The sequence below is a fragment of the Tamandua tetradactyla genome, chromosome 10 (genome assembly GCF_023851605.1).
Source record: "Tamandua tetradactyla isolate mTamTet1 chromosome 10, mTamTet1.pri, whole genome shotgun sequence".
Classification (NCBI taxonomy): Eukaryota; Metazoa; Chordata; class Mammalia; order Pilosa; family Myrmecophagidae; genus Tamandua; species Tamandua tetradactyla.
In genome coordinates this window covers 90,355,885-90,500,063 of record NC_135336.1, presented here as the reverse complement: position 1 = coordinate 90,500,063, position 144,179 = coordinate 90,355,885, and the positions used below count along the sequence as shown (strand labels likewise).

General features: G+C 36.0%; 1 protein-coding gene and 2 long non-coding RNA genes across 4 annotated transcripts; 1 reads left to right on the top strand and 2 right to left on the bottom strand.

The window, feature by feature from the left end:
- Positions 1–35,519: 35,519 nt before the first annotated feature.
- On the top strand, positions 35,520–131,252 carry LOC143648585 (uncharacterized). Of its 2 annotated transcripts, none has more exons than XR_013158640.1 (5): positions 35,520–35,796; positions 49,576–49,639; positions 54,675–54,768; positions 130,099–130,387; positions 131,146–131,252. It is a non-coding gene; the product is annotated as an uncharacterized LOC143648585 (long non-coding RNA). The 2 variants fall into 2 exon arrangements; XR_013158639.1 differs by lacking the exon at positions 35,520–35,796 and adding an exon at positions 44,409–44,626.
- LOC143648057 (keratin-associated protein 20-1-like) lies at positions 61,162–61,397 on the bottom strand. The gene has a single exon (XM_077117668.1). It carries the CDS (start codon positions 61,387–61,389, stop codon positions 61,222–61,224), a length of 168 nt encoding a protein of 55 aa, XP_076973783.1. The 5' UTR covers positions 61,390–61,397; the 3' UTR covers positions 61,162–61,221.
- On the bottom strand, positions 102,477–141,599 carry LOC143648586 (uncharacterized). Its single transcript, XR_013158641.1, has 3 exons — positions 141,476–141,599; positions 139,692–139,747; positions 102,477–102,768 (listed from the first exon to the last, which is right to left on the bottom strand). It is a non-coding gene; the product is annotated as an uncharacterized LOC143648586 (long non-coding RNA).
- Between the last annotated feature and the right edge of the window lie 2,580 nt (positions 141,600–144,179).

Below are 144,179 nucleotides of genomic sequence, written 5' to 3'. Positions count from 1 at the left end.
TTCTGTTCATTACTCTACTTTTATTGAAGGAGGTTTAGTGCAACAAATGATTATTACAATTAATATGTCATTTCTTCTCTGAGAGTCACAGGAAGTTTAAATGAGGAACATGGAAAGTCCCAACCTTACACTTCTGCTAAAACTTCGTTTTCTTCTTACTCAGCTAGTAATATCTTTTGACACAGTAACATCTTTGATCATCCAGAATCCCTAGACGTGTGTATGTATATTAGTCAATTCTCCTGCTTTCTTTACATGTCCATGAATGATGTGACATCCATATACATGAATATGACAAAGAGAAATAAAGATATATGCAGTGTTTTGTTATCTATGAGAAACTTTATTAAAAAGTGAGCTTAAACATTTTTCACATCAAAGTTGTTAAACTAAAATGTATAGGGAATTTGTACAATTTCAAAGGTTATATTTTTATGAATTGTGGAGTGTTACGTGACTCTGGTCAACGAAATCAAAGGCTGCTGAGACTGAACTATGCAATCTGAAATTGAAGCATCTAAGACACAATGTTCACTCTTTGGAGAGAGAACTAATAACATACAAGGAGTTCTGAAGCATAGTCAGGAAGCACAGGTGAGGAATTCTCTAGGCTGAGTGGCTCTAGAAGATTCTCAGTAAAAGTCATAGGACCAGGATGGGCAAGAGCAACCGTATCTGTACCCTCCACAGCCACAGCCATAGCCACAGCCCAGGCCACCATAATAGTTGCCATAGTGTCACATGGTGTCAGGAGTGGAGAGTTCTGTTGAGAGATGGGGACTTCTTTTCTTCAGTACAAATGTTACCATCTCACAGTGACTTTTATACACCGCTACTTGTTGGGTGGGACAAACCGCAGGCTGAGTAAGCCTCAAGTTTTCGATTAATGTGCATGTGAAACTTTTGGAATTTGCAGTTCATTAGGCAGAGAGAAGTCCTCATCACTAAGAATCCTCTGTCATTATGTCAGGAATCCCACAATCAGTGCTGGGGCCTTTACTGTGTTATAATTTCTGTATTTGGTATGCTCTGTTTCCTAAGTTTTTCTTAAAGTCTATGTAAGTTTAATGATGCAATTCATTTTCCACCCTAGATATGAATTTTTAGTGATACTTTACGATAGAATTATTGTTAATCATTCCATTCTTTTTTAATCAGACTTCTTTTCCTTGGAAATCTGTTATTATCCAGCATTCTTCCCTTTGTTTATATGCTTTTACCATTCAACTATGCAATTTGCTATTTATTTATGTTGTAATTTCATTTGCATATGTTAATAAAACTCAGATGGATATAAAGTTTTATCCATTTGTATATCATAGTGTAGTATAAACCCTCTCTTCTTCAACGGGATACTAATGAAGACTCAATGCATGATCAGGCCTATGTGTTAGGCCTTGATAAAATACCAATTTTTGATCCAGATATCCCTGTGCCTTCAATTGCCCTCATGAATAGAATGACCTTGGCAGTGAAAAGATGCAAGTTAAATGCCCAGTGGTCCACAGGGTGCAACTTAGGTGAATTGTTTGCCCTTCATACAGAGATGACTTATACATTTTTGTCTAAACCAGGTTAATTCATTTAACTTATCCCTTCTTATCTAAACCAGGTTAATGTCCGTATTTTTAATAAATAGAAGTTATGTAGTTTTACAGAACTTAAAACAAAACAATCCTGCATCAAATATGAAAGAACCATACACTAATTCATTATCAAACACCATGCATTGATGTAGTATATTTGTTAAGACTGATGGAAGCATATTTTATACTTCTAATATTAACTTCAATCCATGGTTTACATTAAGGCTCTGTATCTGTGCTGTTCAGTTGTATTTTTTAAGAAAAATTTTTCCTCATTTATAAATATACAACTTCATATCTCCCATTTTCACCATGGTCAAATGTATATTTCAGTTCTGTTAATTACATTCACAATGTTGTGCAACAGTAATCACTACTATCAAAATTTTCTTCGTCCAAAATTGTTCCCCATACATTTTAAATCTTAAATCCCTATATCCATCCCTAGTAATCTATTTTCTACATTCTGAGACTATAAGTTAGCTTATTTTAATTAATTCATGTCAGTGAGATCATACCATATTTGTCCTTTTGTGTCTGGCTTATTTCATTCAATGTGATGACTTCAGGCTTCATCCATGTGTTTGCATGGATATGAACTTCATTACTTTTTTATCACTGAATAATATTATATTGTATGTGTATATCACATTGTTTATCAGTTTACTGGTTGATGTACAGTTGTGGTTTCTTTCTTTTGGCAATTTAGTATAATGCCACTATGAGCATTAACATGAAATTAGCTGTTTAGTGCTGTTTTCAAATCTGTTTTTATTTTTAGAAGTGGATTCCTAGGTCATACGTTAATTGTATACATTATTTTCTGTGCAAATGCCAAACAGTTCCTTAAGTTCCATACCAGTTTATACCCCACCTAGTCATGAATGTTTCCATATCTCCATATCCTCTCCACACCTGTAATTTTCTGAAAGTTTTAGATAGTTACCATTCTAGTGGATATGAAATTGCAACCAATGGTGGTTTTGATTTGCATTCCCCTTAATTCCTAATGGTTTTGACAAGCTTTTCATGTATCTTTGGCCACTTGCCATATCTTCTCTGGACTTCTCTCTGCCTAATGAACAAGTCTTTGTTTTACAAGCATGTGTTTGTTCAAGTTTGTGTATGTGTTTTCTGTTTAGCTGAATGATTTATTTTTATATTCTGCATGTTAAATCCTAATATTTTATGTAGGTTTCAATCATGACCCTCCATTCCTTATGTTGTCATTTGATGTTTATGACAAAATCTTTGAGACATTCAAGTTTTTAACTTTGACGAGGTCTCATTTATCTATTGTTTTTCTTGCTGTTGTTTGTGATATGATTATAAAGTCTAATAAGCTATAACCTAAAGAAAGTTCATGAAAATGCCTCCTTAGTTCTTTTTAGGAATTTTTTAGGATTTTTTTAAGGGAAAAGTCCTGGTACTTTTATTTAAGTTTATTTGATCCATTTGTAATAGACTTTTATATATGGTATGAGATGGGTGCCACCCTTCAGTCTGGTCTTTGGAGAATCAATTTTCCCATCACCGTCTGTGGAAGAGATTATTTCTTTCCATTGAATGTTCTTTTCACACTTGTTGATGATCAATTGTCTAACTCTAATAGATGTTAGAGTTGATTTTTGAGCTCTTGAAACAATGCCTACATATCTTCTTTTGCTCCAGTGTCATGCTGTTTTGACTCCTGTTGCTATGAAACAAATTTTAAGTTCTGGAAGTGTGAGTACTCCAATTTTTCTTCTTTTCCAAGATGGTTTTGGTTATATACATTTGATGACAGGATTTTTCTTCCTGCCAAGTATTTAAGGGAAATTTGACTGGGATTGTGTAGAACTTCTAAATCTCCCTGTGTTGAACTGACATCTAAATTAGCATTAGAGATCCAATCCATGGAATATTCTTTCTGTTTAATTAGTTCTTCTTGATTTTTTAGCAATGTTTTGTAGTTTTCTGCATACAAGTCTATTACCTCATGGGCTAGGTGTATTCTGAGATATTTGATTCTTTTAAGTGTCATTGTATTACCATATTTGTGATTCCCTTCTTTCTGCTCTCCTTGAATTTACGTCCCTCTTCTTCTAGATGTTTCTAGTTCTTTTAGTTTTTTTGGGGGGTGGTGGTGGTACATGGTCAGGGAATCAAACCCTTTCACATGGAAGGCAGGCATTCTGACTACTGAGCTACCCATGCACTCCGGTTCTAGTTTTAAGCCTCCAATTTCCATTTTTTCTTTTTTTTTTCAAATGTAATCATATAGAGCTGTAAATTTTCATCTCAGCAATGACTTAACTGTATCTCATAAATTCTGGAAGTTTACATTTAAAAATTTTCTTTTTCCTCTAGACATTTATGATCCCCTTATGATATCCTCCTTAACCCATTGGTTATTCATGAACATATTGTTTGCATTCCATATTTTGTGACTTTCTGCTTCTCTCTCTGTTATTGAGTTCTCTCCTTATTCTGTAGTGTCAGAGAAAATCTATGGAATGACTTCAAAATTTTCCAATTAATAGATACTTGTTTTGTGATCTAATACAGAGATTACCCTGCAGAATGTTCCATATACACATGGGAAGAGCATGAGTTCTATCATTCTGGCATGACATGTTGTACATATGACCTCTTGCTTCTCAGTATGGCTCGAGGTAGAGCGAGGTAGACATGATGTTAAGCAAGAATGATGAGCATAATGAGAAGATGTACTTAATGAAACCTAGCTACGAAGGAGCTTGCACAGAGCATCCATCATAGAATCTGTTTTACGCATGCGTCCTGTACAGAGATGTTAGTATTTTAGCCTGTACTTAAAATGAATTATATTCATTATTTTACTTTTAATGAAGGAAGTTTAGTGTAACAAATGTGCATAATAATTCATATGTCATTTCTCCTTTTAGAGCCATCAGAAGTTTCAAAGAGGGAAACAGAATGTCCCAGCCTTACACTGCAGCTGAATCTTGGTTTTCTTCTTAACCAACTAGCAATATCGTTTGACACAATAAACTTTCCTGCTTTCTTTACATGTCCATGAATGATGTGAAATCCATATACATTCATATGACAGAGGTACATAAAGATATTTGCCATATATTTTTGTTAAACATGAAAACTTTATTGAAAAATAAACTTAAACATTTTTCACATCAAAGTTTTTACGCTAAAATGAATTTGTACAATTTCAAAGGTAATATTTTCATGAATTGTGAAGTGTCACATGTGACTCTGGTCACTGAAGTCAAAGGCTGTTGAGACTAAACTATCTAGGCTGAGTTTGAAGCATCTAGGATACAACGTTCACTCTTTTGAGAGAGAATTAAATGACATGCAAGAAGATCTACTGAAGCATAGTCAGGAGGCACAGGTGAGGAATTCTCTAGGCTGAGTGGCTCTCGATGCTTCTCAGTAAAAACCGCAGGACCAGTATCTGCCACAGCAGGATGGGTGACAGCAGCCGTATCTGTATCCCCCATAGCCACAGCCCAGGCCACCATAATAGTTGCTGTAGTAGCACATGGTGTCAGGAGTGAATGGTTTTGATGAGAGACAGGGACTTCTTTTCTTCAATTTGAATGTTACCATCTTGCCAGCGCTTTTTAGACCCCTCCCCCCACCCCCTGTGACTTGTGTGAGACAAACCACAGGCATGAGTAAGCCTCAGGTTTTCAATTGTTGTGCATATGGAATTTACAGTTCATTAGGCAGAGAGAAACCCTCATCACTAGTAATCCTTTGTCGTTATGTCAGGAATCCCACAATAAAAGCAGGAGCCTTTACTATGTTTCAATTTCTATATTTGGTATACTCTATTGTCTATGCATTTGTTAATGTCTATGTAAGTTTGATGATGCAAATCATTTTCTACCCTAGATATGAATTTTTAGTGATATTTTACAATAGAATAATGTTAATCATTTATTTGTTGCTTTATCACCCCTTCTTTCACCTGGAAATCTGTTGTTATTTGGCATTCTTCCCTTGGTTTACATGTTTTTACCATTCAACTATGCAATTTGCTATTTATTTATGTTTTAAGTTCCTTTGCTTATACTAATAAGACTCAGATGGATATAAAATTTTATTCATTTGTGTATCCCTCAAGGTATGAATTTCTGGTGATACATTACAACAGGATGCTTGTTTATCATTCTTTTTTTTTTTTATCACCCCCTCTTTCACCTGGAAATCTGTTGTAATTCAGTGTACTTCCCTGGTCTACATGCTTTTACCATTCAAATATGCAATGTGCTATTTATTCTAATTGTAAAGTTCCATTAAATAAACTAATAAATCTCAGATGGATATAGAGTTTTATCCTTTAGGATACCATAGTGTTGTATAAACCATCCATTCCTAATTTGGGATACTAATGGAGACTTACATTATGTCCAGGTTTAGGTGTGACTCCTTAATAACGTATGCGACTTGGTCCAGATATCTCTTCAATTGCCCTCAAGATTAGTATGACCATGGCAGTAAAATATGGAAGTCAGTGGCAGTGGCCCATAGGAAGCAAATTATGTGATTAGTTCATGCTTAGTACAGGGAGAATATTATATAGGTGTGAGTTATACATTCTTACCTAAACCAAGTTATGTCCTTTTTTTAATAAATAAGAATATATGATTTTACAGAACAATCCTGCATCAAATACAAAAGGACCATATACTAACTTATTATTGAACTCCTTTCATTGATGTGGTATATTTGCTACAATTGATAAAAGCATATTTTATAATTCTAATATTAACTACAATCCATGGTTTAAATTTAGTCTCATGTCTGTGCTCTTCAGTAGCAAATATTTTTAAGAAAAATTTTTCTTCCAGTATAAGTATATACCTTATCATAACAACTTTTAACCATATTCAGGTATGGGTTTTAGTTTTGGGAATTACAGTTAAAATGTTCTGTTACCGTAGCCCCATCCATTATCAAAGATTTTCTTAGTCCAAATTAGTTCCCTGTACATTTTAAAGCTTAACTCCCAATTAGCCGTCCCATCCCCAGTGATCTATATTCTAAAGTCTAAGATGATGAGTTTATTTTAATTTTATCAATGATCTCATACAATATTTGTACTTTTGTGTTTGGCATATATTCACTCAACATGATGCCTTCAGGTTTCATCAGTTTTTTGGATGGGTATGAACTTCAGTCCTTTTTGTAGCTGATAATATTCTATTGTGTGAATACACCCCTTTGTCAATTCATTGGTTGATGCACATTTGTGGTGTCTTTCATATTTTGGCAATTTAGTATAGTGCCACCATGAACATTAGTGTGGAAATAGCTATTTACTACCTGTTTTCAACTCTTTTATTTTTATAAGTGGATTACAAGGTCATATGGTATTTCTATGCATTATTTTCTGAGAAACTTCCAAACTCTTCTCACGGTCTATACCAGTTTACATTCCACCAAATAAGAAGGAGTTTTCCTATTTCCCCACATCCTTTCCAAACCTGTAATTTTCTGAATTTTTTATTGAGTTACCATTCTAGTATGTGTGAAATTGTAGCCCTTGGTGGTTTTAATTTACATTCCCCTAATGGCTAATGATGTTGATTTTTGCAATATCTTCTTTGGAGGAATGTCTGATCAAGTGTTTTGCCTGATATATACATGTGTGTGTGTGCATTTGTGTGTATATGTTTGCTGCTTAGTTGGATTTCTTTTTTATATACTGCAGATTAAATCCTAAAATTTTAGGTAGTTTCTAATCATGTTTTCCCAATGTGTAGGTTGTGATTTTACCTTTATGACAAAATTTTTGAGGCACTCAAATTATTAATTTTGATGATGTCTCACTTATCTATTGTTGCTGTTGTTTGTGATACGGTAATAAAGTCTAATAAACCATTGTCTAGCCCAAGTTCATTAGTATGTTTCCTTTGATTCTTCTTAAGAGTTTTGGTAGTCCTGGCACTTATAATTAGGTTCATTTGGTCCATCTAATTTTGTATGTATGAGATAGGTTCTTTTGTCCAAAGAGAATCAATTTTCGTGTCTCATCTATGGAAGACATTATTTCTCCCAATCGAATGGACTTTGTCCCCTTGTTGCCTATCAATTGGCAATAGATGTCAAAATTGATTTTTGAATTCCACTGATCTATATGTCTCTCCTTGTGCCAGTGTCTCTGTTTTGATAACTGTTGCTGTGTAATAACTTTAAGATCAGAAAGAGAGAGTCCTCAAACTTTTTCTTTGTTTTCAAGATGGCTTTGGCTATTTGGGACCCCTAGTCATTCCAAATAAGTCTGATAACTGGATTTTTCTTTCTGCCAAGTAGTTGTTTTGATTGAGTGCGTTAAACTTGTGAATCTCACTGTACTGAATTGACATCTAAATAAGCCTTAGATGTCCAACCCATGGAGCTGGAATATCCTTCCCCTTTCATTAGTCCTGCTTTGATTTTTTAGCAATGTTTTTAAATTTCTGCATACAAGTCTATTACCCCTGGGATAGATTTATTCTGAAATATTTGATTCTTTTGAGTGCCCTTGTGTTCTCATATCTGTAATTCCCTTCTTTCTGTTTCCCTGAATTTAGGTTCCTTTTCCTTTAGATCTTCTAATTCTTCTGCTGTTAAGTCTCCAATGAACACTCTTTCTTTTTCTCTAATGTAAACATGGAGAGCTAAAAATTTCCATCTCAACAGTGCTTTATCTGTATCTCATAAATTTTGGTAGTTTGCATTTAAAATTTTTCTTTTCCCCCCGAGTCGTTTCTGATTCCTCTTGTGATATCCTCCCTAACCCATTGGCTATATATGACCATGTTGTGTAAGTTCCATATTTTGTGAATTTTCAGTTTCTTTCTGTATTGATTGCTCTCTTTATTCCATAGTGTCAGAAAAGTTCTACAGAATGATTTCAATATTTTTCAATTAATAGAGACTAGTTTTGTGACCTAATATATAGACAACCCTGCAGAATGTTCCATGTACACATGAGAAGAGCATGAGTTCTATTATTTTGATGTGACATGTTATATATATGACTGTTTACTCCTCGGTAGGGATCCACGAAGATAGGGGCAGACATGTTGTTGAGAAAAAATGATGAGCATAATGAGGAGATGCACTTAATGCAACTGAGCTCCGAAGGAGCTTGTAAAGAGCATCCATCCCGCAATCTGTTTTAAGAATACATCCTGTATAGAGGTGCTAGTACTTTAGCATGTACTTAAAATTATGTATATTCATTAATCTACTTTCTTCTTCTTCTTTTTTTTTTTTTTCGCATGGGCAGGCACCAGAAATCAAACCAGGGTCTCCAGCATGACAAGAGAGAACTCTATCACTGTGCCACCATTGCCTGCCCTTAATCTACTTTTAATTAAGGAGATTTAGTGCAACAAATGACCATTATAACTCATACATCATTTCTACTCTTAGAGTCACCAGAAGTTTTAATGCGGGACACAGAATGTCCTGCCTCACACTGTTGCTGAATGTCGTTTTTTTTCTTGTCCAACTGTCAGTGTCGTTTGACACAGTAGCAACATTTGATCATCCAGAATCCTTAATCATGTATATGAACATCAGTAAACTTTCCTTTACATGCCTATAAATGATGTGAAATCCATACACATGAATAAGACAGAAGAAATAAAGGTATTTGCAAAGTTTTTTTGTTAAATTATAAGAAACTTTATTAAAAAATGACCTTAAACATTTTTCACATGGAAGTTGCTACACTAAAATGAGTAGAGAATTTGTTCAATTTCAAAGGTAATATTTTTATGAACTATGGAGTGTCACATGCAACTCTGGCCAAAGAGTCAAGGGCTGCTGAGACTGAACAATCCAGTCTGAAGTTGAAGCATCTAGGACACAATACTCACTCTTTTCAGAGACAACTAAATAACATGTAAGAAGATTTACTGAAGCATAGTCAGGAAGCACAGGTGAAGAATTCGCTAGGCTGAATGTCTCTGATGCTTCTCAGTAAAAGCCATAGGACCAGTATCTGCCACAGCAGGATGGGCGACAACAACCATATCTGTACCCCCCATAACCACAGCCATAGCCACAGCCATAGCCACAGCCCAGGCCACCATAATAGTTGCCGTAGTAGCACATGGTGTCAGGAGTGGAGGGTTCTGTTGAGAGATGGGGACTTCTTTTCTTCAATTTGAATGTTACCGTCTCGTCAGGGCCTTTTATACACCCTTCTTGTTGTGTGGGACAAGCCACAGGCATGAGTAAGCCTCACATTTTCAACTGTTGTGCATATGAAACTTTTGGAATTTACAGTTCATTAGGCAGAGAGAAGTCCTCATCACTAAAAATCCTTTGCTATTATGTCAGGAATCCCACAATCAAAGCATGGGACTTTACTATGTTATAATTGCTATATTTGGTATGTCTATGTAATTTTGACAATGCGAATCATTTTCTACCTGACATGAATTTTTAGTGATATTTTAGAATAAAATAATTGTTAATCATTCATTTATTGTTTTATCACCCCTTCGTTCACCTGGAAATGTGTTATTCTTCTGTATTCTTCTCTTGATTTACATGCTTTTACCACTCAACTACAGTATTTGCTATTTATTTATGTTGTGAGCTCTTTTACATGTATCAATAAAGCTCAGATGGATATAAAGTTTTATCCATTTTTATATCATAGTGTTGTATAAACCCTCCATTCTTAATTGAGATACTAGTGAAAACTCATTTCATGTCCCTGTTTATGTGTCAGACTTTAATAAAATACCCATCTTTCAGCCAGATATCTCTTGTGCTGTCAATTGCCCTTATAAATTAGAATGACCCTGGCAATGAAAATATGCAAGTCAAAGCCCAGTGACCCAGAGACAGCAACTTATGTGATTTGTTCATGCTTTGTACAGAGGCAACATCACATTCATTTAAGTTACACCTTCTTTCCTAAACCAGGTTACTCTCCTTATCTTTAAAAAATGAAGAATATGTAGTTTTACAGAACTTACAGAACAGTCTTGCATCAAACACAAAAGGGCCATAAAACTGACTTTTCATTGAATATATTGCATCGATGGATATATTTGTTACAATTGATGAAAACATACTTTATAATTCTAATATTAACTACAATCCATGGTTTAAATTAAGGCGCAGTATTTGTGCAGTTCAGTTGTAGTTTTTAAGAAAAAAATTTCCTCTTTTACAAATATATAACTTCATATCACCTGTTTTCGCTGTAGTCAGATATGTTTCAGTCCTGTTAATTACATTCACAATGTTGTGCAACAGTAATCACCATCAATTTCAAAATTTTCTTAGTCCAAAATAGTTCCCCGTATGCTTTAAATCTTAAGTCCCTATTCCCCATCCCATCCGTCCCCAGGAACCTATATTCTAGATTCTATGAGTATGAGTTTGCTTATTTTAATTATATCACATCAGTGAGATCCTACAAATATCTGTCCTTTCATGTCAGGCTGATTTCAATTAACGTGATGGCTTCAGTTTTCATCTATGTTTGGGCATGGATATGACCTTCATTACTTTGCAGCCAAATAATATCCTATTGTGTGAGTATACCATATTGTTTATCAATTCATTGGTTGATGTACAGTTGTGGTGGCTTCCATCTTTTGGCATTTTAGTATAATGCCACTATGAACATTAACATGAAAATAGTTGTTCAGTGCCTGTTTTCAAATGTTTGTTAGTTTTAAAAGGGGATTCCTGGGTCATATGGTAAGTGTATGCATTATTCTTTGTGCAAATGCCACACTGTTCTGTAAGTTCCATACCAGTTTACACGCCACCTAGTAATGAGTGAGCGTTTCTTTTATCCCATATCCTTGCCACACCTGTAATTTTCTGAAAGTTTTGGACAGTCACCATTGTAGTGGATGTGAACCCATATCCAATGGTGGCTTTGATTTGCATTCCCCTTAATGGTTAATGATTTTGAGAACCTTTCCATGTGCCTTTTGGCCACGTGTGATATCTTCTTTGGAGAGATGTTATATAAAGTCTTTTGTCTGTTCATCAGTGGGTGTTTGTTTGTGTGTGTTTGCTGCTTAATTGTAGAATTTCTTTTTGTATTCTGCACATTAAATCTAAATATTTTGTGTAGTTTCCAATCATGGCCCTCCATTGTGTATGTTGTCATTTTATGTTTATGAGGAAATCTCTGAGGCATTCAAGTTTTTAATTTTGATGAAGTCTTATGTATCTAACGTTGTTCTTGTTGTTGTCTGTGATATGGTTATAAAGTCTAATAAACCAATACCTAATGCAAGCTCAAGAAGATGCTTCCTTTGTACTTTTTAGAAGTTTTTAGTCCTGGCATGTTTAAGTTCATTTGATCTATTTGCAAGGTAATATATGGTGTGAGATGGGTGTTACCCCTCCTTCTTTTGTCTACAGAGAATCAATAATCTACAGAGATTATTTCTTCCAATTAGATGGTCCTTGCCCACTTGTTGCCGATCAATAGGCCATAGATGTCAAAGTTGATTTTTGAGTTCCGGATTCAATTCCACTGGTTCATATATCTGTCTTTGTCCAGTGTCATGCTATTTTGATTTCTGTTGTTGTATAATAAGATATAGCTTTGCAAGTGTGAGTACTCCAACTTTTTCTCATTTTGCAGGATGGCATTGGCTGAAATTTATTTGGAATGGGGCCCCTAATCATTCCAAATAAATTTGATGAATGGATTTTTCTTTGTGCCAAGTAGTTATTGGAAATTTGATTAGGAGTGTGTTGAATTTGCAAATCTCCCTGTGGTGACTTGACGTTTAAATAAGTGGTAGACTTCCAAATCATGTCCATGGAATATCCCTTTCCCTTTAATTATTCCTTCTTTGATTTTTCAGCAATGTTAGTTTTCTGCATACAAGTTTGTTACCCCTGGGCTGGATTTATTCTGAGATATTTGATTCTTTTTAAGTGCTACTGTGTCCTCATATTTGTGATTCCCTTCTTTATGCTTTCCTTGAATTTAGTCTTCTGGTTCTTCTAGGTTTTAGTCTCCAATTTGCAATCTTTCTTTTCTTTCTAATGTACACATGTAGAGCCATAAATTTCCTCTCAAAAGTGCCTTAGGTATATCTCATAAATTTTGGTAGTTTACATTTTTAAATTTCCCTTTTCCATTAGGCATTTCTGATTCCCCTTGTGATATCCTCCTCTACCCATTGGCTTTTCATGAACTTTTTGTTTTAGTTACAAAGTTTGTGAATTTTCTGGTTTTCTCCCTGTTATTGATTTGTCTCTTTATTCTGTAGTGTCAGAGAAGATCTAAGGAATGATTTCAGTATTTTTTTCAATTAAGAGAGACTTGTTTTGTGACCTATTATGGAGACTACCCTACAGAATGTTCCATGTATATGTGAGAAGAGCATGAGTTCTATTGTGTTAGCATGGTGTGTTTTGTATGTGACTGCTCATCCTCAGTAGGGATCTACATAGAGCGAGGCAGACATGTGGTTGAGGAAAAATGATGAGCATAATGTGGACACATACTTAATGAAACCAAACTATGAAGGAGCTTGCATAGAGCATCTATCATGCAATCTCTTTTTGCATGCATCTTGTATATAGATATTAGTATTTTATCTTGTACTTTAATTATTATATTCATTAATCTACTTTTACTGAGGGAGGTTTAGTGCAACAAGTGAACATTATAATTCATACATCATTTCTCCTCTTAGAGCCATCGGAAGTTTAAATGAGGGACATGGGATGTGCCAGCCTTACACAGCAGCTGAATCTTAGTTTTCTACTTATCCAACTAGCAGTATCATTTGACGCAGTATCATCATTTGATCATCCAGGATCCTAGATATGCGTACATATACCAATAAACTTTCCTGCTTTCTTTACATGTCCATGAATGATGTGAAATATATATACACGAATATGACAGAGAAAAATAAAGATATTGCAAAGTATTTTTGTTAAATAATGAGAAATTTTATTGAAAAATGAACTTAAGCATTTTCCACATCAAAGTTGTTACACTAAAATGAGTTGAGAATTTGTTTAACTTCAAAGGTAACATTTTTATGAATTGTGGAGTGTTATGTGTGACTCTGGTCAAAGAAGTCAATGGCTGCTGAGACTAAACTACCCAGTCTGAAACTGAAGCATCTAGGATACAATGTTCACTCTGTTGAAAGAGAACTAATAACATCAAGGATTTCTACTGAAGTATAGTCAGGAAGCACAGGTGAGGAATTCTCTAGGCTGAGTGTCTCTAGAAGCTTCTCAGTAAAAGCCGTAGGACCAATATCTGCCACAGCAGGATGGGCGACAGCAACTGTATCTGTACTCCCCATAGCCACATCCGTAGCCACAGCCATAGCCACAGCCATAGCCACAGCCCAGGCCACCATAGTAGTTGCCATAGTAGCACATGGTTTCAGGAGTGGAGGGTTCAGTTGAGAGATGGGGACTTCTTTTCTTTAATGTGACTCTTACCATCTTGTCAGGGCCTTTTATACACCCCTACTTGTTGGGTGTGACAAATCACAGGCAATAGTAAGCCTCACGTTTTCAATTGATGTCCGTATGAAACTTTCAAAGTTTACAGTTCATTAGGTAGAGAGAAGTACTCACCACTAAGATCCTTTGTCATGTCAGGAATCCCACAATCAAAGTAAGAGCCTTTAATGTGTTATATTTGCTATGCTTGTTAAGCTTTGTTTCCTATGTTTTTGTTGACTTAAAATCTGACAAGTTTGAAGGTGAAGCTCATTTCTCTCATGTCCTATATTATTATCTTTTTAATTCTACTTTTCATCTCACAGTGAAGTATGTGTTTATGATTTGTGTTCTTACATGGCAAATTATTTCTCCCCTAGATATGAGTTTCTAGTGGTTATTTACAACAGTATGACTTTTTATAATTCCTTTGTTTTCTTATTGCTCCCTCTTTCACCTGGATCTGTATTATTCAGTGTTCTTCCTTTGGCCTTATGGTTTTACCATTCAACACGCTAGGTACTATTCATTTATGTGTTTAAGTTCCTTTACATATACTAATTAAATCTCAGATGGATAGAGTTTTATCTATTTGTGTATCACAGTGTTGTTATAAACACTCTGCCTTTGATTGGGATACTGAGAAAGACTCATTTCTTGTACAGTTATAGGTGTGAGACTTTAATAATATACCCTTCTCTGATCCAGATATCTCTTGTGCCTTCAATTGCCCAGTGAATGACCAATTGCCATAAAGCCAGTGCCCAGGTGGTTCAATAGGCAGAACATTATGTGATAAGATCCTGCTTCGTACAGGGATACCATCACATTGAAATTTTCAGACACACTTTCCTAAACCAGTTATTGTCCTCTTTTAAACAAATGAAGGATAGGTGAATTAAAGAACAATTATGCATCAAATGCAGGAGGACCATGTACTAACTGTCATGGTCAGGTTCATGTGTCAACTTGGCCAAGTGCTGGTACCTGTTTGTCTGGTTGGGCAAGTGCTGGATTGTCTGTTGCGATGAGGACATTTCATAGAATTAAATCATGATCAAATCAGCTGCATCCACAGCTGATTCCATTTGTAATCAGCCAAGGGGAGTGTCTTCTGCAATGAGTGATGCTTAATCTAATCACTGAAAGCTTTTTAAGGAGGATTCAGAAGAAACAGGCTCTGTTCCTGTTTCAGTTGGCGAGCCTCTCCTGTGGAGTTCATCCAGACCCTCCATCGGAATCATCGTCTTCACAGCCTGCCCTGCAGATTTTGGACTCTGCGTTCCCACGGTCATGTGAGACACTTTCATAAATTTTATATTTGTGAGTGTTTCCTGTTGATTCTGTTTCTCTAGAGAACCCTAATACACTAACTTACTATGGAACACTTTGCATAGGTGTAATATATTTGTTACAATTGATGAAGGCATATCTTATACTTCTAATGTTAGATATAATCCATATTTTAAATAGGGTTCACTGTGCTGTTCAATAACATTTTTTAAGAAACAAATTTTTTTCTAGCACATATATACAACTGAACAATTAACCATTTTAAGCACATTCAGATTTATGTTTCTGTTCTATTAATTGCAATCACAATCTTTTACCACCATCCATTATCAGAGTTGTCTTAGTCCAAAATAGAGCCCTGTGTATTTTAAATCTTAACTCTCTATTCCCTATCCCATTCCATCCTCAGCCACCCTTATTTTAGAGTCTGAAACTATGGGCTTGCTTATTTTATTCATTTCATGTCAGTGAGATCATACAATGCTTGCCCTTTTGTGAAATTTGGCTTATTTCATTTTACATGATGGCGTCAGGTTTCATTTATATTTTTGCATGACTATGAACTTCATTCTTTTTGTAGCTGAATCATATTCTATTGTGTGTATATGCCTCTTTATAATTCATTTGTTGATGTACACTTGTGGTTGCCATCCTTTGGCAATAATTTAGTATAATGCCACTATGAACATTAGTATGAAAATACCTGTTTTAGTGCTTGTTTTTAGTTCTGTTGGTTATTTTTAGAAGTAGACTGCCGGGTCATATGGTAATTGATAAATTACTTTCTGAGAAACTGCCAAACTGTGTTCCCCAAGGGCCATGCCAGTTTATAGGCCACCTAGTAATGACTGAGAGCTCCTATTTCCTAACATCCTCTCCACACATGTAATTTTCTGAAATTTTTAGATAGTTTCCATTCTAGTGGATGTGAAATCATATCTCATATTGGTTTTGATTTGCATTTGCCTAATGGCGAATGATGTTGGGAATCTTTTCATGTGCCTTTTGGCGACTTGCAATGCCTTTCTTGGAGAAATGTCTAATCAAGTTTTTGCCTGTTTTATGTGTGTGTGTGTCATTGCATTTGTATGTGTGTGTGTTTGCTGCTTACTTTTAAGATTTCTTTTTATATTTTGCATATTAAATTCTTATATTTAATGTAGTTTCCAATCATATTATTCCATTGTGTAAGCTGCTATTTTATGTTTATGACAAAATCATTGACAAAGTCTCATTTATCTACTTTTGTTCTTGCTGTTGTGTGTGATATGGTTCTAAAGTCTAATAAACCATTGCGTAATGCAGGTTTATAAAGATGTTTCCTTTGGCTCTTTTTAGGAGTTTTTAATTTCGTCACTTTTATTTAGGCTCACTTGATCCATTTGTAATCTAATTTTGTATATGGTGTGAGAAATGTGTCCCCATTTGTTGTTTTGTCTACAAAGAATCAATTTCCATTCATCATTTGTGGAAGAGATCATTTCTCCCTATTGAGTAGTCTTTGTCCCCTTGATGCCAATCAATTGGCCATAGGTGTCAGAGTTGATTTTTGATCTCTGGATTCAATTCTACCAGTCCATATGTCTTTCCTTGCACCAATGTCATACTGCTTTTATTATTGTTGCTATGTAATAATTTTTAAGATTGGCAAGTGTGAGCCTCCCAATTTTTTCTCATTTTTCAAAATGGCTTTGGCTATATGGGGTCCCTACACATTCCAAATAAATTTTAAGACTGGATTGTTCTTTCTGTCAGGTAGTTGTTGCAAATTTGATTGTGATTGTGTTCATCCTGTAAGTCTTTCTTGTTGACTTGACATCTCAATAATATTTAGACTTCCAATCCATGAACATTTAATTTCCTTTCTGATTAACATTAAACAATCTTTGATTGTTTAGCAATGTTTTGTAGTTTTCTGCATACAAATCTGTTACCTCCTTGGCTAGATTTCTACTGGGATATTGGATTCCTTTAAATGGCATTGTAGAATTTTTCTTGATGTCTTTTTCCTATTGTTTATTGCTAGTGTATAGAAACACTACCGATTTTGGTGCTTTGATCTTGTACTTCACTCATTTGCTGATTTCATTAATTTAATCTAGAGCTTTGTGGTGTTATTGTCAGGATTTTCTCTAACTTCATATCATCCACAAATAGGGAAAATTTTACTTCTTCCTTTCCAATGTGGATATCGGTTGCTTCTTTAACTTGCCTACTTGCTATGATTGGAATTTCCAGAACAACATTGAATAACAGTAATGAAAGTGAGCATCTGTGTCTTGTTCTTGATCTTAGAGAGAAACCTTTCCATGTTTGACCACTCAGTAAGATGTTAGCTGTGAGTTATTCTTTTATGACCTTCATCATGTTGATTAAGTTTCTTTCTATCAGTAGTGCCATATTTGTTTTTATCAAGCAATGGCGCTGTATGTTGTTAACTTTTCTGTATCAATTGTGGTGATCATGTGTTGACTTACATTCATCCTATTAATGTGGTATATCATGTTATTTGACTTTCTTAAGTTGAACCACCATTCATAACTTAATTAAAGCCACTTGATCATGTATAATTCTTACAATATGCTTGCAAGTTTGATTTGCTGGTATATAGTTTAGGTATTTTGCTTCCATATTCATATTTTGTATTTGTCTTTTTTTTTTTTTTTTTTTTTTTTTTTTTTTTTTTTTTTAAAGGAAAGACAGAGAGAAGGAAGGAAGGATAGAAGGAAGGAAGGAAGGAAGAAAGGGAAACATTTTTAAACATTTTCTTGTTTTATTGTATTCTGTTTCTCCGTTTTTGTTACATGGGCTGGGGCCGGGAATCGAACCGAGGTCCTCCGGCATAGCAGGCAAGCACTTTGCCCGCTGAGCCACCGCGGCCCGCCTTTGTATTTGTCTTTAATTTTGTTTTCTTGTGGTTTCTTTATCTAACTTTAATATGAGGGGAATGTTGGCCCTGTAGAATGGACTGTGGAACTGTGGTGGCTTAAAGTTGTATGTACCCCATGAAAAAAAAATGTAATCCATTCATGTGGGTTGAACACTTTGTAATTAGTATTTTTGATGGGTCAACTTCAGTTAAGGTGTAGTCAAAGATTGGTCTTCACACTATTACTAGAGCCCATTTAGTGGAATGAAATTCAGAGAGAAAGCCAGAAAAGCCAGATGCTGAAATCCAGTGGAACCTGTAGAGAATGCAAGGCCAGGAGAGGCTGCCACATGCACTGTCATGTGACAGAGGATCCAAATACAAAGTTTTCCTGGCAACAGCCCCAGACCATCAGTGTTGTGAAAATACCAACTTGATGATACTTCAATTTTTATTTCTTTTAGACTCAAAAGTATGAAAAAATAAATAAATTCTCATTGCTTAATCCACCACATTTTATAGTATTTTCTTGAACAGCGCAACATCTAAAAAAGGGAGTGTTTCCTCCTCCTCAATATTTTGAAGGGTTTGAGATGGAATTTTTTGTGTAATTTTGGTAAAAATTCCCCTTGAAAGTCACTTGGTCCTGAGCTCTTCTTTGTTGGGAGGTTTGTGACTACTGATTCAATGACTTTGCTAGTTATTGGTTTGCTGAGACTTTCTATTTCTTGTCTCAGTGTAGGCAGTTTTCATATTTCTAGGACTGTGTCAATTTCATGCAGTTTAATTAATTTGTTGATATAGCTTTACTCCTAGTATCATCTTAATGTCCTTTCATTTCAGTAAGGTCATTAGTAATGTTACCCTTTTCATTTTTGATTCTGTTTGTGTCATCTCTCTTTTTCCTTTACCAGTGTAGCTAAAAGCTTATGGCTTTCATTGATCTTTTCAAAAAAACAGCTGTGGGTTTTGTTAATATTCTCTTGGTTTTGTAGTCTCTATTTCATTTATCTCAGTTCTCATATTTGTGATTTCCTTCTATCTCCTCTCTTCAATTCAGTTTACTCTTCTTCTGTTTCTGGTAGTTTTAAGGTCAAGACTCCAAATTGCAATCTTTCTTTTCTTTCTAATGCAAGCATGGTAAAGCTATAAATTTCCCTCTTAGCAGTGCCTTAGCTACACCCAGTAAATTCTGGTATGTTATGTTCTTAGATTTTACTTTCCTCTAGACATTTTTTGATTCCCCTTGTGATTTACTCCTTAACCCATTGGGTGTCCATGAGCATATTGTTTAATTTCCCTTTTTTCGGTGACTTTTCCATTTCTTAATCTGCTATTGATTTGCCTCTTTATTCCTTTGTGCCAGAGAAGATATAAGGAATAATCCCAGTATTTTATAATTGACTGAGTCTTGTTTTGTTACCTAACATATAGACGATCCTGCAGAATGTTCCATGTATATGAGAATAATGTGTGAATTGCTGTTGATGAGTGACATGTGGTATATATGACTATTTACTCTTCAATAAAGATCTAGGTAGAGCTAGGCCAACATGATGCTGAGGTAAAAAATAAGCAGTTATACTGAATGAATCCTAGCTATGAAGGAGCTTGCACAGAGCATTCATCATGCAATCTGCTTTACATATGCACCTTGTATATAGATATTAGTATTTTAGCTTGTTCTTAAAATTAATTTCATTCATTAGTCTACTTTTAAAGAAGAAGTATTAGTGTAACTAATGATCATTGCAATTAATATATTATTACTCCTCTTAGAGTCATGGGAAGTTTAAATGAGGTACAGGGAATGTCCCAGCCTTACACTGCTGCTAAATCTTGGTTTTGTGCTTACCCAACTTCAATATGATTTGACAGAGTATCATCATTCAAAGATCCAGAATCCGTAGATAGGCATATGAAGATCAATAAACTTTACTGCTTTTTTACATGGTTCATGAGTGATGTGAAATCCATACACATGAATATGATAGACAGAAATAAAGATATATGCAAAACATTTTTGTTGATTAAAGAGAAACTTTATTGAAAAATGAACTTGAGCACTTTTTATATCAAAGTTGTTAAACTAAAATGAATAGAGAATTTGTTCAATTTCAAAGGCAATATTTTTATGAATTGTGGAGTGTCACATGTGACTCTGGCCAAAAAGTCAATGGCTGCTGAGACTGAGCTATCTATTCAGTAATTGAAGCATCTAGATTACAATGTTCACTCTTTCGAGAGAGAACTAAATGACATGCAAGAAGATCTACTGAAGCATAGTCAGGAAGCACAGGTGAGGAATTCTCTAGGTTGAATGGCTCTTGATGCTTCTCAGTAAAAGCCATAGGACCAGTATCTGCCACAGCAGGATGGGCGACAGCAACCATATCTGTACCCCCCATAGCCACAGCCGTAGCCACAGCCCAGGCCACCATAATAGTTGCCACAGTAGCACATAGTGTCAGGAGTGGTTGGTTCCTTTGGGAGATGGGACTTCTTCAATTTGAATGTTATCATCTTGCCAGGGCCTTTTATATACCATTCTTGTTGGGTGTGACAAACCACAGGCATGAGTAAGCCTCACTTTTCAATTGTTGTGCATATGAAACTTTTGGAATTTACAGTTCATTAGGCAGAGAGACGTCCTCATCACTAAGAATCGTTTGTCAATATGTCAAGAATCCCACCATCAGAGTAGGAGCCTTTAATGTGTTATACTTGCTGTCTTTGGTATGTTCTGGTTCCTACAAGTTTGAAGGGGAAGCTGATATCTCTCAGGTCCTATATTATTATTTTTTAATTCTAATTTTCATTTCACAATGAGTGCGTGCTTATGATATGTGGATGTCCTTATGTTCTTATATGGTTTCATGAGTTGAAACAATTCATAATGTTACAAAACAGCCAGTTTAATGATTTGTTTGTTTGGATGTAAATAATTTTCCCCTATGATACATGAGTTTCTAGTGATATTTTACAACAGAATAATTGTTTTATCATTCCTTTTTTGTTTTATCACCCCCTCTTTCACTTAATAAATTAATATAATAATAAATAAAATTTATTTATTTAAAAATTAAATAGATCTTTAATTATTCAGTGTTCTTCCCTTGGCCTGCATGCTTTTACCATTCAAATATGCGATGTCCTATTTATTTATGTTGTAAAATTCCTTTAGATATACTAATAAAGCTCAGATGGATGTTGAGATGTATCCCATTGCATATCATTTAATAGCACAACCTCTGTTCTTAATTTGTGATACTGATGAAGACTCACTTCGTGTTCAGGTTTAGGTGTCAGACCTTAATAACTTATCCATTTTGATCCAGATATCTCCTGTGCCTTCAATACTAAAGACTTACTATCACCTTGGCAGCTAAATTATGCAAGTCAATGGCTAGGTGGCCCATCGGTAGCAAATTGTATGATTATTTCAAGCCTGGTAGAGATAATATCACATTAATGTGACTTATACCTTCTTTTCTCACCTTCTTTTCTAAACTAAGTTACTGTCCTTTTTGTATATGTATATAAACAAGACCATGTGGTTTTACAAAAAATCCTGCATCAAATACAAAAGGACCATATACTAATTTATTATTGGAAAACTTGCATTGATGTGGTGTATTTGTTATCTTTGATGAAAGCATATTTTATTATCTAATATCTAACATTTAATATTAACTACTATCCATGGTTTAAATTAAGCCTCAGTATTTATATCTCTCAGTAGCATTTATTTTTAAGAAAAAACATTCTTCTAGTACTAAAATATATAACCACATTCAGGTATGTTCAGTTCTGTTAATTTTCGTTCTTTTACTGTAAACACCATCCATTACCAAAGTTTTATTAGTCCAAATTAGTCCCCTATATGATTTAAAATTTAATTCCCAATTCCCCAGCCATCCCACCCCCAGTAACCTATATTCTAGAGTCTGAGACTATGAGTTTCTTATTTTAATCTTATCGGTGATATATAATAATTCTTCTTTTTTGTCTGGCATATTTCGCTCAACATTATAGCTTCAGGTTTCATCCATTTTTGGGGATGGATATGAACTTCACTCCTTTTTGTATCTGAATAATATTCTATTGTGTGAATTTACTTCTTCGTTTATCAATTCATTGGTTGATGTCAGCTGTGGTGGCTTCCATCTTCTGACAATTTAGTGCAATGCACACTATGAACATTAGTGTGAAATTAGCTATTTAGTGCCTGTGTGCCTGTATTTTATTGTTTGTTGTTTTTATAAGTGAATTGCTAGGTCATATGGTATTTCCATGCAATAGTTTCATGGAACTATTTGAGGAACTTCCAAATTCTTCTCATAGTTTATACCAAATTACATGACACCTAATAAAGAATGAATGCACCCTTTTGTACACCTTTTATACACCCAACTTGAGTAGGCCAAGTCACAGGCATGAGTAAGCGTCACTTTTCAATTGTTGTGCATATGAAACTTTTGGAATTTACAGTTCATTAGGCAGAGAAAAGTCCTCATCACTCAGAATCCTTTGTCATTATGTCAGAAATCCCACAATCAAAGCAGGAGACTTCACTGTGTCATAATGGCTATGTTTGATGTGCTCTGTTTCCTAAGTTTTTGTTAAATTCTATGTAAGATTGACAATGCAAATCATTTTCTACCTTAGAAATGAATTTTAGTGATTTTTACAATAGAGTAATGGTGTATCATTCGTTATTTTTTATCACCCCTTCTTTCACTTGGAAATCTCTTATTATTCAGTGTTCTTCCCTTGGTTTACATGCTTTTACCTTTCAACTATGCAATTTGCTATGTATTTATGTTGCACGCTATTTTATAAAAAAAAATTAAAGCTCGGATGGATATAGAATTTTAAACATTTTTAAATTTTGAACATTTTTATATCCTGGTGTTTTATAACCCCTCTCTTCTTAATTGGGAATCTAATTAAGACTCACTTCATGCCCTGGTTTATGTGTCAGACCATAATAAAATACCCAAACTTCATCCAGATCTAGATCTCCTGTGCCTTCAATTGTCCTCAAATTGGAATTAACTTTAGCCGCAAAAATATGCAAATCATTGGTCATTGGCCCATAGGGAACAACTTATGTGATTTGTGCTTCGAACAGAGATAACATCATATTTATTTGTTATATCTTCTTTCCTAAACCAGGTTTCTCTTCTTATTTCTCATGAATAAAGAATATGTAGTTTTACAGGACCCACAACACAATCCTGCATCAAATACAAAGAGATCATACAGTAACTTATTGGTGAACATCTTGCACTGATGTGGTGTATTTGTTTCAATTGATGAAAGCACATTTTATAATTTTATATTAATTACAATCCATGGTTTAAATTAAGGCTCTGTATTTCTTCTGTTCAGTTACATTTTTATAAGAAAAAATTTCCCACTCGTACAAGCACATAGCTTCATAACACCGATTTTCACCATGTTTAGGTGTATCTTTCAGTTCTGTTAATTATATTCACATTGTTGTGCAATAGTAATCACCATTAATATCACAGTTTCCTTAGGCTGAAATAGTTCCCTGTACATTTAAATCTTAAGTGCCTGTCACCCATCCCATCCCATCCATCCCCAGTAACCAATATTCTAGATTCTGAGACAATGAATTGACTTATTTTAATTATATAATATCAGTGAGCTCATACAATATTTGTTCTTTTGTGTCAGGCTTATTTCAATCAACCTGATGACTTCAGGTTTCATCCATATTTTTGCTGGATGTGGCCTTCATTATTTTTTGCAGATGAAGAATATTCTATTGTATTTGCATACTACATTGTTTATCAGTTCATTGGTTGATGTACATTTGTGGTGGCTTCCATCTTTTGGCAATTTAATATAATGCCACTATGAGCATTAATATGAAAATAGCTGTTTAACGTCTGTTTTCAAATCTGTTATTTGTAAAAGTTGGATTCCTAAGTTATATGTGCCTTTCTGTGCAAATGCCAAACTGTTCTGTAAGTTCTAAGCAGTTTTCACCCTACTTAGTAATGAATGAATGTTTCTATTGTTCCACATCCTCTTCACACCTGTAATTTTCTGAAAGTTTTAGATCATTACTTAGTTATCTAGTGGATGTGAAACTGTATCCAGTGGTGGTTTTGATTTGCATTCACCTTAATGGCTAACGATTTGGGAAATTTTTTCATATGCTTTTAGTCATTTGTGATATCGTCTTTGGAGAAATGTTTAATCAGAACTTTTTTCTGTTTTATAAATGTGTGTTTGTACTTGCGTGTGTGAATGTTGTGTCTGTTTCTTAGTTGTATGATTTCTTTTAATATTCTACATGTTAAATGTAAATATTTTATGGAATTTCCAATCATGGTGCTCCATTCTGTATGTTGTCATTTTATGTTTATGATGAAATCTTTAAGGCATTTTTTAAATTTTGATGGGGTCTCATTTATCTTTTGTTGTTCTTGCTTTTGTTTGTGATATGGTTATAAAGTCTAATAAACCATTGCTTAACGCAAGTTCATAATGATGCTTCCTTTCTTTTTAGAATTTTTTTTTTAAGTCCTGGCACTTTTATTTAAGTTCATTTGATCCATTTGTAATGTAATTTTGTGTTTGGTGTGAGATGGGTGTCACCCTTTGTTCTTTCATCTACAGAGGATCAATGTTCCCATCACCATTTATGGAAGAGATTATTTCTTTTAATTGAGTGGTCTTTGCCCAGTCATTGCCAATCAATTGTCCATAAACATCAGAGTTCATTTATGAACTCTGGATTCAATTCCACTGGTCTAATATTTGTCTTTGCTCCAGTGTCATGCTGTTTGATTACTGTTGTTATGTATTAAGTTTTAGTTTCGGAAGTGTGAGTACTCCAACTTTTTCTCCTTTTTCAAGATGGCTTTCACTGTATGGTCCCTTACTCATTCCAAATGTATTTGAGGATCAGATTTTTCTTTTTGCCAAGTAGTTGTTAGAAATTTTATTGGGATTTTGTTGACCTTGCAAATCCCCCTATTCTCTGAATAGTGCCTTAGATATATCTAATAAATTTTGGTAGTTTACATTTTAAACTGTTCTTTTTCCCCTAGACATTTCTAATTCTCCTTGTGATAGCCTCCTTAAATCATTGTCTGTTCATGAATATGTTGCCTACATTCCATATTTGGTGAATTTTCAGTTTCTCTCTGTAATTCCTTTCACTCTTTATTCTGTAATGTCAGAGGAGATCTATGGGATGATTTCAATTTTTTTCAATTGAAAGAGACTTGTTTTGTGACCTTATAAATAGACTTCCCTGCAGAATGTTCCATGTGCATGTGAGAAAAGCATGAGTTCTGTTTATCTAGCGTTATGTATTGTATGTATGACTGTTTAATCATCAGTAGAGATACAGGTAGAGCAAGGCAGACATGTTGTTTAGTTTAAATGTGGGACACAAAATGCCCCACCCTTAACAACTGTTCAATCTTGGTTTTCTTCTTATCCGACCAGCAGTATCATCTGACATAGTATCATTATTTGATCATCCAGAGTCCCTAGATGTGTGTATGTATATCAATAAACTTATCTGCTTTATTTAGCTACCCATGAATGATGTGAAATCTATACACATGAATATGACAAAGGGAAATAAAGATATTTGTAAATTATTTTTGTTATAAATGTGAACCCTTATTGGAAAGTGAACTTAAATATTTTTCAAATCAATATTATTACACTCTACTCACTGTTAGTAAATTGTAAATGAAATTTACAATCTCAAAGGTAATATTTTTTGAATTGTGGAGTGTCATATGTGACTCTGACCACCAAAGTACATGGCTGCTGAGTCTAAAGTATCATCTGAAATTGAAGTATCTTGGATACAATGTTCACTCTTTTGAGAGAAAACTAAACAACATGCAAGAAGGTCTACTGAAATATTGATACTTTACAATAGAATATTTGTTTATTATTCATTTACTCTTTTATCACACCCTCTTTTGCCTGGAATCTGTAATTAGTCAGTGTTCTTCCCTTGGTTTACATGCTTTTACCATTGAACTATGCAATTTACTATTTTATATGTTGCGGGTTTCTTTACATATACTAATAAAGCTCAGATGGATTTCGAGTTTATCCATCCCCAGTCACCCTTATTTTCAAGTCTGAGACTATGGGTTTGCTTATTTTATTTATTTCATATCAGTGAGTTCACTCAATGTTTGTCTTTTTGTGAGATTTGCCTTATACATTCTACATGATGGCTTCAGGTTTCATCCATTTTTTTTGGATGGATATGAACTTCATTCCATTTTGTAGCTGAATCATATTCTATTGTGTGTATATACCACTTTATCAATTCATTGGTTGATGTATGCTTGTGGCTGTCATCTTTTGACAATTTAGTATAATACCACTATGAGCATTAATATTAATATGCCTGTTCTAGTTATTGTTTTCAGTTCTGTTGATTATTTTTGGAAGTACACTGCTGGGTCATAGGGTAATCGAAACATTACTTTCTCAGGAACTGCTTTGTGTTCCCTAAGGGCTATATGAGTATACAGGCCACTTAGTAATGAATGAAAGTTCCTATTTTCTAACATACTCTCCACACCTGTACTTTTCTGAAATTTTTTAGGTAGTTACCATCCTAGTGAATGTGAAATTGTATCCCATGGTGATTTTGATTTGCATTTCCCTAATGGCTAATGATAATGAGAATCTTTTCATGTGTCTATTGGCCACTTGCAGTATCTTCTCTGGAGAAATGCCTAATCAAGTATTTTGCCTGTTTTATAAGTGTCTGTGTGTGTATGGTTGTGTGTGAGTGTGTATGTGTGTGTTTGCTGCCTAGTTCTAGGATCTTTTTATATTCTGAATATTAGAGCCTTATATTTAATGTAGCTTCCAATAATGTTCTTCCATTGTGTAGATTGTTATTTTACGTTTTTGACAAAATCTTTGACTAGATTTCATTTATCTATTGTTGTTGTTGCTGCTGTTTTTGATATAGTTATAATGTCTAATAAAAAATTGCCTAAGGCAAGTTTATGAAGATTCTTCCTTTCATTGTTTTTAGGAGTTTTTAATCTTGTCACATTTATTTAGGCTCATTTGATCCATTTGTAATGTAATTTTGTATATGGTATGAAATAGTATCCCCTTTGTTATTTTGACTACAGAGAATCAATTTTCCTATTATTATTTGTGGAAGAGATCATTTCTCCATATTCAATAATCTTTGCCCCCTTGATGCCTTTTAATTGGCCATAGATGTCAGAGTTAATTTTTGAGCTCTAAATTCAATTCCACTGGTCCGTTCATCTTTCCTTGCACCAATGTCATGCTGCTTTGATTACTGCTGCTATGTAATAAGTTTTAAGATTGGGAAGTGTGAGTCCCCCAACTTTTTCTCCTTTTTCAAGACAGTTTTGGCTATATGGGACTCCTACACATTCCAAATAAATTTAATGACTGGATTTTTCTTTCTATCAAGTAGTTGTTGGAAATTTGACTGGGATTGTGTTGAACCCATAAATTTCTCTTGTTGACTTGACATCTCAATAAGGTTTAGACTTCCAATCCATGGGCATTAATTTCCTTTCTCTTTATTTCTCTTTTGATTTTTAACAATGTTTTTTAGTTTTCTGCATATAAATCTGTTACCTCCTTGGTTAGATTTCTTCTGGAATATTGAATTTCTTAAAGTGTTAATTGTTTCTTCACATCTTCTTATTGTTTACTGCTAGTGTATAAAAAAAACCACTGATTTTGGCACTTTGATCTTGGACTCCACTCATATGCTGAATTCATTAATTTACTCTAGAGCTTTGTGGTATATTTATCAGGATTTTCTCTGAATAGCTTAATATCATCCATAAATAGGGGAAGTTTTACTTCTTTCTTTCCAATGTGGATGTCCATTGCTTCTTTAACTTGCCTACTTGCTATGGCTGGAATTTCAAGAACAATACTGAATAACAGTAATGACAGTGGGTATCTGTGTCTTGTTCTTGATCTTAGAGGGAAAGTACTTTCCATATTTGACCATTCAGTAAGCTGTTAGCAGTGAATTATTCTTTTATGACCTTTATCATGTTAAGTGCCTTTCTGTTTCTAGTGCTATCATTGTTTTAATAAAGCAAATGTGCTGTATATTGTTAACTTTTCTGTATCAATTGTGGTGATCACACAATGATTTATATTCATTCTATTAATGTGGTGTATCATATTATTTGACTTTCTTAAGTTGAACCACTATTCATAGTTTAGTTAAAGACACTTGTTTTCATATATAATTCTTTGAATATCCTTGTGGGTTTTGATTTGCTAGTATTTAGTTGCAGCATTTTGCTTTTCTGTTCATACTTTGTTTTAGTGTTTAATTTTGTTTACTTGTGATTTCTTTATCTGGCTTTCATATGAGGGTGATGTTGGCCCTGTAGAATGGACTGTGGAAATGTGGTGGCTTAAAGTTGTATGTACCCTGGATAAAAAATGAAATGTAATCCATTCATGTGGGTTAAACACCTCATAATCAGTACTTTTAAAGGGTCAACTTCAGTTAAGGTGTAGTCAAAGATTGGTCTTCAGACTATTATAAGAGCCCCCTTCATTAGTGGAATGAAATTCAGAGAGAAAGCCAGAGAAACCAGATGCTGAAAACCGGTGAAACCTGTAGAGAATGAGAGGCTGCCACATGCATTGCCATGTGACAGAGGATCCAAGGACAAAGTTTCCCTAGCAGCAGTCCCAGACCACAAGTCTTTGTGGTCAAAACATCACCTTGATGACATCTCAGTTTTGATTTCTTTTAGACTCAAAAGTATTAGAAAAGAAATTTTCGTTGCTTAATCCACCTCATTTCATATTATTTTCTTGAGCAACCCAACAGCTAAAACAAGCAGTGATTTCTCCTCAATGTTTTGGGAGACTGTGAAAAGGAATTCTTCTTGTAATGTTTGATAAAAAAAATCCCTTTGAAAGTCACTTGGTCCTGGGGTTTTCTTTAATTAGGAAGTTCTTGACTACTGATTCAACTCTTTGCTAGTTATTGGTTTGCTGAGACATTCTATATCTTCTTGTGTCAGCTTACGTAGTTTTCATATTTCTAGGAATATGTCCGTTAATACAATTTAGCTAATTTGTTGGCATAGCTTTCCTCCTAGTATCTTCTTATCTTCTTTTCATTTCAGTAAGGTCATTAGTAATGACCCCTTTTTCATTTATGATTCTAGCTGTTTGTGTCATCTCTCTCTTTTTTTTTTCTTTGTCATTCTAGTTAAAAGCTTATGAATTTTATTGATCTTTTCAAAGAACCAGCTGTGGGTTTTGTTGATACTCTCTTGGTTTTGTATTCTCTATTTTATTTATCTCTGTTCTCATATTTGTGATTTCCTTCCGTCACCTCTCCTTGAATTTAGTTTACTCTTCTTCTTCTATTTCTTGTCGTTTTGAGGTCAAGCCTCCAAATTGCAATCTTTCTTTTCTTTCTAATGTAAGCATGGTTGAGTTACAAATTTCCCTCTCAGCAGGGCCTTTGCTGCACCCCATAAGTTCTGGTATGTTGCATTCCGATATTTTATTTTTCCTCTAGACATTTTCTGATTTCCCTTTGTAATTTACTTCTTAACCCATTGGCTGCCCATGAACATGTTGTTTAATTCCCCCCCCCTTTTGGTGACTTTTCCATTTCTTAATCTGTTATTGATTTCTTCTTTATTCTGTTGTGTCAGAAAGGATACATGGAATAATTTCAGTATTTTTTAATTAATTGAGTCTTTTTTTGTGACCTAACATATAGATTACCCTGCAAAATGTTCCATGTCCACAGAATAAGAATGTGTGTACTGCTGTTCATGTGTAATGTGTTGTATATATGACTGTTTACTGTTCATTAGGGATCCAGGTAGAGTGAGGCCAACATGGTGCTGAGGTAAAAACAGAGTAGTTGTACTGAATGAATCCTAGCTATGAAGGAGATTGCACAGAGCATCCATCATGAAATCTGCTTTTCGTATGCATCTTGTATATAGATTTAGCATGTATTTAAAATTAATTTTATTCATTAATCTACTTTAAAGAAGGAGTATTAGTGCGACTAATAATCATTATAATTCATACATCATTACTCCTCTTAGAATCATGGGAAGTCTAAATGAGGTTCGGGGAATGTCCCAGTTTTACACTGCTGCTGAACGTTGGGTTTGATCTTATCCAACTAACAATACATTTGATACAATATCATCTTTGAACATCCAGAATCTCTAGATATGCATATAAAAATCAATAAACTTTACTGCTTTTTCACGTCATGAATGACGTGAAATCCACACACATAAATATGACAGAGGGAGATAAAGATATATGCAAAGTATTTTTGTTAATTAAAGAGGAATTTTATTGAAAAATGAGCTTAAATATTTTTCATATAAATGTTGTTAAACTAAAATGAATAGAGAATTTGTACAATTTCAAAAGCAATTTTTTTAATGAAATGTGTAGTGTCAGATGTGACTCAGGTCAAAGAAGTCAGAGGCTACTGAGTATGAACTATCCAGTCTAAAATTGAACAAATAGGATACAATGTTCACTCTTTTAAGAGAGAACTAAATGACATGCAGGAAGATCTACTGAAGCATAGTCAGGAAGCACAGGTGAGGAATTCTCTAGGTGGAGTATCTCTAGAAGCTTCTCAGTAAAAGCCGTAGGACCAGTATCTGCCACAGCAGGATGGGCGACAGCAACCGTATCTGTACCCCCCATAGCCACAGCCATAGCCACAGCCATAGCCACAGCCATAGCCACATCCCAGGCCACCGTAATAGTTGCCGTAGTAGCACATGGTGTCAGGAGTGGAGGATTCTGTTGAGAGATGGGGACTTCTTTTCTTCAATTTGAATGTTACCATCTCTTCAGGGCCTTTTATACACCCTTCTTGTTGTGTGGGACAAGCCACAGGCATGAGTAAGCCTCATGTTCTCAAATGATGAACATATAAACCTTTTGGAATTTACAGTTCATTAGGCAGAGAGAAGTCCTCATCACTGAGAATCCTGTGTCATTATGTCAGGAATCCCACAATCAGTGCTGGAGCCTATGGTACGTTATAATTGCTATACTGGTATGATCTGTTTCGTATTTTTTTGTTAAAGTCTACAAGAATTTTGGAGAGGAAGCTCATATTTCTCATGTCCTGTATTATTACTTTTTAATTCTATTTTTCATCTCTAAATGAAATATGTGATTATGATATGTGGATATCCTTATGTTCTTATATAGTTTCATGAATTGAAGCAATTCATGATGTCACACGACAGCCAATTTAATGGTTTGGGTTTTGGTTTTATTTGATGCAAATAATTTTCTCCCAAGGTACAAATTTCTATTGATACTTTACAATGGAATGATTATCATTCATTTGTTGTTTAGTCATCCCCTTTCCCCTGGGAGTCTGTTATTATTCACTGGTCTTCCCTTGGTCTCCATGCTTTTACCATTCAAATATGAAATTTTTTTCTATTTATTCATGTAGTAAAATTCCTCTAAATATACTAATAAAGCTCAGATACATAGAGAGTTTTGTCCATTTGTATATCGTGTGCTATTTATTCATGTTGTAAAGTTCCTGTAAATATAGTAATAAAACTCGGATGGATATAGAGATTTATCCAATTGTATATCATAGTATAGCATAACCCTCTGTCCTTAATTTGGGATACTGATGAAGACTCACTTCAAGTTCAAATTTAGATGTCAGACCTCAATAACATATGCATCTTTAATCCAGATATCTCCTATGCCTTCAGTTGCCCTTAAGACTTAGTATGACCCTGGCAGCTAAAATATGCAGGACAATGACCCATAGGTTATGTCATTTGTTCATGCTTCATGTAGAGATAACATCACATTGATGTGTTATACTTTTTTCCTAAACCGAATTACTGTCCTTTTTAATAAATAAAGAATGTGTGGTTTTATAGAAGAATCCTGCATCCAAAGTAAGCGGACCATATACTAAATTATTATTGAACACCTTGTACTGATGTGGTATATTTGTTATAATTGATGAAAACATATTTTAAAATACTAATATTAACTACAGTCCATGGTTTATTTATGGCTGAATATCTGTGCTCTTCAGTAGTATTTTAAGAAAAAAACATTTTCTTCTAGTAAAAATATATAATAACCACATTCAGATACATATTTTTATCCTTTTTAACCACATTCAGATACATATTTTAGTTATGTTAATTATCTTGACAATTTCTGCTACTGTAACAACCATCCATATCAAAATTTTTCTTAGTCCAAGATAGTTCCTTGTACATTTTAAACCTTAACTCCCAATTCCCCAGCCCATCCCCAGTAACTTATATTCTAGAGTTTGAGACAATTAGTTTGCTTATTTTAATTGTATCATAACAGTGATATCATGATATTTGTCCATTTGTGTCTGTTTTTTTTCACTTAACATGATGGCTTCAGGTTTCATTCATGTTTTTGCATGGATCCAAACTTTATTCCTTTTTGTAGCTGAATTATATTCTGTTCTGTGCAGATACCACATTGTTTATCAATTCATTGATTGGTGTCAGTTGTGATGGTGTCCATCTTTTTATGTAATTTAGTATAATGCCACTATCAACATTAGATAAAAATAGCTGTTAAGCACCTGTTTTCAATTGTTTGTTATTTTTAGACATGGATTGCTAAGTCATATGGTAATTCTATACATTTCTTTTTGAGGAAATGCCAAACTGTTCCCCAAGGTCAATACCAGTTTACATGCCATCTATTAATAAATGAGTGTCTTATTACCCCACCTCCTCCCCATACCTGTAATTTTAAAAAATTTTTAGATAGTTACCATGCTAGTGTGTGAGAAACCATATCCCAAGTTGGATTTGATTTGCATTTCACTAATGGCTAAAGAAGTAGAGAATATTTTCATGTGCCTTTGGCCACATGCAGTATCTTCTTTGGAGACATGTCTAGTAAAGTCTTTTGTCTGTTTTAATTGTGGGTGTGTTTGTGTGTGTGCTTGCTGCTTAGTTGTAGGATTTCTTTTTATTTTCTGGATATCAGATCCTAATATTTTATGTAGTTTCCAATTATATTCTCCCATTGTGTAGGTTGTTATTTCATGTTCATGATAAAATCTTTGAGGCACTCAAGTTTTTGATTTTGGAAAGGTGCCATTACCTATTGTTGTTCTTGCTGTCATTTGTCTTTTGATTATGAAAAGTAATAAACCACTGTATAGTGCAACTTCATGAAAATGTTTCATTTAGATCTTTTTAGGAAATTTTATAATATTGGCTCTTATGTGTAGGTTCGTTTGATCCATTTGCAATCTAATTTTGTCTATGGTGTGAGATAGTTGACATCCATAGATGTCAGAGTTGATTTTTAAGCTCCGGATTCAATTCCACTGGATTTTATGTCTGTCCTTGCACCAGTGTAATGTTTTTTGATTACTGTTGCTGTCTGATAACTTTTAAGATCAGGAAGTGTGAGTCCTCCAACCTTTTCTCCTTTTTCCATGGCTTTGGTTATATAGGGCCCCTACTCACTCCAAAAAAACTGATGAGTAGATTTTTCATTGTGCCATGTAGTTGTTGGAAATTTGATTGGGACTTTGTTGAATTTGTAAATCTCTCTGTGTTGAGTGACATCTAAAAAAGGGTTGGACTGCCAATCCATGGACATGGAATATCCTTTCCTTTTAATTATTTCTTCTTTCATTTTTTTAAGCAATGTTTTATAGTTTTCTGTATACAAATCTGTTACTTCCTGGACTAGATTTATCTGAGATATTTGATTCTTTTAAGTGCTATTGTGTTCTCATATTTGTTATTTCCTTCTTTCTGTTCTCCTTGAATTTAGATCACTCTTCCTCTCTTTCTTCTGGTTTTGAGGTTATATATCCAATTTGCAATCATTCTTTTCTTTATGATATAGGCATATAGGGATATAAATTTCCCTCTCAACAGTGCCTTCCGGGTATCCCATAAATTTTGTAGTTTAGTTTGCATTTTAAAAATTTTCTTTTTCTTCTGGACATTTCCTGATTCTGCTTGTGTTTTCCTCCTTAACTTATTGGATGTTCATGAACATATTGTTTAAGTTCCATATTTTGTGAATTTTCCATTTCTTCCTTCTGTTGTTGATTTCTCTCTTCATTCTATAATGTCAGAGAAGATACATGCATAATTTCAATATTTTTTTAATTAATCGAGACTTGATTTGTGACCTAACATATAGACTACCCAGCAGAATGTTCCATGTACACATGAGAAGAGCATGAGTTTTATTGTTCTAGTGTGATGTGTTATATGTATGACTGATTACTCCTCAGTAGGGATCCAGGAAGAGCGAAGTAGACATGTAGTTGAGGAGAAATGATGAGCATAATGAGGAGATGTACTTAATGAAACCTAGCTACGAAGGAGCTTGCACAGAGCATCCATCATACAATCTGTTTTATGCATGCATATATCCTTGTATATAAACACTATTACTTCAGCATGTGCTTAAAATTAATTATATTCATCAATCTATTTTTAATGAAGAAGGTTTAGTGCGACATGTGATCATTATAATTCATACATCATTCCTCCTCTTAGAGCCATTGGAAGTCTAAATTAGGGACATGGAATGTTCCACCCTTACACTGCTTCTTAGCCTCAGTTTTATTCTTATCCTACTAGCAATATCACTTAACACAGTATCATCATTTGAACAACCAGAATCTCTAGATGGGTGTATGTCCATCAGTCTGTTTTGCCGCTTTTTAACATGCCCGTGAATGATGTGAAATCCACACAAATAAATATGACAGAGGGAAATAAAGATATATTCAAAGGATTTTTGTTAAAGAGGAACTTTATTGAAAAATGAACTTAAATATTTTTCATATAAATGTTGTTAAACTAAAATGAATAGAGAATTTGTACAATTTCAAAAGCAATTTTTTTAATGAAATGTGTAGTGTCAGATGTGACTCAGGTCAAAGAAGTCAAAGGCTACTCAATATGAACTATCCAGTCTAAAATTGAACAAATAGGATACAATGTTCACTCTTTTAAGAGAGAACTAAATGACGTGCAGGAAGATCTACTGAAGCATAGTCAGGAAGCACAGGTGAGGAATTCTCTAGGTGGAGTATCTCTAGAAGCTTCTCAGTAAAAGCCGTAAGACCAGTATCTGCCACAGCAGGATGGGCGACAGCAACCATATCTGTACCCCCCATAGCCACAGCCATAGCCACAGCCGTAGCCACAGCTGTAGCCACAGCCCAGGCCACCATAATAGTTGCCGTAATAACACATGGTGTCAGGAGTGGAGGGTTCTGTTGAGAGATGGGGACTTCTTTTCTTCAATTTGAATGTTACCATCTCGTCAGGGCCTTTTATACACCCTTCTTGTTGTGTGGGACAAGCCACAGGCATGAGTAAGCCTCATGTTCTCAACTGGCGAGCATATAAACCTTTTGGAATTTACAGTTCATTAGGCAGAGAGAAGTCCTCATCACTAAGAATCCTTTGTCAATATGTCAGGAATCCCAGAATCACAGTAGGAGCCTTTACTGTGTTGTAACTGCTATATTTGGTATGTTCTGTTACTCTTTGTTTTTGTTTTTTTTTATTTGAGCTCTATGACAAGTTTGAAAGGGAACCTCATATCTCTCATGTTCTATATTATTATTTTTATTCTAATTTTCAACTCCTAATGAAGTACATGGTTATGACTTGTGAATGTCCTTATATTTTTATATAGTTTCATGAAATTCATGATTTTACAATACAGTCAATTTAATGATTAATTTTTTTGTTGTTCTTGTTACAAATAATTTTCCCCCAAGGTACAAATTTCTAGTAATAATTTGCAATAGAATGATTATCATTCATTCGTTGTTTTATCACCTGCTCTTTCCCCTGGATATGTTTATAATTCAGTGTTCTTCCCTGATTCTACCCACTTTTATCATTTAACTATGCAATTTACTATTTATTTATGTTGAAAAATTCCTGTAAATGTACTAATAAAGCTCAAATGGATATAGAGTTGTATTCATTTGTATATCATAATATAGTACATCCCTCTGTTCTTAATTTGGGATACTGATAAAGACTCAATATGTTCAGGTTTAGGTGTCAGACCTTAATAACTTACATATTTTGATCCAGTTATCTCCTGTGCCTTCAATTGCCCTGAAGACTTAGTATAACCTTGAAAGCTAAAATATGCGAGTCATTGGCCAGGTGGCCTATAGGCGGTAACTTATGTGGTAATTTCATATTCAGTACAGAGTTAATATTGCATTAATGTGAGTTATAACTTCTTTTCTAAACCTAGTTACTGTCCTTTTTCTTTTTTTTATAAATAAGAACATGTGGTTTTACAAAGAATTCTGCATCAAATACTTAAAGGACTGTATACTAACTTATTATTGAAAACTTGCATTGATGTGGTATATTTGTTACCATTGATAAAAGCATATTTTATCTAATATTAACTAAAATCCATGGTTTAAATTAAGTCTCAGTATTTGTGCTCTTCAGTAGCATTTATTTTTAAGAAAAAAATTTTCTCTTAGTACAAATACATAACTTAAGGTTACCACTTTTAAACACATTCAGGTGTGTTTCAGTTCTGTTAATTATAGACAAAATGTTTTGCCACTGTAACGACCATCCATTATCAAAGGTTTTATTAGTCCAAATTAGTTCTCTGAACATTTTAAAATTTAACTCCCCATTCCACCATCCCATCCCATCCCATCCCCTCTCAAGTAACCTATATTCTAGATTCTGAGACTATGAGTTTGCTTATTTAATTATATCAGTAATATCATACAATAATTCTCTTTTTAGCTTGGCTGATTTCGCTCAACATGACAGCTTCAGATTTCATCCACTTTTTGAATGGATATGAACTTCACTCTTTTTTGTAGCTGAATAATATTCTATTGTATGAATATACTTCTTTGTTTATCACGTCATTGGTTGATGTACAGTTGTGGTCGCATCCATCTTTTGGCAATTTAGTATAATGCCACTATGAACATTAGTATGAAAATAGCTGCTTAGTATCTGTTTTTACTCTGTTTGTTATTTTTATAAGTGGGTTGCTAGGTAATATGGGATTTCTGTGCAGTAGTTTCTGAGGAACTTCCAGATTCTTCTCATGGTTTATACCAGTTTACATGCCACTTAGTAATGAATGCATGCTCCTATTTCTCCACATCCTTTCCAAACTGTAATTTTCTGAAATTTTTATGGAGTTGCCATTCTGGTGTGTGAGATCATATCCCAAGGTAGTTTTGATTTGCATTTCCCTAATGGCTAATGATGTTGTGATTTTCAATGTGCCTTTAGCACTTGCAATATCTTCTTTTGAGAAATGTCTAATCAAGTCTTTGCCTGTTTTATAAGTGTATGTGCATACTTGAGTGTGTGTGTTTGCTGCTTAGCTGTAGCATTTCTTTTTGTATTCTGCATATTAAATTTTAATATTTTATGTAGATCCCAATCATGTTCTCCCATTGTGTACATTGCCATTTTATATTTGTGACAAATCTTTGACGGCACAGAAGTTTTTAGATTTGACAAGTTCTCATTTATCTATTGTTCTTGCTGTTGTCTGTGATATGGTTATAAAGTCTAGTAAATCATTGTCTAATGCAAGTTCATGAAGCTGCTTCCTTGGTACTTTTTTAGGAGATTTTTAGTTTTGTCACTTTTATTTGAGTTCATTTCATGCATTTGTAATCTAATTTTTTGTATTGTGTGAGATGGGTGTCACCCTTCATTCTTTTGTCTATAGAAAATCAATTTTCCCGTAACTAATTGTGGAAGAGATTATTTTTTCCAATTGAATGGTCTTTGCCCACTTGTAGCTGATGAATTAGCTATTGATGTCAGAGTTGATTTTTGAGCTCTGGATTCAATTCCACAGGTCTATATATCTGTCTTTGCTCCACTGTCATGCTGTTTTGGTTACTATTGCTGTGTAATAAGATTTAAGTTTTAAAAGTGTGAGTACTCCAATTTTTTCTCCTTTTTCAAGATGGCATTGATAGTATAGGTCCTTTACTCATTCCAAATAAATTTGTGACTGGATTTTTCTTTGTGCCAAGTAGTTGATAGAAATTTGACTGGGATTGTATTGAACTTGCAAATATCCCTGTGGTGAATTGACAACTAAATAAGCGTTAGGCTTCCAATCCATGGACATGGAATATCCTTTCCCTTTAATTGGTTATTTTTTTATGTTTTAGCAATGTTTGTGATTCCCTTCTTCCTGCTCTCCTTGAATTTAGGTCCCTCTTCTTCTAGATCTTCTAGTTCTTCTAGTTTTAAGTCTCCAATTTGCAATCTTTTTAATGTAAGGATGTAGAGCTATAAATTACCATCTCAGTAAATCTTTAGCTATGTTTCATAGATTTTTGTAGTTTATGTTTTAAATTTCCTTTTTTTACTAGACATTTCTGAATCCCCTTGAGATATCCTTCTCAACCCACTGGCTGTTCATACACATGCTGTTTAAGCTCTAATTTTGCAAATTTTCTGTTTTTCTCCCTGTTATTGCTTTCTCTATTTATTGCATAATGTCAGAGAAGATCTAAGGAATGATTTCAGTATTTTTTCAATTAAGAGAGTCTTCTTTTGTGACCTAATATGGAGACTATCCTGCAGAATGTTCCATGTGCACACGAGAAGAGCATGAGTTCTATTGTTCTAGCATGGTGTGTTGAATATGTGACTGTTTTCTCCTTAGTAGGGATCTAAGTAGAGCTATGCAGACATGTTCTTGAGGGAAAATGATGAGCATAATGAGAACATGTACTTAATGAAACCTAGCTATGAAGAAACTTGCACAGAGCTTCCATCATGCAATCTGTTTTACACATATACACATATCTTGTATAAAAATATTAGTATTTTAACATATACTTAAAATTAATTATATTCATTAATCTACTTTCAATGAAGGAGGTTTAGTGCAAGAAATGATCATTATAATTCATACATAGTTTCTCCTCTTAGAGCTACCAGAAGTTTAAATGAGTGACCGGATAGCCCAGTGTTATATTGCTGCTGAATCGTGGTTTTCTTCTTACCCAACTAATTGAATTATTTAACACAGTATCATCATGTGATCATCCAGAATCCCTAGATCTGCATTTGTATATCAATAAAATTTTCTGCTTTCTTTACATGTTCATGAATGATGTGAAGTCCATATACATGTATGAGATAGAGGGAATTAAAGGTATATGCAAAATATTTTTATTAATTAAAAGAAATTTTATTGAAAAATAAACTTTTGCATTTTTCACATTGAAGTTGTAACACTAAAATGAGTAGAGAATTTGTGCAATTTCAAATGTAAATATTTTTATGAATTGTGGGATGTCACATGTGACTCTGGTCACCGAAATCAATCTCTGCTGAGACTGAACAGTCCAGTTTGAAATTGAAGCATCAAGGAAACAATGCGCACTTACTGAAGCATATCCAGGAAGCACAGGTGAGGAATTCTCTAGGCTGAGTGGCTCTCGGGATTTCTCAGTAAAAGCCATAGGACCAGTATCTGCCACAGCAGGATGGGCGACAGCAACTGTATCTGTACCCCCCATAGCCACAGCCATAGCCACAGCCCAGGCCACCATAATAGTTGCTGTAGTAGCACATGATGTCAGGAGTGGAGGGTTCAGTTGCGAGATGGGGACTTCTTTTGTTCAATGTCACTTTTATCATCTTGCCAGAGCTTTTTATACACCTTCCTTGTCGGGTGGGACAAGCCACAGACATGAGTAAACCTTGGGTTCTCAATGGATGTGCATATGAACCTTTTGGAATTTACAATTCATTAGGTAGAGAGAAGTCTACATCACTAAAAATCCTTTGTCATTATGTCAGAAATCCCACAATCAAGCAGGAGCCTTTACTGTGTTATAATTGCTTTATTTGGTATTCTCTGTTTCCTATGTTTTTGTTAAAGTCTTTGTAAACTTGATCCTGAAAATCATTTTCTACCCTGGACATTAATTTTAGTGATACCTTACAATAGAATAATTGTTTATCATTCATTTGCTGTTTTATCACCCCTCTTTCACTGGAAATTTATTACTATTCAATTTTCTTTCCTTGATCTATATGCTTTTACCATTCAAATATGTAATGTGCTATTTATTCTAGTTGTAAAGTCGCATTAAATAAATTAATAAACCTCAGATGGTTATAGAGTTTTATACATTTGTTTATCATAGTATTGTATAAACCCCTCTTTTTAATGAAGTTGCTAATGAAGACTCACTTCATATCCTGATTTATGTGTCAGACCTTAATAAAATACCCATTTTTGATCCAGATATCTCTTGTGCCTTCAGTTGCCCTCAAGAATGAGAATGAACTTGGCAGCAAAATTATGCAAGTCAATGACTAGTGGCCCATAGGTAGCAACTTATGTGATTTCTTCAGACTCCATACAGAGATAACATTACATCAAGTTACACCTTCTTTCCTAAAGTGGATTACAGTCTTTTTAAAAATTTTTTATTAAATAAAGAAAATGTAGTTTACTAAACTTATAGAACAGTCCTGCATCAAATACAAAAGGATCATGTACTCATTTATTATTGAACACCTTGCTTTGATGTGGTATATTTGTTACAATTCATGAAAACATATTTTATAATTCTAAAATTAATCTCAATCCATCCTTTAAATTAAGACTCTATGTTTGTGCTGTTAAGTTGCATTATTTTAAGAGCAAATTTTTCCTTTTCTACAAATATATAAGTTCATATCACCCATTTTCACCATGTTCAGATATATGCTTCAATTCTGTAAATTACATTCACAATGTGTGCAACAGTAATCACCATCAATATCAAAATTTTAGTTTCTTGTATAATTTAAATCTTGTCACTATTCCCCATTCCATCCCATTCATCCCCAGTAACCTATATTCTAGATTCTGAGACTATGAGTTTGCTTATTTTAATTATGTCATATCAGTGACATATTTGTCCTTCTGTGTCTGGCTTATTTCAATCAACATGCTGGCTTCAGGTTTCATGCGTGTTTTTGATTGGATATGAACTTCATTACTTTCTTTTTTTTCTGACTTTCTACAGTGTATAATTTTATTGCATGTAGCATCATGCAATATTAAATTCAATAAATTTTTATTTAGGATATTCCACATATTGATTTTATTCCACTGGTCCAAGTCACCTTAGTTCCTTTGAAGCTTGATTTATCTTCAAGATAACCTCTTTTAAAAGGAATCCACAACTGTTAAGACAGTCCTGTATAATAATAAGAATATAAAGGTTACTTCAGAAATGATGACATTCTCTAATAACAACCTAGAAATGTTATTATCACTTGGATTAGCTGGGCAAAGTGAAAGCCTAGACCTTGTACTGTCCAATAGCCATGAACAGATTTCAAAGACAGAGCACAAAAAAAGTAGATTGAGCGGGATGAAGTGGACATAGAAAACAATAATTCGCATTCTTTCTATTAAACATTTTTACAAGCAATGGAAATAAAACAAGGGGACAGGATGTTCCCAATAGGTTGAATGCTGCTTTTGCCACTATGAACATTAATATGAAAATAGCTGTTTAATGTCTGTTTTCAAATCTTTTTCCTTTAGAAGTAAATTCCTAAGTCATATGGTAATTTTACATATTACTTTCTATGCAAATACCAAAACGTTCTGTAAGTTCCACACCAGTTTACACACCAGCTAGTAATGAATGAGTATTTCTATTTCCCTACCTCCTCTCCACACCTTTAATTTTTGAATGTTTTAGACATGTTTAAGCAAGTCTTTTTTCTGTTTTATAAGTGTGTGTTTGTGCTTCTTTACAGGTGTGTGTGTTTGCTGCTTAGCTGTAGGATTTATTTTTATATTCTGCATATTAAATCCTGATATTTTAGGTAGTTCCTAATCATAGTCTTCCATTCTGTATGTCGTCATTGGATGTTAAAGACCAAATCTTTGAGGCATTCAAGTTTTTAATTTTGATGAGGTCTCATTTATCTTTTGTTCTTGCTGTTGTTTGTGATGTGGTTATAAAGTCTAATAAACCGCCTAATGCAAGTTCATGAAGACACTTCATTGGTTCTTTTTAGGAAATTTTTCATCCTGGTACTTTTACTTAAGCTCATTTGATCCATTTGCAAACTAATTTTGTATATGGTGTTAGGTGGGTGTTACCCTTCATTCTTTTGTTTACAGAGAATCAATTTCCCCATCACCCTTTGTGGAAGGCATTATTTTCTCCAATTGAATGGGCTTTGCCCACCTATTGCTAATCAATTGTCCATAGATGTCAAAGTTGATTTTTGAGCTTTGGATTCCATTCCACTGCTCTATATATCTGTCTTTGCTCCAGCATCATGCTGTTTTGATTACTGTTGCTGTGTAGTAAATTTTTTTCCAAGATCCTTAATTAATTAATTAAAACAACTACATTTTTAATAAATATTTTTATTGACAAACTTTCACAAATATTCTTGATTTTCTATGCATGGTATACAATCAAGGATTCACAATATCATCACATAGTTCTGTATTCATCATGGCATTATTTTTTTGAACATGTGAATCTCTCCAGCAAAAGAAAGAAAAAAGAAAGAAGAAAAAACTCCTACATACCATACTCCTTACCCCTGCCTCTCACTGACCACTAATATTTCAATCTACTCAATTTATTTTAATCTTTGGCTATATAGGGCCCCTCATTCCAAATAAATTCGATGATTGGATTTTTCTGTTTGCCAAATAGTTGTTGGAAATTTGATTAGGGGTGTATTAAACTTGCAAATCTCCTCATGTTGAATTGACATCTGAATAAATGTTAGACTTCCAATCCATGGACATGGAATATCCTTTCCTTTTAATTAGTTCTTTGATTTTTTTCAACAATATTTTGTGGTTTTCTGCATACAAATCTGTTACTCCCTGGGGTAGATGTATTCTGAGATATTTGATTCTTTTAAGTGCTATTGTGTTCTCATATTTGTGATTCCCTTCTTTCTGCTCTCCTTGATTTTAGGTCCTCTTCTTCTAGTTTTAAGTCTCCATTTCACAGTCTTAGTTTTCTTTGTAATGTAAGCTTGTAGAGCTATAAATTGCTATCTCAGCAGTGCCTTAGCTATATCTCATAAATTTTGGTAATTTGCATTTTCAAGTTTTCTTTTTCCCCTAGACATATCTGATTCCCCTTGAATTTCTTCCTTAATCCATTGGCTGTTCATGAACATGTTAAGTTCCATATTTTGAAAATTTCTCATTTCTCTCCCTAGCTATGAAGGAGCTTGCATAGAGCATCTATCATGCAGTCTCTTTTCACATGCATCTTGTATATAGATATCAGTATTTTAGCTTGTACTTTAATTATATTCATTAATCTACTTTGACTGAGGGAGGTTTAGTTCAACAAATGAACATTATAATTCATACATCATTTCTCCTCTTAGAACCATTAGAAGTTTAAATGAGGGACTTGGAATGTCCCATCCTTACACTGCTACTGAAACTTGGTTTTCTTCTTACCCAACTAGTAATATCATTTGGCACAGGATCATCATTTGATTATCTAGAATCCCTAGATGTGTGTACATATATCAATAAACTTTCCTGCTTTCTGTACATGCCCATGAAGGATGTGAAATCCATACACATGAATATGACAGAAGAAAATAAAGATACATGCAAAAATATTTTATTAATTAAAGAGAAACTTTATTGAAAAATGAACTTAAACATTTTTTACATCAAAGTTGTTAAACCAAAATGAGTAGAGAATTTGTAAAGTTTCAAGGGTAATATTTTCATTCATCGTGGAGTGTCACATGTGACTCTGGTGAACAAAGTGAACGGCTGCTGTCTCTGAAGTATCCAGTCTGAAATTGAATTGTGTAATGCAATATTTATTCTTTTGAGAGAGAGCTAAATAGCATGCAAGAAGATCTACTGAAATATATTCAGGAAGCACAAGTGAGGAGTTCTCTAGGCTGAGTGGCTCTAGAGCCTTCTCAGTAAAAGCCATAGGACCAGTATCTGCCACAGTAGGATGGGTGACAGCAACCGTATCTGTAACTCCCATAGCCACAGCCATAGCCACAGCCATAGCCACAGCCCAGGCCACCATAATAGTTGCCGTAGTAGCACATGGTGTCAGGAGTGGAGGGTTCTGTTGAGAGATGGGGACTTCTTTTCTTCGATATGAATGTTATCATCCTGCCAGGGCCTTTTATACACCCTTCTTGTTGGATGGGACAAACCACAGGCATGAGTAAGCCTCACGTTTCAACTGATGTGCATATGTAACATTTGGAATTTACAGTTCATTAGGCAGAAGTCCTCATCACTAAGAATCCTTTGTCAATATATGAAGAATCCAACAATCAAAGTAGGAGCCTTTAATGTGTTATAATTGCTATATTTTGTATGCCCTGCTTCCTCTGTTTTTGTTAGTTCAAAGTCTATGACATGTTTGCTTGTGAAGCTGATTTCTTTCATGTTCTCTATGTGGTTTTGATTTGTGAGTGTCCTTACGTTCTCATAAATTTTCATAGATTGAAGTCGCTCATGGTGTCACAAGACAGGTAACTTACCTATTTGGTTTTTTTACTTGATGAAAACATTTTATCCCAATTTATAAATGTGTGGTGATTGTTTACAATAGAATAATAATTTATACCTGTTTCCTTGTTTTTATGCCAACTATTCTTTCACATGGAAATAGGTTATTAATCTGTGTTCTTGTTTTGGTGTAGGTGATTTTACCTTTCAACTATGCTTTGTTACATTTACTTCTTTCTACGTTCTATTTAAATTAATTAATTTTGGGGTTGATTCAGACCTTTTATGCATTTGTGTAATAATATGCTTAAATTATCTTTCAAAAATTGGGATACTGAGGAATTCTTCATATCGAGTATTTGTGAGATATTTATAGAACTCCCTCTCCCTGAATCTTGAGTTCTATTTATCTTCTCTGTTATCCTCAAAAGTAGCATGACCTTGGCAAAGAAAACATACAAGCCATTGATTGGTTAGTCAAGTGTTAGTATATTATTTTATTAGATGTTGCTCATCACAAAGATAACTTCCCATTAATGTAAGTTCCATATCTTTCCCTAAGTAAAATTTTGCTCTAAGATTTTTTAATAGCATGTGTACTGAAAATCATGCAGCAAATATTGATTTTTATATACTATTTTTTTATTGACAGCTTTCATTTTGTTTTACATTTGATGAAAGATTATATAATGAGACAAAAATTACCATTAGATTACAAAAGAATGCAATTTTGAGATTAAGATAATAGAGATTGGTAAATGAATATATTTAAGTAGTTTAACTTTACATGGACTCCTTAATGAAATAATATGGAAATATGTTGAGGTTTGTCTGTGTTATTAAATTTATTTATAAATATTTATATAATGCCTAATGTGTTTTGGGCAAATTTCCAGTTTCTAGACTTTGTATGGCTTCTTGTTGGACCCCCTAACACCATTTGTTTCCAAACTCATTTTATAAGGCATGGCAATTGTCCAAAGATGTTAGAGAAACATCAACCATCTCAGTGAGAAATTGGTTGAGAATATTGTAATAAATTGCAAAGATTATAATGCATAAATTATAAGTTTGAATCAATGGATATTTATTGATATCCCTGTCAAATTTGTTTTCCACTAACAAGCATGCATTTTCAATTTTGAAAAAATCCTGTGAGGATAAAATGATTAGCTATCCTATTATTTATTTAAGATATTTCTTATAATCAATTTTTGCCCAATTTTGAAATTTTGAAATGAAATAACCAAGATGAGATCTACCTTGCTGAAATCCAACAAACAGGTCACGCGCATTTACATGCTGCATGCACACAAAACTAATAAAGAAAAATAAGTATAAATGAAAATAAAGCAATGTTCTCAAGAGAGTGTTTATTAAAAAATGAAGATAAAACATTTCTGTACCTGAAAGACATTGAATTAAATTGTATACAGAAGTAAAATAGTACTAGAATATAAAAAATAAATATTTCCATTAAATTGAACAACATTCTATGTGATTTTTGTCAATCTAAATAAAGAAGTTGCCTGTAGACCTTCCCAACCTCATCCTTATGACAGTAATATGGACATGCCATGTCTAAAGAAAGAATATAGTTACTGGATATAGAGTAAGTGAAATCAGGAGGGCATTCCATTGGGCTCAACTGCTCTGGAAGTTTCTTGATAGAATTCTCGGGAACATTATCTGCTATGGAAAGTGGATGGCAGCAGCAGTGTCTGTGGTCACGATTGGGACAGACATAGCCCCAGTGCAGGCCACCACATTAGTTGTATAGTAGCACATTGTGTCAGGAGTGGAAAGTTCAATTCTACTGTAGGAAATCAGTTTCCTTGGACTGAATATTACCATTGATTCAGGGACTTCAACACCCCCCATAGTAACAGGTGAGGAAATTAAAGACAGTGTATGCCTAATTTGCATTAGAATTTTTAGCCTCCAGATTCATTACACAAAGAAAGATTAGTTTGCTATTATGTCAAGGTTGCAATAATTAAATAATGTGCATTTAGGAAGAGATTTCACTTCTAGTTTTAAAACCTGCCACATCATATTTTCGGTAATAAAAACATGTCCAGGTTACAAGGGAGGATGCAAAGCAGGAAAGTAATTTTCTGAATTATGTTAATTTTTCTAATAAAGTCTTAATTTTTAGTTAGATATATAGTCTGACAATTCAGATGGTAGATAATGAGTTTATGGTTATGGGGAATATAATTATTTGACATCCCAAATCCAATCAGTTCCCCTATCCATTTCCTTAAGGATAATGTGTTTCCAAGTAAAATTTTTCTTACGATTACTAATAATGAACTATATTAATATAAAGACCCATTGCACATTTTAATTTAAACTTTTATTGAAATATAAAGTAAAACACAGAAAAAAGCATAAATAATTGTGTAGCGATAGATTAATCTTGAAAATTAAATATTATTAATTTACTCAGCACTCACGATCAAGAAATCAAATAATACCAGGACCTGAAGAGGGTCTTCCACCCTCCTTGCCTTTACTGTCACACACTGGAGTTACCTGTCCTACCTTTTGAAACCAAGTATTTGGTTTGCCACCTTTGCGCTTTATATAAATTGATTGCACAATATGTGCTATTTTTTTTTTCTTTTTTTTTTTTTTTAAAGGAAAGACAGAGAGAAGGAAGGAAGGATAGAAGGAAGGAAGGAAGGAAGAAAGGGAAACATCTTTAAACATTTTCTTGTTTTATTGTATTCTGTTTCTCCGTTTTTGTTACATGGGCTGGGGCCGGGAATCGAACCGAGGTCCTCCGGCATAGCAGGCAAGCACTTTGCCCGCTGAGCCACCGCGGCCCGCCCATATGTGCTATTTTTATGTGGCTTCTTTTGCTCAACATTGTGATGGTGAAATTCATACATGCTGTTTGTATCGTCATTGTTTATTCATTTTCATTGCTCAGTAGTATTCTCCTATGTGATATGTCACAATCTTTTTGTCCACTTATTGTTAATGGAAGGTTGGGCTGTTCACAATTTAATCATTACAAATATTATACCCATGAACATTCCTGTACAAGTCTCCTAATAAATCTATGTATGTCATAGTCAGATATTGCCACAATAATATCATATAACAAACTGGCACAGAATGAAGTTTTATGTAACAGCAAATATTTATTGTAACTTCATATGCCTACATGTTAGCTGAACTGTGGCTAAATTAAGGTGGGCTTGGCACCAGTCAACGAATTGGATTCCTGTAACTCTCCAACCTTGGAACAACTTGGAGAACAGAGTGCAATGGTGCTACTGACTGTGAGATACATTTGAAGCCGTTGCTCACACATCCATTAATACCTCATTGTCCAAAGAAAGCCAAAGTATGGAGATAGATACTCTGTGGATGTATAGTCTGTCCACTATGAGGTCACAAAAGTGCCATAGTTATCTTGATAGCAATGGTGAAATGAAGTATTATCCTCTCATGGAAGAGAAGGTACAGGGCATGAAGATTTGATGAAACGTAATCATTTCTCCCACAGTTGCAATTTTATTGGGGCATAATTAGAATTGGAAGTGCATGTTCATAGTTTACACAGCTGTTCAGTTTTGGCAGAGAGAATAGAGGATCCTTAGTGACATAGTTAAAAAGAACAGTAGAGACCAATGGGTTGAATGGCCCTTTAAGTTTTCAGTAGAACCCATAAGACCAATATCCACTACAGTAAGATGGATGGCAGCAGGCCTACCCATATCTGCCATAGCCATAGCCATAGCAATAGGCAAAATAACCCAGGCTAACAGTTGCTATAATAGCACATTGTGGCAAGAAGAAGGTTTAGTTGAGAAGCTAAGAATCAGGTTCCTGTTTCTGAAAGTCATCATTGCACATGGATTCTTATACATGCCCACCAGAGCACATGGTAACCCACAGGCAGTACTGGCATCATATTTCAGTCTACTTTTGCATTTGAAATTTACTGTATCTATTTTTTTCTTGGGAAGAGAAAGTCTACATAAATATGAATAATGTGATTATTTCAATATTGCCACAGTCAAAAAAGTTGCCTTTAATGAACAATTCTTTGCATATTTAGAAAGCTCTTATTTATGATATTTTTGTTTAGCGCCTATGAGTAACTTTCATGGGAAGCTCCTTTTTGCATTTCATTCAACTCTGAAATATGTAATATAGAATTATCAGTATCTCTGTATGTGAGTGTGGATTTGTGGATGGGAAAAGTTAATGAAATCACAAAATGGACTTATCCTTTTTGGTTTATTAATTTTTCTGTTACAAATACTTCATAATTAGATCTTTTAATATCATTTAAATTTGTTTCAACCTTGTGTTTAGGTGAGTTTATAAATTCAACTGTGCAATTCACAATTTATCTATGTATATACTGTATGAATGTTATATATATAAATGTATATATTAAAAATGTACATATATTAGTTGAGTCTCTATAGATAATAATTTAAGTTCCTTATGGGTTAAAACCATGTATTTTATAAATTTCTATGTTAGAATGATGACAAACTTCTCTTTCTAAAAATGGGCACTCTAAATAGAATCCCTACCTTGGAACAAGATGTTGGTCTGGAAAGAAAAACGGGAACACAAATTTCTGTATAATTGAGTGAAAACTATAATATTCAGTATCATAACATTACACAATTCTTATTCCATTCTATTTTCTTTCAATTATCAGAGTATGCAAACTGCATTTCTCACAATCTCTTTCAAGAAGGGTTTCAGAGTAGAGTACACAAATGACAATCTTCTCTCTTACAGGTTTCAAGGAAAACATGGCTCTGTCAACAACCAACCTGATTTAAGACTTCTAGCCTTCAGAACTGTGAGAAAATAAATTTTTCTTGCTATAAGTCACCCATTTTGTAGTACTTTTATTGACTAGAAAACAAAGGCACATGCATACATTAATTTTGAAAAAAATTTTCCATGTGTTCCCTTTAAATTAATGCATGTTTCTTCATGTGTGTCATATTAAAAATGAACTTACAACAGAACAAACCAAAGTGTTGTTTGTTCTATGGAGTGTAGTCATTGGAGTAATCAGTTGGTGTGAATGATTTTGTTTTGTGCTTGTTCTTTCTCTGAGCGACACCATCTCAGGATTTATTTGGTGAGGGCCAGACAGCTACAGCACCATGATTCCACCACTGAAAAAAAATCTATATTTCTCTTAACCATCAAATTCTGCAGATAATATATGAATTAACAAAAATACCATAATACTATGATATAAGCATTGAGATTCTAAAGATTTGAAGATGGATATATATGAGTATATTTAATTTGATTGTACATTTAAAACAGTATTGGGGTAAGAATTTGCATAATTTTTAGCTTCATTAATTTATTCACTCAATTAACAAATATTTTTTATAATGAATACACAATTCAGTGTCTACCGTATGATGAAAATTGTTCCAGGTATTCAACTATGTGACTTGTAATTCACAGCATGAGGACATATAATTATGAATGGCTAGCAGAGAAATATCCATTATATTTGGTGAAAGATAAACTAAAATTATTTTAATATGCTACTAAAACTATGAGACATGACTTCTCATAGTTAATGTTAGGTACACAAAATATCATTTGGTATATCTGTTGAAGATATTTTCAAATAATGACTATAAACTTGCAATAGCCAAAATGTTATATGGACAAATCTGTTTGTGAGAATAAAATGAGACAATCATTCAGCATGATATTCTCTGAATGCCAATGCCTGTATATTTATTCTGCATGAAATTTTGAAATACAATGAGACCAGATGAAAAAATGAATCTGTTTAGCGAACATATGATGTATTTTACTAAAATCTCATCACATGGAACTATTATTTATGATGGTAGCTGTAACAAAGTTAGCCTCAGTGGGAAAATAGTCGAGGTAAAATAACCAAAATAGGGTCACACAGAAGTATATCTCTAATGGTTCAACTAAAATATGCAAAGCCAGGAAAAGGCTAAAAACAGGCACCAGAATAGGATCACAAGAAATTAGGCTACTATTGTGTAAAATATTGAATATATGGAAATTACCAGTCACAATTTTATCTGATTAGTATAAGGTGTTAGTGTGCTCCAAGTGTTCATAACAATGGCTCTCAGTGTACATGAATGCAGATTCATATTAGTGCTACCTAGGAAGGAATGATGCCATGTCCTTCTGTTTTTGGTATTTTATCAATTTGGGAATGCAAATAAGACAGTGTTTTCAATCACAGAGAATCACTTAAATCTAATGGAACTGTAGAAACATAAATGAAAATAAACCGATACTGATAATGAGAATGTTGATTTTTTAAATGAGGTTAAAATTTCCTGCCTGTGAAAACTACTGAATTAAGTTCTACACAGAAGAGGAAATATGATTAAAGACAAGAGATTCTATAAATCATAACTTATCTCAAATGACTTTAATTAATCAAGATGTAATATAACAAATTTGAACCTTCCTTACCTCTCACTCCACCAACACTGTAAGCTAAAGATTGAGTTGGCCATTATTACAAGAGAAAATAAAATTTCATGTGATAGAACTGAAAACAAAGTCAGTGAATCACAAGAGAAGCAGTCCAATAATCTGAGTTGTTCTGGAAATTCCTCAGTAGAATCCTTAGGACCAGAATTTTCTATAGCAAGGTAGACAACAGCAGCTGTTCGCATACCTGCACTGAAGGTTTTTGATAGGTTCTCCAAGAGAAAATGGATTTCTGGCTGATGAAGAGATAGCAATTCATCCTTCTGACTGATGAAACCATCAGTTCTCCTTTTATAGCCCTCAACTCTTTGGATGGGACCTCTTAATGTAGAAGCCAATATCTTTAGTTGATTCTAGATGTAATCAGCCATAGATACAATCAACTAATGATGTTATAAACCCATGAAATATCTTCACAGTGGATAATTAGGGCACTAAAATTAGGCCACTGCTTGATTAACCAAACAACTGAAAGCTTAACTTAGCCAAGTTCACACATGAACTTAACTGTCTCAGTCGACCCCTTGTCAAATTGGCACCACACGTTCTCCTTAAACCACACTTAATTTCTAAATAAAAGCAATCACAATATTTTTATCTAACAGTACTCAGCTGTCATGTGTATAACCAGAAATGCAAGAACACTTTCCCCAGAAGAGGATGCATATCCTTGGGTAATATTCACTCTTTAACTTGAAATCCTATAACTAAATAATATGGCATAAAGTTAAAATAATTTATGTTATGTTATAAAGGGATAAGCTAGGGAAGAAAACAAAGATATTTGCTTTATGTATATACCCAAACAGTTTCATAACAAAAACAAGAAAGTAGTATTCATAACCATTTCAATCCATGTTACTATAACTGGTCATGTCTCATATTTATAACTACCTTCTTCCACTACCCATTCCATATTCCCTTAACCTTCAACAACCTCCTCAGCTGGCCATGGCTCTTCCCCTGGTGGTGTGAACCAAACTTGCATCCCTGAATTTCCTGGGCCATTAGTAGTCCTGTCTGGTTTTTCATTGACTTTATTCACAGAGCATCATAATACTAAGAGATGCTCTGTGGGATCCTCTGTATTTCAGAAACTCGTCTTCACCTCACTTGTGTAGTAGCAGTCTTATTTCCTCTTGATGGTCAAAAACAATCACTCCAACCAGTAATTTCCTTCTTTGCCTGTTGATTCAGAGGGATAAGTAGACCAAAATGACTGGGTGGCAGTCTTAATTTCCAGTTCATTGGAATCACTGTTGTGTTTCCTACTAGAAACATTGTTCCTTCTGGAATTAAGACCTGTAGACGAGTAGAACATAAGGTTTCAGGGACAGGAAACATATTTTTTTCTGCTGTATCACTAAGGGTGATAGTGAGTGGTTGGCACCCCTTGATTTGTGGGCCCATGAATCCTGGCTTTGGGCAAAATAGCACCATAGAAAGGATGCAGATTTAGAGTCCATACAACCTCCTGGAGAACTTTGTCCCAATACTGGAAGTGAATTGTCATTATTTGTTATTTCTAGGTATCATCTTGAAGCATTGAAATTGCTGCAATGATGTGTCTTTTCAGAGTTTATTTATGCAGCCACCTGTAGTGTTTGGGACATCTTGATCTTCCTGACATCTTGTGTGTGAAGAGTGGTGTTTCATGAAAGTAGATCTTTCCTTAGAGGGGACTATTTCAGTATTGTTTTTCAGATAAATATTTGAACATACTAATTAGGATGTGCTTTTTGATCCTTCATGATTGAGGTAGTGGAGGAAAAACATATTGTGTGCACAAAAAGGGAGTACAACATATTTTCTAATTGAGTGAAATTCAGTATTAGATGAATAGATGCAATATATCACTAAAATAAAAAATGATATGGTATACTTAAATGTACATTGAGTTAATATAAGTTTTTATCATATATTATAATGCACTTTTTAAAATTTTATTTAGTTTATAAAAGAGACCAAAGGTATTATAATTTAATTGAATATAAATTGAATGCTTAGAGTGCCTAATATAATCCATTAATATTTTCAGACAATGTATTATGCCCTCCCATTAGTTATTCTTCATGAGATCTTATCATTTGTAGAATAAGATGGTGAAAATTATGAAAGAAGAACATTTTTAAAAGTTCACACACTTCCAGGAAAAATAGAATTTAATATTTTAATGTATACTTATTTAAAATGATTATTCACATCTTATGACAAATTATGCATATAGTTTATATGGTGTTATAAATATTGTAAACTTCTGAAAATAATATACAGAAATTTAATTTCAGCTTGGCCACATATTTGTACTCTTGCTTTGTCATTGGTAATTCTCACATTTCAAATAGGAATATTTGTATGCTCATCTATTGTCCAAAGCATTAAACTTTCAGATGGGGAAAAAAAATCATCTTATCCAAATGATAGTTTACCAGATGAAGAGCCCATCAGAGAAAACTCCATTTCCCATTGATTTTGCTAAGATGAATTGAATTGAAGTCAGTTGGAAAGCAAAATTTTCTGACTGTAGAGGAAAATCTGGAATTACAAATTAAGACTCTAATGATAAAAGAGGCAAGTAAGTGGTTCTGTGTGTTGAGACTTATTGCATTGAAATGGTAATGAACCTCTAATCGAAGAACTACCTGGTCTAGAATATCAGGCAGATATAACTTTCAAACAGCCTCCTAATAGTGTGCTGTTTATACCAGCTCAGAGAGTCTATTTTCTTCCTGTACTCCCCAATTTGCATTTAATGATAGCCATTGTGGGAATGTTTATGCCTTGAAAATCTGCAAATATGGGACAGTTTTTCCCTCTGAGAGTGCTTTACCAGAACACCACTGCACCAGACCCAAAGGTATGTTTGCTGAAAGTTGAGAAGAGAATAGGGACTACTGAGTCAAAATCATTTAAAAACTGTAGCATAATTGAACAACGCTTGGCTGATCAGATGAAGGAAGCAGTCTCTAAAGAATCATAAGAAAGCATGAATTTTATAAGAACTGATGTCAGACCGTTGTTTTTCCATGAATATTGTCATCTCAGAGGAGCATGGATGACAGTTCCATGTTCTCTCTTTTTCTCAAATGTTCTCCTTTCCTGCTGTATTTCCACATTTATCAATGCATACACACAAAAATGATGGCAATAAATCATTTTAAGTTTAACTGAATATTATCAATGGTATCCTTTTTTCTTAAAATCAATTTAAATTTCAGTCATGTAAAAATTGGTCATCAAAAATGTAAAAATTAATGTAAGTGGTAGAAAATCAAAGTTAGAGCTTTGTTAAACATTTGTGAAATATTCTAGGTGATTTCAGTGACTCTAGATGAGGCTTATAGAAACTACAATTTTTTTTTCATCTCCCTTAGGATATAGTTGACATTTTGGAGAAGATAAAGGAAATACTCGTTTGAAAAGTCATGGTGGCAGAATTGAGACGAACAGGAGGAGGAATCCAATAGGGTGAGTATCTCTGGAAGTTTCTCAAGAGAATCCATAGGTATAGTCTCTGCCCCAGCATGATGGGCAGTAGGCACCTTATCCATCCTGTCATCCCTGCAGCCACAGGCATAGCCCAGGCCACTGTATCCATAACCCAGACCTCCATACCAGTTGCAGTAGTAGTATATAGTAACAGAACAGACATTTTCTTGTCAAACAGTAAATTAGGTTCTTCAATTTTAATATCACCATCTGGAGAAATCCTTGTACATGTATTCTCTGTGGTGGGTGGGGCATATTACCTAGGATATGGATCACATATTTCCTCCTAATTTGTGTTAGTGCACATTCTGAATCTTTGTTTCATTAAGCAACATGAGCCTCGTTTGTAAATTGACTTTGCTGTTGAGTCAACATACCTACAATTAATCATGTGCATATGATATGCTTTTCTTATTTTCATTTTAAGACATGTATCCTTTAATGGTTAACGATCTGAATAATTTTGTATACTTTAATCATGTCTTAAAATATTGATTTTTAAAATGCTGTTATTACTTCTGCATGTGTCATTGGGAGATCTTCAAATTGAATAAAAGCATTCTCAATCATACATAGTTAATTCAGGAAAGGAAGGTAAGTTTTCATTCCTCATTATTTATTTTAAGAAACAAATTTTCATTCACTTATAAGTATAGAGAATTGTATTATGAAGCACCATGAACGTACTGCACAAATTCAAAAACTGCCAATATTCTGACATTAGTTTCCTCTTGAGTATCTCATTCTCAGGAATTTCTCTTTAACATTTTTTTAATTTCATGATTCTTTGGTTTATTAGAATTCTTTTGACTGTCTACCACTTGCTTATGCACAGCGGCTCTTTGTCACTTTAGAGATTGAATTAATTAATTAATGGTCTGTTTTTTCCTTAGATAACATTTTAAAACTAGTATTGTTAAAGATATTGCCTGGGGGCTTTTTCTGTGGTCTATTTTTGTAAGGAAGAGTTCAAATACTATGGAGGTGCTGATAATTTACATTCTCCTGAATTTATTTTTGTTAAGGGGTAACTTCTAGGAATTGGGAAGTTACTAAAGTTAAACTCTTGTGATTTCCCGTATCTGTTAATTTGTGGGCAAACAATTGTTCCCAAAATTAGCATTCATAGTCTTTGCTCATGGTAAAATTAAGAAGCTAAATTTCTATGCAATTCTGAAGTTGACAATTTCTTTTTCTTTAATTTGATAAACATTTACTGTGTCTATAATTGCTTCTGTATGATTTTATAATGCAACCTTGAAATTAGACATTTTCATATATGTTAATATCTTAATATACTTTATTTGCATGTCTCTAGGTAGAAGTATGAATTTAAGAATAAAGAACCCATTTAAAAAATCTGTATGTAAAATCCCCTCTTGAACTCTGAGTAGTTTCATTAAAACTATTTGAGCCTAGGTGTGGAAGTTGTTCACCTGTGTGTCTTGACTGTAACCAAGGAGCCTCCTAAAGCCTTGAAGTTTTCCTAGAGGTCAGTTTTGCAGGGTCCTCCTATGGTCCTGGTCCAAGTCAGGAGAATCATGAGGGCAATGGGCTGAGCCTTGGTCCTGTTTCATAGTAAATCTTGATAGTCTCAAGCAACTTGGGGGGGAAGAAAGACATTTTCAATTATAAACTCTCAACTCTTTCCTAGAGAGACTGTCTCCTAGAGTGACTAGAGAAGAAAGAAACTTTCTTTGCTTATAAGAACCTGTGCTTCACCACATTTTTCCAATAAATGCATTTAATATTTGAGAGGTCCTTACCGATACTGCTCAAACACAAGGTGCAATGGTGTGTCCAGTTAGCTAAAACCAAATAGGTTTCTAATTTGACAGCTCAATTCCATTTCTCCCCATTCTATCCTCTCCAAGAAACTTGACTGCCCTGAATATATGACCTGCAGGTTTGCAGTGTAATTTCAGCCAGGGAGCAGTGTTTACGTGGTATGTGAAAGCTGATAAAAGTGACCAAACTCTGGTCACTGGTAATAATGTAGACATTTATCACTTATGGTAAATATAAAGTTTTGCAACATCCTCTTGACATTTTCCTGAGAATCATTGTTCTCAGGACAGCAGGAATCTGCTGATTAAATATCATTCTTCCCCATGCTTCTTTCCATTTCCTGAATCTGATCTAGCACAGAATGTGAGAGGTTTTAAGGATGTTCTTCACCCTTTCCTTTGTCTTTCCAAAGTCTATAAAGCACTGTTTTCTACTTAAAATACTAGAATGCATTCAGTTAAGATCTGACCAAACATATTGTAAGATACATCTGATAATGCAATTTTACACCCCATATTTCTCAATATGAATATATCCATAAATAATGCATAAATTAATGAATACATTCTTATTTGGAATTAAATAGAGAGTAGTAAAGTTTGGCATTTTTCGTGTGATTTACTAATGAAGGTAGATAATCATTAAAATTTTAGAAGTAGTAGGTTTGTTCAAAAATGTTATTTTGTCTTATACCTGAATCACATTCCTTCCATTTCAGTTACGTACATCCCAGAAATTATATGAAGACATTGATAGTATCAATGCTTATGTATTAGACTGATTGCCAAAATCATGAATTTTCTGCCCTTTTCCTTGTATCTATGACCCTTCCAATAGGACTTTGATGCTTTTCTGAACAAGGAGTGAAACACTTTTCCACAACTTAAATGTCTGCTGGACTTGCGGCTTGTTGTGGCTAAAAGAAGACAAAATGGAAGTGCCAGCTCCTAGCAGAGAGAGACCTCAAGTAATCTTGAGATTTTCTACTTACTATTTGGGAACCATGAGAGCTTGTATGAGAATAGGCTTGGCCTAGCATCGTAGAGGATAACTGGCTATGTGAAGGAAGGCTGAAACTACTCAGCATACAACCTTCCAAACCACAAACATGTGAGACAGCCCACTCTATGCCACTGTATTAGCTAGTGTTCACTAGAGAAACAGAACCAACAGGAGATATCTGTAAATATGAGATTTATAAAAGTGTCTTATGTAATATGTAGATATAGGAGTCCAAGATCTATATGGCAGGCTGTGATCTGGCAGCTTCAATGAAGGTTCTCAGTGAACTCTCAGGAGACACTGGCTGGCTGAAGCAGAAAGAGAGATATTGTCTCTTCTGAGGCCTCCTTAAACGCCTTTCAGTGATTAGATTAACCATTACTCATTGTAGAAGTCACTCCCCTTAGCTGATTGCATATGCAATCAGCCATGGATGCAGCCGGGATGCTCATGATTTAAGTCCATGAAATGTCCTCACAGCAACAGATAGGCCTGTGCTTGCTTGTCCAGACAGCTGGGCGCTATCACCTGGCCAAGTTAACACATGAACCTGACCATCACAGTAAGAAAGTTGCCTACCCAATCTTCAGCATTTGGTAGATGTATAAATGAAAGCAGCCAGGACCAGGTAACCTATCAGATGATCATTAGTCTCATGAGCAATTATAAGTAGTTATATGTCAATAAATTTTGGGATGATTTATTACACAGTATCTCCTAACTGATACATCGAGAATCTGGAGATTGTCAGGAAAATACATTCTGCTTTGTGAAAAACTATGGAAACCTAGGGATGGATTCTCATAGTTTTGTTAGGTTTATTTGGCCATTTAATATATACTTATACAATATTGTGTTTTCTGTTCTAAGAACTGGATTATTCGATTTCTTATTGTTAATAATTTATTTACATAACTGTTTCTATATTCATAAAATAATGAAATGACAATAATGCAAGAATGTAGAGAAATTACACAATCCTCAGGAACCCCAAAGAGGATGTGGCATTAGTCGTATTTATTAAATTCTCCTATAGAAATGTTATAGACAAAGTACAACTCCTTACACACATTATTACACATGAGGGATTTAATGGAATTCTCCTCATCATGTATAAAAATATAACATAATTCCATATTATTAGATAGCATATTAGGCAATTTTAACTGCACAATCCAATTCTTTCATAAAATCATTATAGGGTTTTGTAGAATATACTTGATCTCTATGTACTCACGGCTATGGGAGAGTAGGGTAAAGATCGTGGAATCAAAGCCTACTATGTTCCACTGCTAACAAATTCCTCTTTCCTTCTGAACTGCCCCTTAGAATGATGTGATCAATGTTATTTGGACAAAATAAAATCATTTGGATATTGAGTCTTTGGAAAAAGATAAATGAATACTCATCTGAACAGACATCCTTTTCACAGGCTCCTAATTATAATGCATAACAGAAAACATTAGCAAAGATTTGCCAGTCCTGTTCATTAATTTATTTTTCCCATTTAATCATTTAAAAATATGCAAATATTTTCTATTAGAATAGATATAAATCCTTTCTACTATTAGGAACTTTCATAATTGCTAAAACATGTGAACTTGCTCAATGATATTGTGATGTTAATATTATTTGCTTTCTTTTCCACAACACAGGCTGTAATAATTATAATAAGCCATTTGAGAAAATTCCATTTTACCAGAGGGATACATGGACTGAAATCTTTTCTATACTGATAAATTAAGATGGCTTTAGTACTTTATGGTGAACAAATGTTCTTAATAAATTTTATGATCTGGTTTTTAATGTTAACTTTTAGACATTGACAATTACGTAATATCTGGCAACATATCTTTGTCCTAAAGAATAATGTTTACAATATGAAAATGTTAGTATTTCAAAATAACTGAATTTATCAATTCTGTAGTTGAAAATTTGTCATTTATTGAAGTTCAAACAGACATGAAATTTTAAATAAAAATGAACTTTCAAATGATTGATATTATAATTCCATTATTCTGATTTTTTATTCTGATAAGATGGAAGAAAGCTTTACTCATTAGAAAAATATAATTTGGTGTCTTCAGTGTAGAAGTTGGAAATATGAAATTTAAAATAATTGCTCTATGAAAGTGGTCAACTAACAATTTTTTATGCTGGTTGTGCCAATATGGTAAACAGGTGGTTGCCTGGTTTAGAGACTCACAAAGAGAAGCACAATATGCAGATGCACATTGTGTGCTTAACTACACATGGCATATGTATTAAACATATATGCAATGGATAGAAAGAGAAGATTTCAGAAGGATGTGAGGTAGAAGATCCCAGTGCGACCACATCAGACTCACCTAAACATCATAATCCAGAGCACCAGGAAACAGCCAACAAAAGAGGAAAATAAAACGTGATGATGAGATGGGCCGTGGTGGTTCAGCAGGCAGAGTTCTCACCTGCCATGCCAGAGACCCGGGTTCAATTCCCAGTGCCTGCCCATGCAAAGTGATGATGTAAAATCAGAGTATTGTCTAAGTTTGCCAGTGTATTTATAACAACCACCACAATCTTGTTGGCTTAAACAAGACAATTTTTTTTTCTCGCCATTTTGGAGGATAGAAGTCTAAATCAAGGTGTTTGCAGGCCATGTTTTCTCTGAAATCTGTAGTTTTCTAGGGACATCTTGTGAGCCTTACACAACTCAATCTCTACCTCTAATACAGGGTGATATTTCTCCTGTGTTCTTATCTCCTATTACTATCTCCAAATTTCCTTAATTTATATACTCCCATCATATTGGATTAAGCCCACTTTGATTCAGTTTTTTGGCCTCACCTTAACTAATACAATCTTCAAAATCCTATTTACAAATACAGTTTCACATTCATAATCTGACTTAATTTGTTGTCATATTAACTAATAATATCTTCAAAGAACCAAATTATAAGATGGCTCACATCCATAGGAGCAAGAGTTTGGACTTGAACATGTCTTTGTAGACTTGAACATAATCCAATCATTAACAAGTATTCTGGGACTCTTCTTTAGTTAAAGAATTTGATATATGAACTAATGTCTTAAAACAAACTGTTGTTGATGTTTGCAGTGGTAACAGATTCTTGTTAAAGCAATTTCTTGTTGTTGAAGTATGTTTTGAAAATTATTGCTTTTTTCCTTTCTTTGTTTTGTGTATATGCTATATTTTACAATAAAAATTGTTAAAGAAAATTGTGTATGAGAGATTGTGCAAAAATCCACTAGAGCCCTCTTTCCAAAGAACTGATTATCGTGGCTTGCCTTTTAAGCTATATCAGACTTTTGGGATAGTAACAGTGGATAAGCATCCCTCCTATAATCTTCAACATACAAAATGATGGTGAAATATACAAGAAAACAAAAGATATGTGAAAAGATTAAATTTATTGAAAGAGTTACTTAGATACTAAATGAAGGTTTAGATGCATTATTAAAAATAGCCTTTATAATATTGCACATAGAAACAAATAGAGATGACATCTGTAGATCTTTCATGACAGCCTCTGATTAGCTTTTTGCTATTTTTCCAAGACTTGATGGAATGAACAAAAACAGCAGCAGGTGCTTCTCAGGTAGACACACCCATTAGACTCAGTGGCTCGATTATAGTTTTCAATAGAATCCACATGACCAGTATCTTCCATAGCAAGATGGGCGGTAGCAGCCATATCCATAACCACCATAGCCAGGGTAACCACAACCATAGCCACAGCCATAGCCCCAGCCCAGGCCTCCATAGCCCCAGCCTAGGCCTCTGCAGCAGTTGCCATAATAGATCATGGTGTCAGGAGTTGATGGTTCAAGTCTAGGAGAGAAAGAGATTGTTCTGAATTTGATACCACCAGCTTAGCTCAAACCTTTTATACTTACTGTGGTAGGTGTGGCTAACCACAGGGATTGTCGCCCTCATTACAAATTATTTTTGCATTAACCGCAAATGACACCACTAATAAAACCCTCATAAGTCTTTGATGTCATTGGACATCTTGGAAGCTTCACAGACAAGATTATTGTGTATTGTTGTATCAAGATTTTCGCAATCAAACCAGGTGCCTTGAATGACACACTCTTGACCTGGTTTTAAAGCTCTTGCTCACTGAAGTCTTAAATTTAAATTCCATGATGAGAGTCTAGAATTACAGAAACTGTGCAAGCCACAAATGATTCAATTTTTTCATTACTATTATCCTCAACTTCATTGACACATTGTGGACTCGGAACTTACCCTCCTTGGGTTCTCAAAATTGCTATGAGATGTGGATACAATGATTTCCATCCTATTTACAGTTGGTTCAACTGAAGGCCAAAGAGATTAAGCTACAGACTTAATGCCACACATCTAAAAGTGGAAGAATCTGGATTTGAACCCAAAGTACTGATATCACAAATTTTGCCCTTATCTACAATTTTCTAGTGGTTTCTCTGGAAGTCATTTTACTATAAACATACATTTAGAGGAATATTTGACTTAGGCATTGAATTCAATTCTTAAGTTTAATTGCTATGTAAAGATTTTCTGCCATTATTAATATGTTTCTTCCAATCTGAGGTATTTTGTCAAGAACTCCCTATATGTTGATTAAAATTAATTAATTTCAATGAAAATGTGTCTTGGCCAGTATACTTTTTAAAACAAAGGCATGCCTATCCTCATTTTCCAGAAAGAAGGTACCCAAAATATCTTGAGGTTTAAACAAAATAATTTTATAAAAATGAGATTTCATAAATAAATTGAAATTTCAACATGAATCTAATACTGGATTGAGGTCTTAATTTTAAACTATAGGGAATATATTTAGGGTTTATGAAAGTATGATAAAAGGAATCACTGATGTGAGAAAGAAAAGTTTAAATTTCTCAGGTCTGGTGCTCCAGAAATTCAAGCTATTGGCTTTCTGTAAGTAGTCTCATGAAGTTCATCGTTATCATTTTTTTTTTTTTTTTTACTTTTAATAGCGGATTGCCAGTGTTGTGAAAATTAGGAGGAAAATTTCTAAAGGAAATTAAGCAGGTTTGGAGTATAAGGAAACCTGAAAGTTAAGTTAGACTATCACGATCTCCTGAATGTCAACAAAAAGAAGTTAAAATGATTGGTTGACTGGAGTAGATCACAGTTCAATGAAAGTGCTGATTTCTGTCATAACAATGAGTTGTAAGAGGATAATTTGAAAATGTGGTGGAAGTAGGGTCACACACAGCCATAGTCATAGCTTGCCCAAGTCGATGTAGCCATAGTCCAGGACTCCATACCAAGAACATCTTACAGCTACTCTGAAGTTTCCATGGTAGATTTCACACATGGTTTTGGTGGTTGAGGTCCTTGCATAGACAAGGGCAGGACTTCAATTTGAACAGTTCGCCAGCAAGGGCCATTTTAGATGTGTTCCGTATAGTTGGGACCCACCACAATTATGCTATCAGCTAGTCTGCAGGACCAATCTGAGTAATTTGTCGACACCCAGTGTTAGGGAATATTAAAGAGGCACTGCAGAGATTTCTTTTGTTTAGCCACATCAGGACCAATTGTGGGCCATAAATATGAATCAGTTGTCTCATTTTCAAAGCCCTACTCACACCAGAACTTTAAATTGCCCTTTTATAACCAATCTTTTTAGCAGAAAGCAGCATTTTATATATACTGACTCTGATCTGCTCTAGTCTACCTATAATTTTACCTTCTTTTTGTTGATATTAAAAAGGTCATGATATTCTAACTTGATCTTGAGCTCCATCTTGCTTCAAACCTTGCTTCATTTTCCTTTTGAAATTCTTCTCACTTTTGTCAAAAGAAAATAGTACTGAGCTTCATGAGATTATTGATAAAGAGAGAGCAGTTGAAATTCTGCAATGCTAGACTTGAGAAAACTGGACCTTTCTTTCTTACTGACATCAATTATTCTTTTTATTGCACTTTTTCAAACAATAAATATTTCACTTTTGGTTTCAAATTTGAGTCCTGAATCCAGTGCTAGATTCAGGATGAAATTCCACTTGATTTATGAAATAATTTTTTTTAAACTTTAAGATATTTGGCATATTTGTGTTCTGTCTAGAAGATAATGATAGATTTGTCTTCATCTATCTGGTCAAGTATATTAATTTATAAGTAATACTAGTCAAGATATATTATCTTGGAACCTAGTAGTTATTCACAAACAGAGTTCTTGAGAAAGTATTGCAGACATTAAAACTGGTCAATATTTCTATAACAATTAAGTTCAGATCTGAATTTAATGTTTAACTCAAATAACCCACCTGAACTTACGTCATAGTAAAATGACTCCTTGAGGAGCCACAATAACATAGCAAATAAGAGTAAAACTTCTGGAATCAACACTTGGGGTTCAAAGCTCAGTTCTGCCACTTTTAGAAGTATAACCGTAATACTGTCACTTTACCTCTTTGTACTTTATTTCCCCATCTGTAAATAGGATGGTGATAATTATACCTAATCCCCAAACAATTTTGAGAATCCATTGAGGGTCTCTTCCTAGATGAAAATGGGTTGATGAAATTGAGGATACTAGTAAACCCCCCCCCAATGGAAATATTTATGAATTGAATAGTTTCAGTGATCATAGCCTTCCCATGGGTAATTTAAATTTAGAGTTTCAGTTAGTAAGAGCTTTAAAGCTTGGTCAAGAATATGGCATCAAGGCACCTGGTTTGTTTGGAAAATTTTGACTCAACAAAATTGTGTTGACACAACAGCACACAGAAATCTTGGTTATGAAGGTTTCACAATCTCAGATGGCATAAAAGATTTATGAGGGTTTTGTTGGTGGTGATATTCATGATTAATGCAAAAATAATTTTTAATGCAGGCAACATTGACTCTGGTTTGCCACACCTACCACAGAAGAAGTATAAAAGGTCTTGTGAAGATGGTGATATCAAATTCAAGACAATCTCTTCCTCTCCACACTTCAACCATCAACTCCTAACACCATGATCTACTACAGAAACTACTGCGGAGGCCTGGGCTATGGCTATGGTGGCCTGGGCTGGGGCTATGGCTGTGGCTATGGCTGGGGCTACCCTGGCTATGGTGGTTATGGATACGGCTGCTACCGCCCATCTTGGTATGGAAGATACTGGCCCTATGGATGCTATTGAGAATAGAATCGAGCCCCTGAGCTACTGGATGTGTCCTCAAGTGAAGTGGCTGCTGTGGGCTTTGTTCATCCCATCCATGTCTGCAATATACCCACAACGTAACCCTAGGCTACCATGAAATACTGTGGATAGCATCTCTCTGTGTTTTATTTGTGCAAGATTATAAAGAATATTTTAAAACGGCAGTTAAAGGTTTCCTTTGATATTCTAAGTAATAACTTCAATAAATTGAATCTCTTTCCAAATACAACTTTTGTCTTGCTTATTTCATGGTCGTTTTTGCATGTGGATGATTGTAATAGGGAAATGCCTGCAGTTACAATTCTAAAAGACTGATTTGGCTTATAAGACAAGACATGATGACCAGGTCTTTGGGAAGGTACCTAGGTGAGTTGTGGCACAGCCTTTCATAATCAATATTTGATTGTTGTAATGGATTTTTTCCAAGTTTCATATGCCAAAAATATTCCGTTTTTTAATTTTTATTCTTTGTCCTTCAGAAACTTCTAATCACATCTAAACCTGACATTACATATATATACCTTCGATTGCTTTCTCCCCACACAATTTTGTCTTCTTTTTGAGAGATCAAAGTCCTAACATCCAGTTAATTCTAAATGAAACTTTCTTTTGATAACTTTGTTATCACTGCAACCATCCATACACAATCAGATTAAATTATCAGCTCTTATGCTTAGTTTTTAACTAATGAATATGTCATGTAAAACTTATTATTGAATGGACATTCCCCACAAGGACTTATTCACATCTTAACTCCTTGTCCTGTTTATGTAAGATAACATACAAATTGGTTCTTTGAGGATCATGTTAGTTAAGATGAAACCAAACTGAATCATGGTGTGGATGTGAAACTGCATTTGTAAATAGGGCTTTGAAGATAGCATAGTTAAGGTGAAGCCAAGGTGAATCAGAGCAGCCTTAACGCAATAGTACTATAGGTAGAGGAAATCTGGACCCTAGAGAAGAAAAAATAGAGGGGAAATATCACCATGTGTTGGAGGTTGAGTTTGAGTTATCAGTTGTTTGCAAAACACGAACAGAATACCAGAGATCAGAAAATGCATGGCCTGCCAACACCATGATTTTGAAATTCTAGCTTCAGAAATGGAGACAATAAATTCCTGTGATTTAAACCAACAAGACTCTTGTGTTTTCTGTAGCAGCCCAGACAAACTTAGACAACACTCCTTTTCCTCTCTTCGTGATTTATTTTCTTCTATCTTTGCTTGTTTCCTTATACCTGAGATTGAATATTTAGATCTGCTTCATTGTGGTTGTATTTGGATTATCCACATCGCATCTCTCTGAAGGAGTTTCTTTTGTTTCACACAATATGTGATTAAGGTACATACCATATCTGATTGAGCACATAGTTTGTGTCTGCTCTTCCTGCTTGCTTTTGAGTGACTACCAGCCAGATGACTACCTGGTTACCACCAGCACATCCAGCAGTGTGGTTTTGAGTTTCAACCTATAACAATGCCTAGCAGCAGTAAGGAATTGTGTATTAAAAAAAACGAATGGATGGAATATTAGAATTATTGATGCAGTTAGAAAACCCTTGCTCATAGTTTCTCTAACTTTAATATTACACAATTATGAGCATCTGAACAATGTTGTCTTTTTCACTTGTGTATACATTTATTTCTCTCTAGAGCCTCAATATCAAAATGACTGTATTTTGTCCAACTGGAACTGATCATATACTCCCCGAGATCTCTGTTCAGGAGGACAGTGAGATTTGGTAGCAGTGGAAATTACTGGGCTTAGACTCCACCTTCTTTTACCCTATGTCCTTGGGCATGGATATATGCAGAACAAATATACTATACTGAACCCTCTGATAGTTTTGATGGAAGAATTGGGTTGTGCAGTCAAAATTGTCTGATAATATATAGAAATACTACCTTATTATACACAGTGGAACACTCCATTCATTTCATCACATCTTATAAATAATAAATTTAATAAAAAGTACACTGTGCAAATCATTGCAGCAGATGGCTGGAATAAACTGGACATATACCACATCCACTTTGGATTTCACAGCAAGAGCACTATGTTCCCACAATTGGATCCACCCAATGTTGGTGAAAAGCAGCATGATTAAGAAAATTATATGTTTATTTAAGCAGGAAAATTTGGGGTCCATTTACTTTTCAAAGGGCAGGGGAATATTTTCTTTATATACACCAAGAACAATGAATCCAGTTGATTCTTAATCATAAGAAACATCTGTCTTATTCAAATATATCACATCTTCTCTTCTTCAGCTATTTTATGTGTACATTCATTAGAATATTCATCCAAGAAATTGTTTTTACACTCTTTTATTCTTAGTCACCAATGAAGATACAAATCTCATTTTTCCAGTTATCTTAACATACCTCCAAAAAAAACCCCCAAAATTTAATGTGAAAATGAAATTTCAGTCAATGAGGTTAGAGTGAGCTGAAGTTTTTTGTGATCTACATTTACATAACTCAAATCTCAAAATTTATATTTTCCTAAAGTATGAATGTAGACATCTGTATATAATATGAACACTTCAGGAAAATTGACAATATCAAACTTGAATTGCACTGAAAAAGAGCGGTCTTACAATAATTCAGTTGCAACATATTATATTTTTTTTGAAAAAATCACCAGAAAGTATAATAAAAATATGTATCACCCTAGATACAAGCTGTCATATTTCAAAATATCCACAACAAATATAATAATTTCATTCTATTCCATTTTCCTCAATATTGCATAATTTCAATTATGTTCTTGCATTAGTGTCATTTTATTATTTTTTAATGTAGAAGCAGTCATATTAAGAAATGCACTAATATTAAGAAATTAAATAATCCAGGTCCTAGAATAATACATATGATGATAGAAAAATATTTGGTAAATGACTGAATAAAAGCTGGCATAATTTTGTGAATGTTTCACTGGGTTTCCATAAGTGTTCACAAGGTAATATATGTTGTACAATATATCAACCTGCCAATCTTCAGATTCTCAATATATTCATTAACATCTATTGAGTAAAAAATCATCTCAAAACTTAATGACTTGCATCTATTTAACATTGCCCATGGATCCTTCAGTGAGGTGAGTTGTTATCTGGTCTTGCCTGGCTTCATTCATACATTTACCAATAGCTACAGATAGGTAGGCAGCGTTCTGACTTAGGGTGGGCTGAATCATATGTTTGGATTTGCCCTCCTCTACGTTGAGTTGTGTCATTCTTTCTTCATACAATCAAGGCTTGGAGCTGGTACTTCCAATGTCTTCTTTTGGCCAAGAACAACTACAACAACCAAACAAAAACATACACTCAAGGACCGCACAGATTCCAGTAGTATAAACAGTGCCACCTCTTTTGGGAAAAGCTTTAAAGTCTTATTGCAAAGGTCATAGATACAGGGAAAAGTGGAAAATTTGCTCCATTTTAGTAAGCAATTTTCCATATGTTGTAAAGTTTTATTAATTTATTCATATATTTATAGGATGTACAGACGTAGTCTGAGAGAAATACACTTCATGAGTCATGAAAGAAATTTACACTTACAGACTCTTTATGACTGAGATTTTAATGATTGTCTATCTTGGTAAATAGTGCATGGTTATATCAAACTTCCTACTTAACTTTTTAACTCAAAGTTAAAATTATTCATTATTTTGTACATTATTTATGAATACGCCCATCTTCATAATGGGTACATACAACAGCATTTCTAGACTTATCCAGCAGTGTGTTTGATCAGAAAAACAGAATGCTTTCTAGATATTCTAAGCAGAAAATAGGGCTTAAAAGTCATTGAAAGAGTAAAAGCAAAGTTTAATAAACATACTCACTACCTCTCACATTTTTTAAAGTTTTCAGGGTCAGGAAATTGCAGGAACCATGTGGAAATTCTATGTTCAATCAGTGGATTCATGCTTTGCTGAGGTGAATAATTCTCAGGAAAATGTGGAGGAAAATGCAAAACCTTACATTTTACACAAATCATAAATCTTTCCTTTATTGCCACAACATTAAAATGATTTTGACCCTCTGTCTTTCAAATCTCTCACAAACACCTCTCACTGGCTGAAAGGAAACCTGAATCCTCCAGTAAAATGATCATGGTAATCAAGTTCCTGGGAAAGGAGAGAAGATGCAGAAATGATACTGACTTGACAAATTATCACCCCAATTGAATATACCATCATTTTCTCCTTCTTCCCATGAATACCCCTTGCTAACAATACATGGGTTGTAGTAATACTCTTAAAGAGCATTTCAAATGTTAAACGTTTTCATCTGAAAGCTATCATGATGAACAGTTCTTTCTTGGAGAAATGTGATAATACTTAAGTGAGAAGTTATTTCAGCCTCCACGAGTTGCTTCAGACTCCAATGGGTGATTAGCAGACACAGTCAAGACACTGCCCATGACCCTCATAAGTCCTCTCCTTTGGACCAGGGCCATCAAAGGACATATTGCTTCAGAACCTATAGGACAACTCTGTGGCCAAAGAGGACTGACCAGTCAGTTCTGGTCAAGGTATAGATAGGAACAAGTTATAGATAGGAACAAGGTATAGATAGGAACAAGGTATTTAAGTAGGGAATGAAAACATATGCCCATGCAAAGACTTCTACATTGAAGTTTGTAGTGGCTTTAACCATAACCACAAATATTGCAATAGCCCAAAGAGCCTCATGTTAATGTACATACAGTTATGGTATAATCATATATTTGAAAACTGCTCAACAATAAAAAGAAATAAACTATTGTTATATGCAAAAAATGGAAGGATTTTAAAACATTATGGTAAATAATATTAATCATACAAAAGAAGTTCAAACTGTATGGTTCCCTTTATATGAAATGGAGTTTTCTAAGGAAAAAACCTAGCAGGTAAGTCATCAAGACAGTTGCTGTGTCAGGAACATCCTAATAAAACTTGAGAACTGTTAGAGAACAGACTTCCATGATGTAGTATAATTATCCCTTATGGGAGAGGTCCAGAACATATGGGGATCTAACATGTAGGGGAATTCTGATGATATGTTGTTATAGAGTGAGAGTCTCCCATGGTGTCCTCAACAACAGTAACTACAGCAAGAGCCACAGACAGAGTCACATCCACAGAGAGAACAGGAGTCATATACACAGACAGTCCAAGCCTCCATCACAAGAGCACCCATAGACAGAGCTCCATGTGTAGTTTCCATAGTACTTCCACACATGGTTCTTACTAAGGTTGTACTTGTGTAGAAAAGTACAAATTGTTCAAACTGAAGTAATATAGGTGACTTCAGGTGGGACAATTAACTAGGCGGATGACCCATTGCATGTCCTAGTTTGGTTGTGACCCACCATATTGTCATGCCATCAGTTAATTTTGAGGAATGTTCTCAATAATTTGTTGACTCCAGGCTTTTTGGCATGGCCTCAGAGGCACTGAAGGGATTTCCTTTGAAAAGACACGTCTGAATCTTTTGGGGCCATAAATTTACATGTATGCCTCATTCACATACATGTATGTCTCATTCACCAACCCAAATTCACACCAGATCTTCAAATGATCCTTTTTATCCAATCTTTATAATAGAAAGCACCCTTATCAGTAGACTGTATGCTGTATTCAACCAACATTTTTACTTTTTTTATGACATTAAAAAGGTCATGTTAGTCTAACTTAACCTTGAGCTTCTTTCTGCTTCAATTCTATGAATTTTCCTTTAGAAATTCTCTTCCTCATTTTCACATCATTGGCAGTTTACTACTAAAATAAAAAGAAAGGTGTCACTGAACTTCATGAGCATGTTGATAGATGATCAATAGTTTAAAATTATGTAACACCAAAATTGAGGAAACTGGACTCTTGGTTCTCACATAAATCAAAATTCTTCCTATCACACTTTTAAAGACACTAAATATTTTCCTTATGGCTTCATACTTCAGGAGTAATTCAGGAGTAATTCTATTTCGTTTCTTATATCACATTTTCATGGAATAATGTGTTTCATGAATTTGTTTAAACTTCAAGATATCTGACATACTTGTATTCTATCTAGAAGATGAGGATAGGTATGTCTCAATTTTAGTAAATACTACTATATGATATATATTTTCATGGAACTTCCTAGATTTTCACAAATAGAGTTCTTGAGAAAATATCTCCTATTTGGAAAAACATGATAATGGACAATATTTTAAGTTTAGATCTGAATTCAATGACTAAGGTTAAAGTAAAATGTATTTTTGGGGAAATACTAGAGCATAGTCGATAAAATTTCTGGAATCAACACTCTCTTTAAAGCTTAACTCTGCCACTTTCAGGTTTGTGACATTAAGTTTGTTATTTCACCCCCTTGTGCTTCAATTACTCCAACTGCAAATAGGATAGTGATGATTATACCTAATCTCAAAGAAATCTTGAGAAAAGTCACTTCCTAAACCAAACGGAGACATTACATTCTTATTGTTTAAGCCAATAAGACTGTAGCATTTTTTACAGCAGCCCGAGCAAACTCATACAACACTCATGTTTCCCATCATCATATTTTATTTTGTCTTTACCCTGTTTCCTTTTGTCTGAGATTTGGATATTTAAGAGTGATTCACTGTGGTTGTACTTGGATTTTCCACCCTATATCTTTCTGAAGGAGTTTCTTTCATTCCCTAACATATATGGTTAAGGCACATCTCATATCTGATTGTGTGCACAGTGTGGGTCTGATCATCATATTTGTCTTTGAGATTCTGAACCAGTAATCATCAGGGCACCTACCATAAGAAATTAGATCACTGCTTTTATAGAAAAGTGGTTTGAGTCCCATATTTTCAACTTCTACTTTGAAGACATCAAAGTGTATTTTTCTATTGAGAAAAATTTTCTCCATCCAAATTAAAAGAAAAAAATCAAACAAAGAAATTACAATATCAGTCATCTGAAAGTTCATGCTGTTTAAAAATCATTTCAAGAAACGACAAATTTTTGTCCAGATGATATATATATTTATAGCATTTTAAAATATCAGAATGTTGAAACTGCAAACATTATTGGAAGGGTTTGTTTAATTTTAACAGGATGAATGAATAGGAAGTAAATTAATTATTGAATAAGGTTGACAAATCTTAGTTAATATTTTCTGTTACTTTAATATGTTAAAATTAGGAGCATCTGAACAAGGATGTCTATTCACTTGTGTACAAACTTACTTCTCTCCAGAGCCCCAGTATCCAAATGATTCCATTTTGTCCTATTGAATTGGTCATATCCTTCAAGTATCTGTTCAAAAGGAAAGAGAGATTCAGTGGCAATGGAAAATAGTGGGCTTTGACTGTACCATTTTTTACCCTACATCCTTTGGCCACACTTACATTGAGTACGAATATATTATACTGATACCTCTGATGGTTTTGATGTAAGAATTGGATTGTGCAGTTAAAATGACCTAATTCATCCCATCATATGTTATAAATAATGCATTTATTAAGAGATACTTTTGCATACCATTGTGGCAGTTGTCTTTAATAAATTGGACATATGCCACACCCTCTTTGGTGTTCATAATATCTCTATGTTCTCACATTTGTATCCACCCTATGTTGGTGAAAAGCAGCAGCATAAAAAAAATGCTTATTTTAAACAGGAAAATTTGGAGATCATTTGCCTTACAAAGGAGTCAGATAATTTTTCTCTGTGTACACTAAGAACAATGTTGAAACCCAAGAATCAGCAACATCTGTGTTACTCATATGTCATATTTTCTCCTCTTCTGTCATCTTGTATGTACATACACCAGAATCTATCTCCAAGTAATGCTCTGATCATCTTTCATTACTTATTTCTTTGGACAAATTCTCATCTTTCAAATAATTCCAGCATGCCTCCAGAACCAACCACCAAAATTTAATGAGAAATTGAAATTCCAATCAATGAGATTATAGGGAAGTGAAGCTATTTAGTGATTTACGTTTATATAATTTGAATTTCAAAATTTATGCTGTTTTCCAAAAATGTGAATGTGGGCATGTGCATACAATATGTACACTGCAGTACAATTCACTTAATCTGAACTGAATTTGACTTACAAAGATTTGGCCATGTGATAACTTAGTTGTGACAAATATATTTGTTATTTGAAAATATCAGCAGGAGGCATAACATGAAACACTTTCCTTCCAAATCATAAGTCATAATTCTCAGTTTGCGCAATAAATGTAATAATTTCATTCTTTTCCATTTCCTCCAATATTGCATAATTTCACTTATGTTCCTACAATATTGTAATTTTATTAATGTAGAAATAGTCATATTAGAAAATACATTAACTGTAAGAAGTCACATAATTCAATTCCTAGAACAGCATGCATAATGTCATAAAAATTTTGTTAAATGACTGAACAAAGCTTACACAAATATATGAGTATTTCTCTGGGTTTCTGTGAATTTTTCTCAAGTTAAAATTCATCATCAGAAATGGAGGAAACTAATGGAAGCAATACAATATCAATGGCATATCTCTGTTGAAAAATGAGATATTCCAGATGATTTCAGTGAAATAGATGAGGCTTGTAGAAACTATATTTTTCCAGATACATTAGAATAATGTTGATTTTTAGAACAGAAAATGCAATTATTGATTTGAAAAACCATGGAGGAAGATTCAGGAAGAATAAGAGCTGAAATCCAATGGGTTTCTTTGGAAGTTTCTCAGTGGAGTCTACAGGACCAATGTCTGTCACAGCAGATTGAGGGCAGAAGACCTATCCATCCCTGCCATTCCTGCAGCCATATCCACAGCCACCATAACCATTACCCAGACCTCCATTATAGTTACTGTCTTAGCACATGCTTATAGGAGAGGAGGGTTTGGTTGACAAGGAGGGAATCAGGTTTCTTAGCATTCCATCGCAGAAGTACTTTTATACGTATTTCCAGCAACTGGGTACAAGTATTACCAAAACGATCATCTTAAGAATGAAATTAATATATTTATCTGAAATATATCATGAAACACAGTGTCTCTGTTTTGGGTGCATGGTCCGGGAATCGAACCCATGTCTCCCACAGGAAAGGCAGGCATTCTAACCACTGAACCACCTGTGCACCCACCACGGTGTCTTTTAGGAGATATTACGGATTTTTCCTAAGTGAGAAGATCTTTCTTCCTTCACAAATTACTTCACACCCCTATATGTGTTCAGGAAGAAGAAACAAGATCCAGCTCATGGAACTCATGATTGATCTTCTTTGGATCAGGATCATATTAAGGCACCTACTTTGCAAGAAATTATGGGAAGCTATTTAGACCTGACAGTGGCCTCCAGAGGAAAATTGGCAAGGGCCTCCAGCCAATATTCTGCAGAAAAATGAACCCCTCATCGCTATAACTGTCATGAATTGAATTCTGACAGCTACATGAGCTTGGAAGCAAATGCTCCCCAACTAAGCCTCAAATTTGACCACAGCTCCATCTGACAACTTAAAATGCAACCCAGTGAGACCGAAATGCTGTCAATAGATACCTGAATTAGTGCTTTAGTCCAAATATTATGGCTCAAAATATGGGTCATAGAATAGCTGAAAAAATAATAAACAATTTTATTATAGGTTGCATAATAACCTATAAATGGACTACAACTTGCTTAAAAATAGTATCTTTACAAAATGAAGGTAAGAGAAGGATATAACAACATTAATTTACTCTAAGAAATACCATACAAAGGAAAGTTCAGGGAAATTAAACTTTTTCTATGTTATGTGCCAGGCAATTCTTGAACTAATTTATAAATGATACTTTATTTAGTGTTGAGATTTACACAGCATAAAAGATATTATTCCCTCAGTAGCAAAGAAAGAAACTGAAGCTGAAAAAGCTATTCCTTTCTTAAGATAGCTGACTGTGGCTTTGTTAAAAATACTAGGCTAGATTTTAGCCTCCTATATTCTGGAACAGCTGGAAGGAAGTATCTGAAAGGATTGTATAGCAGCCCATGACAAACCCTGAGATCGGTCCTGTAAATAATTGTTGAAGAGTGCTTTGAAAACTATTGCCTTTTTATTTCCTTACTTTTTATATATGTTATACTATACAATAAAAAAGTAAAAAAAAAAATACTAGGCTAGAAATAGTAAGAGAAAATATCTCATAAAGAAAGCAATTTTTACTTCTTTGCAAACGAAAGCAAAATGCTCTCAGGAAGTAGTATTATATATTAATGTTTGAAACAAAGCCATAGATTAGACATCCAGATTTTAAAAGTATATGATATCATCAGAGAAACAAACTCCAGCAAAAAAAGTCATCAAGGCATTTGCTATAACAGCAATATCTTGATGAAATTAAAGTTCAACAAGTTCATCAAAAACTTGATGAAATTTTAAGTTCAGAATGGGAATTTCATATAAATCACTCTTCACGAGACAAATTCAAGGCATTTATAGCTCAGTTTATAGGGCAACTACAGAACCTCTCCCAAGATATGGTGTAGTATTCAATGAATGGACTGGCCCAGAACAGTTGGGATTCTAATTAAGGAAATCTCATGTTCAGGTGTAGAGAGTCTCCATTGGTGTCCTCAATCACAGTGGCCCTAGCACGGCCTCAGAGATTATGGGAGCCATATCCACAGCCACAGCCCAGGCCTCCATAACCACAGCATCCATAGCCACGGCCACTATAATACTTATCGGGTCCCTTCCACACATAGTTTTGCTTGCTGAGATTGTCCTTGTTTAGAGAAGGAGTTCAGGAGACCTGAGTTTGGACAATCTCCCCTCCAGAGGGCCATGTACATGCCCTCCTAGTGGGTGGGACCCACCATACTTGTCATGCTAACAGTTAATTGCAGGACCCCTCTGAGTAATTTGTTGACTCCAGGTTCCAGGGCATATGTTCAGAAGCATTGAATAGATTTGCTCTGTTTAGCCACAACTGAGCCAATTGTAGACCACTGATGAGAAACAAGAGTCTCATCTTCAGAGACCTACTCACACCAGATCTTCAAATTATCCTCTTATAACCAATTGTGATGGCAGCAATAAGCATTTTAACTAGACTAAAGCTGACCTGCTCCATTCAACTAGTAAGCCTCATTTTGTTGACATGAAACAGTGCGTGGTAGTCGAACATCAACGTGAGCCTCATCTTGCTCCATTCTCTGCCTTAGTTGCTCATGTTCCTCCTCATATCCATGTCACTGGTGGTTTACTACTAAAACCAAAAGAATGATAACACTCAGCTTCATGATAATGCAAATTGAAAGCCAATTGTTGGAAATTCTGGAATATCAGAACTGAGAAAACAACTTTTTTTCTCACGTGCATCAATAACTCTTTTTATCACACTTTTTAAATACCAAATATTTTCCTTATGCTTTCAAATTTAGGTCAAGTTAATTTCAGGATGCTTGTTTCAGGATGAAATCTCAATTTATGAAAACTCATTTATGTGAAATAATTTTATTTAAATTTCAAGGTATTTATGACATTTGTGTTCTGCCTAGTAGATCATGTCTTTAGAAGGCAGGTTCTATTTAAAAATTAATTCTGGCCAAGATACAGTTTCATGGAACATAGAAGATTTTCAGCAAAATACAGAGAATTCTTGAAAAAATGTCTCAGAGTAGAAGAAACATATTAATAATGACCAATATTTTTTACCAGTGAAGTTTAGAGCTGAATTCAATGATTAAGTCACATACCACTCTTAACTCATGTTCATAGTAAAATGACTTCCTGGGTAGCCATTAGATTATAATAGATAAGAATAAAACTTCTCAAATTAGCTCTCTGGGTTGAAATTTTAACTCTGTACCTTTAGATATGTGATGTTAAAATTGGTACTTTATATCTTTTGTCTTCAGTTGCCCCATTCCAAGTCCAAAGTGGGTGAATGAAATTAAGGATATTAGTAAACAGACACACACACAACAAATGGAACCATTTGTGGATTGCATCATTTCTGTGATCATAGACTTCCATCATGGAATTTATATTTAAACTTCCAATGAGCAAGAGCTTTAAAACCCAGGTCAAGAATGTTGCAATCAAGGTACTCGGTTTGATTGCAATAAAACTTCATACAATAGCACATTGTAATCTTGTCCATGAAGGCTTCACAATACCCAATGACATAAGAGATTTATAAGGGTTTTGTTGATAGTGGTGTTCATGGTTAATGCAAAAATAATTTATAACAAGGGCAACATTTTCTGTGGTTTGCCACACCTCTCACAGAGGAAGTATAAAAGGTGGTGTGAAGAAGGTGATGTCAAATTCAAGACAATCTCTTCCTCTCCACACTTGAACCATCAATTCCTGACACTATGATCTATTACAGAAGCTACTGTGGAGGCCTGGGCTATGGCTATGGTGGCCTGGGCTGGAGCTATGGCTGTGGCTACCCTGGCTATGGTGGTTATGGATATGGCTGCTACTGCCCAACTTGGTATGGAAGATACTGGCCATATGGATGCTATTGACAAATATAATCAACTCACCGAGTTACTGGTTGTGTCCATCTGTGAAGGACCTGCTACTGGTTTTGTTCATCCCATCCGGTATATGAAAAGGACAACCATCTCTTCTTAGTCTATCATGAAAGAATTACAGATATCATCTATCTTTCATTCTATGTGCAAAACTATGAAGAATAGTTTTTTTACAATGCACCTACATGTTTCCTTTCATATATAAGTAATTCAATAAATTTAATCTCTTTTCAAATGCTATTTGCATTCTTGTTTATTTTGCCATCATTTTTGTGTGTGGATGATAGTGAGAGGAAATCTTGTGCACAGTTAGTATATTAACAGACTGATGTGGCTTAAAAGACCAGCCATGATGGTCAGTTCTTTGGAAAGAGGACTCAAGCATGCTGTGGCACAGGCTCTCATACTCAATATTTGACTGTTGTAATTGCCTATTTTTCCAATTTCCACATGCCAAAATTTCCCACCTTTTTTATTTCATTTTTTTGCCTCCCCACATATTTCTGATATTATTTAAAGCTAACCTTCCATGTGTACATATTTCATTGCTTCCTTGTCATATAATCTTGCCTTTGTAAAAATTCAAAAGTCTATGAAAACTTATTTCTGAATGAAACTTGTTTTGATGAATCTATGACCACTGCAACTATCCACACCTCATCATATTTTTTGCAAATTTTTTTTATAACATAGCTTATATGTTATATTTTTTAACTAATGAAAAAAATCCCTGTTTACTTGCCAATAGGAGTATTTTCAAGGCTCAAAGTTATGTTCAAGTCCTAACTCCCACTTCTCTAGATATGAACCAACATATAATTGTATCTTTAAAGATATTATTAGTTAAGTTGAGGTCAAATTTGATCAAGGTGTGAATGTGAAACTGCATTTGTAAATTCAATTTTGAAGATTGTATTAGTTAAGGTGAGGCCAAATTGAATGAGGGTGTCTGTAATCTGATATAACTGAAGTCTAAAAGCAGAGGAAATTTGGACAGAGTACTAGGAGGTAAGGAGACTGGAGAAATATCGTCACCTGATAGAGAGGCAGATACTGAGTTGTGGATTGCCTACAAACCCTCACTAGAAATCTAGAGTCTCAAGAATGGATGGCCTGGGAATACCTTGATTTTGGACTACTATCTTCCAAAACTGTGAAAATATATATTTCCTCATTAAAGCTAACACTCTGGTGTTTGATTTAGGACCACGCAAACTAAAAAAATATTCTTATTTCCTATCATCGTATTTTATTTTGCTCCATCTTTGACTGTTTCCTTATGCCCTAGATTTGGCTATTTACGTGTCCTTTAATGTTGTACTTCAATTTTATACCTCACACCCTTCTGCTTTTAAGACTCATCTCATATCTGATTGAGCACACAAAGTGGGTCTGCATACTTGCTTGTCTTCGAGAATCTTTAAATCAGATAACTACATGATTACCATATTAGCACATCAGTATAAGAAATTAGTTCAGCATTTTCAAAGAACTGTTATTTTGGGTTTCATATTTGCAATTTCTACTTTGAATTCATTGAAAGGTATTTCTCAATTGAGTAAAAATTTTCCTCCATACCTATCAGAAGAAAAAATCAGAATAGTGGAATTATAATATAACTATTTGAAGAATAATTTTGATTGATTTTATTTTCCTTTTATTAGAGCAGATGTGAATTTATAGAAAATTCACACATAAATATAGGATTCTCATTTACCACCTTACCCCATCACCAACACCGTGTATTGCTGTGAAACAATTGTTTCAATTGATGACAGCACATTTTTATAATTGTACTTCTAATTAAAGTCCGTGGTTTAACTTAGGTTTCATTGTTTGTGTAGTGTTGTTCAATGGATTTTGTTTTTAATTTTTATTCTTTTATCATATATACTATCTAACAACCCCTATTTTTGTCATAATCAAATAGATATTTCAGTGTTATTAATGGCATTCAAACTGTCATGCTACCATTGCCACCATTTTTCCAAACCAGTTCCATCTTTCTAAATAGGAATCTATACATTTTAAGCCTTAACTCCCCATTCCCTAGCCCCCCACCCCCATTTCCTGCTTACCTATATTCTAGATTTTGACTCTATGAGTTTACTTATTCTAATTGCTTCAAAACAGTGAGATCATACGATATTTGTCCTTTTGTGTCTGGCTTCTTTCACTCAATATAATGTCTTTAAAGTTCAACTCTATTGTATGTATCAGGACTTCATTCCTCTTCACAGCTGAATAATATTCCATTGAATATATATGCCACATTTTATTTATTCATTCATCTGTTGATGGACACTTGGGTTGCTCTATCTTTTTGGCAATTATGAATATTGCTGCTATGAACAACAGTGTGAAATATGTGTTCAAGTCCAAGCTTTCAACTCTTTTGGGTATATACCTAGAAGCACATCATTCAAGTCCTGCACTTTCTTTTTGATCTTCTGATGAAATTTTTATATCCATTATTGAAAGAGATGTATTAAAGTGTCCTGTTATTAATGTACACCTGTCACTTTCTCCCTTCAAATCTGTTGTTATTTGCATCATATATTTTGGGGCTCTGCTGTTAGGTACATATGTATTTTAATTCTTACATCTCCTGTTAAATTTTAACCTTCATCAGTGTACAACATTCTTTGTCCCTCATAACTGTCTTTGTCTTAAAGTTTGTTTTGTCTGATATTGGTGCAGTACCCAAGCTCTTTTTTGGATACTCCTTGCATGGTATATATTTTCCCATTCTTTCTCTTTCATCTTAAATGTATCTTTGAATTTAAGGTTAATTTCTTGCAGATAATATATAGTTGGGCCATACATTTTTATCCATTCTGCTCCTTTCTGCCTTTTGACTGGGAAGTTTAATCCATTTACATTTAAAATCCCTACTGATAATACAGGACTCTCTTCTACCATTTTGCTGTTTAGCCTTTGTATGTCATGTTCTTTTTTGCCCCTTAATTTTTCTATTAACATTTTTTTGTTTATTTGATTTTTGTGTTGTGCCACATTGAGTGCCTTCTCTTTTTATTTGGATATATTTTTCATCTATTTTCTTTGTGGTTCTCCTGGGATTAAAATTTAATATCCTAAATATATAACAATCATATTTGGTTTGATACAAGCTTAATTTCAATAGCATACACATATCTTTCTCCTATATGCCTCTGTCTCCCCTTTTTTGTATTTGTTCCCACTGATATCTTTGTATGTTATATGACAAAATCCATAGATCTTTCACTACTTTTTATGCATTTGCATTTTAGCACTCATAGAAAGTAAGTGTATGGGTAACATATAATAAGTGTAAATTTTTCTTCCTACTTATCCTGTTTGGTGTTCTCTGGGCTTCTTGAATGTGCATATCCACATGTTTTGCTAAGTTTGGGAAGTTCTCTGTCATTATTTATTTGAATATTCCTTCTGGTCCTTTCTTTCTTCTTTTTCTGGGAATCCAATAATGCCTTTATTTGTATCCTTGAATGTGCCTCAATGGTTTCTGAGGTTATTTACACTTTTTCAAGTACTGTTTCCTTTTTGCTCCTCAGCCTGTCTCATTTCAACTGTCTCTGTTTTCAAGTTCACTGATTCTTTCTTCTCCCAGTTCCAATCTGCTTAGGAAACCCTCCTCGGATTTTTTTCATTTCAGTTATTGCAGTCATCAACCCAAGTAGTTCTCTTTGGCTCCTGTTTAAAATTTCTGTCTCACTACTTAGATTCCCCTATCACTCATTCATTGTTTTCTTGATATCCTTTAGTTCTTTGTATTTTCCTTCATTTTCTAGAGCATTTTTAGGATCATTTTATTAAATACATTGTTTAGAATGTCTACTTCTGGTCTTCTTCACTGATGTTTCCTGAATTTTTTTCTACTTTTCCTTTGAGTAAGTCATCATTTCATGTTTTTGCTTATTTGCTTTCTTTTTTGTCTTGTACTCTGTTGTTGCACTCTGTACATTTCAATATTTTAGAATGTTTACTCTGGGATATATTCCCTGAGATGTCTGTTTCTTGATTTTGTAAACAGCTTGTGATGAGACAGATATTTTCTTGAATTTCTGTCCTCCTAGCAGGAAGGTCTGCCAAGGGCAACTGCCATGTGTAGAGTTTTCCCTGTCTATCAGGGCCTTTGCATTGCTCTGGGCTTTTGCTTGCTAGTTGTTTTGGAACTCCCTTGTTTACATCAATTTTGTCATCCCCTCTGTTTCCAGGAAGACAGACTTTCATCTCCTGGGTGTTTGAAGCTGGCAAACCTTTGCTGCAGATTGCCTGCCTCTATACTTTCTTGCACTCCTTTCGTTGTCTTCAGCTGCATTTTCCCGGAGGACAAAATCTGGGGGAGCTGCATGCCAGAGAAGACTTTCCCAAGTCAGGCTAACCCATTAAAAAAGAGGCAGTTATCCACGAAGAGATCACATACTCACTCCAAAGTGCCCTGAAGAGGGAATCAGATACAGTGCCAAGAATGACATCTGTGGGTCCTCAAAGCTGAGTTTTCTTGGACTGCCAAGCAAATGTGAACATTCAATTACCTGTCTTCTGCACACTGGAGGAAACATAACATCTTTAAGTCTCCTCCATCATAGCCTTTTTCTGGAACAAGTTGCAACAGTGGCCTCTCTAGAGCTTGGCCCCTGAGATCCAAACTGTTTAATCAATAGTTGTGATGAGTGGTTAGCCATGAGTAACCATGTCTTGGGGGAAGAAGATATTAAAGTCTCTTTCTGTCATCTGTCACAGTCCAAGGGGTGGACTACACAGTTACCTGTCATGAAGATGGGGGATAGGTGCTGGTAGCCATGTGGGGAGAGAGCAAATTTACTGTTTTTGCCATAATTAACAGCCTCTTTCTTCTGCTCTTCTCTAAATGTTGTACAATATTCTTTGGGACTCCGAAATTTCAAAAATGGTTATTTTAGAGAGGTCTGCCTATTTCACAGTCATTGTTGGTGAAATTACTTTCTGTTGCATTTTCTGCTTTTGTAGATCCACATTCCTATCTTGATCATTTTCCTTCTTTCATAATGACTCTACTATTGCTTTCTTTTCAAATGTAATTTTATCGAGATATATTTAAACACATTACAATCCACCAAAAATATACAATCAATGGTTCACATTATCACAATATGATTGTGTGTTCATCACCATTATCAATCTTAGGACATTTGCATTCCTCTAGAAAAATAAACAAAAAGAAAAAAGGAAACCCCAACCATCCCATACCCCTTATATACCCCCTTATTGAACCCTAGTATTGCATTCTACTCAATTTAAATAAGTTAACTAAGACAGCATAGTACTGTCACAAATAGAAATATAGAACAGTGGAACAGAATAAAGCATCCATCAGTAGATCAGTAGATCAACCCAAACAGGGGCAACTGACTTTTTTTTTTTAGTATATAGCAATATTAAAGCTCAAGTCTATTGGATTACAGCTCAAGAATTTCTGGTTTTTCTTTTGACTACTATAATACACTAGAAACTAAAAAAAAGTATCTATATAATGAGTAAATATTCATAATCATTATTAAATCTGAAGTTCTCCATTACCCCTCCTGCTTCTAATTTAACCATTCTCTCAACTTTCAGGGGTATTTAGACAATAAACATTTTAACTTCTTCATGCTGGAAAAGAGTGTTGACATTATGGGGTAGAAATATGCAACTGGTTGATGTTCCTGGAGAGACTGGTACCTCTGGCTTATCTGACATAGGAACAATCCAGAGGCCTTAAGTTTTTGAAAAAATAAACTTAGGCAAAATATTTATGGCAACTTAGAGCTCAGGATATTCATTAGGGTTTTCAGAAATACTGTTGGTTAAGGACTGGGATACTATGACAATTTGCAATATCTGGCTGAAGCTTGCATAAGAGTAACTTACAGAATGACTACTTGACACTATTTGAAATCTCTTAGTAACTCAAATTTTATTTTGGTCCATTTCTTTTTCTCTTTTTGGCCAAGAAGGCATCTCAATCCAATGACACCAGGATCAAGCTTATCCCTGGAAGGCATGTCCCACAATACCAAGGAGATTTGCAGTCCTGGGAATCATGTCCAATGTAGTGGGAAGGGTAGTGATTTTATTTGCAGAAGGTCACTTCTTAGGGGGGACTCTTGGGCCTAATTATATGCAGACCTAACTTTGCCATTGAAGAAGTATGTTTCATAAGGACAAGCCTAAAGATTAAGGGCTTGGCTTATTAAATTAAGAATCACTAATGCTTAAGAGAATATCAGAAATGCCCCAGGTGAAGAAGTTAAATAGTTCCACATTTTTTCCCATTCCACCAAGGTGATTTTGAAAATACATTTTTCTGTTCTACACAAAACACTCTGGAATGCATCCAGGCATTTCATTAACAAGTACAGAATAATAAGATCTCATCCCCTTTTCTAGGTTTCATGTAATTGTGTTGTTTAACCATACAGTTAAATTATATAATGAGCTACAGAAAATTTAGAGTTTGGATCAAATAAACATCTCTTCATTTAGTCTCACACAGTTCAAGTTTTAAAATACAGACAATATCATCCTTTACTCTCTATTCTGAATTACTTTAGTCTTAATAAGTCCATTTCATTCACGTCTCTAATTGGAGTCTGATCTCTTTTTCAGCTTATTAAACAGTTGCTGCACGGAGAAATGCTGGCTTTCAGAGCAGCAGAAGTCAAACTCTGAGTTTCAGTTGTCACAGAGATAGTCAATGTTCTAGAGAACTACCAGGTTATACACAAAGGGCAAGGCATCTGAGAATTTCAAAATAACTGTTAAAATTCAGGAATAGATGTGACTGCTATAAGAGCTTTCCATTTAGGAACTTTAACAATTTTTTTTTGACCATTGTACTCCATAATCATTGATTGCCAATCTCTGCCCACTTTCTGTCTCCTGATAACCTAGGCACTCAAATTCAATTCTCAGTATTTACTCATTATATTTCATTTATATTAATGAGACCTTACATTATTTGTTTTTTTTCTGGCTCATTTCACTCAATATAGTGTCTTCAAGGTACATTCTCCTAGTAGGATGCCACGTGACTTCATTCCTTCCTGCAGCTGCAAAATATTGCACCATATGTATATACCACATTTCACCCATCTGTTTATTAGTTGATGTACCCTCAGGTCACCTCCACCCCTTGCAGATCATGAATAATGTTGCCATAAACACCAGTGTGAGAATGCCTATTCATTCCCCTGATTTCAAATGTTTGTCTAATAAGAGCGGTGCAGGGTCATGTGGCAACCTTATGCTTAGCCTCCCGTGGAACCAACACACAGTCCTCCAGAGAGCTGCATCATTCTACTTCCCTACCAACAGTGAATTGTTACATCTCTCTCTCTCCACATTTTCTCTACCACTTGTATCTTTCTATTTATTTTTGAAGCAGTTCTATTCATAGACCACACAAAGCATCCTAAGTGTACAAACAATGTTTCCTGGTATAATCACATAGTTATGCATTAACTACTGCAATATATATGAGAATATTTCCATTTCTTCCGAAATGAGAGAAGAGAGAAGTGAAAAAAAAAGGTAGAAGAAAAACACCACCATCAACAATTAGTGAAAGAACATTACAATGTTACTGAAAGCTATAGATTCTAATTGGCACTAATTGTATTTTTTCCCACCTATCATCCCATTTTAACACCTTATAATGATGACATTCAATTGTTTTCCCTCATGTAAAAGTGTTATTTTATTTATTTATTTAATCACCATCATTGTCCACTCTAGGTTTTGCTATGTTATACAGTCTCAGTTTTCATCCTTTTTCCTTCTGGTGGCATATATGCTGGTCTGAATCTGTGGTGGACCCCAGAAAAGCCATGCCCTTTGATCCTCATTCAGTATTGCTTGGTGGGAGCATTTTGATTGTTTCCATGAAGATGTGACCCACCCAATTGTGGGTGGTAACTTTTGATTAGATGATTTCTATGGAGGTGTGTCTCCACCCACTGAAGGTGGAGTTGCTTGCTGGAATCCTTTAAAACAGGAAACATTTTGGAGAGAGTCCCTTTTGGTAGAGCCATGTGAAAGCCAGCAGATGCCACTGCCATGTTTGCCATGTGCCCTTCCAGCTGAGAGAAACATTGAACGTCGTTGGCCTCCTTGAACCAAGGTATATTTCCCCGGATGCCTTAAATTGGACATGTCTATAGACTTGTTTTTTTTCACATGGGCAGGCACCGGGTATCGAACCTAGATCCTCTGGCATGGCAGGCAAGCATTCTTGCCTGCTGAGCCACCATGGCCCACCCTAGACTTGTTTTAATTGGGGCATTTTCTCGGCCTTAGAACTGTAAACTAGCAACTCACTAAATTACCCCTTTTAAAAGCCATTCCATTTCTGGTATATTGCATTCCAGCAGCTAGCAAACTAGAACAGCATACATTCCCCTAGCCTCCCTCTTTCAATCATACCTTCAACTATGTTCATTATTCTTACAATATTGTGCAACCATTGCATAATTTTATGCTATTTCTGGATGCTTACAATCCATCTTTTTGAATGTTCTGCACTCCTTCAGTTCAAGAGCCCAACTCTACCCTCTTTCTCTCTTCTGACAACCTGTGTTCTCAATTTTAACTCTCATAATTTGCTCATTATATGTAGATGATATTAGTATTCCACATAGCATTGCTTCTGATCAAGGAGCCCACTTCAAGCAAATGAAGTGCAGAAATGGGTACATGCCAATGGGATTCTCTGGTCTTACCATGTTCCCCAACATCCAGAGGCAGCTGCATTGATAGAATGATGGAATGGCCTTTTAAAGACCCAATTTCTGTACCTACTAGGTGGCAGTACCTTGAAGGACTGGGGCACTGTTCTCCAGGAGGCTGTGTATGCTCTGAATTAGCATCCACTGCATGTGCTGTTTCTCCCATAGCCAGGATTCATGGGTCCGGGAGTCAAGGGCTGGAAATGGGAGTGTCACCACTCACTATCATTCTTTGTGACCCACTAGGATAAATTTTACTTCTTGTCCCAGAATCCTTAAGCTCTGCTGGCCTACATGTCCTATTATGAGACACTGAATGTTCCTATTAGGAGACACTGAATTTCTTGGACCTGTAATTTTATGTCTTTTATAGGAATTGGTAAATTGTCAGTGATTATTTTCTCCATTGCTCTTACAGCCTCTTTTCATTTCTCTTCTCCTTCTGAGATATCCATAACATGCATTTTCATGCACTTTATGTTGTCATTCAATTCCCTGAGACCCTGGTTGTTTTCTTCCATCCTTTTCCCTATCTGATATTTTGTGTGTCAACTTCAGATATTCTGTCTTCTAGTTTACTAATCTTTTTCTTTTGCCTTTTCAAATGTGCTATTTTATGTCACCATTGTTTTTGCATCTCTTCCATTGTGCTTTTTATTCCCATCAGTTTTGTCATCTATCATTTCAGGCTTTAGGGGTTCTTCTGTATGGTCACCCATTGTCTTCTTTATTTCCTTCATCTTTTTTGCCACGTTTTCCTTCAACTCATTTATTTTTTATTTGGAAGATTTGTTTGAACATCTTTAGTTATATGTTTCTACTTATGTGTCTCAGTTGAAGTGTTAATTTGTTCCTTTGACTGGTCCCTATCTTTGTGCTTCCTAATAGGGCATCTGATTTTTTTTGCTTAATTTATTCTGGAGGTTATTTTTTCTCTTTTGCTTAGGTTTCTCTTGTGGTTTCTATCTGTTCTTCTCTCCACTGGACAGTTGTCAGATTGGTTCTGCCTTTTAGTCATCCCCCACAATCAGATGCCCATGGCGACCTGTCTCATGGATGGGGTTAAGCATTGGGCACCACAATAAAGTCTCTATGTGTGATTAAAACAAACCTGCTGACTTCCAGTGGTGCTCTTTTTTTTTGCCTCCCAGCTTTAACAGTTTGACTTTTCATATTTCTCAAACAAAACTGGACTGAGTTCCCATATAGGGGCTGTAGAGCAGTTCTGATGGGCCTGGGATAGAGTTTGCAGAGGTTCTGAAAAGCCATGTAATATTCCCTAGTACTTTCTTGTCTTCCAAGCAGATGTCACTGTTCAGCGATTTAATCATCCTCAGGCGGTGCTTACTTTCGTGTGCCCAGTTTGCATCTAACCAGGTGGGGATGAAATTGCCAGGTTCTTGTGCCCTCACTTTGCCAGCATCTGACTCAATGTGGTACTGTGTCCCCTACTTTACTTGTGACAGAAAACTCCCCCAGTTGGCCCAATTTCCAGCTGTCCCCCAGGCAAGGATTAGGTTGCACACTGCTGTTTCCTTTAAGGGTGGGGTAAGGGCTTTCTGACCTAGGGCTGGAAATACAGTCTACATTTTCTCAGATTCTTCATCCCTCACTGACCTCAGCTTTGAAATTTTTACTATTATTTTTTTTTAATTTTTTGTAAGGGCATTGGGTGCATGGTCCAGGAATAGAACCTGGCTCTCCTGCATGGAAGGTGAGCATTCTAACACTGAACCACCCATGTACCCCTTCACTATCGTGTTTTTTTGTTTGTTTTTTTTGCATGGGCAGGCATTGGGCATAAAACCTGGATCTCTCGCATGGCAGGTGAGAACTCTGCCTGCTAAGCCACCGTGGCCTGCCCCTACTATTGCTTTTTAATGCAGCTCTGCTGGCAGTGAGTTCTCTAAATATTTAAATAAATAATATTTAATTTATTTATAATAAAATGAATAAATATTTTGGTTTCATTTTTAATGATATCATTGTCCACCCAGTACTCTAAGCTAAAAATTATTTATAATCCATCTTCAAAAGTCAAAATATCATTATATTTTCTTTTGGATTTCATTGGTTTTTTTGTTTGAAAATATACTGTCAGTCTCAGTATATTTTGCATGCATTGTAGGTGTTTTCTATGATAGCTTTTAATATTTTCTATTAGCTTTGGACTGAAAACAGTTGTCACATGGATATGTGTGGCTTAGCTTTGGACTCAAAACACTTGTCATATGGATATGTGTGGCTTTAATTGTATTTTTCCTGCTTGACATTGCAAAACAAATAGCCTTTGTGGGTTGATACTTATACTCAACATTCACTTTGAAAAAATGTTTGAGTATTTACTCTTGCCAAGTGATTGTTCCTCATTCTTTCTATAGCATTTGTATTTGATATTACAGCATTGAATTGCTGAAATGATGTGTCATTTTAAAGTACTTGACGTTTTGCTGAAGCACATATTACACTTGAACCATCTAGGTCTTCCTCAGTTCTCATGTGAATAAGGGTATTTCAAGAAGACAGATCACCTCTTAGAGGGGACTATTTCAGTGTTTTATTTAAGATGGACATTTCAACCTACTACATGAGTTGTCCTTTTCTTATGCTTTATGAGTTTAGCTGATCAGACTAGTCACATTGTCTGAATAAAAAGGGAGCTCAACAAAGTGTTTAATTCATTGAATCCCAGCATCAAATAGGTGCAGAGTATCACTAAAATAATAAATAATATGACATTGACAAATAAATCCCTGAATTGCTGTAAATAGGTTTATTTGTGTTGAAGTACAACTTTATTAAAATGTATAAAAATTATTTATATCTGTCAAAGATAATGCTCCTATTAGAAAGGTTAAGTTATCAATAGAATTGAATAGAAATCCTTTAACAAATGTCTAGAGTGCCTACTATAATCCAGTAATACTTTCAAATAATACATTCTTGCCACCTATTAATATTCTTTATAAATACAGATGATCAACATCGACTGAGATTGCAAAAATTATGAAAGTAGAACTTTTCAGAAAGTTTAAGCATTTAAGAGTAAAATATGATTTAAGTATTTTAATCATATGTTAAAATGTTTTTTCATAATTTTTAAAACAAATTATGCATATAATTTTTTGTGGTATTATATATACATTGTAAACATCTGAAGATAGTTATTAAAATGTGTTTTTAGCTTGTTTACATATGTTGGTCTTTTTTATAATATTATTGGTAAACCTGACATTTCAAATATAATAGGTGTATGGCCATCTTTTGGTCAAAAATATTAAAATTTATTAAAAAAAACAAAGAAATCATCTACTCCACATTAGAGTTTATCAGATGACTATCTCATCAGAGAAAACTCCATTACCAGTTATTTGCTATTGGAACAAGTTGCATTGAAGTCATTTGAAGAATGAATTTTTGTGACTTCAAGGGAAAACCTGAATTACAAACTAAACATATAATGATATAAGAGAGAAGTAAGTGTTTCAGTGTGTGAAAAAAATGTTGTGTTATGATAATAATGAACCTTTCCTCTTAGAACAACCTTGACTAGGGTATCAGACAGTTATAAATTACAAGCAGCCTCTGAATATCTGTGTTCCTATCACTTAGATATTCTATTTTGTTCCTCTCTCCAAAATTTTTATTTAATGATATTATTTTGATAGATTTAAATCAGACATATTGGGATTGTTTACACCTTGGGAATCTGCAAATGCCCTGCTTTTTTCGTCTCTCTGAGAGCAGTTTTTCAGCACATTAGTGCACCAGACACAAGTGTATACGCTTGCTGAATGTGATAATGGGGAAAAGGGCTGTTGGATCAAAATCATTTAAAAATATGATTTAAGACTACAACCCTCAGTTGATCAGACAGAGGAAACAGTGTCTAAAGAATCACAGGAGAGCTCGGAACTGATGTCAGACTGTTATCATTCCATCCTCATTGTCCTAGCAGGAGTACAAGGAACACAGTGCTGCATTCTCTCTTTCTCTTAGGTATATTTTTTCCTTTTCTGCTGCATTTCCCCATATCTCAACACACACATACAAACATGATGGAGATTAGTCAATTTAAAAGGAATGAATCAGTATTTTCAATGAGATTCACGTTTCTTAAAATCTACTTAAATTTTCTCGTGTTAAATTTGGTCATCAAAAATGTAAGAAATATATGTTAAAGATGCAATAGCAAAAGTAACTTTTTAAAAAAATTGTGAATATCCTAGATAATTTATTTAAATCCAGGTGAGGTTTGTAGAAATTAATCTATGTTTTCTGATACATTAAGATAAAGTTAATAGTTTATAAAAGATAAGTAATTTTTCATTTGGAAAACCATGAAGACAGAGTTAGGAAGATAAAGAGGAAGTACCCAATTAAGTGAGTTTCCCTGGAATTTTCTCAGTAGAATCCATTGGACCCACACCAGATGGGTCGCAGCAGTCATGCCCAGTCATCCCTGCAGTCACAGCTACAATCAAGGTTACTTAAGCCATAGCTGAAATCTCCATAGCAACTGCTGTGGCAGCACTGGTTATAGGAGTAGAGGACTGGATGGCCAGCAGAATCAATTTCTTCAGTTTGAACATCACAATCTGCAGAAGTCCTTTTATATGTACCCTCAGTGGTGAGTGGGACATATCACAGGACATATGGAACATATATTTACTTCTAATTTGCATCCTGAATCTTTATTTCATTAGGCAGCATGAGCCCCTTGTATGTACATCAACTTTGCTATTGAGTCAAAATTCTTACAATGAAGTCATGTATGCTTCTTTTATTCTCATTTAAAAACATACTTACCCTTTGTATTACTTTGTTAAGCTGCCAGAATGCTGTATACCAGAAATGGAATGGCTTTTAAAAAGGGAATTTAATAAGTTGCAAGTTTACAGTTCTGGTACTGAGAAAATGTACTAGAACCAAGGCACCAACAAGAGTTAACCTTCACTCAGGAAAGGCTGATGCCATCCAGAGCAGTTCTGTCAGCTGGGAAGGCAAATGGCTGGATTCTGCTGGTCCCTGGTCCTGGGCTCTGTTGCTTTCAGCCTCTGTTCCTGTGGGGGTTCCTCACTTTGCTTCTCCAGAGCTGGCTTTTATCTGTTGGCTCCCCTTGGCTCTCTCCAGGTTCTAGCTTTCTTCACATCTCATAGGAAGGCACATGACCACATCTGCTGGTCTCCAAGCATCCATTATCTCTGTTCTGAGCTCTCTCCCCAATTTTCCTCTTTTAAAGAACTACAGTAAACTAATCAAGATCCACTTTGAATGGGTGGAGTCATATCTCCACCTGATAAAAAGTCACATCCTGGGCAGTGCAACAGTGGCTCCGTGGCAGAATTCTTGCCTGCCATGTGAAAGACCTGTGTTTGATTCCTGGATTCCTATGCCAAAAAAAAAAGTCACACCCACAACTGGGTGGGTCACACCTCCGTGATATAATCTCTTCAAAAGTTTCTGCCCTGCAATATTGAATTATAATTAAAAGAAATGTCTGCCACCCCCAAGATTGGATCAGAATTAAAACATGGCTTTTCTGGGACACATAATACTTCCAAACTGACACATGCTTTATTTGGTTAACTTAATCTTTGACTAGTTTTTCCTACTGTAATCACTGACTAGATTCTAAAACGCGGCTCTTAAAATTCAATTGTTACCTCTTCACGGTGAGTTTCAAAGTGAAAAACATGTGTTATCAATTGTAGAGTTCATTCTGAAGAAGAAGGTGAGAATTTATTCTTTATTTTTGTTTTAATAAACAAACTTCTTATGTAGAGATAGAAATATATGGTATTCTATTATAAAGTTCCATGAGTGCATCCACCAAATTCAATAGCTGTCAATATCCAGCCATGATTTTCTTCTTGTGTACCACAATCTGAAAAGAAGTTTATATAAATCAATAAACATATACATACACAAACACACATACATACATATACACATAGATATGTACACCTATATAAGCACAATACCAATGTTATTCCAATGGAGTTAAAAATACTGAAACATCATATGATTGTGACTCTATGATAACTTCTTGACTGCATCACAAATTTAATTTGATAATCAGTATATTTATATTTAGACTCAAAAATCTCAAAATTTTAAATACATTATATTTCCTGTCCCACACCATTTTTTATGCATTTTGCCTTTTTTGAGGAATTATTTCTTCAAATATTATTTGTACCATCGAATTCCTAAATTCTGGATTTGACTGATTTCGACCTTGTGGTTTCTATTCATATATTCCTCTATTCTGTACCACCCATAACCTAACAGATAAAATTTCTGAGTTCAAATGACACTCTCAATTCAATTTAAAGATTAAAGAACAACTCCATAAGGTTCTTCATTTTAAAGTGGATTTCCATTTATTTTAGAATGGAAACTTGGTTTCTGTGAGATTGACTTAAATTATAATTTATGTGATACTTCTCTTTATCTGTCATGTTCTTTCACTGTTTGTCTCTCATCTCACTCTCTCATTCTTTATAAGTATATATAGTTATAAATAATAAGATAAATTGAATATATTAAATTTTTTTCTTTCAATTTGCTATTAGGATATATCATACTAGAAATATAGAAGCACATCGTGTTTAAAAATTATTTGGCTCACTGATTCATATTTCACCACGTGGAGAAACAATTAAGTAATATACTTCAGTTTGTTTGTGAGCTTTTCAGAATAATTTTCATTTTAATTTATAGGAAATATATATGTTTATAAATTCAAAATATAGCACAAACTCCATGTGTCAATTTTTGCCATTCATATATACTAACTGTATGTATAGTTATATCATTTACATTATTGATATTAACACCAATTTATAATATCATTTATAGTATTGATATTTATATCAATGTGTTTATTGTATAAAAGAATTCACCTGCTATTTTCACTCAAATAGCAGGTGTTTTAGTTTAGTCATAGTATAGTGACTTCTCATTCCTTTAAGAATATGCCAAGTGCTCCTGTGACAGATATTTACTGACACATATTAAAGCACTTTGAAATTTGATAGCTGGAAAAAAACATTCATTTATTCATCTTTATGAAACTGTAAGTCTGTTCTGTTTTTCCAGGTTAGGTTCTACTGATTTAAAATAGGTTTTTTCTCATTTTTTTCTTCTTTTGGTCACCTTGGATCTAACTGACCTAGAATAACTTGATGGGATTGGCTCAATTCTGCCTCACAAACAAGGATACGATGGCCATGTTCTAATGGTAGAGTCAGGAGTGCAGAAAAGGAAGTATAGAATCACATTTTAAGTCCATAGTAGAGAGATGCAGCAGACTGCCTCACTTATAGAGGGAGGAATGAGATTAGAGCCACCCATGCAATCAATTACCACTACGCCATTGTTTGAGTGTAACATATTTTATTAAAAATTAAAGTGTTTGTTTTGGCCAAAGAAGGAAGAATTACACTCCTTGTGCAGAGGAAGCCAAATCTGATCACCTTGAGCCTCTAAGATTGGTTCTACATGAAAGCGTCAGAGAACAATGTGGTTGGAATTCAGGGCCTTCACAGGGTGGTTCTGAGTACTTTTGTACCATAAGATAATGAAGGATGGTAAATTGCAGTGTCATGGCTTTGAAAGATCAAAACTAGGTTCTCAGGACCACAGGATGAAGGTCAGAGTCATCTACCAATTAAGTAACCTAAACAAACTGAGGTGCTCACTGAGGAAAGTATAAAATGATGGGCTAATGTCTATCACTTCTCAAGGAATAGCCTTTCTAATAAGTTACCTGCATGGAAGTCCTTGACCCACCCTTTATTTTCAGAGAAATTAGTACCAGGCACTGTTTCTACAGTAATCTATGAAATCTGCTTTTTTCTAATATGCTTTCAAATGACCTGAAATTTTCCCTCCGTTATGAATCATCTATGTTTAATTTGTGTATTTTAAGTTTCCAGAAATTTGTCTTTATCATCTATTTTGTTTTCATTTCATGATTCTTAGAATCATCAGAATTCTCTTAGAGTTCCTACCACTTGCTCATGCACAGCTGTTCCTTGTCACTTTAGAAATTGGTTTAAGTCATTAATGTTCTTTTTTTTTTCCCATTGGAAGACATTTTTTAAAGAAAACAATAAACTTTTATTTAGCACACAATTCCATGGGTCAGCAGTTTGGATTGGGCTCAGCTGAGTGATTCTTTCTGCTGGAGCTTCATCCATTCATGAGGTGTAAGGTGTGGTGAGATGCTGGGTCTGCTGAGAAATGGTTTTATAAGATAGCTTCAGTTAGCCCTCATTTCTGTTTCACATTTCTCATCTAACAGTAAGCTAGTCCAGATGTGTCATAATTCAGCTGGGTAAGTTTCTTAAAGAGAACAAGACATGGAAAGCTTCTTGAAGCCTAAACTTGGAACTGTTACAGCTTTACACATAATTAATTTTATTGTTTAAAAGAAGTCACAAGTCCAGCCCATATTCAATAAGAAGGGAAAAAAATCCCTTCTCTTTAAGATGACCTACAGAGACCTTTCACAAAAATATTCCAATAAAAGGAGGATAATAATTGTAGACATTTTTGTAAGCAATCTAATTAAACTATTATTTTTTATGAGAAGGTAATATTTTTGTCATTTAGAAACTTTCACTTAATAGTTGGCATTACTAATATGAAATTTTAGAAAAACACAGAGAAATAAATCCTTCTGCTTTATCACTCATTTAATCTTTCCCTAAACTGAACAATCACTTCTCACAATTGAGGCTAGAGAGCCCTGGGAGTTCTTAGAGAAATTGAAACCTCAAGCAAGGGCTGGCACCATGAAGGACTAGTTAGTGTGTACAGCCAAAAAATCCAAAGATTTGCCAGGGTATACAGCTTAAAACTTTAATACCTAGTGAAAGTACATGCTTGAAGGAAGATGAGCACTGATGTTCTCCAAAGGAGAAGCCCTTATAGGTCAGAATCCTTGAATTATAAGGACTTGGAGGGGCCTTATAATTATGCTACTAAAGGACGGATGAGCTGCACTTTTCATTGGTTCTTGTCAGGCACTGACCTGAATGAGGGCCAGGTGTGCAGGGGCGAGGTGTGTGTGTGTGTGCCAAAATAAACTTTTGTTATGGGTTTTAGAGTCACTTCTCTCTTCCTCCTTCCTATCTAACCTGCCTCATTCCCCAGATAATTTCATCCCTTAATCTTAAGGAGGGGAGGTCAGTTTCTGTAACTGGGCTTCCTGCTGAACAAAGGGGGCACTGTCCCTGCCTGTAATGGGAGTGGAGTTCTCTGCCTATCATATCTAAAAATTTTTATGGGACAGTATGGGGGAGGGTTGCATCATTCTTTTTTTGGTGTGACCCCTTGTCTATCTGTCGATGTCTTACAAGGGTGTCCGATCTGCACCATGACTTGTGCTGTTACTATTACGGTACAGTATTTTAAGAGAGAGATGAAAACCTACAAAACCAAGGAGCACTAGGGTGGCTAGCCTCATTAGGCAGAGAAGAATAGAGTGAAGAATGACATCTATCCCGGGTGACATAATCTCAAATAAATCAAGTGGGAAATCCTGGGACTCAGTGGACAATCAAGTGGCCTGGTCTCTGAGGGAGTTGATATGTTGTATTTGAGTTCTGATTGACAGAATAGCAATAATTCTCTCCCAGGGATGTGCATTTCTCCATGGTCTACAATAAGAGCATCTAGGGCTCATAGGTATTTGAGGATGACACCCGCCAATGAATTTACTTGAGGTTGGAGAAAGGTTAAAGTGGAGACTGTTCCTTTGATGCTAGTGGATGGTTTGAGGGAGAGATTATGGTGGATCCACTTTTCCCAGGCTATTCCTGCAGTTCCGGTAGCTACAGCTTTCCCAATGCCAATGGTAAATAGAGTGGGATTAGGAACTGGCAGCTCATCTATTCTGATTTTGGATAGCAAGTTTGGAATCTGGAAGTGGAAAAAGCTCATTTCCACTTTTTAGCTTGAGTACTGGGGCCACATATACTAAAGTGCATGTCCCTGACCACTACAGGGTTAGGCTAAGGTACGGTTTTATGCCCACAAAGGAAAAATACTCCACGATTGAGGTCTAGAGAGACAGCAAATGTTAGGTTGCCTACTGGATATGTCCCACTCATTGCTGATGTGGCCACCGGAGTTCAATTCATTCATGGGTGATATGTATTCCACTGTATGCTGAAAGTCAGGTCCTAGGGATTTTCATGAGAATTGAACATGATATCTTGATTTTTACTCCAAACTATTTCTGGTGTTCTTGTTAGGTGGTCATAGAATTTGACAAAAGCATTGAACACAAAATTTTAAGACAACATGGGATTGACTTTTGTTCCCTGGCTGACCCTGAAAGAAGTGGATAGCTCCCCCTGGGAGTGAGTGGTATTTTCCTTTAGGAGTGTAATTTTCCCAGGGAACTTAGAGATGGTATGTGCCCTTAAACATATATGATAGTGCATTCTTTTTAGTAGATGATACTGTGAGCAGTGCTGATAGTGACAAGGGTAGGTTTTAGGGATTTAAAAGGTGTAGTTGCACCTTAAATAGGTAAGCAACAGCCCAAAGTTTCCAACAGTGGGCCGCACCTCCAACTGCCCACATTGAGGGACACATATCTGGTGGGAGGATAGGTTAAAGAGGTCAAGTGCTAGCAGGACTACGCTTAGGTAAGGATGAGTCTGCATGTAAGCAAAAGAAATTTAAACGATGTATATAAAGCTTAAACCTTGTAAGAGATCTTTTCCTAGTAGAGGGGCTGGGCACTCAAGGACTACTAGGAATTCATAATTTGTTAGAATATTTCTTGGTTTACAACTTGGTCCAGTTTGAATCTGTTGTGAACTCCAGAAAAGCCAAGTTATTTAATCCCCATTCAGTATTGCTGGGAGGGAACTTTTTGATTGTTTCCATGGGGATGAGACCCAGCAAATTGTGGATAGTAACTTTTAATTAGATGGTTTACATGGAGATGTGTCTCTACCCATTCAAGGTGGGGTTGCTTATTGAAGCCCTTTAAGAGGGAACCATTTCGGAAAAAGCTTTAGAGCCCACACAGCCAGAGATCTTTGGAGATGAAAAAAGAAAACACCCCGGGGGAGCTTCATGAAACAAGAAGCCTGGAGAGAAAGCTAGCAGACAATGCCATGTTCACCATGTGTTTTTCCAGCTGAGAGAGAAACTCTGAACATCATTGGCCTTCTTGAACCAAGATATCCTTCCATAAATGTCTTAGATTGGACATCTCTATAGACTTGCTTTAATTTGGGCATTTTCACAGCCTTAGAAATTGAAACTTAATAAATTCCCCTGTTTAAATGCCATTTTGTTTCTGGTATATTGCATTCTAGCAGCTTACAAACTAGAACACAACTTAAGGGTGGTATAATATCTCCACGAGTAAGGAGAAAAGAGAGTGAAAGAGGTTAAAATTTTTTTGGCAAACTTACTTGGGTCTTCTGAAAAATGCCTTAACTTCTGTTTACATAGGCTAAATCAATAATATAGAGTAGTTTATATTGGGACCAGGTTGCATTGCAGAAGACTACTAATTTTGTTTTGGAGCCATTTAGTTGGAAAGTGTCCCAGTGTTTTGAGGGGCATCTAAGGGGAAAGTTGGTAGGGGTAGAAGGAGAATTACCCATGTTTTGCTGTTTAGCTGATTGTGACGTTGCCTATGAGAGGGAGAAAAAAAGAGAAGGCTAGAAAAAGAGGGGTTATTAAGGAGAAGTGGGAGTCTTCCTGGAAGGCTCCTGATTGAGTCTCTGTGAGAGACTCAAGGCTTGGGCTCAATCCTAGATCTAGCATCCCAGGTCTGTTTGGCCAAATCTCTGGGCTCCCCTGGGGCTTATAAGCAGGAGAGCAACAAGATAGGAAAGTCCTCAATATAGGCAAGAGAATTTGTCCCTGAAAGGAGACTCTAAAGGTATTTGGGTAGTTCTTTAGACAATATAGAAGGTTATGAAGGGACTATGAGCAGCAGAATTCTGATGCCGAATGACTGTCAATCATAAATTAAGTCCCTGACCAGATTGGGGTCCTGGTGGCGAAGTAGGAGGTTCCTAAAGAAATATCCAACTTTTGAGAAGGCTATTTAAGCCTTATAAATGCAAAGGCTTGGGGTTAAAACATTCTTTCCTACAACTGCCATAGGCAGCAGAGCTCCTCTCTAGGTTATGAGTGGGACAGTGGGGTCCCACTAGGTGACTGAATTCCCTTGTACTTGGACTTGAAACATTAAACCACATTCACACCCTTCCCCCATCTTGCTGCACCAAACCTTTTCCCTTTTAGCTGGTTCATTCCTATTAGGCCAAGATTTTAAGAGGCCTCGAGGGAAGGGATAAGTGAGAAAGTAAGAATGGCACCCAGTCTGTGAAAGTTTCTACACCCTTCTTTTACCTTTTTTTAATTGCCTCCAACTACTAGATCTCTTTCAATTAAAGCTGTTACCTGGATGATTAGAAAAGTTCCCTGCCCTTTTCCTGAGGCAACGCTCCCACAGTCCCAGATAAATTCCAAGGGCAGTTTCTTTCTAATGTCCAGGCTTATTTACAGTAATTACAAAATCAAGTCTTTGAATCCTGCTACCTTGGAGAGTGCTCATTTATCATAGAATGTGAACTTGGTAAAGAAAGAAACTCAGCATAGCATCCAGTCAGGCCAGCGAACTCCTGCATGACTTAGAGAGCTCATCCAGTCAAGCCCCAGAGAATGGTGTCAACCATTGCTTGTTTAACCCTTCAATCTACACAATACAAGAAGCTGATCTTCCACCACCCTCCGGGGGAAAGGAGCTACAGACAAACGAGTTAGTCAAGATGATGTTCTGTGGCCAGAGAAGAGAAAGACAAAGATGGAGAAGAATATTCTTACCTTTAAGAGGTCATATTGGGTCACTTTATGGTTGCCAAGCTGAAGTCGGACAGCCCTGGGAGTTTTCAGAGAAGTTGAGACCTCAACCAAAGGCTAGAGCTGTTCACAGGAAAGAATTCAAGGACCAGTCACTGTGTACAGCCAAATAGTTTAATAAACTTGATGTGCTGGAGAGCCCTTGGAGTTATCAGTGGGACACCAGAGAGCTCTGGGAATTCTCTGCTGGATGCCGAAGAGTCCTGAGAATTCTTGGAGGAATTCAGAGCTCGGCCAGGGGCTAAGGCTGAGAAGGTTCTTGACTCAGCCTCAAGAAAGAACTTGAGGACTAGTCGGTGTATACAGCCAAAGAATCTAAAGACTTTCCAGTGTGTACAGCTCAAAACTTTAATTCTCAGCAAAAGTGCACACTTGAAAGAAGATGAGCAGTCTTCTCTAAAGGAAGGGAAACCTGGATGACATTTAAACCTACTATTGTAAAAGACGTTGTCCAGGGACTTTTGGATTGCCTGTTTTTGTAAGGAAGAATTCAAAGGCTATGGAGCTGCTGATAATTTACCCTCTCCTGGTATTTTTTTTCTTTTTGTAGGGGCCAGAGTCATGTAATTCGGAAGTTGCTATAGCCACACTCTGACTATTTGTCATATCTGTTAATTTATAGACAAGCATTCTTTCCAAAAGTTAGTATTCATAGTAATTGTTCATACTAAAATCTCTTCAGGCAAATTTCTGTGATGTCCTAAAGTTAGCATTTTTGTGTTTAATTTGATTAACATGTAATGTGTCTCTAAATACTTCAACATGATTTTATAATGTAATGCTGAAATTACGAATTTTCTTGTATATTACCATGCTTAATAGACTTTATTACCATTTCCCTAGGTAGAAAGTATAAATTTAAGAATCAAAAACCTGTATTAAACAATAAGTGTGTAGGGCAGGCCATCGTGACTCAGCAGACAGAGTTCTGGCCTGCCATGCTGGAGACCCGGGTTCTATTTCCAGTGCCCACCCATGCAAAAAATAATAAAATAATAAAATAAAAATAAGTGTGTATATGGTATAAATCTTCTCTCGTATTCTAGGAAGGTCCATTGAAACAGTTCAAACACAGGTGTGGAAGCTGTTCACCTGTTTATCCTAACTGAATCCAAGGAGACTCCTATGGTCCCAAAGTTGTCTTAGTGGTTATTTGGGTAGTGTCCTCTCATGGATCTGTTCTGAGGAAGGGAGTCATGAATGCCAGGGCCTGGATCTTAGGCGTCCTTCTCATTAAACCATGGGCGTCTCAAGCAAACTGTGAAAGAAGAAAGACCTTCTCACTTATGTAAACTCTAGACCCTTCCTTAGAAGAAATTGTGCTTCATGATATTTTTTTCCTATGAATATGTTAATAATTGAGATGCTCTTTACTGGTACTCAAACATATGTATTGGAAGCAAAGGGTATTCATGAAAAAAATGAGAAATACAATGGTGCATCCAATTGACTCAAACCAAACGGGATCATATTTTGACAACTCAGTACCATTTCTGCCCCTTCTACCCTCTCCAAGGAACATCATTACCCTGTACATCTTGCCTACAAGCTGGAGGTTTATTTTCAGTCAAGGAGAGGTGTTGGTCAGAGATGTGGAAGGTGAAAGAGATGGAACCTTATTTTTGCTGTAAAGTTAATGGAGAGAATTATGGCATTTGAAGATATAAACCATTGCAACATATTCTTGCCATTTTCTTTGAGATACATTTGCCTCAGGACAGTAGGAATCTGCTGATTAAATATCATCTTTCCCCATGTTTCCTGCCATTCCTTGATTCTGAAGTCTAGCAAAGAATGTGAGAGATTTTGAGGGTGTCTAATATTTCCTTTGCACTTCCAGTGGCTCTAAAGTACTACTTTTTGCGTACAAACCCTAGAATGCATTAGGTTTTCCTGATCAGACAACTTGTTGACAATATCTAATAATGCATTTTTAGCACCCACCATAGTTCTAAAGATGAATATATCCATAAATACAAAGATTAATAAATACAATTTTATTTTGAATAAAATAGTGAAATCATAAGTTTTATACTTTTATGTGATTTGGTTATCAAGGAAGACAGTCACTAAAATCTTAGCCATAGGAGGTTTGTCAGAGTTTGTATCTTGCCCTACACCTGAACCACATTCTGTTTATTCCACTTCTGCACTCACAAAAATTATAGGAAGAAACTAATAATATCATAACCTTATATTTGGTATTTGGTGTTGCTTGCTAACATTGTCCATTTTCCTCAATTTTTACTGTATCTATGAAGCTTGCAATATATCTTTGATGCTTTTCCCAGCAAGGGAGTGGAGCCCTTTTCCATTTGAATGTGTGTTGTACTTACAGCTTGTTTTGGCTAAAAGAAGACAGTGGAAGTGCAAACTCCTAGTAGAGGACTCAGGAAATCTTGAGATTTCTGCCCACTTGAGAGTTTGCATGAGAAGAGGTATGTTCTATTATCCTAGGGGATGATAGGCTATGCAAAGAAAATCTGACATGCCTCAGCCTACACCTAGACATATTCTAAATATGTGTGTACTGTTCTAGTTTGCTAGCTGCCAGAATGCAGCACACCAGAGACGGATTGGCTTTTAATAAAAGGGGATTTATTCTGTTAGTTCTTCCGAGGAAAGGCAGCTAACTTTCCACTGAGGTTCTTTATTACTTGGGAAGGCACAGGATGGTCTCTGCTGGCCTTCTCTCCAGGCCTCTGGGTTCCAACAACTTTCCCTGGGATGATTCCTTTCTGCATCTCCAAAGGCCTGGGCTGAGCTGCGAGTGCTGAGATGAGGTATGTTGAGCTGCTTCAGCTGTGCTATGTTGCACTCTCTCATTTAAGCACCAGCCAATTAACTCAAAGATCATTCATTGCAGCAGCACACCTCTTAGCCTATTGCAGATGCAGTGAGCAACAGTTGAGGTTCACGTACCATTGGCTCATGTCCACAGCAACAGAACTAGGTACCTTCACCTGGCCAAGTTGACAACTGAATCTAACTACCACAACTACCATGGTCAGAAAGCTTCCTACAGGATCTGTAGCTGTTGGTTGATGTATGAATGAAGGTAGCCAAGACCAGATAACTTCACAGATGACTATCTGAGAAATAATAAATAGTTATAAAGCAATAAGTTTTGGGGTGATTTATTATGCAGCAATTGGTAATTGATACATTGAGACTATGGAGATTTTCAGGAAGATATATTGGAACACATATCTCCTTTAAAAAAATATGGAAATCCCAGATTTGCACAGTTTTATAAGGTTTCTTTAGTTATTTAACAAAAATTATATGATATCATGTGTGCTGGTCTAGGAACTTTATGGTGCGGCATCTCATGTTTTAATATATTTCCTAATATTACTGTTTCTATATTCATAAAACAATAAAATGACAATAATGCAAGAACATTAGAGAAATTACACAATCTTGGGGAACCCCAAAGAGGATGTATCATTGTCCTATTTATTAACTCCTACTGCAGCAATGATAAGGGCATAGTACCACTCCTTAAATGTATTATTTATTCCACCTGAGAGAACTAATGAAGTTTTTCCCACTGAGTATAAAAATAAAACATTGCTCCATACATTAGATAGTTTATTAGGCAATTTTAACTGCACAATTCAAATCTTTCATCAAAATCATCACAGCATTCATACTTGATCTCCATGTATTCATGGCCGTTGGAATGTAGGATAAAGATGCTGGAATCTAAGTCCATTACTTTCCACTGCTACTGAATTCCTCTTTCCTTCTTAACTGACCCCTCAGAGAATCGGTTCAATGCCATTTGGATGAAATAGAATCATTTAGATATCAAGGCTCTGGTGAATGATAAATGAATTCTCATTTGAATAGACATCCCTTTTCATAGGCTCCTAATTGTGAGATATAAAAATAACAGAAAAATATTAGCAAAATCTGCCAACCCTACTTATTAATTCATTTATTTTCCATACTACGGAAAATAAATATAAATATATATAAATATAAAATATATATATATATATATAAACCCTTACTACTGCTAGGAACTGTCATAGTTGCCAAACCCTGTCAATTCTTTCAATGATATTGTGTTATAAATATTATTTGACTTCTTTTTCATGTGATAATTAAAACAAGCCATTTGAGAAAATTCCATTTTACCAGAAGGATACATGGATTGAAAATATGATTACTTCTAACACTTTATGGTGAACAAGTGTACTTAATGAATCTCTCAACCCAATTTTTAAAGTTAACTATTATGTGAATACAGTTTTCTAAATATTGCCTGGCATGTTGCTTTTAAAGAATAATGTATGAAACTTCAACATGTTGCTATTTCAAAATAATTACGACTTTAACAATCATTTGGACAAAAGTTTGTCATTTTTTAAAGGTCAAATTGACATGAAATTTAAAATAAAAATAAAGCTTCAAATTACTGTTATTGTAATTCCATTATTCTGAATTTTTTCTTCCAGTATGGCTGGAGGAAACTTGTACTCAACAGAAAAATATAGTTCGATGTTTCCACAATAGAAGTTGGAAATATGAAACTCAATGCCACTGCTCTATGAAAGCAGTGAACTAATTTCTTGTGGTGGATGTGCTGAAATGATAGCCAGGTGGTAGTCAGGTTTCGAGCCCCTTGAAGACAAGTACAATATGCAGACACATATTGTGTGCTCAACCGTGTAGGGAACAAAAGACAATTTTTCAGAAGGATGTGAGGTGGAAAGTCCAAGTACAACCACATCAAACTCATCTAAAGATCAGTCTAGGGCATCCACAACAGTCAACAAAAGTGGAGCATAAAATATGTTGACAGGAAATATGAGTACTGTCTAAGCTTGCCAGTATTGCTATATGAACACCATGATCATATTGGCTTAAACAAGAGAAATTTATTTTTCAACAATTTTGGAAGCCATAAGTAAAAAAATAAAGGTGTTTGCAAGCTGTGTATTCTTTGAAGTCTGTAGTTTTCCAGAGGCAGTTTGGCAGCAATGCATAACTCAATCTCTACCTCCAACACATGGGGGCATTTCTCATGTCTCCTGATATCCTACTTTTATACCCAAATTTCATCTATTATAAACACCTGTATTAAACTGTATTTAATTCCTGTATTAAATTATTGTATTAAAACCATCCTGATTCAATTTAGCATCCCTTAACTAACAAAATCTTCAAAATCCTATTTACAAATGCTGTTTCACATTCACAACCTAATTCAATTTGTCATCATCTTAACTAATAGCATATTCAGAGATTCAACTTATATGTTGGTTCATATCCACAAGAGCAGGATTTGGAACTTGAGCAAGTCTTTCTGAGGAACATAATACATTCATTATCAAGAATTGTGGGACATTTTCATTAGTTAGTTACAAAATTTAGCATATGAATTAATATTTTAATATGAACAATTGTGCATGGCTACAGTGGTAACAGATTTATCAAAAGCAAGTTTCAAAAAAAGCAAGTTTCATTTAGAAATAACTGATTCTTAGAAATTTAATATTTTAGAAAGAAATCAAAATATGTGAGAAGTAAGCAATCAAATACCTATACCTGGAGGTATGTTTTAAATGGTATGAGAAATACATGGAAGAGAAAAAAGAGAAATAAAAAATATGGATGATTTTAGCATGTGGACAAAGGGAAATAACAACAGTCAAATACTGAGTATGAGAGCCTGTGCCACAACTACTTGAGTACTTTCCAAAGAACTGATTGTCATGACTGATCTTTTAAGCCACATCAGCTTTTTGTGATATTAACTATGCAAAAGTTTCTATTCTTACCATCATCCAAATGTGAAAATGATGGCGAAATAAATAAGAAGACAAATCATACTTGAAAGAAAGATTAAATTTATTGAAATAATTAAATAGACATCAAAGGAAACATTTAGTTACATTTTTAAAAAATATTCTTCATAATCTTGCACATGGAAGCAAATAGAGATGACATTTGTAGTTATTCCATTATAGTCTATTGTTAGATTTTGGCTAATTTTCACATACTGGCTGGGATGAACAAAACCAGCAGCAGGTACTTCACATATGGCACTTCCAGTAGCTCAGGAACTTGACTGTATTTTTCAATAGAATCCGCATGTCGAGTATCTTCCACAGCAAGATGGGCGGTAGCAGCCGTATCCATAACCTCCATAGCCGCCATAGCCACAGCCATAGCCACAGCCATAGCCACAGCCAAGGCCTCCATAACCCCAGCCCAGGCCTCCATAGCCGCAGCCCAGGCCACCATAGCCCCAGCCCAGGCCACCATAGCCACAGCCCAGGCCTCCACAGTAGTTGCCGTAATAGACCATGTTGTCAGGAGGTGGTTCAAGTGTGAGAGAGGAAGAGATTGTCCTGAGTTTGATATTCCCAGCTTCACACAACCTTTTATACTTCCTGGGCAGTAGTTGTGGTGAACCACAGGCAATATTGGCCTCATGACAAATTATTTGTCATCAACCACAAACAACACCACCAACAAAACCCTCATAAATGTCTTATGTTATTGGGCATCCTGAAGACTTCATAGCCATAACTATTGTGTCCTGTTGTATCCAGAGTCACAATCCAACCAGCTGCCTTGAATAACAAATTCTTGACCTGGTTTTAAAACTCTTGCTCACTGAAAGCTTAAATTTAAATTCCACAATGGAGTCTAAGGTCACAAAAGATATGCCATCCACAAATGTTTCAGATTTTTTGGTTTACTAATATCTCCAATTTTATTAGCCGATTATGGACTAGGAAGTCACTTCCATGGATTTTCAAAAGTTCTTTGAATGGTAGCTCAATTATTACCAATCTGTTTACAGATGGGGCAACTGATGCCCAAAGAAGTAAAATAACAGGTTTAACATCACATATCAAAAAGTGGAAGAGTTAGGACTTGAACTCATAGAGCTGAAGTCAGAAGTTTCACTCTTATCTACTACTTTCCAGAGGATCCCCAGGAAGTTATTTTTCTATAAACATAAATTTAGAGGGGTATTTGACTTTGTCATTCAGTTCAACTCTAAGTTTAATTTCTATATGTAATGATCTTTTTTTTTTGCCATTATTAATATCCTTCTCCTAATCTGAAATAGTTTATCAAGAACTCCTTTTTTTTTTGTTGGCAAAAATCTACTAAGTTCCATGAGAATGTATTCTGACTAGAATTGCTTTTTAAAATAATGACATACCTATCATCACCTTCTAAGCAGAGCACAAATATGCTGAACATAGTGGTTTAAACAAAATTATTTCATGAAAATATGACTCTATAAATAAACTGAAATCCAATCTGAATCTAGCAGTAGATTCAGGACCTAAATTTCAAATTCTAGAGAATATATTTAGTGTTTTAAAAAATGTTATGAAAATAATTATTAATGTAACTAAGAAAGAAAAGTCCATATTTCTCTATTCTGTTGTTTCACAATTTCAAACCATTGGTTTTCAATCAACAGTCTCATGAAGCTCAAGGATATCTCTCTTTTAATTTCCATAGTAACCTACCAGTGTTTTGAAAATTAGGTTTCTAAAGGAAAATATATAGGTTTGGTATGGAGTGAAGTTCAAGGTTAGGTTAGACTATTAGGACCTGTTGAATGTCAGCAAAATGAATGCAAAATTTTTGGTTGGCTGGAGTAGTTCTGAGTCTATTTACTGAAAATACTGTGTTCTGCCATAAAAATTGGTTATAAAAGAATAATCTGAAGATCTGGTGTGAATGAGGCTTTGAAGATGAGACTACTGTTTCTTATTCTTGACCCATAATTGGTTTAGATGTGGCTAAACAAAAGAAATATCTTCAGTGTCTCTGAGGCTATGCCTTAAAACCTAAAGTCAATAATTCAGGTCCTGCAATTAAATGCTAGCATGACAAGTATAGTGAGTCCCACCCACATGCAGGGTATGTATAACGCCCTCTGGAGGAGGAGTTGTCCAAACTGAGGTCCCTACACTCCTTCTCTATGCAAGGAGAACTTCAACAAGGAAAATTATGCGTGGAAGGTACTTCGATAAGCACTACTATGGCAGTGACTATGGATACTGTGGCTGTGGAAGCCATGGGCTGTGGCTGTGGGTATGGCTCCTGTTTGCCTTTTTTGTGTGTGCTGTTTTTGTAACCCGTATTGCAACATTACGTTAGAAAACAAATGTTATATCATTATAATTATTATTTTACATATTTTTATGTCTTTTAAAGTAGTTGAGAGAAGACAGAAAAGCATGCATTTATAAAAATACATACATATAAAATTATGTATTTATAGCCTGTGTTATATAGCCATGTTAGTTTTCATAACTGAATTCTCAACATTTGTTTTGTGTGATTGTATTACTATCTTGTGTCATTTCTTTTGTCAAATGGAGCTCCATCTACCTCCTCTGTGCCTTTTTTGGCAAACATATTACGTTTCTATGTGTTATAAGCCCCAAATGCCATTATATACATATTGAATTTCCTTTGAAATCTGTAATGACACAAAGGAGAATAAGCATGCATTTATTCTCTTATAATTACATCATCACTGTACCTGGAAAGCTTTGTCCCTGTGGGCTCTGGTTACTGTTCAGTGTAAATTCCTTGCTAGATGAAAATATTTGCTTTACTATACTAAGGAGATCTGACATGAACAAGTCTCAGTCTTGTGTGTAGGGGGATATCTTTATTCATGTTACTTTTGAAAGATAATCTTGCTGGATATAAGTGAATTATTGATCTCTCTCTTACTATAGATGAAATTTTTGTTTAAAGAATTTCAAACAATGGATTAATAAAGCTTAAAAGCCTTTCTGTCTGATTAATTTTACTTATAATAATGTTTTTGAAATTCATCTGTGTTGTTGCTTATATTAGTAGTTCATTGTATTTTATTGTTGAGTAGTATTCAACTGTATGAATATATCACAATGTTTGTTTATTGACCTGAAGGACATTTGGGCTTCTGCCAAGTTTGTGGTTCTTATGAATAAATATGCTATGAACAATGGTGTAGAAGTCTATTCAAGGGCATATATTTTCATTCCCTGATTAAGGAAAAAGGAATGGAATTTATGGGTCATACTATTATTGAAATCTTTAATTAAAAATTGCTAAACTATTTCCAAAAGTGAGTGGACAATTATGCAGTTCCATTAGCAATGTATGAGAATTCCAGTTGCTTCAAATCCTTTCTAACAGTTGGTATTGTCCATCATTTTAATTAGCTTCTCTAGAGCATGTGCAATGGTCATTTATTGTTATTTTAATATGCACTTTTATGTTATTGTTTTAGGATTGATCCTTCCATCATTATAAAATCATCCATTTTTGGTTAGTAATGCTTCATACTTTGAAATCCACGTGGCTGTATGTTAGTATTAATGCCCATTGTTTTCAGTCAGTTTCTTCTTTCAGTATGCCTTTAATTTCACCCAGTCAATCCTTTTATGTTTGCATCTCTTGTAACTAGCTGTGCTGGTTTCAAAGGATTATGTACCCTAGAAAAGAAATGTTTTAATCCTGATCCATCTTGTGGAAGCAGCTGTTTCTTTTAATCCCTATTCAGTACTGTAGGTGGGACACTTGATTAGATTATCTCCACAGAGATGTGACTCACCCAATTGTGTGTGTTAACCTTTGATTAGAGGGAGATGGGACACCATCCATTCCAGGTGTGTCTTGGTTAGTTTTAATGGAATCCTTTAAAAGAGGAAACATTTTAGAGCCATGAGATCCAAGAGAGTTGAGAACCATGAGAGCCCACACAGACAGAGACCTTTGGAAATGAAGAAGGAAAATGCCCCTAGGGGAGCTTCATGAAATAAGAAGCCTGGAGAGAAAGCTAGCAGACATCACCATGTTTGTCATGTGCCTTTTCAGCTGAGAGAGAAACCCTGAACTTCATTGGCCTTCTTGGACCAAGGTATTTTTCCATGGATGCCTTAGATTGGACATTTCTATAGCTTTGCATTAATTTGGACATTATCATGGGCTTAGAACTGTAAACTTGCAACTTAATAAATTCTCTCTTCTAAAAGCCATACTGTTGTATATTGTATTCAGGAAGCTAGCAAGCTAGAATGCTAGCATATTTTAAGATTTTGTTTCTGTATCTAGCCTGTTTTCTTCTATTACTTTATGATATCGCCTGTTTAATTTGCTGAAATTACTGATGTATTTGGAATGTATCTACAATTTTGCTATTTGTTTCTTGTTTGATCCATCTCACTTACGAGTTTTTCTCTCATTTCTTGCTTACATTTGTATTAATCAAACATAAATTCTACAATTTTTATCTCTGTTTACTTTTCCATTATAAATGTAGTTATTATTTCTTCATTGTTCAAGTAATTGATACAAGCATTCTTGTATTAATAAGGTTCATTAAATAAAATAAATTTTACTATTTCCTTGATAATTCCAGTAAGTTAGAATGATCTCTTTCCATCTGCAGACTTTTGTACTGGAGTTGTTAGACATTCTAATTGTCCATATACTTTAAAACTGGAAATAAGTTATCATTTCTTTGTATGGTCAATTTTCATGTTATTTTCCTATGAATTATTTTCACATACATTTCATTCCTTGTAGATATCCATGTTTCTGACTTGATCATTTTCTCTCTTTCAAGATTATTCTGTTATTTTTTTAATGCAGCTGTGCTGGCAATGAATTCTCTCAGTATTTATTTCTCTGAAGACATTATTTCAGTTTCATTTTTTTATGATATCATAGCCCTTATAGGACTCTAGGCTAATAATTATGTACAATCCATCCTAAAAATGTCATTAGATATTCCGTTAGATTCCTTTTTTTTCTGTTTGATAGTTGGTGGTCAGCTTTTACAATATTTTATATGCATTTCATGTCTGCTTTTAAGATTTTCTCTTTGCATTTAGCTCAAAGCATTTGGAATATGATTATTTGTGGTTTGAACTACATTGTTTTCTGTTTGACCTTTCAGAGCTTTTGTTATTTGTAGGTTGATGTTTATCATCAACATTGGTTTTGGAAAAATGTTTGAATATTTACTCTTGCTAATTGATTACTTCTTTTTTTTTTCTGATTCCTAGGATTTACATTTGACATTACAGCATTGTTGAAATGATGCACCATATCTAGATCTTCCTCAGTTCTCACCTGTGAAAAGCAGTATTACGTGAAGGCCAATCTTCACTTAAAAGGGACTACTTTAATGTTTTATTTAAGACATTTGAATATCATAGATGAGATGTGCTTTCATTATCATTCATGGATTTAGTTGATACAGGGAAGACTTTTTGTGAATAAAAAGGAAGCACAACAAATTGTTCAATTTAGTGAAACAGTATCAGAAGAATAGTTGCATAGTGTGCCAGTTTGAAGCTATTGTGTACCCCAGAAAAGTCATGTCCTTTAATCTTCATTGAATATTGCTGGGTGGAACTTTTTGGTTATCCCCAGGGAAATGTAACTCACCCATTTGTGGGTAGTGATCTTTGATTAGATGGTTTCCATGGAAATGTGTCTCCACCCATTCAAGGTGGGTTGTTTACTGGAGCCCTTTAAGGGGAACCATTTGGGAAAAAGCTTTAGAGCAACCACAGCAACCAGAACCAACAAAGTCCATACAGCCAGAGACCTTCAGAGATGAAGAAGAAAGTGCCCCTGGGGGAGCTTCATGAAACAAGAAGCTGGGAGAGAAAGCTAGCAGACGTTGTTATGTGCCCTACCAGCTGAGAGAGAAACCCTGACTTCATTGGCCTTTCTTGAATGAAGGTAACCTCTTGTTGGTGCCTTAATTTGGACATGTTCACAGCCTTAGAACTGTAAACTTGCAACTTAATAAATTCCCCTTTTAAAAACCATTCTGCTTCTGGTATGTCACATTCTAGCAGCTAGCAAACTAGAATATACAATACCACTAAAATAATAAATAATATAGCATTCAAGAATGTACCCTTGAGTTGATGTAAATATTTTACCATGTACTAAAGTGGAATTTTTTAATGAATTTTATTTAAAGTTTGTAAAGAATGCTTGTATCTGTCAAATCTAATACTCTTATCTAACACCAAAAGAGTTATCAATATAATTGAATTTAAATTCTTCAACCAAAGTACAGGAGTACCTACTATAATCCAGTAATATTTCCACATCTCCATCTTATCTAAGTTTACACCCACAATTGAGTGTGTCACATCTTTGTGGAGATAATCTAATCAAAATTTCTGACCTGCAGTATTGAATTAGGATTTAAAGAAATGCCTGTTCCTACAAGAATGGATCAGGATTAAAATATGTTTTTTCTGGGGTACACAAACCAGCACAGTTGGGGTTTGGCAAACCATAGCAATTAGCAATATCTAGCTGAAGTTTGTATAAAAATAGCCTCCAAGATAGCTTCTTGACTCTATTTGAATTCTCTTAGCCACTGATACCTTATTTTTGTTACAGCTCTTTTCCCCCTTTTGGTACAGAAGCCATTATAGATCCCATGGTGCCAGGGCTAAGCTTATCCCTGGGAAACATGTCCCACGTGTCAGGGAGACTTTCACCCATGGATATCATGTCCTCCATGGTGGGGAGGGCAATGATTTTCCTTGCAAAGTTGGGCTTACAGAGAGAGAGAGAGGCCATGTCTCATCAACTAGAGAGGTTTCCTGGAAGCAGTCCTGAGGCAATTATAGGTAGTCTTAGCTTCTCCACTACAGAAATAAGTTTCATAAGGGCAAGGCTCAAAATCAAGAGTTTGGCTTATTTTCTTGGGAGTCCCTAATGTTTGAGAAAGGACCAGGGGGTTCCCAGATGGGAAAGTTCAACAGTTCCATATTTTTCTCCACTTCTTCAAGGTACCCTACCAATGTTTTTTAATTATGAGCCCATCATAGTCTTGGATGACTCCAGGTATTACATTAAGCTATTCAGAAGTACAAAGCCTCGTTCCCTTTCTGGGTTCCATGCTTTTGGGTTATTTAAATGAGCTATCCAGACAGGTTGATTTAGATAATATGTTACAGAAAATTTAGGTTCTGGACACAATAAACTCTCTTCCTTTAGTGAAGCTCTAGAGTATCTACACCATCATCTTTTGCCCTGTATTCTTGTTTACAGTAGTCCCAATAAGATTGGCTTCATTTTTATCTCTAATGGAAGCCTGGTCTCTTTTTTTCAGTTACTTTAACTCTTATTGCATGTAGCAATGCTGATTTTCAGAGCTGCAGAACTCCAGCTCTGAATCTTAGGTGTCACAGAGGTATGGAAAGTTCCAGGGAAATACCACTTATATACATATAGTTTAGTGTTTCAGAATCTAGAAATGCACTTACAACTTTGCACTAAGTATGGCTGCTCTAAGAGCTTACAATGTAGGCTCCATACTCTTACAAGTATTTTCTGAAAGAGACTACAGCATATTTGTTCTTTTGTTTCTGGTTTATTTTGCACAACACACCTTCAAGCTTTTTTCAGTTCATTATGTGTCTCATGATGTCATTCCTTTTTGTAGGTGCACAGTATTCCATCATCTATATCTGTGTGTATATGTATATCTCTATCTATCTATATATATCTCATCTATATATCTCTATCTCTATCTCTATCTCTATCTTTATCTATATCTATATCTTTATCTATATCTATATCTTTATCTATATCTATATCTAAATCTGTCTGTCTGCCCATCTATCTATTTATGCTGGTTTGAAAGGATTAGGTACCCCAGGAAAGCTGCAGTCAATTTAATCTAATCTTGTGGGAGTGACCATTTCTTTTAAACCCTATTTAGCAGTGTATATTGGAAACTTGATTAGGTTATCTCCAAGGAGATGTGACTCACTCAATGGTGGGTATTAAACTTGATTAAATGGAGACATGACTCTACCCATTCCAGATGTGTCTTGATTACTTTACTGGAATCCTTTAAAAGAGGAAACATTTTGGAGCAAGACATTTTTTTAGAATGATGAGAGAATAATGAGACAGCCATGATAACGACCAGAGTCCACCAGCCAGAGACCTTTGGAGATGAAGAAAGAATAATTTTCCTTCTTCAGGACAAGGTAGCTTTTCATGAAGCTACCTTTCCAGGGCAGCTTCATGAAATAAGAAGCCTGGCGAGAAAGCCTGCAGATGTCTCCATGTTTGCCGTGTGCCTTTCCACTTGAGAAAAACCCTGAACTTCATCGGCCTTTCTTGAATGAAGGTAACCACTTGTTGGTGAATTAATCTCGACATTTTTATAGACTTAGTTTAATTTGGACATTTACATGGCCTTAGAACGTAAACTAGCAACTTAATAAATTCCCCTTTTTTAAAAACCATTCCATTTCTGGTATATTACATTCTGGCAGCTAGCAAACAAGAATACAATCTATTTGCCTTATAACTTCTCAGTCATTGTACCTTTGGCCTCCTTCATCCATTGGGCTTCATGGATAATGTCCAAAATAAACAAATGTGTCTGACAATATCCTCACTTGGTTGTACCTTCAGTAGCACTCTCAATTTTAGACAATTTTCATTGGTCCAAAGAGACAAAGAACCAATAAACACAATTTCACCAAATATCACATCAAACCACCCCTAATCTCTTGCCCCACCCCCACTCCCCAATTATTTACTCCTGGTATTGCTGCGGTACTGTTGCTATCTTCCTGTTAACTATAGGCCATGGCATGTAATAGTATTTTACTCCCCATACTCCTTATTTATTGACTCTTTTTACAGTATTATGCCTTTTAGAGAGTTCATGCAAGAACTTATTTATAATTGTAGAGTTACATCAGTGGGATACATGGCACCATACAACCCCTTTCAATCATATTCACCTTCAATATGGCAATGTTACTTATAACCCCACTAATTAGCTACCATCACTTCTAACCAAATGCTTACATTTGTGTTCTACCTCATTGTGACCTTTCCCACATTTCTAGCTTCTGTGTACCTCAAAGTCCCCTATATTCTACAATGTAAACCTTTGAGATTACAACAGTCATAATAGCAAAATCATACAGTATCTATCCCTTTGTGTCTGAATAATTTTACTCAGCATTATGTCCTCAAGGTTCATCCATGTTTTCATATGCTTTGGGACCTCATTTAGTCCTACTGCTGCATAATATTCCATTCTAGGGAATATGCATACTATCTTTTATTTATCCACTCATGTATTGATGAGCACTTGGGATATGAGAAGTGCCATTATGAAATCAGTGGATAAATATCTGTTCGTTTCACTGCTTTCAGCTCTTCTGGGTGTATACTGAGTATTGGTATTTCTGGGTTGTAGGGCATCTTGATATTTAGTTTTCTGAGGAACTGCTAAACTGTATTCCACAGTGGCTGTACCATTATACATTGCAACCAGCAGTGAAGTAAGTGATCCAATTTCTCCACATGTTCTCAAACATTTTTAGTTTTCTGCTTATTTAATAGCAGCCATTCTTGTAGGTGTGAGGTGATATCTCATTTTAGTCTTGATTCGCATTTTCCTTAAAGCTAATGAAGATGAACATCATTTCATGTGCTTTTTAGCTATTTGTATTTGCTCTCCAGAAAAACGTCTATTTATATCCTTTGCCCATTTTATTATTGGGTTGTTTGTCTTTTTTTGGTTGAGTTGTATAATTTCTTTATGTACACAGGATACTAGACCTTTATCTGATATGTATTTTCCAAATATTTTTTCCCATTGTGTTGGCTGCCTCTTCACATTTTTGACAAAGTCCTTTGAGACACAGAAGCTTTTGATTTTTTTTTCTTTTTTTTTTTATTAATTAAAAAAAGAATTAACAAAACAATTAGAAATCATTCCAATCTACATGTACAATCAGTAATTCTTAATAACATCACATAGTTGCATATTCATCATTTCTTAGTACATTTGCATCGATTTAGAAAAAGAAATAAAAAGACAACAGAATAAGAATTAAAACAATAATAGAAAGAAAAAAAAACAAAAAAAACAAAAACAAAAAACCTATACCTCACATGCAGCTTCATTCAGTGTTTTAACATAATTGCATTACAATTGGGTAGTATTGTGCTGTCCATTTCTGAGTTTTTATATCCAGTCCCGTTGTACAGTCTGTATCCCTTCATCTCCAATTATCCCTTCTCTTTTTTTTTTTTTTTTAATTAACGGAAAAAAAGAAATTAACCCAACATTTAGAGATCATACCATTCTACACATGCAATCATTAATTCTTAACATCATCACATAGATGCATGATCATCATTTCTTAGTACATTTGCATTGGTTTAGAAGAACTAGCAACATAACCGAAAAAGATATAGAATGTTAATATAGAGAAAAAAATAAAAGTAATAATAGTAAAATCAAAACAAAACAAAACAAAACAAAACAAAAACCTATAGCTCAGATGCAGCTTCATTCAGTGTTTTAACATGATTACTTTACAATTAGGTATTATTGTGCTGTCCATTTTTGAGTTTTTGTATCTAGTCCTGTTGCACAGTCTGTATCCCTTCAGCTTCAATTACCCATTGTCTTACCCTGTTTCTAACTCCTGCTGAACTCTGTTACCAATGACATATTTCAAGTTTATTCTCGAATGTCCGTTCACATCAGTGGGACCATACAGTATTTGTCCTTTAGTTTTTGGCTGGATTCACTCAGCATAATATTCTCTAGGTCCATCCATGTTATTACATGGTTCATAAGTTTATCTTGTCTTAAAGCTGCATAATATTCCATCGTATGTATATACCACAGTTTGTTTAGCCACTCTTCTGTTGATGGAGATTTTGGCTGTTTCCATCTCTTTGCAATTGTAAATAATGCTGCTATAAACATTGGTGTGCAAATGTCCGTTTGTGTCTTTGCCCTTAAGTCCTTTGAGTAGATACCTAGCAATGGTATTGCTGGGTCGTATGGCAGTTCTATATTCAGCTTTTTGAGGAACCGCCAAACTGCCTTCCACAGTGGTTGCACCCTTTGACATTCCCACCAACAGTGGATAAGTGTGCCTCTTTCTCCGCATCCTCTCCAGCACTTGTCATTTTCTGTTTTGTTGATAATAGCCATTCTGGTGGGTGTGAGATGATATCTCATTGTGGTTTTGATTTGCATTTCTCTAATGGCCAGGGACATTGAGCATCTCTTCATGTGCCTCTTGGCCATCCGTATTTCCTCTTCTGAGAGGTGTCTGTTCAAGTCTTTTTCCCATTTTGTAATTGGGTTGGCTGTCTTTTTGTTGTTGAGATGAACAATCTCTTTATAAATTCTGGATACTAGACCTTTATCTGATATATCATTTCCAAATATTGTCTCCCATTGTGAAGGCTGTCTTTCTACTTTCTTGATGAAGTTCTTTGATGCACAAAAGTGTTTAATTTTGAGGAGTTCCCATTTATTTATTTCCTTCTTCAGTGCTCTTGCTTTAGGTTTAAGGTCCATAAAACCGCCTCCAGTTGTAAGATCCATAAGATATCTCCCAACATTTTCCTCTAACTGTTTTATGGTCTTAGACCTAATGTTTAGATCTTTGATCCATTTTGAGTTAACTTTTGTATAGGGTGTGAGAGATGGGTCTTCTTTCATTCTTTTGCATATGGATATCCAGTTCTCTAGGCACCATTTATTGAAGAGACTGCTCTGTCCCAGGTGAGTTGGCTTGACTGCCTTATCAAAGATCAAATGTCCATAGATGAGAGGGTCTATATCTGAGCACTCTATTCGATTCCATTGGTCGATATATCTATCTTTATGCCAATACCATGCTGTTTTGACCACTGTGGCTTCATAATATGCCTTAAAGTCAGGCAGCGCGAGACCTCCAGCTTCGTTTTTTTTCCTCAAGATGTTTTTAGCAATTCGGGGCACCCTGCCCTTCCAGATAAATTTGCTTATTGGTTTTTCTATTTCTGAAAAATAAGTTGTTGGGTGCTGCATATATTTGTAACTGTTGCCTCTTATCTGCCTTAACATGCCCTAACATATCCAGACATCTCTCGTTCTTGCAAGCCTTGCTATTCTAACCCCCTGCCTAGCAACTCCTGAGCATATATCGCACCACCTTTTCACCTCTTCTTCATTAGACCATGTACACTCCTCACCTCACCACCCATTATAATATTCAACACACCTCCTAACCAATCCACATCCTATACGACACCATACCAGCTGCCCATCAAAGTTTCTTCACCCCTAATTAACTCCCCCTCACCAACCCTATATATTCTTTGTGTTTCCTCCTGTCGGGGTCTTAGCCTGTAAGCCTTGCCAGCCAGCTAAGTCCCGCGAGCCCTATGCAATAAATTACTACTATTATTCTTTAGTCTCGGTTTATTGTGCTCGTGCGCCCTCCAAACCTTCGAGCCCCGTGGTCTCGGCTGACGCCGCTCTCCAGCCGAACCACATCCGAGGACAAGACCCCAGTGCGGTCGGGCTAGGCAAGCCCCAAGCCGCAATTGGCGCCCGAACAGGGACCTCTCTTCGTCTCCCCCTCTCCAGCCGCCGCTCGACAAGGTAAGGGCCCCCGCTCTCTCCGGCTGAGAGCCCCTCCAACCTTTCACTAGTATAAATGAATTATTAGCTCTTGTTAATATCTCTCTTAGCGTTAGTGTGGGCAGCAATATTAGCACAAATCGCCCCTAAAGATTGGAATTTAGTAAAAAGACTTTTGCTTGCCATAACGTTTCTCTGCGCCGTAGGGTGTATTACCCTGCTACTTTTTCTCCCTTAATCGGTAGAACTCAGCCCCCATCCTCCTCCGGCTCACTGCTACAACTTACCTCTTATCATGGGCAATCGCATTTCAATACGCCAGGCGCCGCAGGTCCGTGCGCTGGCAGCCCTGTTAGACACTCATAAATGCAAGGTTTCAGTTCGCCAGCTCCAAGTTTATTGGGACCTCCTGCTCCCGTTTAACCCATGGCTTGTCAATTGCCACTTGTGGGACCCGGCTACCTATGACCAACTTATCGAACGGGTCACCCAAAAAATGGAGCATGAAAACAAACGTTTCCCCCCCGGGCTCCTGCCCACGCTTATTACCATCCGTTCTTGCCTACACGGTTCGCGGCCACCGTCCGATAGCGCCCCCCAGGAAGCCTTATCGGCAACAAATTCTGCTAATTCAGAGGAGTCTCATAATAACTCTGACCCGGACTCTGAATCCTTATTTGAGCAGCTAAATAACGAGCTCGAGCTCTGTCCTCCTAAACTTAACAATCTGGCGACAGACCAAGATGGCGAACTTCCTCCTTCTTGTTCGAGCAAAGACAAAGAAAACCGGAAGTGCCTATATCCCGCCCTTCCTAAAGATGGCGGTTTCACGCATCCCGCCCTTCCTAAGGATGGCGGTTTCGTGTATCCTGCCCTTCCTAAAGATGGCGGTTTCACGCCATCCGGTGAGTCACTTCCTCCTTCTCCTTCAATCAAAAAGGAGAGGTGCCTCCCGGCTGCCCCCCCTCCACAGAGGGAGGAGCCTTGTCTGCCATCTTGTGCTCTAGCCCCACCCTGTCCGCCATCTTGTGCTCCGGCCTCCTTGCCGGCAGTGCCTTCCTGGCCACCATCTTTTGCACCGGACAACTCTCCAGGCCCATTATTTTGTGCCTCCGCCCCTCAATCGGCAGCGTCATTATGGCCGCTCAACGCTGGCGCATCTAACGGCCCGGCTGCCCCTCAACCTATTTTGCCACCGCCGGTCGCTTGCTTCCCTATGAACGTTGCCCCTACACCGCAGCACCCGCTCCCCTGGTACCCCTTGGAACCAGAGGACACCAAGCGGCTGCGCAAAGCGGTAAAGGAGGATGGATTTGCCAGTCCGTATGCAACCCACCTCCTTGAAGAAATCTCAACAAACCTGTGTACTCCCCATGATTGGACCTCCTTAGCACGGGCTATTCTTACACCTGGCCAGTACGTTGACTGGAGGGCCCACTTTAATGCTGAGGCGGAAAAGCAAATCACACTCATGCACCAGTTTGAGCCCCCGGGTCTCGGTGTGCCTCTCGAAGCTTTCTTAGGGATGGGCCCCTATGTTAATCCTGCAGTATACCTGCAAGCCCCAAATGGATTCTGGATACAACTGAGGGAAGTCGCCATGCGGGCCTTCCGCTCCTGTTCCGCAGCTAAGCCCGAAAAATTCACTAAACTTACACAAGGCAAGGACGAAGACTTCGCCTCCTTCGTCTCACGGGTTACTGAGACATGTGAACGCAAAGTTCTGGGTGAACAAGCACAAACCGCCCTTGCCAAAGAGCTTATTTTTGAAGGAGCAAGTCCAGCCTGCAAACAGGCCATACTGCCCATCAAAGAAAAGGCCATGCATGACTGGGTGCTCGCTTGCAGTAATATAGACTCTAGTGCGGCCTCGTTAGCTCAGGCCATTGCCACTGCCATGGCCCTAACGTCTGGCTGCTTCAGGTGTGGAAAAACGGGGCATTTTGCAAAAAACTGTACCACCCCTAGCCCACCGCCTACCAAGCCACAGTGGCAGCAGCGCAAGCCCCCTACGCCCTGCCCTCGCTGCAACAAGGGCTATCACTGGGCTCGAGACTGCCGTGCTAATAACAAAGCGCAGCCTTTAAACTTGAAAGGGGGCATGTCTCAGCCCCGCCCCCAAGAGACACAGACCCGGGCCAAGACCGGCCCCAAACCATAATGTGGTCAATCCCTATAACCCCCAACAAGCCCACCCGCGAAATTAAAATAAACAGTCGCTGGTACACAGGCACCGTTGATTCTGGGGCAGAAATCTCATGTCTGCCTACCCGCCTTATAGCCCAATGGAAAACAGAGGAGGGACCCTCCGTTATCAGAGCCACGGGCTCTGCTCCCTCCCTGCGCGCCGCCTCTCCCATTAAATGGGAAGATAATGAAGGTCACTCCGGTACCTTCCGGCCGCTCTTTCTAAACACCATTGACCAAATCTTATGGGGGCGAGACATTCTAGCAGCCTCGGGGGCATATATTACCACGCAGCCCCCCCAAGAATGCTTCCTAACCACCATTAGCCAAGCCCTCTGGGGACGAGCCATTCCCACAGCTACGGGGGCCAGTGTTACCACACAGCCCCCCCAATAATTTGCGCCACTGCTCGCATAACACCTCCAGCACCCACTCCTCTTCAATGGGATACAGAGGAGCCTATTTGGGTGGAGCAGTGGCCTTTACCTTCCCATAAATTAAATATACTCAAAACCCTCGTCCTAGAGCAACTAGAAGCGGGGCATATCGAACCTTCCACCAGCCCCTACAATTCGCCTGTTTTTGTTATTCACAAAAAGGCCGCAAACAAATTCAGACTCCTTCATGACCTTCGGGAGATTAATAAACACATACTCCCCATGGGCTCTCCACAGCCTGGGCTGCCACACCCGGTAGCCATCCCAGCACATCTTCACGTGGCCACAATAGACATCAAAGATTGTTTTTTCTCAATTCCATTACATGACTCTGACAAGCCAAAATTTGCCTTTACGGTTCCAGTCACCAACCACGCGGGGGCAGCGCAGCGTTATCAGTGGAAAGTGCTCCCCCAAGGCATGCGTAATAGTCCAGCTATCTTCCAGGCCTATGTCGACTCCGCAGTGTCTCCACTGCGCGACCAGGCCCTCATCATTCATTATATGGATGACATTCTCGTAACAACCGAGGACTCCAAGCAGCTCAAGGAACTTGTTTCACAGTTACAAGTCAACTTACAAGGTCTAGGGCTTAAAGTTCAGCCAGACAAAATCCAACTCTGCGCACCATATACCTTCCTGGGGTTCACTATAGACCAAAAGGTAACCCCTACAAAATTTCAGTTCGCTATCCCCAACAAACTAACCTTACATGAACTGCAGCAACTGTGTGGGCAAATAAACTGGGTGCGCTCAGCCCTGCCAATAACCACAGCAGAGCTTCAGCCACTATTCAAACTCCTAAAAACTGGAGAGCAAACATCCAAAGCTATCACACAGCCCATTAAGTTAGACTTTTGGGCAAAACTAGCTCTCCAAACGTTCAACGAATATTTCTCCAAAAGCCAGCTCGATCGGTTTAAACCGGAGCTCCCCCTTCAGGGGCTAGTCCTAAATACATATTTTACCCCCACAGGGGTACTCTGGCAGGAAGGCCCCCTACTATGGGTCCACCCTGCCAAAAGTAAACTCAGAAAAATCTGCCCCCAAACAAAAATGTGGGTGTGCCTTGCCCTCGACTTAGTCAAAACAGCTATACACCTCTTTGGGCGTCCTCCCGACACCATAATCTGGCCTTTTGATGAGAAACAGACTACATGGCTCATCCAAAGTAATGTAGACATGCAACTTCTAATGGAGGGCTTTACTGGTAATTTTGACAACCATTACCCATCACACAAAATATTTCAGACGGTGCTTCACTTCCCACTGCCGCCCAAATGTCCTTATTTCCCATTCCCATCTTCTTCCCCTATCCCAAATGAAACCACCGTCTTTACGGACGCGTCAAAAACCAAGTTCGCCCTTGTGGTGTACCTACCAGAACAAAAGGACCCCCTTTGTTTTACCCAGTTCCATCAATACTCTGTGCAGGTCGGCGAACTTCTCGCAGTAGAAGAAGCCTTCAGAAAGTTTCCTAGCACGCCACTCAACATCTTCACGGACAGTTTATACACCTACCAAGTCTGTAAAGTGTTGGCGCTAGCTACCTTCTTTCCAGATACTTCCAAGGCCATAGATAGAGCCTTAGTCTCATTAAAAAATCAGCTTGAAAAAAGACAGGCCCCCTGGTTCATCGCTCACATCCGCAGCCATTCCGGCCTCCCCGGACCGCTTGCGGCCGGCAATGAAGCAGCTGATAGAGCAGTCTCTGTCTCAGCTGCCAACACACTCGGTGACTCCATTAATACAGCCAAACAACTCCACTCCAGGTTTCACTTTTCAGCCAACTCCCTACATCATCTTTGCGGTCTGCCCAAGGAAACCTGCAAACACATAGTTCGCAGCTGCGCCACTTGCGCGCCCTTTGCGCCACTTGGGCCTCTACAACCGCAAGGAGTCAATCCCCGTGGCCTTAAGCCAAATGCCAGGTGGCAAATGGATGTTACCCACATCTCTTCCTTTGGGCGTCTTAAATATCTACATGTCATTATAGACACTTATTCAAGCATGTGCCATGCAGTCCCCCTACCGGGCGAAACTGCCAAACATTGCATCAAGGCACTTCGCCAAGGAATTCTCTTTATGGGCATTCCCTGGGACCTAAAAACAGACAATGGCCCTGCCTACCGCAGTGCCTCCTTCACAGCCTTCCTGCGCCTATATAACATCACCCACCACTTTGGAATCCCTTATAACCCACAGGGGCAGGCTATGGTAGAATCTTTAAATCGCAGGCTAAAAATCCAAATAGAAAAGGAGAAGAATAATCTTCCCCAAGCCTCACCAAGTGACCTTGTCACCGCTGCCCTCATACACCTTAACTTGCTTACATTCGATAAACAAGGGCTATCTCCCCTACATAAACACTGGGGACCTTCATACAGGCCTTCCCTAGTCCCTTCAGTTCACTGGCGTGATCCAGCCACCAATACGTGGCAAGGACCCGCCCCTCTCCTTGCCCAGGGGCGCGGTTTTGCTTGTGTCTTTCCAGAAAATGAATCCCAGCCAATCTGGATCCCCGGAAGAAACATCCGTCCGGCCACGGCGACCGAGCAGACGCCACAGACGCAGACTGAGACAACTGAAAAAGAGGCTAGACCGCCTCCACCTTGAGGAACCCCAATCATCACCCCAGCAACCCCCAACAGCTGCCAAAATCAGGCGCGTACGCCGACATGCTCGGTGCCTGGTTTGGCAGCTAACCCATACAGATCTAAAATCTACAGAGCCTCTCTGCCACAACCCAAATAAGGAAATGAAACGACAACTTCTTCATCTCTATGATGAAGCTCAAAAACGTTGTGGTAACCCCCCTTCTAGCTTAAAGCAAATCCTTCTAATAATGCTCACGCTTCTTCCCACAGCTTCCGCAACAACACCCAGGGAACTCTGGGCAGCCATTCAGCACCCCCCTGGAGTCCTGTTCCTCACACCCGACAGCCCTTTTTTTCCTCAACTGCAGCACTTCTCATGTAATCTCCAGCTCCCCTGTAACCCTCTTCACATAAAAAGTGAAAGTCCACTCAACATCTCCGTTAATCCGCCCCGCTCAGCATTCCTTTTTATTAGCAACAAAACATCTAATCCAGGCCAATTTCCCTGCAAATCAAATTCTATTTGCCCTCCAACCTTCCCAAACTGCTTCCCCCTACTTTGTAATAACGGGTCGGAACTCTTCGTACAAGCCTTTTCTAATGAAAACTTCATAGAAAAATTCATAAAAAACGCACTCCCCAACCCGAAACAAATGTCTGCATACTTTCTACGCTCTGCATGGTGGCCAATTCCCCCTAAGCCTCAGGCAAACGTCACCTCCACCCACACAACTCCTCCGGGTCGGCCTTGTTCTAGCCCACATTCAAACAAAATGCATCCTCCGCGCTCTCTGCCAATCAACAAATTTACCTGGCTTGAGTGCCATCGCCCTGAGCCACTTATAGTCACACCCTCCTACGCACTTTACTCCCCAAACCTACCCATGGCTGCCCCTAATATCAGCTTTATCACTGTTAAAACCAATATCAGCATCCCGTTTCCTCTCCCTACTAACTCCAGAGACGTTTCCTCAGACCCCATATACGGTGTACCCGTTTTTTCCTCCCATTATGCTTGTGGCAAATATGCATGCCTCGACCTCCGCCCCCTCACTTGCGTCCAAAACTGTCAGCTCTGCAACGGAACCACCATATATGATACAACACACTGGTGTGAGCCTAACTATACAAGCTGCATCAACATTACCACCTATATTTTCGTAAGCCCCCCCTTCTTTTTCTTTCTGTGCCCTGAAGCCCCCCCCTCATCAAAATGCATACTGGCTAACTATTGGAACACTTCTTACCCTTATGCCTTTATCGTCTTGCAGCCTAGGTTACTCTGGATTCCGGTCAACGCCACCACCTGGATGGCCCCCCAACTCCCTTACATTCTAGGCACGGACAGCTTACCCGACTTAAAGCATACAAAATGAGACTTCGGTATCTCCGCCGCCATCGCCGCCGCCATCGTCGCTGCTGTAGCAGCCAGTACTGTTGCCGCCATAGCCCTCACTGCTGAAACCCTCCTCAACATGTCCCAAACGGCCGCCCAAGCTGTTGGGACGCAAGAAAATATCAACCATCTAATGCATAGCGCTGTGTTCAACTTACAACAGCAAATAGACTTAATTGCTCTAGACATAGAAGCCCTTTATGAACTTGCCTCCTCCGCTTGTGATGGGCGATACCCCTTCACTAAGCTCTGTGTTACTCCTGTCCCGGTTAACCATTCCATGCCCCGTCTCTCCTTGCGAGACTAGATCTTCACCGCATACAACGACTCATACTGGAACCAAACACACAAACTACAAACACACATACTAAATCTTCAAAATACCATACTTCCCAAAGTTTCAGCCTCCATATTCACTGAACTAATAAACAAATTCGCCTCATTCTTTCAACCCTCAAATCTCATTTTCTATGGAATCCTATTGCTTGCCCTAATTATCGTTCTTATTATATTCAAATATATATGCAAACAGCTCTCTCGCCATAAACAGCAAACTAAACTTCTTGCCCTGGCAGCTCTTGAACTTCAAAATCCTTTTTCAGATGCGGGTCATCGGCAGCAAGCGCAGGTATGGTTAGCTAGTGTTGCCCACCCTCAGGACTGATCACCCTGTGGGAGCGTGGCGGGTGCAAATACCGGTTAATCCGCATTCCGCCCCTCGGGAGCTTAGTGGACCCCCTGCCACCCTGCTAAAACCCAAATGCATCTCTTCTACCTCCTTCTAAAAATAAAAACTACTCACCCTTGGGGAGCGTGGCTAACGCAATACTAGTTAGTCCGCGTGAGCCCCTCGGAAACCTTGCGTACCAGCCTTCAATGACGCCCCTTCCTCTCCGCTCTTTAATTAAATACAAGGGAGGAATTGCTGCATATATTTGTAACTGTTGCCTCTTATCTGCCTTAACATGCCCTAACATATCCAGACATCTCTCGTTCTTGCAAGCCTTGCTATTCTAACCCCCTGCCTAGCAACTCCTGAGCATATATCGCACCACCTTTTCACCTCTTCTTCATTAGACCATGTACACTCCTCACCTCACCACCCATTATAATATTCAACACACCTCCTAACCAATCCACATCCTATACGACACCATACCAGCTGCCCATCAAAGTTTCTTCACCCCTAATTAACTCCCCCTCACCAACCCTATATATTCTTTGTGTTTCCTCCTGTCGGGGTCTTAGCCTGTAAGCCTTGCCAGCCAGCTAAGTCCCGCGAGCCCTATGCAATAAATTACTACTATTATTCTTTACTCTCGGTTTATTGTGCTCGTGCGCCCTCCAAACCTTCGAGCCCCATGGTCTCGGCTGACGCCGCTCTCCAGCCGAACCACATCCGAGGACGAGACCCCAGTGCGGTCGGGCTAGGCAAGCCCCAAGCCGCAGTTGGGATTTTGATTGGTATTGCATTGAATCTGTAAATCAATTTAGGTAGGATTGACATCTTAACTATGTTTAGTCTTCCAATCCATGAACACGGTATGTCCTTCCATCTATTTAGGTCTTCTGTGATTTCTTTTAGCAGTTTTTTGTAGTTTTCTTTATATAGGTTTTTTGTCTCTTTAGTTAAATTTATTCCTAGGTATTTTATTCTTTTAGTTGCAATTGTAAATGGGATTCGTTTCTTGATTTCCCCCTCCGCTTGTTCATTGCTAGTGTATAGAAATGCTACAGATTTTTGAATGTTGATCTTGTAACCTGCTACTTTGCTGTACTCATTTATTAGCTCTAGTAGTTTTGTTGTGGATTTTTCCGGGTTTTCGACGTATAGTATCATATCGTCTGCAAACAGTGATAGTTTTACTTCTTCCTTTCCAATTTTGATGCCTTGTATTTCTTTTTCTTGTCTAATTGCTCTGGCTAGAACCTCCAACACAATGTTGAATAATAGTGGTGATAGTGGACATCCTTGTCTTGTTCCTGATCTTAGGGGGAAAGTTTTCAATTTTTCCCCATTGAGGATGATATTAGCTGTGGGTTTTTCATATATTCCCTCTATCATTTTAAGGAAGTTCCCTTGTATTCCTATCTTTTGAAGTGTTTTCAACAGGAAAGGATGTTGAATCTTGTCGAATGCCTTCTCTGCATCAATTGAGATGATCATGTGATTTTTCTGCTTTGATTTGTTGATATGGTGTATTACATTAATTGATTTTCTTATGTTGAACCATCCTTGCATACCTGGGATGAATCCTACTTGGTCATGATGTATAATTCTTTTAATGTGTTGTTGGATACGATTTGCTAGAATTTTATTGAGGATTTTTGCATCTGTATTCATTAGAGAGATTGGTCTGTAGTTTTCTTTTTTTGTAATATCTTTGCCTGGTTTTGGTATGAGGGTGATGTTGGCTTCATAGAATGAATTAGGTAGTTTTCCCTCCACTTCGATTTTTTTGAAGAGTTTGAAGAGAATTGGTACTAATTCTTTCTGGAACGTTTGGTAGAATTCACATGTGAAGCCATCTGGTCCTGGACTTTTCTTTTTAGGAAGCTTTTGAATGACTAATTCAATTTCTTTACTTGTGATTGGTTTGTTGAGGTCATCTATGTCTTCTTGAGTCAAAGTTGGTTGTTCATGTCTTTCCAGGAACCCGTCCATTTCCTCTAAATTGTTGTATTTATTAGCGTAAAGTTGTTCATAGTATCCTGTTATTACCTCCTTTATTTCTGTGAGGTCAGTAGTTATGTCTCCTCTTCCATTTCTGATCTTATTTATTTGCATCCTCTCTCTTCTTCTTTTTGTCAATCTTGCTAAGGGCCCATCAATCTTATTGATTTTCTCATAGAACCAACTTCTGGCCTTATTGATTTTCTCTATTGTTTTCATGTTTTCAATTTCATTTATTTGTGCTCTAATCTTTGTTATTTCTTTCCTTTTGCTTGCTTTGGGGTTAGCTTGCTGTTCTTTCTCCAGTTCTTCCAAATGGATAGTTAATTCCTGAATTTTTGCCTTTTCTTCTTTTCTGATATAGGCATTTAGAGCAATAAATTTCCCTCTTAGCACTGCCTTTGCTGCGTCCCATAAGTTTTGATATGTTGTGTTTTCATTTTCATTCACCTCGAGGTATTTGCTAATTTCTCTTGCAATTTCTTCTTTGACCCAGTCGTTGTTTAGGAGTGTGTTGTTGAGCCTCCACGTATTTGTGAATTTTCTGGCACTCTGCCTATTATTGATTTCCAACATCATTCCTTTATGGTCCGAGAAAGTGTTGTGTAAGATTTCAATCTTTTTAAATTTGTTAAGACTTGCTTTGTGACCCAGCATATGGTCTATCTTTGAGAATGATCCATGAGCACTTGAGAAAAAGGTGTATCCTGCTGTTGTGGGATGTAATGTCCTATAAATGTCTATTAAGTCTAGTTCATTTATAGTAATATTCAGATTCTCTATTTCTTTGTTGATCCTCTGTCTAGATGTTCTGTCCCTTGATGAGAGTGGTGAGTTGAAGTCTCCAACTATTATGGTATATGAGTCTATTTCCCTTTTCAGTGTTTGCAGTATATTCTTCACGTATTTTGGGGCATTCTGATTCGGTGCGTAAATATTTATGATTGTTATGTCTTCTTGTTTAATTGTTCCTTTTATTAGTATATAGTGTCCTTCTTTGTCTCTTTTAACTGTTTTACATTTGAAGTCCAATTTGTTGGATATTAGTATAGCCACTCCTGCTCTTTTCTGGTTGTTATTTGCATGAAATATCTTTTCCCAACCTTTCACTTTCAACCTATGTTTATCTTTGGGTCTAAGATGTGTTTCCTGTAGACAGCATATAGAAGGATCCTGTTTTTTAATCCATTCTGCCAATCTATGTCTTTTGATTGGGGAATTCAGTCCATTGACATTTAGTGTTATTACTGTTTGGATAATATTTTCCTCTAACATTTTGCCTTTTGTATTATATATATCATATCTGATTTTCCTTCTTTCTACACTCTTTTCCATATCTCTCTCTTCTGTCTTTTTGTATCTGACTCTAGTGCTCCCTTTAGTATTTCTTGCAGAGCTGGTCTCTTGGTCACAAATTCTTTCAGTGACTTTTTGTCTGAGAATGTTTTAATTTCTCCCTCATTTTTGAAGGATAATTTTGCTGGATATAGGAGTCTTGGTTGGCAGTTTTTCTCTTTTAGTATTTTAAATATATCATCCCACTGTCTTCTAGCTTCCATGGTTTCTTCTGAGAAATCTACACAAAGTCTTATTGGGTTTCCCTTGTATGTAATGGATTGTTTTTCTCTTGCTGCTTTCAAGATCTTCTCTTTCTCTTTGACCTCTGACATTCTAACTAGTAAGTGTCTTGGAGAACGCCTATTTGGGTCTAATCTGTTTGGGGTGCGCTGCACTTCTTGGATCTGTAATTTTAGGTCTTTCATAAGAGTTGGGAAATTTTCAGTGATAATTTCTTCCATTAGTTTTTCTCCTCATTTTCCCTTCTCTTCTCCTTCTGGGACACCCACAACACGTATATTTGTGCGGTTCATATTGTCCTTGAGTTCCCTGATACCCTGTTCAAATTTTTCCATTCTTTTCCCTATAGTTTCTGTTTCTTTTTGGAATTCAGATGTTCCATCCTCCAATTCACTAATTGTATCTTCTGTCTCTTTAAATCTATCATTGTAGCTATCCATTATTTTTTCTATGTTTGCTACTTTATCCTTCACTTCCATAAGTTCTGTGATTTGTTTTTTCAGTTTTTCTATTTCTTCTTTATGTTCAGCCCATGTCCTCTTCATGTCCTCCCTCAATTTATCGATTTCATTTTTGAAGAGGTTTTCCATTTCTGTTCGTATATTCAGCATTAGTTGTCTCAGCTCTTGTGTCTCATTTGAGCTATTGGTTTGTTCCTTTGACTGAGCCATATTCTCAATCTTTTGAGCGTGGACAGTTATCTTCTGCTGCTGGCGTCTGGGCATTTATTCAGATTTCTCTTGGTTTTGGACCCAGCAAGGTTGTAATATTTTTCTGTGAAATCTCTGGGTTCTGTTTTTCTTATCCTGCCCAGTAGGTGGCGCTCGTGGCACACGTTTGTCTGCGGGTCCCACCAGTAAAAGGTGCTGTGGGACCTTAAACTTTGGAAAACTCTCGCCGTCCTGGGGGTTCGCTAGCCGAAGCGGCTTGAGCTGGCCCGGGGTCCGAACGCAGGGAGGGTTGCTGGTCGCCGCAGCCAGGGAAAGAGCCCGTCCGAATTTCCTAGTCGGCCCTGGGCAACAAGCGTGGCGGGAGGGCGCCAGCGCCAGCGGCCCACCCGAGAGAGTGCACGTTCCCTGGGAGTCACGGGGTCACCGTTCTCCGCGGCCTGGGGGTTTCCGATCCAATTCTCTCAGTTGGTCCGGGGGCTGCGCGTGGTGTGGGCGCCAGTCGCCTTGGTTTCAGGGGACCACCTCTCCAATTCTCCCAGCCGGCCCGGGAAGGGGGAAGGGAGTAACTCCGGCTGCTTGCCACCCCGCCCGGTAAGGCCCGCGCGCCTCGGCGATCTCACCCGAGCTGCTTCTCTCAGCCAGCCAGCCGTTCCAGGATGGGGTACGCTGTCTTTTTTATCTCTGTTGTGGCTTTGGGCGCTTTCTATATCGTTTCTACTCCCCTAGTAGGTGTCCTGGAGAAGAAACTAAGATCCGCGCGTCTTACTAAGCCGCCATCTTCCAGGAAGTCCCCGCTTTTGATTTTAAGGAGTTCCCATTCATCCTTTTTTTTTTCTTTTGTTTCTTGTGCTCTCCTGCTAGGTTTTGATTAGATATATGCTTCCTCAGAAGACAGAGATAAAATATATCTTTTTTTGTAATAAAGGCCAACTAAAAATTCCAGTATTCAAGCAGTACTCTCAATTCAATTAAAGTTTGTAGAGTTTCTACTTAATGTTTTTCATTTTAAAGTGGAATTTCACTTATGATGAAAATCTGGTTTGTGTGAGATGACTTAAATGATCATTTATTGAATACTTCTCTTTGTCTCTGTCTTTATTTTTCTGTCAGTCTGTCTCTCCATCTCTCCCCCTCTCTGTAAAATATATAAATGTATGTTTGTGAATACAAAAATATATAGTTACAAATAAGATAAACTGAATATTATTATTTTTCTTTCATTTTGCCATTAGGGTATATCTCACTAGAAATGTAGGAGCCAACATGAGACCCAGATTTTGCAGATGCAGAGTCCAGCAGACATTGCTACGTGTCTTTCCATGAAACGCTAAGGAAGTGAGAACCCAGAGTTTTGTCCCAGAAGAGCTAAGTGAAGGTCCACAGACACCAAGTGTGGAACTCCCACAGAGTACAGAGGCTAAAGGCCACTGAGCTCAGGAGCAAAGGACCAGCAAATGCTAGCCGCATACCTTTCCAGCTAACAGAGGTGTGCCGGAAAGCATCAGCCTTTCTTGAGTGAAGGTAACCTCTTGCTGGTGCCTTAGTTTGGACATTTTCTTGGCATCAGAACTTTAAACTTGAAACTTATTAAATTCCTTTTTTAAAAGCTGTTCCATTTCTGGTATATTGCATTCCTACAGCTTAGCAAGCTAATACAGCTAGTGTCTATCACTTCTTGTGGAATCTCCTGCTTATTAATTATCTGCACTTAAGTCCTTGATTCACCCTTTAATTTTAGAGAAATTAAACCCAAACACTGCGTTTTAAGTAATCTATGAAATTCACCTATTAAAATACCCTCTCAAATGATCTGAAACTTTCCCTCTATCATGAAACTTCCCTGAATAGTTTGTGTACTTTATGTTTCCAGAAATTTCTTTTAACACCATTTGTTTTTTCATGCTAGGATCATCTGAATTCTTTTGTTCACCCATAGCTATTTCTTGTCTCTTTGGGGACTGGTTTAGTTTCTGGACATTCTGTTTCTCTCATTGGATGATTTCTTTCTTTCTCTTTTTCTTTTCTTCTTTTTTGGTGGGTGGTGGCGGCATGGGCAGGCTCCAGGAATCGAACCTGGGTCTCCAGCATAGCAGGTGAGAATTCTGTCATTGAGCCACCATCACACGCCCTTGGATGATTTCTTAAACCTGGTATTTTTAAAGATGTTGTCCAGGGGTTCTTTCTGCTGCCATTGTATTTTTTTGTAAGAGGAACAATTTATAGGCTATGGAGTTGCTGAAAAGTTATCTTATCTTGATTTTTTTTTTTTTTTTGTATAGAGAGGATTTCATGGACTTGGGACATTACTACAGCTGAACTATGGAAGTTTGCTATATTTGTTACCCTGTGGGCAAGTAATTTTTCCAAAATTAGCATTCACAGTCATTCTTCATTCAAAAATGACCTAAAGGTAAAATTCTACGACATTCTGAAGCCAACAATTTTTTGTCTTTAATTTGATAAACATTCATTGTTTCCATGACTCTTTCCATATGCTTTTACAATGCAAAGTAGATATTTATCATTTTCTTGTATCTTAATATTAGTTAATATATTATATTCCCATCTCCCCAGTTAGAAAGTATGCGTTTAAGAATGAAAAAACTATTTTATAAATCAGGAGGCTACTCCGCCTGAGGGCCGCGAGGGTGGGGGCGAGGGCCGCAGGGACACAGCTGGACGCCCAGGGGAAGCAGGCCCTGTGCGACCGGAGGCCGGACACCAAGGCCCAGCTGACACACAGACAGAGGCACTCGGTGACGGAGCCGAAGGCGGCTGCGGAGAACTTGCGCTGCACCCGAGAGGAGGGGGCCCGTGTGGACCAGCCGGGACAGCGAGACTGGATGTGCCCCGGTGCGCACGGCAGCCGCCCTCTTCCCGGCCTCGCCCACCCCTCTTCTGGGCCTCTCTTGGCTGCTCTTCACAACCCGGGGCGGCTCCGGGGCGAGAAGCCCACCCGTCACCAGACTGCCGGGGCTCGGCGTCGCTGGTGGGGCGCCCGGCTACAAGTGCCCCCTGGCCCCGACCCTTCCCCTGCAGCTCCGGCTGGTTTTCCGCGAGCCTTGCCAGGGTGTCGCCGCCGTCCCGAGGTGTATTCCTGCTGCCCACTGTCTTCCCAGGGAGCGGGCGCCAAGCCCAGGCAGTTGGTTGTGGGGCAGCCTCCTAGAGGTTTTAATTTAACACCTTCAGGAGCCACCCAGCTTGTTTTTTTTCTTGGAGGGTCCTGGAGAGACAAAAACTTCGTATTCCTCACACATGGAGCAGTGAGCGTCCTCTGGAATAAGTGCAAATTATGGGAGATCAGATTGATGTGGCCTATTGCAAACCAAAAAATAAAAATAAAAAATATATATAGTTTTTGAAATACAGAAAAAAACCGAAGAGACCAACTCTAGGGCGCGTACTAATCAGCATTTCAAATGCCAAAGATAAAGAATTATGAAAGGAGAAATAGAAAGCATTTGTCACATATAAGAAATCCTCTATGAGACTAAGTACCAATTTCTCAACCGAAACCATGGAGACAAGAAGACAGTGGTATGATATATTGAAGGCACTAAAAGAGAAGAGCTGCCAGTGGAAAATTCTTAATCTACAAAACTGCCTTTCAGAAATGAGGGAGAGTTTACAATATTCAACTGAGAGAGTTCATCAGAAAAAGACTTGCTCTACAAGAATTACTAAATGGAATTCTGCATGTTTAAAGCAAAAGACAGGAAAGAGTAGCTTGGAGTAGTGTGAATAAGTGAAGATTTTCATTAAGGGCAACTAAAAGGGCAAATGTAAAACCCAACAGTACTGTATCCTGAACACTATTCTTTAACGCTTATTACAGTCAGAATATAATTGGATACAATAGAACAAGAAAAAGGCATATCCCCTGATAATGGGCATGCAAAATATAAAGTGGTTAAACAATATAAAGAGGGGAAACAGAGGGAAACGGAAGCAGACAACATGTATGCTATTGAAGCTAAACTGGTATCTTTTCAAATTAGTAGGTTATAGATGTAGGTTGTGTAATATAAACCCCAGGGGAGCTAAAAAGAAAATATTAAAAAAAAAATACAGATGAAATGAGTAAAAATCAGTCAGATGCATCACAAAAGATCAACTATTTTCAGAAAACGAAGTTGCAATAAAGGAAAAGAAAGTCAGAAAACAAAACAAAAAAAAAGGTAAGGACATGTAAAAACCAAAGGACAAAATGGCTGAAGTAACTGCATTTACAGTTATAATACTGTATGTTAATGCATTAAAATGCTCAGTCATAAGAAACAGATTGGGAGAATAGATTTAAAAAAGCATGATTCAAGCATATGCTGTTTACAAGGGACTTATCTTTTATCTAAAGGACCTAAATAGCTTGAAAGTGAAAGATTGCAGAAAGATATTCCATGCAAATAGTAGCCAAAAAAGAACTAGGGTAGATATATTAATATTAGAAAAATAGACATTAAGTCAAAGCTATTAAAATACAGGAAAAAAGACACTGTATATCAAAAAAAGGAGAAATCCACCAAAAGAAATAATCAAATATATGTATGCACCTTACTACAGCGTATGAAAATACAAAGGGCAAACCGGTAGGACTGAAGGAGAAATAAACAGCAGTACAAAAATAGTTGGAGACTTCAATATAAGTCTATCATCGATAGATAGAGAATCAAGACAGAAGATCAGTAAGGAAGCAGAGAACATGAATATTATGAAAATGAACTAGGCCTAACAGACATTACATTACATCCCTAGAAAGAAGGGTAATCATTCTTCCAAAATGCACATGAAACATTCTCCAGCATAGACCAAGTGTTGGGTCACTAAACAAGTCTCAATAAATGTAAAGAGATTGAAATTATACAAATATCTTCTCTGACCATAATGGAATGAAGCCAGTAACAGGTGGAAAACCAGAAAATCCACAAATACATGGAAATTTAGTAACACATGCTTAAACAATGAATGAGTCCAAAAAGAAACTGCAAGGGAAATTAAAAATAGCTTGAGATGAATGAAAATGAGATCACAACATAATAAAACTTATGGGATACAGTGAAATCAGTGCTGCATGGGAAAATTACAGTCCTAAATATTTACATTAAAAAAAAGAGCTAAAATCAAAGACCTAATTGCACACCTGCAGGTACTAGAAAAAGAACCGCAAAGAAACCCCAAAAAAGCAGAATGAAAAAGATAAAGTTTAAAGCAGAGATAAGTGAAATTGAGAAAAATAAAGCAATATAAAGAATTAACAAAATCATGTGTTGGGTTTTTGAAAATATCAGTAAAATTGACAAACAAACTGACAGAGAAAAGAGAGAAGATGCAAATAAATGAAATCAGGAATGAGATGAGAGCCATTACTATGACCACACAGAAACAGAAAAAATCATAAGAAGATGCTATGCACCACCATATGCTAACAATGTAGATAACCAACCTTAATGTAATTGACAAATTCCTAGAAACACACGAACAACCTACTTTGACTCTGAAAGTAGTAGAAAACCTCAACACACCGAGTACAAGAAAAGAGAGAATCAGTAATGAACCCCCCCCAACAGAGAGCAAATGAATTTCACTATTGCAAAGTGTGAAAATGGGAGGGTATGTGGGGAAATAATGCAATCAATGCAAGCTAGGGTTTATAGTTAACAATAATGTAATCTTCTATTAATTGTAACAAAGGCAATATACCAAAGCTAAGTGTCAGTAAGAGGGAGATATAAGTGAGGTGTATGGGATTCTTGTTGTTTCACATTTTTATACAATTTTTATTCTTTCTTTTTCCTTTTTCATTATTTTTTCTTTCTAATTTTTTATCATTTTTAAGTTTTTTTCTCTTCTTTTTTTGCAGAAGAAATACAGATGTTCTCAAATAGCTTGTGGTGAATGCATAACGTGATTATAATGGGAAACTTTCCTTGCTGTCTAAGGAGGGATTATATGGTGTATGAATAAAACTGTGTAACAAATAAACTGCATTAGAAAATCCTCCCAGGATCAAGATGGTTTCACAGCTGAATTTTACTAATCATTCTAAGAATAATTTATAAGAATCCTGATCAATTTCTTCTCAAAAACTGAAGAGGAGGAATCACTCACTAACTCACTTTATGAGGCTATCATCCTGATATCAAAGCCAGGTAGATACAGCACAAGAAAAGAAAATTACAGACTAATATGTCTCATAACTATAGATGCGAACATCCTCAACAACATACTTGAAATAGAATCCAACAGCATGTTAAAAAAATTATGTACCATGATCAAGTGGGTTAAATCCCAGGTATGCAGGGGTGGTTCAACATGAGAAAATCAATTATTGTATTTGTATACCAAAAAAAGGGGGGAAGGGATGCTTGATCAATCCCATTGCTGAAAAAAAGCATTGGACAAAATACAGCATCCTTTCTTGATAAAAACACTTAGAAAAATAGAAATACTGAAAGCTTTCCTCTAAGATCTGGAGCAAGCTGAGAATACCCAGGTATTCACCATTTTGCTAAAAGGTCTAGCCAGAGCAGGTAGGCCAAAAAAAAAACCCAAAATAAAATAAAGACACTGAAATTGGAAGGGAACAAGTAAAAGTTTTGCTAATTGTGGGTGATGTGATCCTATATAGAGAAATTCCCCAAAACTAAAACAAATCTACTAGAACTACTAAATGAATTCAGCGAAGTGTTGGGGTACAAGAGCAACATGCAAAAATCAGCAATGTTTATACACACTAGTAATGAGAAAATTGAGGAAGAAGTCAAGAAAAATTCTATTCACAAAAGAAACTAAAAAAATCAAGTATCTAGGAATAAGTTTAATGACGATTTAAAGGACTTGTATGCAGAAAACTACAAAACTTCTAAAGAAATCAAAGAAGAACTAAATAAATGGAAGGATATTCCATGTCAATGAATTGGGAGAGTAAATATCATTAAGATATCAATTACCCTAAATGACTTACAGATTCAATGAAATACAAATCACAGTTCCAAAAACCTTATTTTCATAAATGGAAAATCCAATTATCAAATATATTTGGATGGTAAGGGGTCTCAAATAGCCAAAACAATCTTGGAAAAGAAGAACGTTCTTGGAGAACATATACTTCCTGTCATTAAAGATTATTACAGAGCTACAGTGGTCAAAATGGCATGGTACTGACCTGAGGATAGATATGTTGACCAATGGAACAAATGGAGAGTTCAGAAATTGACTCCCACATCTAAGGCCAACCTTTTTTTTAGCAAGACGGTCAAGTCCAATTAGTTGAGAAGGAATAGTTTCTGCAACAAATTAGTGCTGTGAGAATTAGATATCGATACACACAAAAAATAGCTCAAAATGAATGAAAGACCTATTTTATGAGAACCATGACCATGAAACTCCTAGAATAAAATGTGAGGAAGCCTTTTCAGGTTTTTGTGGTAGGCAATGTTTTCTTAGACCTTATACCTAAGGCACTAGCAATGAAAGAAAAAATAGATAAATGGGTCCTCCTCAAATTTAAAAACTTTTGTGCTTTAAAATACATTATCACAAAGTGAAAAGGAAAATGTACTCAATGGGAAAAAATATTTGGGTACTACATATATACAATAGGGGTTTAATATCCAGAATATTAAAGAAATGCTGTAATTCAACACTAAAAAGATGAACAACCCTATCATAAAATGGGCAAAATTCTTGAACAGACATATCTCTATGAAGAATACACAAATGGCTAAAAACACATGAAAATATGCCCAATAACACTAGCTATTGTGGAAATGCAAATCAAAATGACCACAATGATATGTCATGCACACCCTCTAGAAGGGCTACTATCAATAAAACAGCAAACTACAAGTGTTGAAGAGGATGTGGAGAAATCAGAACACTCATTCTTTGCTAGTGGGTATGTAAAATGGTGCTGTCACTGAAGTAGACAGTTTGGCAGTTCCTCAGGGAGCTAAGTACTAAATGACCATATGACTCAGCATTCTGTTACCAGGTAAAGACCAAGAAGAATGGGAAGTAGGGACTCGGGTATATATGTGCACACCAAAGTTCAAGCAGCATTATTCACGATTTTCAAAAGATGGACCTAACGCAAGTGTCCATCAACTGATGAATGGATAGATAAAATGTATACATGCAGTGGAATATTAATCAACCATGTAAAGGAATGAAGTCCTAATGCATGCAGCAACATGGTTGTACCTGAGGATATTTTTCTGAGTGAACTATGACAGACATAAAGGGGACAGGTATTGTATGATCTCACTGATATGAACTAATTATCATAAGTAAGATCATAGAGATAGAATCTAGCATAGTTTACCAGAGGTAGCTTGGGAGTAGAGACTGTGAAGTTGATGCTTAATTTGTACAGAATTTCTATTTAGGTTGATTGTAAAGGTTTGGAATTGGGTGGTGTCATGGTAGCACATTATTGTAAGTGTAGTTAACAGCACTGATTTATATATGTCAGTGTGGTTAAAAGGGGAAACTTCAAGGCATTCGCTTACTAGAATAGAAAGCAAGAGGTAAAACATAGGGCTGTATAACTGAATGAACCCTATTATAGATGATGGACTATAAGTAATAGTACAAGTATAAGATTGCTCTTTTATGAATTATAACAAATTATGACTGTAATAAAAGGTGTTAATGATAGCCTAGTATAGGGAAAATTGCACTTAATGTAAACTATGGACTACATTTAATAGTACTATTTTAATAATCTTTATCAATTGTTACAGAGGTACCACACTAATGCAACCTGTCAACATACAGGGATATATGGATACACTCTATTTTTTCACTGACTTTTTTTGTAAAGATATAACATCTTTAATTTTTTTTAATTTAAAGATAAGACATATTTCACAAATTTGAGGTAGTCCATGTAAAGTGTTTCTCTCTGTGCTTAGAACATAAACTCTCTCAATAAATGCTGGCTGCTTGTGTTAAAAAAAAAAAAAACATGTAAGGTATTGATAGTGGGGTGATGTATGGAAAGCTTGTATTTCATGTGCTATGGTTCTGTAAACCCACTTCTTTATTAAATTTAAAAAAAAAATCAGTATGTAAAGTGGTATCAAATCCCCTTCTACACTCTAAGTAGTCTAAATAAAACAATTCTAGCAAAGGTGTGGAAATTGTTCAAATGCATATCTTGACTGGATGCAAGAAGCCTCCTATGGCCGCCCAGCTGTCCTAGAGGTTCTGCAGGGTGGTGTCCTCCCATTGTCCCAGTCCAAGTAGGATTAATAATGAGTGCCAGGAGGGGCGCAGGCCCTTCTTTCTATTTCCCTGAGGGAGTCTGATGCAATTTATGAGACAGAAAGACCTCACTAATGTGAACTCACGAATCTTCCTAGAAACTATGCCTCATGAGATATTCCAGATGGAAAAGTTTGATAGTTTAGATTCTTTTTATGAGGTGTTGGTAGAAAGGAGTTCATGGAAAGAATGAGAAATAATGCTATTCTCGGGCACTGTAATTACAACATTTAGTTCCCACTGACTTCTAATCTGAATAGGCCTAGAATAAAACATATTTGCCATCAGCCAATTATACTAATAAAAGCAAGCCCACGGTCAACCAAAGCTGCCACAAAATATTTCCTAATACAAACAACAGCATCCATGCTCCTTATACTAGCAGTGCTAGTTAACCTAATTAACTCAGGCCAGTGAGCCATCATAAAATCACACAACCAACTAGCACTATCAATTATTACTATTTCTCTAGCAATAAAATTAGGACTATCACCATTTCACGTCTGACTTCCAAAATATGCTAAGGTGTACCACTTACTCCAGGAATAATTCTACTTACATGACAAAAATTAGCACCAATCACTATTCTCTATCAAATCTCACCATTCATTAACACAATACTAATTCTTACCATAGCTATCCTTTCAATTATAGTAGGAGATTGAAGTGGCCTCAACCGAACAAAACTACGCAAGATCTTAGCCTATCCATCAATCGCACATATAGGATGAATAACAACAATTATTATCTTCAACCCAACCTTGACTATATAAAATCTCATTTTCTAAAAACTCCAGCTACTACTATTGTGCTTGAGTGAAGGAGGGCTGATGCTGGGGTTGGTCCCTTTATTGCAGTTGAGAGTCAGGGGTGTAGACCAAACTGAGCTGATTTCCCCCTGGCTGCTCATAGGAGTCCTGTTAGTGGTATGGAGCTCTTTTCTAGGTTAAGTATAAAGATTTGTTGTAGCTCTCATGAGCTAGAATGTAGTATGAACCATTCTAGTGCTATAATGAATCTGATATCTCCAATTTGGTTGTATAGGATTGCTTGCAGGACTGCTGTGTTGGCATCGGCTCGTCCGTCTCAACATCCAATTAGTAGAAATGATATAATGCCTACTCCTTCTCTGCCAATAAATAGCTGAAATAGGTTGTTGGAGGTTACTAGAATAATTGTTGTAATGAGGAATAATAGTAGATAATTGAAAAATTGGTGAATATATGGGTCTGAATGTATGTATCATATAGATAATTCTATAATTGATCATGTCATGAATAATGGTACTGGTACAAACACTAGGGAAAAATAGTCTATTTTAAAGTTCATTGGGGGTTTTATGGTTTGTACTATAATTTAGTGTCAGTTTGAAATAATAATTTCTTGGGTGAAAGAATAAATATGGTGGTTGGGATTATGCTAGTTATAAAAGCATATATAATGGATGTTTTTATGTAGTAGGGAATGTTATTTTGCTGTTGGTGATTAATACTGATGTTGTGATGGGGAGGTTTAGGGATATAATAGTGATTATGATGGATAAGACAAACAAATTTGTTACTTTTATTTGAAGTTGCACCAATTTTTTATTCTTAAGACCGATGGATTACTTCTATCCTATAAAAGTAAGAAAGCCATATTTTTACAAATGGTTACAGGAATTAGCAGTTCTTGCATTATCTTTCACCACAAAATTATTGTGGTGGCAAAAAGGATAGTTTCATAGATTTTCATTGATGCAAGTCTTTGCAGCATTGTCATGAAAATTTCCTAGGTATCATTCCCCTCATGATTCCTTTGATTGTATATCATCCTTTCCCATGGTTCCTGTCATTTCGTGACCCTAGCAGAGACTTTGAGAGGAAATGGGGCATTCTTCAACATTAGCTTCTATACTTCCAGTGGATATCAAGAGCTATTTTCGGTATTCAGTTCCTAGAATGCTTTCAGTTCTGATCAAACATACTGTTGGATACATCTAATAATACAGTTATAAACACTTATTTCTCAGGATGGGTATAACCACAATAATGTATAAACCAATAAATGCATTTTTTATGAGATAGATTATTAAATAGTAATTTTGGTAATTACATGTGATTTTATAAGAGAGGTAGAAATCACTAAAATATTAGCCATAGGAGGTTTGTCAGAGTATGTTATCTTACCCTGCACCTTAACCATATTTCTTTCAGAACAATTCTACATATCCCAGAAATTACATGAAGAACTTAAAATTTTATTACCTCACATGGTAGATTGCTTGCTAAATTCTGATAATTCTTCTCTCTCTCTCTCTCTTTTTGTTTCTATGAGCCTGGCAGTATAATTTTGAAGCTTTTCCCAACAAGGAGTGAAACTTTTTCCCATAACTTGAATGTGTGCTGGCCTTGTGGCTTGTTTTGGTCAAAGGAAGATGATGCAAGCATCAGTGCCTAGCACAGCCCTCAATAAATCTTGAGATTTTCTACTTCTTTTAGAACCATGCCCAGTTTGCATGAGTTCAGGCATGGCCTGGAAACCCAGAGGAAAAGCAACTTGGTGAAGAAGGGCTGACACTCCACAGCCTACAGCCAGCCAGACCCCAACCATGAGAGACAGCCCACTCTATGTCAGAAAGCTGCCTACCTGACCTACAGGTGATGGTAGATTTATGAAGACCATCAAGACCAGATGAACCACTTAACTGACCATAAGTCTCATGTGTAATAGTAAGTAGTAATTAGTTAGTGAGTTTTGAGATCATTAATTACACAGCAAGTGCTAAATGATACATTGAATATTTGGATTCTTTCAGGTTGATGTATTGGAAATCACATCCTTTTTGGTGAAGAATTGTGGAAATCCAGTGTCAAATCTGCACAATTTTTTCACCTATATCCATTCCTTTAACAAACGTGCTATGGGTGATGTTCTAAGAACTGTATTATGTGACAACTTAATTTTAATGCATTTGCTCATGTATCTGTCTCTTCATTCATAAAATTAAAATAATGACAATAATGCAAGAATCTAAGTGAAATTATGTAACCTCTTGGAAAATTGAAAAAAAAAGATGCTATTACTTTTTTTTCTATGACTTTGAAATATGCTTTCTTATAATCAGTGAGGAAATATTTCACGTGATACCTATTGAAGATATTTGCATATAAGAAATATAAATTTGTCACTATCAAATTATTACATGGACAAATCTTTTGGCAAGTAGAAATCATGTCAAATATAATTACATATCAAGCATTATAAATATTGTATGAAAATGCTTACAGTCATATTTCTGGAATATACTATAATTTTTGAAAGTCATACTATATACACATGGATTACAAAATCACTTCAACTCACTGTAATTCCATTATTGGAATTTCATTCTTCAAATTAAATTTTGGTGGTTCGCCCAGTAGGAAAGTTAGAATTAGGGAAAAATCAGATCTTTTAACTTTAAAGGTGATAGAAATTAAAGGTTTTAAGAACCATGATATAATTGAAGTTGCAGTACAAGTTTCCCTAGCCTATTTACATGCCTTTATCACTGAATAATTTCCTGGACAATAAGAGTGGCTAAGAAAACAAGGGTAATTCCAACAATAGGGTTCTGCTTGTTCAAATCTTAATTTTAAACTGAGGATAAAAGTGGAAGCATTTTCTTGGAACACAGTTCCAAATATGACAGTTCAACAATAGGTGCAATGAAAATGCTGAAAATAGAACAATCTAGAATATAGCAGTGAAAAATTGCAGTATTTTTGTGAGAATCCTATTATTTATGAAATTAAGTATGAAGCTGCATTCATACTATATGAGAATATGAGATTGACCGTAGAGGCTCATTAATTCCTAATCTTCCTTCAAAGAGTATTGTTTTCTCAAACTTTTATTAAATTTGGAAAGCAATAAAGCCAATGCTTGGATCTCACTCTCTCTTTCTCTCTCTCTGTCTCTGTCTCCCTCCTTTCTCTTTCAACATACACATACAAATATACACAAAATTGATTGAGAAAAAGTAATGCAAATTAAAACAAAGCCCGCACAAGTTAGTGAACATGAATTTTATCATTTAACCATGCAAATATTTTAGGGTATGTACAGATATTTCATGAAAATGTATAAAAAAAGAAAATATTTATCAATATTTATTTTTTGTGAGATATTCTAGACAATTTCGGTCAATTAAGATAAAACATCTCACATCTGGAAGCTTACTGTTCAGAGAGTCTGGTACATGATTTCCTGTCTGAAGGTATAATTAATGTGAAAAATCATGCAGATCAAATTTATGAATTGTAAAACAAAAAGTCCAATATAATGAACTGTTTAAAAGTTCTTCAGTAAAGCCCATAGAATCAATATCTTTCACAGCAAATGGACATCAGTAGCTGTATCTGTAGCTTCTCTGGCCAAAACAGCCAGAAGTATAGCTATATCCCAGGAAACCAAAACCATAGCACATTCCTCTCTAGTAATAGCTGAAGTAACTCATGGTGTCAGGAGTGGAAGTCTCAATTAAGAGCAGGAAATGAGACAGATGAAAATGTCTCCATGTTCACAAGACATTTTATGTACAACCAGTATTGGATGGGCAAACACAGACAATGTTGACCTCCTATTTCAGACTAATTTGTAACAGAGTTTCACATGAATCTCCTCTTTCATCATGTGAAGTGAGTTTCTCAGAGCCACACTTATTTATTTATGATGCCTGGGTTCTCACATTTAGTGTCTAACCTTTAGTAAGAAATTCTAACTTATTTTGAAAGTTCAGTTCACTTTATGTGAATTCTATATAAGAATATGAATATCTGCGATCAGTGTGCCATGGAATTCCATGAAAAAACCAGACCTTCTAGAAATTTTATCATGACTTGATTTGATGAATGCTATTTCCACCCGATAATCAAACAGGACCTGTGGTTAGGAGAGAAGAATTACTAATAGTTAGCCACGTGCCTGTAAATTTTATGAACTGTTGCCATTATTGCAAAGGATTTACTCCCTGGGACAATCTTTCTCACTGATTATTAGCATTGATTGACTAAAAACGAATTTATATCCTAATATCAAGACCCCTAACTCATTATGAATTTGATATAAATTCATGTATGTATGTGATCGTATTTTAGGAAGTTGAAAATTTATCCATGCAGTTTAGCACTTATTTTACATTCATTTCTAATAATGTAAGATGGTTTCATATATTCAGAGTCTTAGTCTGTTAATTTGTAGAAACTGATGCCATTTTATGTACTGATCTGTCAACAGTGTGATCAAACCCTGCTGGCTTTCATGTGGGTAATAGGAAGTCCTAGATCAATGGTGTTACTAGACTTGTTCCCTAACCTTCTATCTCCTTACCCTTCTAGGGTCCTATGATCTCCTTTGCTCTTTCGATTTCCCTGTGGCAGATTCTGTGAGATGTACCCACAGGCTAGCTGAATAGTAGCAGAAAGGATACTTCTACAAGAGGACGGATGTTTCTTATGCTTTGGAATCAACTGAGTGCATTGTTCTTGGTGCATATAGAGAAAAAATTCTGTCTCCTTTGATGGGCAAATAGACTCCACATTTTCCTATTTAAATAAACATTTAATTTTCATAATGGAGCTGCGTTTTACCGGCATTGGCTGGATCCAAGCTAGGAACCTAGAGATGACATTTTGTACGCTAAAGAGGACATAGTATTGTCCAATATATTATAGCCTCCTGCAGCAAAGGTATGTGCATAATTCCACTAATTAAATATGTTTCTTAGAATATTTGAAGGTATTAGGGAGTATTCCCCTCTGTGTACAAAAATATAATCTTACTCTATATTATTAGACAGGCTGTTAGGCAATTTTAACTGCCTATTCCAATTTTTTCCTCAAAATCATCAGAGCTTTCAGGAGAGTGTACTCATTCTCTGTGTCTTGCAGGGCACACAAATGTAAGTTGAAACACATGAAGTCAAGGCCCACAACTTTCCACTCCTACTGAATTCCTCTTTCTTTCTGAACTCACCCCTGGAAGGATATGATCAAGTGACACTTTTTCAAAATTGATTCATTTGGGT

Bases quoted from the DNA above. Each gene is read 5' to 3' on its own strand.
- LOC143648057 (XM_077117668.1), bottom strand. From the start codon at position 61,389: ATGATCTATTATGGCAACTGCTGCAGAGGCCTAGGCTGGGGCTATGGA.